The 144179-nt window shown below is 27.5% G+C and overlaps 5 protein-coding genes and 2 long non-coding RNA genes across 12 annotated transcripts; 4 read left to right on the top strand and 3 right to left on the bottom strand.

Moving 5' to 3' along the window:
• Positions 1–1335: 1335 nt before the first annotated feature.
• LOC112691525 (putative ATP-dependent RNA helicase DHX30) lies at positions 1336–8200 on the bottom strand. Its single transcript, XM_025565796.1, has 17 exons — positions 7969–8200; positions 7789–7862; positions 7467–7711; positions 7093–7236; positions 5881–5941; positions 5699–5822; positions 5423–5633; positions 5013–5357; positions 4785–4949; positions 4512–4717; positions 4090–4294; positions 3791–3996; positions 3484–3722; positions 3173–3371; positions 2918–3104; positions 2772–2839; positions 1336–1560 (listed from the first exon to the last, which is right to left on the bottom strand). Exons 1-17 carry the CDS (start codon positions 8025–8027, stop codon positions 1401–1403), a joined length of 2898 nt encoding a protein of 965 aa, XP_025421581.1. The 5' UTR covers positions 8028–8200; the 3' UTR covers positions 1336–1400.
• A 93-nt stretch (positions 8201–8293) lies between these two features.
• LOC112691526 (exocyst complex component 2) lies at positions 8294–14738 on the top strand. The gene is made up of 17 exons (XM_025565797.1): positions 8294–8539; positions 8595–8886; positions 8963–9155; positions 9257–9374; positions 9436–9650; positions 9721–9836; positions 10152–10285; positions 11573–11643; positions 11701–11847; positions 11912–12120; positions 12186–12300; positions 12366–12521; positions 12586–12690; positions 13632–13958; positions 14019–14203; positions 14278–14337; positions 14570–14738. The coding sequence occupies exons 1-17, from the start codon at positions 8431–8433 to the stop codon at positions 14670–14672; spliced, it is 2655 nt and encodes an 884-aa protein (XP_025421582.1). The 5' UTR covers positions 8294–8430; the 3' UTR covers positions 14673–14738.
• LOC112691527 (REM2- and Rab-like small GTPase 1) lies at positions 9721–17129 on the bottom strand. The gene is made up of 5 exons (XM_025565798.1): positions 16915–17129; positions 16521–16786; positions 16306–16442; positions 15795–16233; positions 9721–9810 (listed from the first exon to the last, which is right to left on the bottom strand). Exons 1-4 carry the CDS (start codon positions 17015–17017, stop codon positions 16008–16010), a joined length of 732 nt encoding a protein of 243 aa, XP_025421583.1. The 5' UTR covers positions 17018–17129; the 3' UTR covers positions 9721–9810; positions 15795–16007.
• A 22518-nt stretch (positions 17130–39647) lies between these two features.
• LOC112691594 lies at positions 39648–42353 on the top strand. Its single transcript, XR_003149326.1, has 3 exons — positions 39648–39775; positions 41508–41832; positions 42025–42353. It is a non-coding gene; the product is annotated as an uncharacterized LOC112691594 (long non-coding RNA).
• A 32582-nt stretch (positions 42354–74935) lies between these two features.
• On the top strand, positions 74936–119362 carry LOC112691591. 3 transcript variants are annotated; one of them, XM_025565891.1, is made up of 6 exons: positions 74936–75354; positions 105739–105849; positions 114949–115049; positions 115618–115756; positions 118206–118340; positions 118412–119362. In XM_025565891.1, the coding sequence occupies exons 1-6, from the start codon at positions 75294–75296 to the stop codon at positions 118633–118635; spliced, it is 771 nt and encodes a 256-aa protein (XP_025421676.1). In that variant the 5' UTR covers positions 74936–75293; the 3' UTR covers positions 118636–119362. The 3 variants fall into 3 exon arrangements, with proteins under 3 accessions (XP_025421676.1, XP_025421678.1, XP_025421677.1); XM_025565892.1 differs by lacking the exon at positions 74936–75354 and adding an exon at positions 105484–105657; XM_025565893.1 differs by lacking the exon at positions 105739–105849 and having other exon boundaries at positions 74939–75354; positions 118412–119360.
• On the bottom strand, positions 112452–126738 carry LOC112691592. Its single transcript, XR_003149325.1, has 3 exons — positions 126639–126738; positions 124901–125052; positions 112452–112630 (listed from the first exon to the last, which is right to left on the bottom strand). It is a non-coding gene; the product is annotated as an uncharacterized LOC112691592 (long non-coding RNA).
• Positions 126739–127623: 885 nt separating this feature from the next.
• LOC112691535 lies at positions 127624–134239 on the top strand. 4 transcript variants are annotated; one of them, XM_025565813.1, is made up of 9 exons: positions 127624–128093; positions 130228–130368; positions 130435–130615; positions 130704–130881; positions 130965–131142; positions 131211–131444; positions 131512–131859; positions 131918–132110; positions 133630–134239. In XM_025565813.1, exons 1-9 carry the CDS (start codon positions 127911–127913, stop codon positions 133803–133805), a joined length of 1812 nt encoding a protein of 603 aa, XP_025421598.1. In that variant the 5' UTR covers positions 127624–127910; the 3' UTR covers positions 133806–134239. The 4 variants fall into 4 exon arrangements, with proteins under 4 accessions (XP_025421598.1, XP_025421599.1, XP_025421597.1 ...); XM_025565814.1 differs by having other exon boundaries at positions 130698–130881; positions 130983–131142; XM_025565812.1 differs by having other exon boundaries at positions 130698–130881.
• Positions 134240–144179: the final 9940 nt, after the last annotated feature.

Raw genomic sequence — 144179 nt, 5'->3', positions numbered from 1 at the left:
ACCTTATTTGTATGTATTCAAAATTTCCATAATATTGCACAATTTTTGTTCATCTCAAATACACATTTTGCATAATTCAAATTCAATCTGAGTTCAGTTTCGTTGAGCTAAGAACGTCTGTGGATGTTTGTCGTATATATCTAGCTGGTAAAATTAATTATAATACTTCGACTAAAACATTTTCATTAAACTAATAAACGAAAGTATAAAATATTAATTGAAATATCAAACATGATAAAGGCTGGTAATAATAAGTAGGTACTATAGTATATAATGGCCTAATCCTTACGTCTCAATTAAGCACACATTAATCAAGTTTATAGTTTATTTTAAATTAAAATACGTACAAGGACCCTGGGCTAAAAAATTTAAATAAGTTTCATAGGTACCTTTGACCAGGCTCGACTCCAAAGAGGGGGGCCCCTAAAGGCATGCCCCCCCAAGCTTTTCAAAAATTTAAATTGTTTAATACATTTTAGTCCGTGTGAACTATTAAATCCCGATTATTTAATTAGATACAAACCTAATAATTTTATTTTGCCTAAAAAACCATATTATGACATTAATATGAGGTGCAATCATAATATAGGAACATAATCGGACTCTGTGTCTCAGTACTAATTTGGGGAAACAACTATTATCAGTTAATACTTAAAATGCCTCCCCCCTCTGGTAAGTCTCTGAAGACACGCCTGCCTTTGACTACATCAAATATTTATGTAGATTTAGACTGTAGGCCAAATAGTAAATAGACATTTATATAGCCACAAACTTTTCACTTCAAAAAATTCTTAAAAAACTGAATGCTATCGCTTATAATAAAAAAATAATTTTGAAGCTGAAAAATAACATTAAATTTTATTAAATTATTATGGTTTTTTGTTTTAGTTAATGTGACCTAAATTTGTGTGCAGTTATGAAAAGTTGATATTGAAAACCCGTTTTAATTCCTTGATAAAATTTAAATAATAATAAATTAAAAACATACTTATATAAATTTTGATGAAAAAAAACTGTTTAATTTTCAATACCAAATAGATATTTTTAAGTAATCTAAATCATAAATCTATAATAATCAACAGTAATTAATGCTGCAAAGAGTACTTAACATAAAACAATAAAAACTGTATAAAACTCACATTCAGTCTTTTATACATATTTTATTTTCACATTTTCGCATATCACATTTTGTAAACAAACTATTTCATAAAAAACATGTTTGTCAAATTGTATTATATTTAGTACACTGGAAATATATACATACATTAAATTATAACATATAAACAATTTATATTATAAATGTAGTATAGTTATAAACTTTATGTGTAAATAACATTTTTTATAATCTAGTAGTCTAGAAGTTTATAACTTGTTTTAAACTATAAAGTCAGAACAGAAATTTATTTTTCTATAAGTTTACACAAAACAAAACATAAAGAGTCACGAAAGTTCATAATTTCATCATATTGATCATTGAGTTCATTATGCCCATATGTTTCCAAAAGAAAATTAATAAAACTCCTCACAACATTTCTCAGCGCCAATATGTTCTGCCAATCACTAAAAAAAGGAAGACAATTTTATTTAAATACTGAGGTCATTTATAGACATGTAGATCTAATTAAAAAAAATTTAGTATTTGTAAAAAACTATTTAATAATTGTTGTTTTATTATCTTATAATATTAAAAAAGAAATTGATGTCAAAGAATTTTAGAAATCATTTTTTTATATAAAAGTTCAATAAATGAAAATAAAAAATCATGTTTTTTAAACTTAGCAATTTTTATACAAACACATAATATAAAAACGCAAAACGGTGTATACAAAACTTAGGTAGTTGGATATTTTTATTTATTTAAAAATTAACCAAAATAGCTTTTACATTTAAAAATTGACTGTTAACTTAGAATTCATAAGATAAGTTTAATGAAAGTTATTTTATGGTTAAGTATAATTATATTGTAACAAAAATATTCAATTAACAACATGAAAATTATAATATAATTGATTATAGTAATACTTATAATTAATGGTGAAAACCAGGGCTCATAATTTGTAGCATTTAAATATTTTTTTTGAAAGGTCCTAGAAATACTTATGTGAGCTATAAATTTATTTCAGATAATTAAGATGCTAAATACAAAATTTTATGTTGCATATTTTTTTATATTTCAAAGTATAAAAGCTATTTTGCTTTTTTTCTATTTTTGTATATTTAGAAATTTTTTATTTGTTATTTTGCTTTTTTAAGTCCTTTTCAGTTTTGTAGCATTTAAAACAATTTTTCTTAATAATAACAAGTAATTATAGTAGTATTTATATTTATAATTAACTCATATTAATTAATTAATTTTTCTTCTTTTGATTTAAATTATATATTTTTTTATATTATATAGCGATGCGATCGGTATTTTAATAATAAGAATTTGACATTTTTTTTTTACATATTTATTTTTTTCACATATTTTTCTATTTACAGTGCATATTTAAACACTTATATGAATATTTTTATGAATATATTATAGCGCTTATAACTAATATTTTTAGAGCTATAAGTTATAAGCCCTGGTGATGACTAATAATGAATTATTTTGAATCTCAAAGAATGGTAGTATATATTTTTTATTTAACATAAAAAAATATTTTAAATACATATTTTCAGTAAAACAGAATATATTTAATTGTATAAAGTCAAAGGTCAGAAAGAAAAAATAACATTCAAAAAAATAATAGATAGAATTTATAAATTCTGAAATAATTAGTACTTACCCTTTTGAACAAGAAATGTTTATACGTTTTCCATTTTTTATGTATATCAAACAATTATTTTGTCCATCCTGTGGAGTATATGTATTTAAAATATAATTTCAGTAATTAATAATAAAGTAAGTAAAATATTTAAACAATTGACTTACATGTTTAAAATGTGCTTGGCCATTAAAAAACAGAATAGCCATTATTGGATGAATATATGTAGATTTATTAAGCATAACCGCATTATGATCAAGATTTTTACCTTCTCTAAAATAAGTTAACAGTTCATTTTCCTCATTTTTATTATAATTTACACTTTCTGAATGTAATACAACTTTTATTCCAGTACTAAAAAATAAAACAACAAAAGTTATTTAAATAAAAATAGTTCTTAATATTTATAGAAACATTCATACTCATTAACAAATGATGAATCTGTACGTCCATTTCGTCGCATAAATGATTGTTTGAATACTAAATTACCAAATCCTGAAATTAATACAGCTGGCAAAAGTTGATCTAAAGATTTTTCTGAATTTAAATTTAAACTGTCTATATCTTTATCTTCAATAAGCATACTGTTGTACAAATGTTGTGCAAATAAATTTTTTAATCCTGTAAGAATTTTAAATCAGTCCAATTATTAATAAACTTATACCAGTTAAACAATTTATGTTATACATAATCATTAAAAATTATAATATCAAAAAATGGGTATAATACTTACTATACATCAATATTAGGCTATTATTAGATAATGAAAGATTATTGGAGTAATAATTGGAATCATTTGAATAACGATCTCGAGTAGTGTTCCATTCAGAAAATATTTTTGCCACAGCCAAGTGATCACTACATGATGAGTAATTTTTTTTTATCATTCTTGATTCAGCAGGTGTAGTTTCTCTGAATATATTTACATTGCTTGATAAGTAAGTTATAATGGTTAGTGTAGAATCTAAACACCTAAACATTTATATTAATGTAACATACAACAAAACTATATTATAGACAAATAAAAAATGAATGTATACTTGAAAAATACTGAATTAACTAAAGCTTTTGAAAGACAAGGATCAAATGGAAATGCTGCGATTCTTTTGCCCAATGCTGTCAATTTCTCTTCTTTGTCTAATGCACCAAGAAGTTGTAATTCTGAAACAGCGCTATCTACAGTTTCAAAATCAGGTGGATTTAAAAGCTTGGATAGTACAGTCCTTGCTTTGTCTTGGCTGTGTATCTAAATAATATTAATGAACACAATTTATAACATCTTTTAAACAACAAAAATACCAAATTAAATCATATTATTATGTATTAAGTATATAATTACTTTTAGATTTAGGACTGTATGTTCAAGAGGAGTTAATTGAATTTCTGGTATAGGATATGTAGAACATTTGTTAAAACGATCTATTGTGTATAAATGATAACATTCTCCTGGCTGGGTTCTTCCCGCACGACCTCTTCTTTGTATCGCATTAGCTTGGGAGACCCAACTACGATCTAATAATTTAATACCCTTTTCCGCGTTCCAACTAAAAAATTATTAATAATTATATTAACAAATATTAATCAGTATAAAACATTCAACACTTCAAATAATTGAATAATAAATGTAAGAAATATTAAATAAAATTGAACATTTCAAAAACAAATAAAAAATACAGACTAACATTAAACATTAAATTATAATATTACTTTAATTATATGTTAAAATTAAATATTGTGAGTAAAATAAAATAATTAACTTACCTGGACACATTTTGCATACCAGTGTCAATAACATATACTACGTCATTAATAGTAATACTAGTTTCAGCAATATTTGTAGCTAACACAATTTTTCGTCTTCCGTTGCTTGCAGGTTTCATGATTTCAATTTGCTTTTCAGGTGTTAGTTTAGAATGAGCAAACATTATATCAAAATTATTATATCCATGCTGTATGAGTTTATTTACCTATTAAAACAAATATATTTCAAGAAAAAAGATTATGTTAATAACATATAAACTAAATTATTCTCACGTCAATTATATCTTGCCAACCAGATACAAAACACAATATAGCTCCAGGTGGCTTATTCTTATGTATCCATTTTATTGCATTTGCTACTAGCTGTGGATTCCAAAAAGGTACATTATTCATTTCAACTGTTGTATTATGAATACCCCATTCTCTTGCCAGTTGATTCTAAAATTTAACATAAAATATTAATATTCAAATTCAAATTTAATAACAATTAATAAAATTTACTGATAAAAAATGAGTTTTCACTGGATAAGTGAAACCTGGTATTGAAATAGATGCAGCTAATTGACCATAATAATTCTGAAAGTGTTCAGCGTTCAATGTGGCACTCATTATAACTAATTTCAAGTTCTCATTTAATTCCAATGCATTCTTTGTAAGCATAAGTAATATTTCAGTGTTTATATCTTGTTCGTGAGCTTCATCAATAATAACATGGGAAAATTCTTTAAGTGCAGGATCACTTTGTAATTTTTGAAGCAATATGCCACTAGATGCAAAGACTATAGAGCCCGGTTTTTTTGGTAAAATTTGTTTTAAACGAACTTGATAACCAATCACATCACCTAACTTTAAAATTAAAATAAACCATTTTTAAAAAAAAAATATAAAATAAATTTCATTCTCTTATATACTTCTTCTGAACGTTCATTAGCAACTCGATGAGCAAGAGTTAATGCACTGATTCGTCTTGGCTGTGTAACATAAACATTACATTCACCTCCTTTTCCAATTTGGCTCCATTTTTTCATTATAAAATTAGGTACTCTTGTACTTTTCCCACACCCAGGTTCTCCTTTTATAATAGTTACTTGATTATTCTCAATCATTTCAAGTATATTTTCCCTAATTATTATATATTTTAAATAAAAATGTGAAATATTATATATAAATATTTGTATAAAACATACTCATAGTCATCAATGGGTAATTTGACTAATCCAGATATTTTTTGCATGGATCTATCACATAGAAGTTTATTTCGTTTTGAACAGTCAATAGATGAAGACGAAGATAACATAAAATCAATTGTATCTAAACATTTAAAAATTATTAGTAATTACATAAATCAATAAAATTAAGTATAATTTACCATCCTGAGAATCTATTTCAGTTAACACTTGTTTTCCTTTGTTTATTAATGGTTGAATTTCCTACGGTAAATAATGATAAATAATATGTTTATACTTAATTATTTTCAATAAACTAAACTTTAATAAAACTATTTGTTATTTTTTAGTATAATAGTTAGGCGTGTAGTCAGGAAATATATTTTAAAAAGGCCAATATTTTTTGTCCCATACATTAAATAATAAAAAATTAAATTAAAATTGAAATATAAATAAATAAATAAAAAATTAGCTTGGAGTATATTAAATTTGTTATAAAGTACAACTGGTTTTGAATGATTTGATTCATTATTAGGTACATACAAAGTTAATAAAATTGTGACTGAATATGAAAAAATAAAATCTGAGTATGATAAAATAAAATTACAATCAAATGTGAATAAATAAAGGATGGAATAAATTAAGAAAAATTAGTCGTTTTACATAATGATAATTTATTTTAATAGTCGATTATTATAATTATTATAGACTTTAATTCTTGACTTGGAGGTATTTATTGAACAATTTTCTAATAATGATATAGATATTTTATAATAATCTTAATTTATTTATAAATAATAATATAGTGATATCATTTAAATACTATTTTACTTTAGTTTACTAATACTATTATATTATACTTTACCGTAGTACTCAATGAATATGAGCTATGTTTATATTTTTCTATTAACATATGAATGAAAAGTTATTAATATATAAATAAATAAAGAATAGTTTATATATAGAAATAAATAAATATATTTAAAAGTACTTTACAAACATAATAATAATCCAGACTAAGCTTCTAATTATTTTTTTTATTATTGGCTGTTGATGTGTATAGAGGATGTAGAATATCAAAAATGGAAAATTAGTGGAAATTTAGGACAAAGGTGGCCAATCCCAAATAGTTGGGAAAAAGGCAAAGGAAATGTAGAAAATATATAAGATTAATATAAAATATCTTTATGATTATTAAAAAATTGTTTAACTAATACCGCCAAGTTAACAGTCAAAGAATATAATCATTTTTTTTGTATTTTCATAACATTAAATAAGTGATTGGGTCAGTCAAGGGCCTTTATAATTTTTAGGTTGCCAGGTCTATCCTAGCTTTTCCTTAACTACATGCCTAATACTAATTAAAATGAAAAATTAAATTAATGTAAATATTTATAAATCTAAAATTTACTAACCAGATTGTACGTTTGAACTAGGTTTGCAATTAATTTTACATTTTTTTCACTCAGATTTATTGAAGCAATAGGAGTTGATGCTACAGCTATGCGTTGTTTTGCTGTTATTATTGGTTTACCTTGATGATCAAGTTTTTCAATATCCTAAAAAATTATTTAATATTATTTTTAAATTAGTTAAAATACAATTAATAATTAATTAAAATATTATATTTAATGTTCTAAGACTAGTGGCAAAAAATAAAAAAAAGTTAACCATTTTTTTTTTGAAATAATAAAATAAAAAAATAAGTAAATAAAAGGTAAAATATAAAATAGGTAAATAAACAAGTTTATTTAATTTTTCACTCAATTGTTTAAAATGATTATCTTACTTGCAACCATTTTATAGCATTTAAAGCTACAGTTTCTGCAGCTTTGACTTTTGTAGTATCCATACTTGAGAATACCATTGAATTGGGCCATTGAACACTTAATTTGCAACCCCATAAATTTTTGTTTTTCTTGTGAAATCCAAAATGAAGACCTGTCTTTATGTCTTGAGCTTTTTCAACTTGACTGTAATAGTTGGAAATAATATTACGTGGTGATGAAAACTTTCGTTTTAACTTCTTTATATCTTGAAAAGAAAATTAATTGTATTTTATAGATTTATAATTTTAACATGCTATCAATTCATCAATTTTAAAATCTTACCTTCATCAGAAACTTGATATTCTGATTGAACAGTAGAGAATTGTGGACATTTAATTGTAATATGCCTTCTGAAACTAATCGGACAGAATTTATATTAATATACACTGTGATAGGACGAATATTTTTAAAATTATTCATAATAATTAACAAAAACAAGTATAACTACATGTAGATACTCACTGAAAAATTGGAAAATGTGTTAATAATGGTAATCTAATAAAAGACATCATGTTTAACATCTTAAAATTATTGTAAGCTAAAAGTTTAAGATTCTCATTATAGTTTACTAAAAAATTGATTTCCGTTTGTAATTAATATCACAATTAAAATAGTTAAAAATTGAAATTTCAAGAATTAGTCACAAAACTGACACTACAATAATTTATAAACTTTATTTAATAAAACCGGAACTTTTTAATTATTTAATATACACTTAGCACATGGGCAAACCGCTGATAAGCGAAATTAAAATATTTTGTGATAGTATAGATAATTTGATAATAAAAATCTGATTTGATAAAGTTAATTTTTCAGCATTTGAAAATATTTAATAAATTTCCATTTTCAAATTTTCAATTTAACTCCTTTAAATAGTTACCGAATAGAGTTTTAAACAGTGTTAAATCGGCCAGTTCTTTACAGATGGCTAAAAGCCCTGTTGTGACTGGGATTTCTCCAAAAGAAGGGCCACCTGGAACGAGAGTAACAATCAGAGGAGAGTACTTAGGAGTCAGTCCTAATGATTTAACAAGTAATATAATCAAATAATCTTTGGAAATGTTTTGACAATACTACTGGATTTACAGGCTTAAAAATATGTGATTGTGAGTGTATGCTTTCGGCTGAATGGAAATCCCCAAATAAAATTATAGCAAGATCTGGACCAGGAAAAGGACGTGGTGATATCATTTTGATCACAAAATCTGGAGGTATTGGTACCAGCACAGTACAATTTCGAGGCTATCACGAAACAATAGGTCCTTTAAAAGAGAGCGCAGTTTGGGTAGAAGAAGCACCACTGAACTGGGGTAGGCAAAATAGTTCAGTCACTATATTCCAATTAGATGATCCTCTTGGTCTATCCGTTGAAGGAGATGAGTATGTACTTTTAAAATAACTATTTAAACCATCAGACCAAAGTATTGATTACAATTATTTTCATTGCTGCATTAAGAAAATTCCCTGAAAATGAACTAACTGAATTATTTCCGGATGGTTCTGGTGATCTGTTGTCAGAAAATTTTGAACCAGCATGGTTTTTACTTGAACACCATCACGGGACATCTTTCGATGACTTAAGAGTAGGTTTATCATATTTAAAAAGAAAAGTAGATTCACAAAATGAAGGACAGCTATCTTTTTTAAAAGTAAGTAAAAACAAAAAAAAAGTCTATTAAATAACATGTTCAATTTGATAATATAATTATAATTATAATTATTAAATTATTAATATAATTTTTTATATTAGGATAATGTTGGATCAGTTATGGAACAATTAGACACTCTTTTTTCTTTAAAACAAAGTTATGAAGCTGATTTTGAAAAAAATAATGAAACTCTTTTTAGAGTTGAAGAAGCAATAAATCGTAAATATAAAATATGGCTTTTATTATTTGTTATTTACCAATATAACAAATGTCATTACAGAATCTTTAAAAGAAGCTACTAATTTATTCCATGGAGTTTTAAGCAGAAGAGAAAAAGCTGAAGCTACTAGAAATGCATTAGCTGTAATGACTAGATATAAATTTTTGTTTCAATTACCAATAAATATTGATCGTAACATTAAAAATGAAGATGTAGATGTTATTATTAATGATTATGCAAGGGCTTTGAATTTGTTTGGAAAAACTGAAGTTTCTGTAAGTAATTATAATATATAATATTTTATTAAAAAATGTTTACAATGTAATACATTATTAATCGATAAAGGTTTTCAAAAAAATATTAGAAGAAGTTGAAGTTAAAATAATAAATATAAGAATGAATCTGAAATCTAAGCTCCATCAAATGCCTACAACCCTGAAACAACAAAAGAAAATTATTAGGTAATATTAATTATAACATATATAGTCATACAAATATATGTAATGTACCCTAACATTAAATTTTAGAATATATTTAATGTTCTTAATTGTCTTAAATCAAACTCAGATTTTTTTCAGAATAATTATTTTTATATAAAGTATAATACTTGGATTCATATTTAAAAAAAAAGTTTAAAGTTTTTACTCGATTAGATAATTTTAAATTACATTTAGGGTTTCTCTTCAATGTATGAATATTATAATTATATAGTCTATAAATATGGTAATATTTATTTAATCAGGAAAAAAATTAAAATATATATTTCATATTTGTAGAAATTTAGTTGCTCTGAATGATAATGGCGATCCTGGTTGGGAAGCAATAATTCACATGAAGCAATATATTATTGATAGAATAAAAGCTAGTTATCAACAATTTATAACTGAAGAACAAGAAAATGAAACTCCTAGTAAGTTAATTATTTCTTAAAACCATTAATTTTAAATTTTAAATTTATTTATAATAGTTCAAGAGCAAAAAGTTTATAATAATGTATATAATTATTATTACACACTATTGATCAATAATTATGAATTAAAATTATGAGGCTAAGAAATTTTGAAATTTAGAAAGCTAATTAGTGTTACAATGGAGAAATTATAGATAGTTCTAAGTACAGATCCTTTTCTTTATTGCGTGCAAAATACAAGTATAACTCTAAGAAATTGTATAATGATTTTTCAGCAAACTGATTTGTCTTTTATCTTTAACCCCAAACATTTCTGAAAATAAGTGAAAAAACAGATTATATCATTTTATTCTTGAGTCCATATAGTTAAATTACGTTATTCAGTGCCGGGTTAAGGGGAAGGGTCAAAGGGGGCAGTTGCCCCGGGTGGTAACATTTTAGAGGTGGAAATTTTTATTAAAAAATGAGTAAAAAATGAAACTTTATTTACATTACACTACAACAAATAAAAAAAAAATTAAAATTAAAAATTAAATTACATATAATTATATTTTAATTGAACTGTACGATTAGTATTTCTTTTAAGTTTTGGAATTTGAATGATCGACGGTTGTCTAAGTTTTTATATATTGAAAATGACCTCTCAACATCAACTGAAGTTAGTTATAATACAAGAAATAGGTCAAAAATGTCTTAAAATATAAAAAAAATGCATTTAAAATATCAAAAAATGGTCTAAAAAGTATAAAATCCGCTAAAATGCAAAAAATGTTTGTGGGTAGAACACGGAGTACTTGAAACAAATTTGTAGTTTGGAAAGCATCGCGTTTGATATCTCAAGAAAAAGATGCAAATACATTGAAATCCGAGCCCTAGACATAACTGTTGTGAAAAGAGAAATAAGTGGATTGGTTATACATTTAAAGTCTTCTAAATTAATGTCTTAGCAATGTTGCTACAACTCTTTGTCTTTAACATAGTCTTTAGAGTTTGCAAGATAACTGCTGTTGCAGAGAGTACATTTTTCTGGCAAATTGATTTTTCTGATTAGTGTTAAAATTTGTGGTATTCTGCTTTCTTGTCTTTTAAAAAGTGTATGAGTTCTCTAAATCCATTAGGCGTATCTATATTTTCATAAATGTAATAGTTGATTTGCAGATAGAGCCTTCTTATCTGATTAAATTGGCTATAAATAAATAAATTCTTTATACATTAAAGTATCAAAAATCAATATTTGTTTTAAATACATTAATGTATTTATTTTAATTCTACTATTATAAATTTTAGATAAGAATAATAGACATCCTCATAACAAGCATAAAAGAAATATTAGTTTATCACAGCAAATTGAGTCCCAAGTATGTTAAGCCATGTTTAGTTAATTGTGTGATTTTATAATAAAAAATATTTTTTAGAACACTGAACCAAAAAAAGTATTATGTATCGATGAAATAGCTACTGTAATATCGGATTATTTTCCTGACTTATGGAAACTTGGACAAAATTACTTTGTTGGTGACTTAGCTATAAAGCCAGATTGTAGTCATGAATTTGATTTCAAAGTATGTCCCATTATATTATTTTAACTATTACAGTAAAAAATATATTTTATTTTTACCCCTTTAGGAAATGATTTTAGACATAATTGTTACTGTATCTGACATATATAGAACAATTATGTTACCTACAACTACAACTAACACATATTCTCCAGTGCCAATCATATGGTTACCACATTGCCTAAAACAAATCCGATCAGTATTTTCAGTTTTAATGGCCTTAGATCTTCCCAATGAGGCTTTAAATAAGATTTCTAGTGTTATATTTGATTTAAGGTTTGATATTTATTATTTAAAATTTGTTGAACTTCATTACATTTGTACTGAATTATTTTAATCAGATTACACTGCTTAAATATTTTATTCAAACAAGCATCTGAGCAAATTATACAGCTAAAAACTACCGAAACATGGAAGTTAGATTTTCATTCAAAACAAGGAACTATATCGCAATTGGTGATTTTAATTTTCTATGATTTACATTGTTTAAAACTATCATATTATTAAATGCATTTCCATAGCCAAATGATTTCTACAAAATCATAATGGAAGCAATGAATTTAGCCAAAGAATATGTTATACGTAATGAGCGTAGAGAAACTGCACTTGTTGATAATGATACTGCTAAAAACGAATTGCAACTATTAGTTCATAAATGTTTTTGGAATTTTTCACAGGTATAAAATTATGCAACTGTAAACGTATTTTATTTTTAGGACTGACATCATTTTTATTTTAAAGGTATTAGAACAAGTGGGCTTAAATGCTGATACTAATTGTTCATCTACAACAATTATGTCTCTTGGTGGATCTTCAGTTACAGGATTTAAATTACAAAATGAATTGGTAAGTTTTTTAATAATATTTTTTTTAATTCAAACATTCAAAAATTTTTAAATTTGAAAGTTTTATATTATCATAATTGTTTTTATTCTATGGTCAGATTATTGCATAATATTCCGCCCAGTGCCGTATTTCCCAGGAAACACTATAAGCTAGTGCTTAGGGCAGCAAATAATTTTTAATATTACATTTTTATCATATGTAACTAAAACTAAAATAAACCCAACTAATTATAAAATGTTTTATTTTAATAAAGCCAATGGGTATCAAACTATTTAATTTTAAATATAATTTAAAAATGAACTAGGTATTTAAGCTTTTTTTACTACCATGTTTTTTATCATTATATTTTATATCATATTTTTATAATTAAGTTTTTCATATGAATGTATGTATGAATTTTTATTACAGCTGTATATTTTTATTTTATATCATTAAAATTATAAGTCATAAAGGAAACAAATATAATTGTGTGCTGTAATAAAATTTATTTGACTAGAAAAATATTTATAATAAAAAGAGGCAATTTGTTTAATGCTTAAAGTGGCACAATGGTTAAATCCGGCACTGATTCCGCTCAATTATCCTTTAGCATTGCTGTTTAGCTGATTTTGGCTTAACTATTTCCTAGGTAGGTAACTCCATAGTAATTTAACAACAATTCCATGTTCCCATACAATGTGTCCTAAACATACAGTAACCCTCAGTACCTGGTGTATGTAGTTAAGAGTAAAATAAAATAATAAATGAAATAATACTTATGTTAAAACAATGTATTTATTTGAAGCCTTTTAAATTATCCATTTTTTTTAAATTTAAATTTTTTATGACAATACTTGTATACTTTTATCTTTTTTATTCATTAACTGTATCACTTATTATTTTTACACACAATTTTTAAACTATGTTAATGATAAGAATTAAGAATGAATGAAATAATTTAGGTTTGGGAACAAAAACTTTTAGTAACAATAAGTAACAGTCATTATACAAGAAATGTTATGCTTCCGAAATTTAAAAAAGAATTTGAAGACAATGGTTTCCCAACTATTGATGTTGTAGTGGCTCGAGCTTCTGAATTGCTTGAAAACACTGAAAGTAAATTGCTTGAAACTTATATTGAAACTAAAAGTGATCCCTTAGTTGGAACAATTGAACCATCCATGTACGTGGGTAGTTTTGAATGGGATTCTCCTTCACTTTTACCTCCAAAAGATGTGAGACCGTATGCCAAAGAAATTATCACCAATTTGATTGCCTTACACTCTGAGGTTTGATTAAAACTTGTTAATTTATGAATTATTCTTAATCACCGCTAATAATTATTTAAGGTCCAAACTATCATGCCAGATTTGATGTATGCTGTATTGTCAGCTATTGTGATCACTATATCAGAAGAAATGTCACGTCTCATGAATTGTGTTACACATTTTAGTGATAATGGTGCCATGCAAGCTAGATTGGATTTGATGGCATTGACATTTACTTTATCAAATTATTTTACACCAAATTCAAAGTAATATACTCGAGTCTTAAGGTCAATAAATACTGCCTACTATTATACTAGAACTATTATTTTTATTTTTATAGGGATTTTTTTTGTGATGCTACTGATGCTGTGCCCCCGTTTAAAACAGAAAATGATGAAAGGTAATTTTTTTAATTTTTTAATTTATGCAGTAGCTAAGATTTTATTCATGATTGAATTTTAATTATTGACACACACGTGTAATTTATTAATGGATTTATTGTTAATATTTAAACTACATTTACATGAGCATTTTTTTCTTAACCATTTGGTTTTAGGTAACAGCACTTATGTTATGTATAAATTATTTGTGTAATATTAAATATGATATATATTTTTTTTATGTTCATATAGTTATGTCATGAAATGTTTAGAGCAGTTCAAGACTCGGATGCATTTACAGTTAATGTGTTTCTTATCACCCATCTCAAATGATGTTGAAACAAGTATTATATAATCTAAAGGTGTACCAAAAATTACATATTTTGATATTTTCTATCTAATTTATATTTTGTATGTTACATTAATAACCGTTATAATTTATTTTATGTATTAATATATTATGAACAAACTGATGAACTATTAAATGTATATTTATTCACAAATATATGTTAAAGTTTTTGTATTATTTACTATTATGTTTTCAATAAAACTTAAGTAATTAGAATCTGTTTTATTGAAATGTATTCTGATTATTTTACTTTAATATTTTTTTCAATATCAACTTGAGTGAACTAACTTGTTCATGTTACGAAAGAAAACATTTAGTGATTTATAGTTTTAATTTTAAAACAACCAGGTTTAAATTTAAAAAAAAAATTCGATCACTTTTACATGATTTTAATATACCTAATAAACATTGATTTTTTGGTATGATGAAGTTGCCCATGAGTTATTTCCATATGACTATGTTTTTTGAGATACTTTAATGTAAGTCTCATTAAAACTGAAAAAAAAAGATCTATTCTATAAAATACTGAACAATATAACTTGACATCCTGTAATAATTTTTAATATTTTTGCTCATTTGATATGTTAATGATTATAATACTAACTACCTAATTACAACATTTTTCTTTGAAAATATAATTAAAAATATAGTCATTGAATCTTGATATTATAGTTATTAATATATCTTAAAATATTAGATAATTTTTAACAATTTAATTATATCAAAGTGTTCAGTTTAATAACAAAAGTAAAGTACTTAAATAAATAAAAATTATTTATTGGGCAAACAAATACCATTACGGTTAACAGTAAAATTAAATTGCTAAAATGGTTTTGTCATATTTGGAGGATGGTTTTAAAAACAATATATTGAGTAACAGAAGGGAGAACCCAGATGATATATATGATAGAGACCCATGAATAGTAAAATAGTAACAGCAATCGTATTTTAAGATCCCTAAGCCCTAAAACACTAAGTAGTCGAGAAAAAAAAATTTTCTAAGTACAAATAGTTAAATATAGTTTATATTATATATAATATAATAATTTAACAAATAAAAAAGAATAATGCTGAATCCTACAGTATTAAGATTTTTTTCATATTGTATTAACAAATGATATAGCTTACTTTTTCACCATAGTTAAACTTGACTTTAACAAATGGACCAAAGAAGTGGTAGGAGAAGGCATATAATACTCATTTGATAGTAGTGTATTCATCCCCACTTTCTCCAAGAAATGTCTAATAAATTTAGAATTTATAGTACATGACACCTATTTTATGGGTGCATGTAAAATCAATTCTTAACGTTCTATCATCATAACATTAATAACTTGTAGCTTATATAATCTGAGAAGATCCCATTTCCTGGTTTAATATGTAGTTTTGATCTCTAATCCATAATTGTTCACAAATAACATTTAAAAAATAAGCTGTAAGTTCATTTTCTTTTAAATCGTAACTGGTATCAGTTTTATTTATTTTTAATATGGTGATTTTTTGTGTTTTTTCAAATTCTTTTATGTCATCAATTGTAATTTTAGCTGTAAAATCACCCGAACAATATCTGAAATAATAAATATTATATTTATTATTTATATTTACATTTTTTTGCACTGTTAAATAATAATGTTCATACTTGGTACCAATAACAATTGGAGCTGGTTTACTTTTGTCATTCATGTATGTGGGCAGATTTGTTGAAATAGTAGATAATCCACTAGGGTCGGTGAATGAAAATACAAACACAATAGCATCTGCTTCTTCTTTGCACACCTGAAATAATTAAACAGATAGCACATTATATAAAAATTAAAATAAATTCTATGATCAAAAATTCAAATAATTATTTACTGGCAATATGTGTCCAAACTTTTTAATGTCTCTATCACCAGCATCCCAACATTGGAGCCTGAATAGTATAATTCTGTCCCATACTTTGACAGGCCAATAAATATTACTCTTGCGTATACCTCGGGTTTCTACATATTCGTCATCAAAGTTAACTATCCCTGCAAGTCTAGCAATTGTGGATGACTTTCCTGCTCCACTTTTGCCGACAAAAAACAATTTGTATGATACTTCTTCAATGTTTGGCAGTATTGGTCGTTCCAACAGACCTAACAAATTGCAAAACGCGTTCATATTATAAAAATTACAATAAAATATATCATCTGATTTAAGTTTTTCACATTATAATACACAGAACGTAAGTAATGCGATTATATAAGAAATGTCAGTCGCCTACCGAAAAATTTTCTACCGTTTGTTTGTGGGTTGTAAAAATGTTGCATAATAGTTTCACCCTCTGCAGTACTTTGCCAGTCGAGTTTCACAACGCTTCCAAACATTATGTCTAAAAACGTAATAAAATTAATAAAATTATAGATTGGTTTCAAACAGTCAAGCGAGTGCAGAGTTAAAACTCAAATTCATTAAACACCGTATTTATTATCAGTTCGGTCGGCGCACAACAGGTACTCTTATCTCATAATAACTATCCGAGATAACTATCTGAGACGTCCGTGTCGCCACTCACCCCATCAATATTCAACATTTTTTTAAACAAACAACATTCGGCGCGTTATTTGTATGAATTTGTTTGAAATGTTTCATAATTTGTTAGTTATTATTATTCATATAACAACCAAAGTGCTGTAGGGAGTCTGTAGACTAATGTTAATACACGTGTCTCCGACTTCTCATCGGATAAAAACTGGTCAAACTAAACATTTTCGTGTGGAAATTTTTGATGTTATGTTTAGGTATATGTCATGTCAATAAATATGATACATGTGATCATTGCTAGAATTTTGTACGTCACCTTTTTCCCGAAAATACGAAAAACCGATTCTGCAAATCGATATTTTTTTTTCTTCAAAAATTATATGTTTAATAAATATTTAAAGATAACAAAATTGTCAATATTTATTACCTAATGTTGTTTTTCATTTGCATCAGTCTGGAGTATTAACGGCCAATAGGAAATAGAAGATATCTGGATAACTGAATCTACGACTAAATTTGATTAAGTATTCCTAAAATTAATCTAAGGGATTAATTATGGTTAACTTAATACGAGTATGGAGTACCTATATGGAAAGTTGAACATTTAATTAACCCATGCCTTATTCTAATGAGCAGTAGGATTCAAATAAATTAAAAATATCAAAAGTACCGTTGGCTTCATGAATATTGGCACTGGGCACCTAATAAAAAATATAATTTTTCGACTAACGAATTATGATTAGGTACAACGTGCAATAATATATTAATCTAATATTTTATGTCGACTAAAAAAAGAAAGTTTTAAACGTAAATTATGGTTTCTGTTTTTTTTTTTGTATTTGTATTTTATTGTGAAATTATAACTAATAACTTATAAGAATAAGAAGAATGAAATATAGTATTGAAATTTTTTAATTATGTACTCACTACTAATGTCTCGTATTATTTGCAATTAAAAGTAAATTATATTTTATTTTTTTTTCCACACAATGATCGAAACTCTAAGATATCAATACAAAATTTATTTTTAAAGGGATAAGTATTATTGTGTTAAGAGGACGTCACGCCCGCATGTGTTGTCTCCGTCTGACATACGTATAACATAGCAAATTTGCGTTCAGTGATACAAATGTAGTGAAGTTAGCTTTAATATTAGATTCAACTGACCTATAATCAAACTTCAAAGGAAGAATATTATCTGTGTCTTGTTGGTCGGTTATTTCCGATTTTTTAATTTTTAGTGAGTTATGACTTTTTTTTAAACGTTATATTTTACGTACTCATAACACTCTTAAAAATTAAAATAATGGAAACAACTGACCAACCACAGACAATATTCTTCCCTTGAGGTTTGATTATAGGTCAATTTACTCTAATATTAAAGCTAACATCACTACATTTGAATCACTGAACGTAAATTTGCTATGTTGTAGATATGTCAGACGGAGACAACATATGCGGATGTAACGTTCTCTTAATTAATTTCATGAAAAAAAAACTTTTCAATGTATTTTAGGCAGTAGATGAAAATCCTTAGAATAAGCCTTGGTTAGAATAAATGTAACATTTTGCGCGCAAACGAAACGAAAGGGAATCCAAGATAATTTGCTTGCTAGTGTAATAACCCAAAAATACAAAAAATAAAATAGGTTGGGAGAAGGGATGAGTGGAAAGTATGGAGGATGTAATACATATATGAATGGCGGTGAGGTATTAATGGGTTGTTACCTTCCTCCTTGTTTAAGGGAGGGCTCTCAGATTTGAGAGGGTTCGAGAGGGTTCGAGAGCCGATCAGCGGAAGTATGCAGTCTGCCAAGCCAAATAAAGCAGCACTTACTTGTTTAGCTGTAGACCTTCTGATGTCGACGCGAGGTTGAAAAAGAAAGGACAAATGCAGAATTTAATAGCACTAGAACCGGATACTCTTCAACACTCGTACGAAGAACGCAAGTCGAACGGATTAAAATAATTTAATATTTTTTTATTTAAATTAAACTTGAATAAGTCACAACAAATCGTATGTATAAGCTCGTCGCTGATCTTATAATCGGTGCGCATGCACTGACGACCTAAGATCAAGAACTCTCTGAAGGGTGGTGTGTGTCCCTGTTATATAGGCACATGCGGTGGCATGGACCTTGGGCCTGTCCTTTGAATGTAGGGATGTCAATAGTATTTATTGTTCGATCTGTGTCGTTCGTGCGGGTATCGAAGATACCGTTATTTATTTATTTGAAAAGGTTTAAAAATAACGTACATATAAATTGTATACATAATAAAATATTTGTGCCGTCTTTTACAGTCGAATGATGCACGTCATTACACTAGCTATTTAATACCGAAAAATTAAACGTTTTAGAATGGGTTGTTTGTTATGTTTTATACAATTTTATAAGATTACAAGTTTACTAGAAAAATTCAGTATACATCTTTTATCGCAATCGCAATTTACATTATAAAAAATAGTGTATTTAATCCACGCTGCAAATAACAAATTTATTAGTCCTCTATAGAAATATTTTAAATTGTTTTTTTTTTTTTTTTATGAAACTTTGTAAGTTTACAATTTATTTCAACATTTACAGGTATATACAATTGGTATAAACTAAAATATTATGTTATACATTTCAATTAATACAAATTAGATCTAATTAAACGGAAAGACCAGTCTCACGGATGAAGTATAGTATTCGGATTATAATAATTTCAAAATTGGGGTTAAGAATAGAAGATAGAGTAAGTTTAATGTTTTAGAGATTTTAAAAAATTGAAAAGAGTTAAACGATTGGAGGATAATGAGAGGAAACTAAAAATAATATGGAAGAGGTCACAAATTATCTCTTCAGTGTGTTTAGTATAGTAAGAGGAATCGTTAAGAGAGTTTATAGGAATGGTATTATATATTATAAATATGTATTTGGAAGTGGCTCAGACATAATATAAATTATTTTTAATAATTCTTAATGGATATAATTAAAAATGAAAACCGATTCAACTTAAGAAAAAAAAAAATTAAAGCACCGATGATTCAAATTTATTATTTTAAACAAGAAGTTCATTGTAATTAAAATCGTTATTATTAATTTTGCAATTTGCATCGTGTGTTTTGTATATTTTATTTTATAAACTGAATTCGTATATGTTTTACTATGAACATACTTAAAGTACTTTTATAATTATGTATGGAAATAAATAAATATATAAATAAAATTATTTATTTTAAGCTATTGTTGTGTGCCTAGGAGATGTTAGAAAATCTAAATGAGTGGAGGTTTTGTACAGAGGTGGCCGATCCCATATAGCTGGGGAAACACAAAGGAGAAGATGAAACATATTAAGCAGTGATCGCAGGGACGCCCGCAGAAATGTAGCTCAGAAGGGGCTAAAAAATTGTAAGTATCTAAATACTTATAGGAAGATTTACTGCTACATATTGCATCTACTCATATTTTGTAATACTATCATTAATAATTTTTTAAAAATCAAAATTCATTTAAGTTTATATAAAATTACACTATTAGTTTTAATATTTATAAGAAAAAATATAATAAAGTTTAAACAAAAAACAACTTTATTTGATTGAATTCACATCATATTTTATTCAAAAAGTAATGACAACCTCCTTTTGTTTGAAGCAAATAAATTAATTGAATCATCAATTTGTTGATTAAAAAAATGTTAGATACTTGTTAGATACAAGGATTGTCGAATAGTCACTGAATACCCAAGATCAAATTTATGTAAAAAAAACTTCTAATTTTGTAAGTGACACGAAAATCTCAGGGGGGCAATGGCACCCACTGCCCCCCCCCCATCCGGGCGTCCCTGAGTGATCGGCAACCTTTATGGACCTTAGGACCACATTCACAAATTAAAAAGAGTTCATGGGCCAGACAATGCAAAAAATTCATATGATATTCAATGAAATTTGCTAGCTTTTGAGTTTAATGCGGGCCGTATAAAAGAGACGTGTGGCCGGATGCGGGTCGCAGGCTGACAGTTGCTGACCACCGGCCTAGAGTACTATTATATTTGTAGAGTACGACCGGTTTTGAATTAAAAATTCGTCTTGTCCTCCTTCGACATATATATGTTAAGAAGTATAAATAATTTGGTTATTATTATTCATTATGATTTAAAATGTATTGACATAAACTATTATTTTGAAAATCGGTTTGTACATTTTAAATATTATTGAAATATATTTTCTTTAAAAATAATATCTTATATCAATAAATTTTAGATAATAATAAATAATAATCAAATAACAATAATATAAGTATTTATATTTCTTAACTGCCCATGACTAAAAAGAATTAAACAAAAAATTTTAATTTTAAATAAGTAGGAATGTTTGGGTGCTTTTGCAATCTCCGCCACCATCACCAAATCATCGTTGACCCAGGAGTCTTCAAATTTAAGTTTGCTTAAGTGTGATCAAACATTTGAGCAGGGCTCCTGTAAGTTTCTGTTCGTAGTTCGTACTTCTTTCACTTTTTGTACTCTTCTTCTGAAATCTGAGACAAGAGTTAGAAAAAGCGCTTATTGGGTTGTGATACTATCGCAGTGCGATAATCGCACGGTTCACATGCACCGAAATATTAATGATAACAGCTCCCGCAAGCACAGTATCATCACGGTTAAATTCTGTTTTTAGCATAGAGTAATATTATAATACTCTATGGTTTTTAGACGCTCTTGGCGTGTTGCTCTGTTGCAGTATCGTTTGGCGGAAGAGATATGTCTCCGTGGGTGACCGGCAAATAGCGTATGCAACTGTTATCATCGTAGGTACGCAAAAAAAAAATAAATAAAATAAATAAAACGCCCAAAAAATAACGACCGTTATTCAGTGTATTCATAAGTTTGGTGATGTTTCAGTATAAGTTAAAGTCATCGTCTCAGTGTCACAAAGTTTCATAAGTCCACGTATTCTAGTCTTAAGATGGTGACACCGAGGAATTTATCTTCATTGTGTTGTGCGGTAGCCATAGCCTTCGTGGAAATGTCATCGGTACCGACTCGTTCTCTATCGTTGGGTCCGTATTCGTGTGTACACATAAAATTTGTAAACTCATCGGCCGTTTACAGCCTTTTTTATAAAATCATATTTTATAAAAATATCCACAATTGGTGCAATTCAATTAAACTGTGAAAGTAACAACAGTAATTTATTGGAAAACTTAAATCTTTTTCGTTTCAAAAACTAATGTTTATTTACTCAAAAAAAAAAAAAAAGAAGATAATTACCTAATTTTTCCCATCTTTAATTTCATAATGAACTATGAAATTGAAATCATTTTTCAAGATAACTATCGGGATCCAAATCTAGTTCGTTTACATACATTGACTGTACATTTTTTATTTATTTTTATTTAATTTCTATCAGCATAAAATCAATAAAAATTCAATTTTTCCTCTGTTTTAATGTATGCCACTTTGTTTTTATTGAACTCCGATAGAAATCTATCATAAATTATGAAATTAATATCACTAATTATCTTTACTCTTGTATATAACTGCCATTCTTATGAATCAATATCATCTAATGATCTACTTCGTTGAATTTTTTTTTTTGAACTCTGATACTCGATATCCTTGTTAAATCTTAGATTCGTTTTCATAATCATCAAAATTATCTCGAACATACTATACGAAATCTATTAAGGAAATGTACTAGGTAGGGGCGTATTTATGGGGGGGCCGAGAGGGCCCAGGCCCACTCTGAAATGAAAAACACCATTGTTAAATACTGTTATTTTTAACATGGATATGTCTTAATGTTGGGGGTTTCTGAAAATTTGTCGTGACACTGAGAATGTTACTTATGCGATAATTTAAAATTTTATAATTATAAAATTTGTTTATTCTTTTAAAAAAATGTGGTGAATTTTGAGTGACTCTAATAAAAAATTTGTTTACACAGTCAAGAAGTCTTATAGTGTAAAAGTAATTTTTTTCGTAATATTGTGCTTCCTTCTTCTCTTCCACCCAAAAATCAAATACATAATCGGCCCTCTCCGAAATGAAAACCTATATACACCACTGGATACGGTACTAAGTTAATACCACTCTTGAAATGGAATTATAAGCGAAAGAGGTAAACGATGTTGATTTTTGATGGTTTTAAATATGTTTTTGGCTATACGCCACAAACAAATGTAATTCGGTGGAGATGTTTCATGAAAAATTGTTGCGCCAATAATATAAAATATAAAAAAAATCCCAAAAAACAAAAAATATTTAACCGTTTAAAAACTACAGAAGACGTAATTACAAAAAAAATTCCAATGTAATGAATTGGTACATTTTTGTCAAAACTTTCTTTTAATTATAACATTTTTTAAAACCTGAACCATATTTACGAATGCACTTTTTTAAAACTTGTATTATAATTTATATTTTTTTGTGACATTTTTAAATATTTAAAAATGACGAAATTTTTTTCAAAACTATCAAGACAATATTTTTGTTAACAGATTAAAACGAATTATATTTTACAATATGATCAAAAATTGTAATATTAAAACAATTATTGATCGATGATGATTATTATCTATATAAAGTAACATGATTCCATTTAGGAACCGTTTGAATTTTTGGTTCATCACGATTTCTAATTGATTATTTGCTTATACGATATTATCAACCAATTAATGAGACGATGCAATTATCAGGTATTATTATGAGAAACAACCTGTGCGATCATCAATTTCGATTTCTAATAACAACTAATTTTCGTCGACAATCACTACTTTAAAATCGACTCCTCTCATTGCCCTCAAATAAATTTAGTGTGCTAAGAGTACGTTATACCCAAAGCGAAACGGTTATAATAACCGATAGGAAACGCTATTAGGTATTTTTACACAGCGCAAGCACGCGACGAACGCACACAGAGTCATAGTTGTTATCGTGCAATTGACAAAACGTTCTAAAAATAGTCAACACGCGGGCGAGTATTTTATTGTTTTGTCAACCGTTTTATAAACGCGCCGTGGGATCGGTGATGCTCGGCGCGGCTCGTGTAAGGGCGTGTAAGCGCGGCGCGGCTCGTCTCTTCCCGATAAATGTCGGTCTCTGTGACACGCGTCAAAGGCGGCTCGTAACTCGACCACATGTCATTCCCACGGCGTGTGTATTCAACACGCCTCAGTCCAATTTTATAGTTTTTTGTGTTATTTTTTGTACTATATTTTAATTCAAAATGGAATAGTCAAATGAACTAATTATTGAATGAAGTTTCCGTTTTTAAATAATTATTAAATACACTTATTCACTAAAAATTCCCAATAGACCTCTACACTTCATGAACTACAGAATTACAATGATTATAAATCGATACTCTGGATTCAAGACGAAAATTCTGTTTAGCAACAGCACGCGCAGAGCGCCGCGCCGCTCGACAATTTTTGCGCCGCGCCGTGGGATTGTATAGATGCTCTAACGGTCGGCCCGCGAGGATGGCGCGGTATTTAGTCGAATAACGCGTCACGCGCCGTGGGATCCCGCCTTTATAATGCGGATAATGTAAAAATAATATAATGGTAATTATAATAATATCATCACAATTCAGTCAAAATTTATATAATTTTCGCGTCCGCTTACGAACTAATTATTGATTAAGATTACTATTAAGATTACACAAATAATTATACTAAAATAATGTCTGATAGGCTATATTACAATAATGTTTACATTAAAATAAAAATGAATTAATATATTATATGTATATTAATATTTTACTCAATATTATTAAACTTTTTGGCGTAGCGGGAGAAAATCGTAGCCACCGTCATATTGACATGCGGGTGGCAGCACGCAACGGCAATATAAATCAAAAATTACAACATAAAACATGTCTAAGCAAAATTACGATTACTCGTTTCATAGTGATTTAGGAGAAAAAATACCTATTAAAAAATCTAAACTACGTTCACATAAAATATTTAAATCGTAGTACAAAAATCATAATAAATAATCGTTATAACCTAACCTAATCTAATAATCCAAAAGTACATAGTTATGCAAAGTATGTAAACTAAAATGATGTGATACAATTTGTAAACATTCTAAGTCTTGTGTTACTCCATTAGTGTACCTATTTATAGCATCCTGTAACACTGTAATTTATTTTTTTTTTTCGAATTTTTTAGCTTATTAACTTGAGATATGCCATTTAGTTTTATATAGATATGGGTTTGAAATTCGGTAAGAACTTTACTAAAAATATGAACATTCGGTTGACTTTTAAAAAATTAATTTCTTAGATGACTATGAAAGGATTCACAGGCAAAAAACAAAAAAAAAACTAACGGAGTTTACATATACCAATTACAGGTAAGAAATAAAAACTGGTAGAGTTTACATTAGACCTTTATTACCTTTTTATCTTAACCGATATTTTGGAGAAATCTACAATCGCCCGTTATAATACTACTGTGTGACGAGGGGCACCCATCGGTGTTGCCGCAACCAGACAATGATGAACTGTGGACGAAACCGGTTTTTTCTGTCGACCACGTGTACAATGCACCGAGCCACTGCCTAGAGGCAGAATATACATTTCTCTTCTCTCTATCTATAAAACTCGAATTATTTGTTGACGATCGACTGCTGGTTCGAGACTTACAATTCTAAACATTGATATTTTTTGGGGAAAAAATCCGTTCTAACAATGTTTATAAATGCTATAAAATATTATTTCTGTATACTAGAAAATATTATAAGGCTCGGGTTTTATAGCACTACAAGGTATTTTTATATGCGTTGCAATATGACCAAAAAAAATTTTAAAATGTGTACTATAATATGACTTAAAAACATTAAAGTAGCAAAAAATTGCAAAAAAAATTATATTAATAAACGATTATAATTTATAAACGTAACTAAACGATATGTAGAACTGACTGACATTTACATACGTAACCGTATGACAGGTGGACAGTATATTTTACTCTAAACATATTACCAAATTGTACAACTATCTAAACAATAATAAAATAAATACAAGTAAAACCAACGAGAAGTCATAAATGAATAATATTCTATTTAGTTGAGCTACCTAAAAATAGATTACAATATGGCTAATATTATATTATTCAAAATATTAATATGAAACGAAAAAGTGGGTTTTTTTACTATAGATTCACACTAATTAAAATTGTTTTCTATTTTTATTTTAATATATGTTAAAGAAATTTATGAAGAATACAAAATAATGCATTATAGTATGTATTTTAGCAAAAATCTAAAAATGTAAAATACTTCAAATATGTAATATATAGCAATATAAAATTTCATATATGAAGTCCCATGTGTATAAAACAAATGTATATCTCACTCTGCTATTTTTGTCTGTATCCTATAGTAATTAGCAAATGCTATAAAATCCGAGCCATGATTATAAGAATGTACAGTTGTGTGTGAAAAAATTATGAACGTAGCTAAATTTATTGAAATTAGATTTTGTTAATTGAGTTATTCATTTAAACATCGACTTTCTTCAGCTTTTTATGCTCTTATACTATTATATTCTTATAGACATTTATAATAATAATCGAAAAATACGAATTGGAATAGCAAAGTACAATAATAATTATTCAATTTTTTAATTTATACATGAACATAAAATGTAAACGAAAAAGTTTTTATAAATTAATTATACAATGGAATCATTGCTTCATATTATATTCATATGTGTAATGTTTTGTGCTCCACAAAGACAAGTACTGGTGCTGAAGGTTATGATAATATTATTGAGAATTATTTTATCAAATATAACGAGGGAAATTATTTGTTATCAACTGATTAAAATAAATTTCAAATAACTTGATATTTTATTTGAATTATAGTCTGGACTCGATTAAAAGGTAAAATACGTTTTTTTTAAATGTTGTGAAATGTAAATAAAATGAAAAAATAGTAAAATCATTCAAGCATCACTTTTTCAAATGTGCTAGTCCCAAACAGTGGTGCCTAGGTACGTCACATCTCAAAGAAGTTACATCACCGTAAACATTTTCGACACGTGCGTAATAATAAAGACTTATTTAAAAATATAAGCTAGCTTAGCAGTTCTCAAATTGTGCTCCGAGAGAGAAGTATAGGGGCTCCGTAGATAGCTTCGTGGGCACATCTGAACTAATGAAATCCAAATATTGCTATATTTCTTAGTTATCAAGGAAAAGCACTGGTACGATTATTTGAATTTCGGAATGAATTGTACGTTTTATCATTAAACACCCATTTGATTTAAAATTAGACTTGCTGATAAAATTTGATTATTTGAATTTCATTGCTTGGCTGATAATTTTACAAAACTATAAAGAGTAATCAACACAAGATAAATTTACATCAGTTTTCACAGCAAATGACAAAATTCAAGCTTTTTTTAAAAAAAAAAATTAAATTACACGCTTTCTAACATAAAATTGATGGTTTGCTTTGGCAAAGGAATATTAAGAATTGATTAATGATAATATTGATAAATTTGATGAAATATTATTACATAATTTTTTTATGTGCCTATTATTATTTTTTCAAATAGACATTTCGGATTTTTAGGGCTCTATGAATTTTTTTAGGAACAAAAGATTCAATAAACAAAAAAGGTTGAGAACCACTAACCTGGACTACATTAACGGAATACATAAACGATTATTTTGATTACTCATGAATTATGTTCAAAACGAAAACATGAATAAAAATCTCAACGATGTGATAGATTTGACTGTTCTGATTCATTTTCGAAAACATTCAGAAACAATCGAATAGAGCCTCACGGGAACAGAAAACGGTTGCTTTTTAGACGAGTTTCTAGTCTAATCGGTAAATATTTACGCCTCGTTATAATTTTTCCGCCTGCAACCGGTCAACGAAGTTAGAACTCGGTCTACGTCGGTCGTCGCCCCGTACGGATATCATCAAATATTGACCATGAACTTAGATTACCGTGATGGCTATAGTTGACCATATTTATTCAAATTGATAACTGCTACGTCACGCATAAATGTATACGTGCCGCTGGAGAAGAATGCCGGCAGGACGATATCTTTGGACTCAACAAGTACCGAGTAAGCGGTCCCCCTATACCAAAACGCGGGATGAAGGAGACCCCGTGATGTTTCCTCCACAACGGTAGCTGGGACGGGGGGTCCGTAAGGGGGAGCCAAAAAACGGCTGAATTCCTGGTACCTTATTCGCGAATATTTTTTGTTTCCTAGGTGTTGTTACTTACGTGTCCTTCGAACTGTTTCCGACAGTGTCCCGACTAAAATATTCGCAATTTAAGTACTTGGAATTCAGGAGTCATTCTCTATTCTTACAATTTTTTACCACCACCACTTGACCGGCTACCGCACACATGTTGGTCGTGTTAAAGATACCTTCTGGGATCCTGGTACTCAGTTTTTGTCATCGAAGGAGAGCACCGTGGAGAGCATACTACGGGGAACAAATCATTTATTCCACCTCTTTTTTCTCCTTAACCCATTCTCCCATTTTCCTTCCCCGTCGATTATTCGTAATTTATTCATCCACACAAGCATCTAAATCTATAGCACATGGTATAATATATATATAGTTTACTAACAAATTATCGACGGACGAAACTGGTTTTTTTTGTAAATATTTTTTTATTTTTTTATACAACCTTAATAACCCCTCCATAATCATGCCGAGAAAACCCGAGAACACACGACAAACGTGAATGAGAACGGTTTCTTGCCGTCTTGTTCTCATTCTTGTTTGTTCTCTGTTCATTTTCAGTATTTTATACCCGAGACAAAAGAAAAGAGAACTTTACATTCTCGTTTTGTCTCAATGCCGATTAGTGTTTGGTGGACACATCACTTACTTTTCTTACTTTCTTAATTTTCTATTTCGTTTCTAAAGCCATCTTTTACCATCTTCAGGTATTTTTTTTTCTTATTTTCATGTTTCGTTAAACCACGTAAAAAGTTATAATATGTAATGGCACACAGATCCAAACCCATTGAATTTTGAACATCCTTCATACCGGATAGTCTTTAACGATTTAAAATGTTTCAATATTTATTTTACCGTTCAGTGATCACAAATCAAATGTATTATTTATACACGATTCGAGTTCGAAATGTCTATTACAATAATACAACAAATATTATAATAATATTAATATTAAATAAAATAACTAGTAAATCATGTTCAATACTGTTCAATACTAGAACACCAGGTGGCGGACGAAAACTCGTCGGAACACGCACAGCGATGCGATAACGATGTCGATAGCTTATAAAGTGTAAAGTGATTTATAATTACAATACTCGTAAGAATCGACCGGAAGTGATTACTGTGGATCAATTTATAATGGGCTTGGGGAACGGACAGCAATTGGTGCACAAACTGATATACCGAGTTTAGCAGTGGTTCCCAACCTGAGGAAATTACTCCCTAGTGGTAAAATAGGTGTTTTTGAGGAATAAAGACTGGATTAATTTTTTTTTTCATGTATTTATTTCATTATGTATCACCTCTTATTATAATAATTATTATTGTTTTATTATCTTCAAATTATATTTATAGAGTATTCTCGATTATTTTCTGAGAAACGAAAATTTTTTACATAAGTACAAATAAAAAATTAAATATTTCTTTGCATAATAAATATATCTATTCCATAGAACGGTCTAATTGGTTTGAGATAACGGATAACCCGACAATGAGGGTTTTACGTTAAGCCTGTCACACGTGCTTTTTTAGCAGGTAAGGTATTTAATATCTTTCCCGATTTGCGGACAATAGTCTCGAATTATTAATCTCTTATCAGTTAATACTCAATTACAGCCATAGCATTGTATTTAATTTGTATTTGCAAATATTAGCAACACTCCCAGTAAGTGTTGCATCGGCCTAGAGAAGTTTTTCGACTTTACGCAGAGCTTAAATTTGGCTTCGATCAATAATGGACGAGGATCGTTTAACTAGTTTATGCTTGCTAAAGGTACATCAAAATATCAATATGTATGATAAAGTGGATGAAATAATAGAATTATTTGCAAAACAAAAAAAAAGTAGGCTGTAGTTTGTAATATAAAATATTTATTTGAATAAAACCAATTATAATGTGTAAATACAATAGATTATTTTTCGGAAAACTTGCTTTCCAGGTTAGTGTATTCTTTAAGCCCCCCTACAATTTAGCGATAGCTATAAAAAAAGGTCCCCTCCTGGTAAGTCTTTAAAGCCGTGCCTGATATTACTCCGAGAGAGCATTGGCAATAGCGCGAACACTTGTTAGCGGGTTAAACATTTTCGGGTCAACCGATTGAGTTATATTTCTCAGAGCAGGTAAATCAAACCGCTTCCGTTTAGAACCATTCAACTTTAAAAATCGAAAAACAACAAAAGTTCCCGGATCAAAACCAATGATTAATGTGTATTAGGAGAAGAGGTGGGGATTTCGGGCATTCTGACCAGCCACTACACCGCCGTACACCTACTCATATTGCTATTCCAAAATGATAGGTTACACGAAACATCCGTCCGCATGCTTGGATTCGCAACGCGATTAAGTGGCGCCATCTACCGCCGTCGCGTATACGCGAAACGGTGTTCCGTTCCATAGGCTAAAATCCTATTGACTTTAATTAAAAGGACCATTTTCCGTTTAAACGTTACCGTACGACAGTGGTGATGACCTATGGGCATCGGTTCGCCACCGTGTTTCGAAATATAACCGTGGTCCTCGTAAACGACCATGAGCGGTTTCGATCACAGATAGCGGCACATAATCGCACCTCCCCCACCGATGAGAAACAAACTAGTTAGAACCGTTTTTTCGTGGACTGTCCCGTCAAATAATATAAACATACAAATAAAATATAGATTGATAACTTTCATCTCGTAAAATTATACCATTTTTTCCTCATGTACACATACACCATATGGAGATTTATAATACAATAAAAGTGCGATATTTTTTCTGACACTGACCGTTTATTTCGTTGTTTGTGGTAAGTTTCATCGAGACTTAAGCTTTGGAGTTTGTTGATGTAAAGTTTGCCTCTTCAAAAAATCGATTTAAATTAATCTTTCTATTTTTCATAACTTTGTTGGATTTTTTTTAATGAGTTGATAATAATACATTTATTTATTTATATATTTCATTATAGAATACATACAATTTATTGATGAAATTATAAACGGCTAATATTTTCACGATCAAACATAACCTAATTTTTTTTTTTCATAATGTGCCTGTCAATTAATTTATTCTGACAAACCATCCTTAAAGCTTCTATTAAAACAGTCGGCCGAAAATATGTAAATTTGTAATTTCTTGTCCAGATCGAAAATAAGACACATTTTTTATACTTTTAAGTTATACACTTACATACTTATATGATCTTTTAAGTATACGAATTTCAGATTTTCAACCTCCCCCCCAAAGCTATAGAATCTTACGTTTTTCTGTACTGTGTATAAAATGATAATTATAATTAACTCACAAATACATAAGATTCCCGTTAAAACGGTATCTTGATTTCTGGATATGTTTCCGCCTAGATAAATACATTTTTTTTAAAAATTAAATACAAACGCTTCTTGGACGAAATTGTATATTATTATTTTTTAGTTTTATTTCCTATAATCGGTCCATCTTTTATATTGGATAAATTATGATTTATTTTTCGTTCCATTAACTTCATTATCCGGTCAGCTATAAAAAAAAGTTTTTTTAAAAAAAAAAAATAGTATAATAATATTAAATTAAATTAAATTAAATATTTACATATTACAATTAGTTAAACTTAAAATCCAAAACCATTTATACAGTTGTATACATATTTATGTCTAGCTGATACGGTTGCAGGATAAATACAATATTGAAAAACTAGCCGTCCTATCGACACATTGAGTACTGTTAAAAATATTGGAAACCTATGATTACAAAATGATGTATATTTTGTCGTAAAAGTGTATTGAATAAAACTAGATGGACGAAAAATATTTTTTATGTAATTTAACGACTTAATCTAACAACTTATCGATCTAACTGCTATGAAGTATAATAAGTCAATATTTATTGTATTAAACATATAAGTGTCGTTTAGAATTTTTATAACTTGTATTATTTTTAAATTTTTTTGAACACGATTTTATGGGTAGTAGGTACATATATAATACTTATTAATTTTGTTTAGCCTACACATTTTAAAATACAATGCGATTCGTAATGTAAATTGAAACTGTATATATGGTAAATTTCATTAAAACTTAGTAATTTATATTATTTATTTATGAATAGTGCATAATTAAATTGCTACCCGCATTTTAGGATCATTTAAAATTAAATATATCTCATAGTAAACTATGAATGTAGTGTTTGGTTTTTAAAGATTTTGGCTATTTAAAATGCAAACTTGTGCACTATGCCAATGTTTAGTTTTCGTCCAATGAAAAATGTTTTCTCGGTAAAAATTATTTTAGTTAAATTCCAACATTCTTAAAATATGATACTGAAGTATTTTATTTGAAAATTTAGTATCGTATAACTGTGGATTTATTCCTTTTTAATTTTAAGATCGTTAAATACGCTTTAATATTATTTGTTGTTGTTATTCGTTCACATTTATGATCTCAAGTGTATATTAATATTTGTTACGTAGAACATAATCATTAAATTATTCATTTATTTATTGATATTGATATGGAATATCGATATGGATATACGAGATGGAATGTTTTTGATCGAATTGTATCTAGTTGATTAATTAAAGTTTTGGCAATATGGATAAATGTAAAACCAATACATTCCTCATTTCTCATAAATTCCAAAAAACAACAATATAATAATTATTTGTTATTTGTTATTAAATATGATAAAATTATTATTTATATAAATGTTTTACAATCAAAATTTTCCTATGATCTATTTAATAAATCTATTTGACATGACAATTGATATAGACTAGTTTATCCATTCATAGCATCCAATTTCTGTGAACATTGTTCATTGATATTCATTCTAGTTGGTCTGACCAAGGTTAAATTAAGTTACAACACTTGTAACCTGTTCTAGGTTTTGCGTGTACACTACCTAAACTAAATTTATAGAGATTAAATTTGCTGTTTACATTGAGATTAAATTTATACTACAAAATGTACAGTGTTTGGGTACCTTTAGGTTAGCCAAGGTTGCTATAAACAAAACCTTCGGATTAACAAAACTAGATGATAATAATAATGGTACTTTATAAAAATATTATATCATGTATATTAAAAATATAAGATGGGTTTTTATTTGAGTGGTCTAGAACCCGTTGTGTAGGATGTTTAGGGTAAATTTTACTTCGTCTTAATCAATTTGCCCTATTACAGGTTCATATAAGTTATCACAATTTAATTAAGTATAACTATAACTTAATCATAGATTAAATAAAATCAGATGAAGTACTCTCGAAAATTATAAAAATGTAAAATAATTTCGTATTTCTCAAATCAGTGTGACAAAGAAAGGAAAATTCAATTCATAATGATTCAGTGAATTCATTATATGTTATACTATATGTTATCAAACATTTCCCATGTTACATGTAACATTTAGTTTTTATATTATTTTTTTATGCTAACAATTGAGTGCGTATAATATTATTTTAAATTGTATCCAAAATATTTACCCTATATCCTTTTGGCTCTACTGCAACGCTTAGTAACCAATCTGATACTGTTATTTGAAAATCTATTGTTTTATCCCGGAGTGCACCATCTTATTTCATTTAATCTGTGGTATAATAAACAAATTATAAATTAAATTCATCGTCAACAATAATAATAATTAATTTATGCTTAGTATAATCAAAACATACTACGTACAATTAAAAACAGTAAAATACAGGTCTTAAATTTAAATTTACTGATCCCAAAATAATGTAATTTTATTCTATCAAGTTTGTAAAAAATTGGTTATATTTAATATTTATATTTGACTTTGTCGAAATTAACATTGTTCCCATTTGTCATCGGCTACAGATTTTCAATGGTTATTCTATCGATTTACTCATTTATTAGAACCACGTAATAAAATATTTTTCGTTTGTTGTTAATTATATAAGTCCTATTAACAAGAGATATAAACGCAGGACAATTTTTTAAATTACTTCTATTTATTGGCAATGGAACTTTAAGTTATAAGGTTAGGCATGCCACATTTGTGAAAAATTAGTTTGGTATCACCGAATTCATTGAGACAACTCATACAAAATATAATACTTATATATAAACGATTTTATATCAAATTAGTGAATGTTATGCAATCGTGCCATTTAAACAATGATAAATAATTGAGCTGACATAAAAATAAATTTAAAGCAATTGAAATGGATTACTCTTCTATCCATATAATAGTTGACAGTGAAGAATTATTACATTTTTAAAAAATTCTTAAGTTAAGTATTTATTAGTGTTAAAAATATACCATACATATTTAAATTTTGTTTGAGAACTATATAAACGCATAACTATACTCGCATTATTAACTATTATGACATTTTATGAAATTTTAAAATAAAATTTTGTCTTATTATAACTAAAATATTGTGTTATATATTTATTTTTAGTATTAAATAGACATAATTTCCGTAACTTTAAGAAAATTAAATTCCTAAAGAAAAATAAAAAATAATTATTTTTTAAAATAGTATAACTTATCTTATTAATCAATGCAACTAATAAATTGAGAAAATTAATATGAAGGGACATATGTAATATTTATTATAATATATATATATAATAGCATTCTATTTTTTATTTATTGCATTGTTATTCAAGAATACACCTTATTTTTTATGAACACTTAAAATGTTTGCAAAAGCTCTAAAAATTATTATATTTTACTTAGAAATCGACGATTTATTAATAGTTTTAAATTTTAAACGTTGCGTCAACATTTTCTTCTCAATGTACCAAATTTTTGTAAATTAACATAATAAAAATCAAGCTAAAATTTGTAGATAACATGTATTTTTTAAGATTTCTAAAATACATAAAAGCCTAATGCTATATTGGGAACAATAAATTTCAATAAAGGGTAGAATAATAAAAAAATGCGAAAATATTTCGGATAATTTAATATTTTTCATCGGATATTGTAAACGTGGTCATAAACCATGTTTGATTTATATTATTGGATATTGATACGTACGAATATTATGTTCCCTCTGGGACGTTGGTGTAGTTAAACACTATTTTCGGTATAGTTAGATACAAGAAAATGTAAAAAAGAAATGTAGAATTTTAATCATCGACGAGTCTTTATTAGGGTATTATATGTATATAGTAGAACCTAAAATTGATAAATATGCTTTGAAATAACAAGCATTTCATGATGGATATTCGTATATTCATTCATTATAATTTATCCTCCCGTATCCGTCGGGTACAGTTCTCAGAAAGAAGGCCACTTGAAAGGAAAAACGAGACAAAGGATGAGAAAAGGATCATTTCGGGTATGTGATAAAATTATAAAATATGTACCTACCCAACGAGGAATGTTATATGCATATTGCTATTTCGACCCGACCGCCGCCGTCGCGCTAGGACGCCGTCATGGTCATATATAATATATATATAATACTAAACCCATGTGTACATAGGTGTATCATGAAAACATGACCGTTGTTACGTTAAAATCACATCGATCAGTTTCGGACCATTTTGTTACATTCTGTATATACGATGATGCGCACAGTGTATGTTCAAAAGACCCCAAAGAAAAACACCCCGTATGAGTAATCAGCAACAGATGGTATAGTATTTAGTGTGATGGGTGGGCGAGGAGTATAGGTCGCACAGGTCAAAGGACTTAAGAGGTATCTATGTATATGGCAGAAACCGAGGGCCTGATTTACGTCGATTTTTATCTCTCGGTGCGAGTACAGTCATATTAAGAATTTACAAAACGAGATTATAGTTCAGTGAGGTGGGTGTTGGAGGGGTGAAAAAATACAAATTGTGTGAACAGAAATATAATAACGTATGGTTGAGAACTGAATTCCACGACGGTGAACAGTGACTAGTGAACAAATCATTGTAGCCGACTTGTTCGTGGATTTGTACTATCGACGTGTGACGGGTGGGACGGAAACGCATTATTTTATCGACTGCGGGAGGTCGTTTTGGAACATTTGTGCGGCCTTAACGATCACGTGGGGAGCAAAGACTTCATGGACCAATAAAAGATCCACGCACGTGTTAGTTTTAGTTATACTGATGTTTTTTTGAATTAATATAAGGTTTCAAACATCGATTATAATATTAACTTGTGGGTAAAACATCAAACGGTTGCACAGCCAAGTCGTTTGGTATAATAATGGTTGACGTCTTACGGAATTTAAGTTCTACAGTAATTAACCGTTATCGTCGGAGTGGCTCTGATAGAAAAAAAAAGACCTCCATTACCCTGCCACTCCCATCTAGAAATTTATGATTTTGGTCATTTTTATAATTAGTGCAAAGTTTGTATGAATTAGTAGAGCCATTTTCAGAATTCGTATGGAACTCGTTCACTTAGAAAAATTGATTTTTTGCGGGAGGGTAAAATTATTCAGTATGCTTAAAATCTGCTTCTTATATGTATAATTTTATTATCAATATATCTATCGAGACATACTGCAGCATACTAGTGCTCTGCCATGGTCCGTAGTTTTAGAATGGCTGGAAGAAAATCTGTGGTCGATCCTTTCAAAATTATTGACGCGATATTGCATTTCAAAGATTTAAATGACAGTAAAAGAAAGTAAATGTAACTACATATTATACATACAATATATTTTTTCACTTAGTTTTTAATAATAAAAATATAGTGAAAAATCACCTTTTTTACATCTGACATAATTAATTTTTTTTTTTTTAAACTATTTATATTCGATATACGAGTACTTACTAACATATTACTTAAAAATAAAAATTGTATACACTAATTCTTATATTTCGCACGAAACTTTTATAGTTTATTTGTCGTATTTGGTACGGCTATGAATGTACCCTTTTAAATTTTAATGTTATGGTAAAATATTATTGAAAGAACCATTTCTAAACATTTTTTGTAACGTTGGTTTTTTGTGAAATTAAGAAAATCCGTTCGAAGTTAATGTTTTTGCAAAAAATAGTTCAGTTTTTAGTGCTTTGCTTGTGTTCTCTACAATTTTAAAGTTACACAAATATTGTACAGTAGAACCTCAATTATCCGAACCTCCGTTATACGAATCCTCTGTTATCCGGACGTTATTTCGTTTCAATTCATGTATCCGAACTTCAATGCGTAAAATATCACAATGCACACGTCCACCCGCAGTTCATTATTAATAGGTACGTTTATCTTAACAGCGTTCACGTGTGGCTAGCTTATCAATATAAACATATTATATACTGGACATATTCTATTCCTAATAAATAATAACATAATATTTAATTTATAATAATAAGTAAAATAAGTCAATAATGTGTAATAATAATTCTATGTTCATTGTAATAATATTTTATTTTTAATTACTGCTATCTGAACTCGGCGTGGTCCCAATTAATTCGGATAGGTAATCGAGGTTCTACTGTATATAAAGATTATTATAGTATATAATATTCTCTACAAAACATATTCATCATTCAATTTTGTAACATTAACCCTTTTATGAAAAATCAAAAAAAGCCTTCATTATTTACTATTATTGTTTTTTTTAATATCTTTTTTATTATCTTTTTTTTAATAACAATATTTTTTTAACTAAATTTAGAATCAGACACCAATTTATATAAAAAAAAAAACTTTAGCTAAGTACCACTCTAATATATACATGGCACGTATGTAGATTTAAAATCATGAGTAAGAAATGTATTGCGTGAAAAAAATTATAAATAAAACAAATTATACCTACATGAATACGGTAGCGGCACATAATTTAATTGTCGACCACGAAAAAGACGTTCATAACAGCAAAGCTTCTTTTTTGATCACACAGGAACACGGAAACTATATCGGCGAGCAACGCGCACGATGAAAGCTGACCAAAAGGCATCGTAAATACGTCCGCGAGAGATTCAACGACAATTCTCCCGATCGACACATCACGTCGGAGCAGACTCTATTGCGGACACACACAGGATACGTCGGACGCTCGTAGACCGGCGATAATTTCACCCGCGATAAACGCGATCAATTCGAAAATATTCCCGATCGGCAGCGTTACCGGGCGAACCGGTTGCGATGGATACGATTCGATGGATGACCCGTGAAATAATGATAAAATAATAATGAACAATTATCATTTTTATTCAAATAAAAATAATAATAATAATAATAAAATTTTTCTTATGTTAGAAAAAGATGATTTTTCATTATCCTTTTTTTGCCTTTCAACAACATACAGATTTGGCCCGTCTGCCATGAATTCCGGTAATTTTTTTGACCTCAGTCCGCCCTTGTAATTGTTCCTATATAAATACTTTATGATAAACTATTAGATCCAGGTTCTTAATTTGTTTTCGTAAAATGTCGCTAAGATGATTTTGGTTTCACCAAAAAATCTTGAAGAAATAATAAAAAATTCCTCATAGGTACATAATCTAAATACTTATTGCTTGAAACTGAATAAAACATTCTTCAAAAGTTATTTTTTAAATAAAAAGAAAAGATTTTTAATGTTACAAAAATTAAATTTCGTAAGCATAACAAGTTTTACTTTAACTATCTAAAATATTACATGTTTTACTATAGTAAATATTTTTTTATTATAAAAAAAGACGAAGTGAGCCAATACATTGTATATATGATATACATGGGCGCAACTAGAGCCCAAATATTGGGTGTACTGAAATTGCAGAAAATAAATGTGAATGGTATTCGACTGTAAATATTATAGATTATATAGGTCTGAAAGAAAAACAGGTTATCATTATTATCGTTATTAACATTATTATCGTAATCGTGGAGCTTCCGCGCGGTTCGTCCTCGCTCGTCATCTTGACAGCGACCGAAAAAACCGAAATAAATCGGTATACCGAAAACCAAATTCGGTAACATTATTACCTTATTCGATAAAAAGCAACAATTCTGTCGGGCGTGAAAAAATGTAATCGAAAACGATAAAAATGTATCGGTCACGATTATAAAAAACTTTATAATTTATAATCTTCCTGTAAAATCGTGGTATCGGTGAACCCAATGCGATACACTTTTTATCGTTTGCCGAATGAATGGTGTATCGCTTTTCAAGAGTCGCCTACCTCCCCGCAGGTAGGAAAATTCAATTGTACTATTCCCGACTGCTTCGCTGCCTCCGGCACAATAGAACGATGAAACGTCCGATAAAAACCGGATTTCGGCGCGCGTGCCACGAGAGCCCGAACGACGCGTTTGCGGTGGGGGTTGTGCGCGACCGCCGAAAACCGGGTAGTCGGGGGTGCGAACCACTGCACATCGCGTACGCAAGGCACGGCTGCGGTCGTTCTCGCCGACAACCTTTTCGTCCGTTCTCTCCGCATCCCACGTGCCGTTCGCGCCCGGACAAATAGCGTCGCGACGCTTTCGCGGTGTCACCGCCCGTGTCCATTCTCCGGAAGTCACGGTAAGTAAACGCTTTTTTCACGTGTGACCGGCACTCGGCCGTGCTTACATTGCTCGTGGGCTAAATCCACCGACACGGCGTCCATAAGCAATTTCGTTCGCCATGCCGAGTTACTACCCCCTCCCCCCAACTAATCCGTCCATACCTTTTTCGCACTCGTCTTCCAACGATTCCATCGCCGCCGAAGAAAATTGATTCACGTTTAATCCTTAAAAAGTCGTTTTGTTTCACCATGACGACGGGTCATGCTTGATTTTGACACGCCGAGTGCAGTACATCTTGGTAGTGGGGTAGTGGTCCCTCGGTCCAACGAATTGAAACTGCTTCTCTATTCAATCACTCATTTTATTTGTCCGATTACTGGTTCCTAGAGTTTACATGGGACAGCGCTTCTATTTATCTGTACAAATTAGAGTTTGAGAACCATTTAGCGTTAAACAGGAGTCACTACGAGGAGACGGTTCTCATTGATCACTAAAAAATTGTTTGACTTAATATTCGGATAAAAGTCAAAATATTTGAACTTGAATTAAATTAAGTTGATTAAAATTAATATATGTATATGTAGTCAAAGTGATAATTCTTTAGATTATTTATTCGAATAATTATTGTATACCTCTTTAAAAAATTCCATTTTTGAAATTGTTTTATTTTTATACTCGTCTATTGCGTTTGTTATATTAATTGATCATTGTTTAATATTTCATCTTACAGGTTTTTGCATGCCTAAGTTTCAAACGTTAATTTGTTTGTATACGTTGTTTTGAACATTCGAAACGAAAATATTAAAATTGAAATGTGACAGATTAGATCGATTTATATTTATATTAGGTTGGAATAGTTACGCATGAAATCATTTTTATCTTCAATATCAAATGGTTTATCTCGAACACCGACTTTCATCGATGATCGATAACACTGCAGAGAGACAGGAGTTTTCAGACTCCGTCAAGATGATATAGGTAGAAATAGATTTAGCGGAAACGATGACCGCTCGCGTTAACACTCGTCCTTTGACGCAGCGGGGTGCGACCGAAGGTCAACCGTACTAATAGTCGTTCCAAAAACATAATGTACCGCTCGACCTTGGTCCATTACAAACAATTGATAACACGCGCTGCGTGCAGCGTTTACACGTTACGATGTTAGATATATTTTTTTATTTTTTTTCTTCCGAAGTAGAGACATTTTTTCAACTGATTCAATTTCAATGTTCCATTTCGTGTAGGGGGTAGCTAGACTAATTCAGTGGTCTCCAACGAACACGAAGCCACGGACCCTTTGATAGAACTCAAGCAAATGTTCATTATTCTTTAAAAAACTTGTGCAAACAAAATAATTTTAAGTTTTATTTAGATTTTACTCGTTTTTTTTTCGTATATATATATGAACACGGATTTTTTGGGAAAAAAAATACATTTTAAAAAGATCGATTGGATTTCGGTCATCATGTTCATTATATTATATTATTATTTTTTTTTTACGTACAACATTATTACAACTATTTTTTTACAACCAAATGACCAATCACTAAAAATCGGTTGTCGGTCTGGTTTTACAACTCGACGAGACGCGATCTGGTATCCGAATTCATGTTCGGTTATGGTTTTGATACTCCGGTGTCACCTGTTCGCGTTTGATAACCGGCCGGTCCAGTTCGGACCGAGTCTAGGGCGCTTGCCGCGATCGTGTAGCACGGTGTGCGCGAACGTACATCGGCTGTTATCCGCAGGTGGTTTTGGTGCGCACATGCCGTTGCCGGTGACCCGGCCGCCCGCCGACGACTACGGGCCGTTGCGCGAATTCGTGCACCGGCTGGTGGACGATCTGTTGTGGGACCTGGAGCCGTTGCTGCGTTGGTACGTCGGGAGCAACGCGGATGTCCTGGTCGGGATCGCGTGGCAAGTAGGGATACGCGTGCCCAGCGTCATCCACTGGACTCGCACGGTCGCGTGTTTCTGTAGGTACAACAGCTTCACGCGCCAGCTGGTGTACAGTTTGCCGAGCGAGCTGCTTTACCCGCTGCACAACGATTGGTCGAGCCGCGCGTGAACGAGGTAAGTAACGGTTATTATTCGTGCCCGGACGCGCGCGTGTCATCCCATCGCACAGGTGAAATCATAACGGTTCGCGCGCACATCGCACCGCCCGCGGGGAGGTTTCGGGCGATGTACCCTCCCCCCTTCCTCCCCGTCCCACCGTCATATTCAAACGTTCTTCACGAAATATTTATCTGTCTCACGTTTCAGGTGTACGCCGTCGATCCCGTTGCCGGTGCCGTGATGCGCAGCAAACATCGGCTTGACTTTGACCGACAGACCGACCGATTCTTTATTGCAACCGTTCATAACTTTTCGATAAAACGTGGTGCTAGTAATTCGTTCATGGTTTTAAAACATTTTTTTACGCGGTTGTACGTTCATTATTTAAATGTACAATTGTTTGAACGTTAAAATCGTGGTTTGTTGCGTACGCAATTTGTGTTGTTTTATTTAACGTAAATTATTACCGAGATATTTACATAAGTTATATTGAGTACTAACGTTGTACTGTAAACATATTTCCATACAACTACTACTACACGTTACGCGCAATTATTGTAATAAAGAATAAATAACACATTTTCTACATCATTGCGATTTTTTTATTTGATTTTTTTTTTTTTAGACAAATTTACAATCTGTGATCATCTATATAAAAGAAGTAAAATCGATAACTGTGCACTTACATCTACGTAGCATAAAATAAGAAGCAAGAAGCACGTGATGAGGGTAGTTTTAAATATAAACACAGCGCTTTTGTTAAACAACTATAGCCTCGTTTCTAATGATATTTTCCATAAAGTTTTATCCATATCCATATCAGCCCGATACATCAAGAGTGATTATGTGTTTAAAGTGCGCATGCGCAATGCGATTCCTAGTATAATTATCGAAACAGTTTAGCGCGCCGGGGTAGGCCGAATGTACGCCGACCAATCGAAATTCAATAAACATGTTACTCATCTGATAAACATAAGAGGAGTAATTTTGCGCACATGCACCTAATTAAGAAACCCGTCGCTTGTAAAGGTATCAACTTTAGTCAAAGACTAAATGGGAACATCTCCATCCGTGGTATATGATATAAGATTTTACACATATCTGTTATTACGACTATTACAGTAGCGCTTATATTATTACTTACACTATATCACTTTCGTAAATGGATAATAATAAAAATATCATCCGGTTGGGTAGTATGGTTTTTTGGCCTTTCATAAGATCCTTAAACATCAACATTTTAAAAAATACTGTAATTTTGCTGGTCTTGGCTATGGTTAAGATCAGACGCACATCACCGGAAAGTCGCCATTTTGAATTTGTATTTCTATATTTTCCCACTTTTAACAAGACTATTACTACAAAATAGATTAAATATTTTTACCAAAGATCAGTAAACGTCGACAATGACTGTTATCTACTACAAAGCGTTATCCATTATAATAGTTGATATTAACACAGATTATATTAAGACTTTATTTAATCTTTGCCCATTGTGTTCGAACAGCTGATATAAAACATGTTTGTTATATGTGAGTATTTGATAATATTGTGCTCAAAATTTCTAATCTATGATGGATATTATTAGTAATAATATAGGATGTTTCGAAAAGAATGCAGGATTTAAATCTGCTATAAATTAAATTTATTTCTTTTAAAAAAACATAATAAATATATCATACTCTTCAAGAGAAGTTAAGGTTCAACAGTGAAAAACAATATCGGGTATTTTTAAAATAAAAATATTGAGAATTTAAATTTGAAATATTTTGAGTATAATTTTAGATAAAGCGACAAAAATTACGAAAATCCGCAACATTTCTGTAAATAATAATGCATTGCAAGTTTTATAATTTTGACATTTAAAAATTGAAAAGATTATTCATAAGATTTTGTTTATAGCCGATATAAATAAATTTACGGAAAATCGAAAAAAACGCAATTGAAAAATATTTTTTTTGTGTATAGATGACTTCGATACAAATCAACATTATGGGAGGTATTTGGTAGGAAATGGCGGTGCAACTCGTTTGCGCACAATTTAAATTTTTTACCTGGATATCGATGACTCGTTTGCACACAACATAATCACTAAGTAACATGTATTTTATATTTTTAAATTTGGACTTACCTAAAGTAATTGAATTATCGGTACAAATTATCAGCACAAATTACCAGCATATCAATATCAATATATAATGATTTAAAATAATCGTCGTGTATTAGGAAAGCGTAATACTTTTAAACAGTCGTTCGCCAGAAAGCTGTACTATAACTACTAACTGTATTGACTATGGATATCGAAATTTGTGATGTTTTTGAAACGCGTCGAGGAAAAAAATGTTTAAACATAGAAAGTTATAAATTTAGAGAATTCCGAACTTTAAAATCTGGCGATAAACATTTTAGGTGTACAAATAAAAAATGTTCCGTAAGTGCTGTAGTTAGGTTAGTCAATGAATCATATAAAATTTTAAAAATGACCAACACGCATACCCATGACGAGTACGACGACCGAACAATTCATCGAGAAGTAGTAAGAAGCAAATTGAAACGTAGAGCTGAAGAGGATTTACATATTAAACCAAATAAACTAATACGCCGGGAATTGAAAAACAATGATAACTCTGAACATCTTCAATATAGCGATATGAAATTAATTCGAAGATCCATGTATGAAAAACGAAAAAAATCCTTTCCAAACATACCGAGATCTTTAGAAGATGCTAAAAAAACAATTAATTGATGATCAGCATAATCTTACTTACAAAGGTAATAAATTTTCTTTCGTTAGTGATGATGAAAATATATTTATATTTACATGTAAACAAAATTTGGAATTGCTACAAAGTGCAGAACACGTTTTTGGGGATGGGACATTTTCATTCGCTCCGAAATATTTTGTTCAACTTTATACTATTCACGTATTTAAAAACAATTTTTATGTTCCTGTGGCGTTTTGTTTTTTAAGTAACAAACATACTGATACTTACATCAATATGTGGAAAACATTACAAAATATATGTATTCAAATTACTGGTAATATAATAAATTTAAGCAATTTTCATGTCGACTTTGAAAAATCTGCGCATAATGCAGTATTGCAAATTTTCCCTTACTGCAAAATCACGTGTTGTAACTTTCATTTAGGGCAAAATTGGTTTAGACATATTCAACAACATAAATTATTATCGAGCGAGTACTTAAACAACGACTCAGAAGTTGGCAAATGGATGAAATGTTTTTTTGGATTAAGTTATTTACCTCCTGACGAAGTTTCTGATGGATTTTGTGATCTTATGTCAATAGCCCCAAGTACTACGTCTAGTAATATTTCTATATTTTCCGATTATATTTTAGAAAATTACATTGCATCGGACAGCAATTTTCCTCCAACATTATGGGCTTGTAAACCTACTAATAATCCTAAGACTACTAATGGTGCAGAGAGTTATCACAAACAATATAACAGTCAGTTTTACTCTGCTCATCCGCACATACATCAAGTAATCGACGTCATTATTGAAATTCAAAGTGACACTGATTTAAAAATTAATTCAATAAACAATAAAATCATAAATTTCAAAAGAAAAGAGATAATTAATAAGGAGATACAATTGGAAAACATTTGGAATGAATATAAAAATAATATTATTAATCGTTTAACTTATATAAAGAAAATCGGACTTAAATGCCACCATTCTAAATTAGTATAATTTTATAACTAATAGACTACTATTATTACTTATTAAACCTACAATGCATGTTTTTTAAAATATTTTAATTTTTGTAATATTAAATTAATAATTGACAATATTGTTTACGCGTATAATCATTGATGTTATTATTATTTTTATCTGTATTATATTGTTGTATATATATCTTATTCTCGCCAATATCTGGTCGCTCGATGTTAAATTATATAATAAATACTGAGAAATGCAAAATAGTTAAATCTTAATTTATATATTATTTTTTTTTTATATACAATATGCATATATATTATTATTTTATACAGTCTATTAATTAATTAAAATTAAGCAAAAGAAAGGAAATATGCTCAAATGAGTTGTACCTTTATTATTTAAACCTAAAATATGTGTGCGCAAACGAGTTGTGATTTTGTGCGCAATCGTGTCGTAAAAAAGGTAAATGTGCGCAAACGAGTCGCACCCGGAAATGGTGTCTAGTTTGTACATTAGGGAGTAATTTTAAGAAATTCTCAATAGTTAAGTTATTTAGATCAAGGGTTAATTTTTCCAGAAACCACATTTTAGAATAGTGAACATGTTTTTAAAGTTTCTTGTATAGCAAATACGATCGATAGGAAACTGGATATAGACATAGACTTCATACATGTCAACTTTATAAATTCTCATTAATTTCGGAGAAAATCGTAAAAGAACGGTTGTATTTACGGTCAAAACCCATAACATAGTGAGGTTTGTTAGAAACGGATTTCTAGTGTAATGATTAATCGCTTTTAAATTTAAAATAACAAATTTCTTTTAAAACACCACGGAAAGTAACTTATCCAAAACGCAATTACCACGGATCTAAAATCTCGGTTAAGTTCGAACAAAACGAATGAAGTAATGCCGAATCGAATGTTTTTTTTTCCCACAAGTCAATTTTAATCGTAGAGTAACAAATGGTTTTATCACTTAAGGAGCTTGGTTTGCATAAATTGTGTTTGATAGCACAATTATTGAATTACTTGGTACGATTTATAATTGATTGGTTAATAATTAGTCGTATTAGCGTTTATATTGCCATATACATGCTACTCCACGTACCTACACATAATAAAATATAATGTATTTCACAAATATTATTATTGCTCTGAATCAGGGTTCCACTTCAATAAGTTTAAATATTATCTACATTACTTTCTATATTGATCTGACTGTTGGGTTGATGCATAATGCAGTACTCTTCAAAGTATTATTGGATTCGGTGGTCGAAAAGTAGCAAATATTTGAACAAATATCAGCATAATAGAAATGAATAAAATATTTGTAATACGCTATGCTACATATTTTTAATTCGTCGAATACATCTGTTGTGTTTTAAAATAAACAATTTTAACCTAATATCAGAGCAGGATCGATATCGATACAATGTTAGTAAATATATAATATTTTATAGATATAGATTATACTGATTTAAATGAAAATTCTAAAAACCGTAATTTGACCCTAAGAAAAATGTAAATAGTAGTAAATTTCATAATAATCGAATGGTTTAAACTGAAGTATGACAATAGGAACCAATGGGTAGACTATTTATGAAATATGTAATTGCTGTCGATTAATTGCGTTTAAATATTTCTATTTTGACGAATAATTTCAAATATGGTAATTTGAAACATAAATTACAATTAATAACTGTTACATGAGTATATGGATGATTAATGGATTGGTATATTTAAAAAATTATAAAATTATTTTAACAATTTATCGAAGTGAGACGGATTAAACTATTATGATTCAAAAATTAAGTATAAATGTAAAATGTATAAAATTTAATAATATTTTTTTATTTTTTTTTATGTCTACGAAATTTAAATCCAAATATTTCATAAACGATTTATAAAATTCGTGTGATGTTTAATGTTCAATAATTTTTCAATGTGGAGAAAAAATAAATATAGAATTGGTAGTTACAAAAAAAAAAATTACTTAATGTTTAAACATTAATTACCATTGGTAATATGCACGAGCACACCGCAGACATTAACACGTAAACATTTTCCATTCAAATTGTTTGTTTTAAACAGAATTTTTAACAGGATGGTAATTAAATTAATCGATCGGCACTGACATTCATAATAGTAGTTGTCTTATAAGGCCATGACATTAAAATGCGATTTGTATAAAGGTTATTTGTAAAATAAAGTTTTAGAAGTTCTTTCATCCATTCAAAGGTAATACGAATAATTTTTTAATACTGTTTTAAAGACAATTTTTCATAATATGTCAATGTTTGAAATTTAATTTTCATTATTTATGCTATTAAACTATTGTTTTGATCATTTTTATTTATTACCTTATTGGTTATACTTGGTTTTGAACATTTTTGTTGCAAAAATGCATTTTACTATTAATTACATACTATAAAAGTTTACATAGTTATTTAACCAACTATGTTATGAATTCATACACGACAACAGATTTATTTTTCGTTAAATTTCGCATGAACTGAAAACAAACAATATAAATTAATGTATTTAATTTATTTTTGAAAAGTATAACTATATTTTGAAATAAATTATAGAAGAATTTATTTCGAAATTTGCAACAAAAAAAAATGAATAAAATATCATACACATTAATTCTACCTTCTCCAATTGTGTGTCTTATAAATTATAGAACATAACGTGTTATATTAAAGTTGTTGATTTAAATTGTGAGAGAAATGAAAAATGTATTAGTTCTACCATAATGTGTCTTATTTTTTAATTTTTTTTTTGTATTCGTTAAAATTATTTTACTTCTATGAAATTTAAAACAGAAAATTACCCCGATTATAAAGGTGTTATTTTAATGATGGAAAATTTTCTCTGTTTGGTGTATTCGGGAGGTTATTTTTTAAATTTATAAGCAATTTTTTAAAAATTATGCCGTAGCTCAAAAAACAATAATTGAAAAGACTTGAAGTTTTTAATGAATATCAACATGAAAAATAATCCTACACGATTCAAGCAAATCACACATTGATAATCATAACTCGGATAATCATTTGTAGTAAAGTTAAAATACGGAATTTTTTTTAATTTTTTTTTTTTTTTTGTATAATAACGTATAATACCAGTATTATACAGTATAGAACCTTGCAGTACCTTAAATTATAGGAAATTTAACAAAGGTTATAACCCCATCGTTAATTATGAAATATCAATTATTTTAAAATAAATCAATTGAATAAAATGGCTAGAGAGTTGGAAAAAATTTAAAAATCACATAATACAAGAATTATTTTAAACCTAATTCACCAAATTAATATTTAGTCATGTTACCAATTTGTAATTATGATGTAAGTACCATACATATCAGTGGCATATATAGGGGGGGCCTAGTGGGCTACACCCCTCCCAAAATGTTTTAAAAAACTTAAAAATTATTTTAAACATATGTTATATTTTAATGGTGCTTTATGCTTATTTATAATTTGCGTCCAACGTCAAATCGTTTTGGGACATTCTGTAAATTAAATGTAGATAAGTACCTACTGTGTCTTGTTAGTAATTCTTAGATAGCAGTGGTATTTTAACTCTGTCCATAGTAGCCCCTCCCGAAAACATTTTCTGTATACGCCACTGATACATATGTATGTTACACATAGAAATACATCTGTTTTAAATAGAAATAACTAGAAAACTATACTTAATTCTTATATAGTTTTATACTATTTTATTTTACCTATATTTACAATATTAGAATATTATAATAATACAATAAATTGATTTTAGTCATTTTTAACTCATGAATGCTAAATAAATATGATAACAATTATGTATTATATTTTTTATTTTCATTATAATACTGTATTTTATTGGAGATTCATTATATAGTTACTACTAAAATATTAACTAAAATTAACGCCTTAATTTTTTTTTCTGTATAAAATAATTTTATACCTTGTGTATAATACAATTTTATACCACTGTATAATACAAACTCATATATTTAATCATTTGCATTACTTGGAATTAACTCAAGGAATGAATAAAAATTGAAAATTTCTCATTTATCTAAATTATATATTAATTTATGAGTATTAATCAATTATTAATTTTTAATTTTAATTTAATTTTTTTTTATTACTTTTGATAACTTCCTTTTTTTTTTTTAATACTTTTAAACGATATTTCTAATAACATTATAACTGTCTTGAATATTTCATCATGTTAAAGAAATTCTTTAAGAAATCATAATAAAAAAATTTTCACAGAAGGCTAAAAGTTACTCGACACACATTTGATGACTGTTATATTGACTATTAATCACTCAAATATAAAATAATAAAATTCTAAATAAAATGATTAAGAAAATGCGTATACTGCGACATTTTTAAAATGTTTTGTAATAATTTCTGTCTAAGCTTATCGCTAGTGCCGATTTCTTAAAAATTTTCACGTTTTTATAAACCGACAGAAAGTACAATGACCGTATGACGTGTGGCTTCAAATATCAGCTGAATAACGCACGTTGATCTTTCAGTAGAAATAATATTGGAGTTTAATATAACCGTACCTACGATCTGGATGAAATAAAATACATCTAACTGTTCAATAATTATGACCTATATACTTTTGCGGGTAAAACTCGAACTTGTAAGCACGTGGTGTTATGTTTGTTTAGTATTATTTTCGTTGACATGTCAACGTACACGTTCTTACACTGTTACTACGAATCATATAAAATCGAATGTTGGTTGTTTGGTAGAAGAACACAAGTGCCAACGACGTATTCAAGTGTGTAGAATGTTGACGTGGACTGTCTTGACTGAGCTGGATCTAGATTCAGATTCGGTTAGAGATTCCGCTTATTTTACTTAAAGTCAGCAACCCATTTGCACTCTGTTCGGTTGTTAGTATTTTTCTAAGACGATCGGGGAGCATTTTTGATTATTGAAATAGAATGACACATCATAATGCGCGGGTGTAGTGACGATCACTTGAAAATAAAATGACACATTTTAAAACGTGCGTTTTAACGTCAACTAAACATATTTATTGTACAAAAGAATTATTTGATTTTGATTATTTGGACAATTTAATAAGAACCAAATCGTTTTTGTAATAATTGTATCGTTTATTTGTGTGATAATATGATAATGTCGTTGATAATATATACAAACGTCCACGCACTTAAATCTGTTGAAAAAAACAGAAAATGATAAATTTTGTTATATTCAGTATTTGGTGATGATAAAATTGTGATAATTCGGGAGTTTTGGTGCAGGAATTTGATCATCATATATTAAAGATTTGCAAGGAAACGATTGACAGAGAAATATTTGTTTTTCAGATGATAAATAAATGCAAATAAAAACACGTACAGTAAGGTTACTTATATATCTTTGCATTTTGAAACGAAAAACGTTAGCATAATAATATATTGCGAAATCATTTTTTTAAATTTAACGTACACAAGTTGTCATTCATCTTGTATAATATATTAATATAAAAAAATATTTTAATGTATAAAAATGTAAAACGCTACAAAATTCTAAATGTTAAACGCTTGACGATCAATAATTGGAGTTCCGTTGGAGTCTCCAGTTTTTATTGTTAGTGATATAATGTTTTTTTTTATACCTCCTTGTAAATTAATTCAATAAAAAAACGTCTACTCTTTGCATATTATACAATAAGTCTTTGGATCTTTTTTCTCTACATTGTACCTTTAAAATGTAAAATATAATTTGTGCACTTTTAGTCAAAACATCTTACGACTCAAAGAAAAGATACAACTGTCTGTATTGTGTTTTACCATTTAGTTTTTATAAAGTAGGTTTTCAATTTCATAGATTTAAACGTTTAAATATATTTAATCAAAATCATTGTTTCGATAGTTTAATTTAAATAAAATTTTTGGGGAAATGAAAATAAATTTTTTATAAATATAAAAACCTAAACTACAATATTTAACATTTTTTTTTTATTTAGTAATAAATAAAGTTTAGAGAAATGCATGCTGGTCAACGAAACATAAAATTTTCCTATGCTTATAGTTAAAATGTTTTATTAATTCTTTTCACAACTAAATTTATTTATCGCTTTCTTATTTTTTTTTTTTACAAAAAAAAAAAAATAAAAATATAGTTGTTTTGTATGAAAAATGGTAAATCTTTATCACAAAAAGTTATATTTTCGTGACTAATATATAATCGATAATCTATACGTTTTCAGTTAGGTAATGTAAAATTAATGTATATTCGATTTGTATCATTATTATCACACGTAAAAGTGTCGGAACAGAAAATTAAGACATTTCTAAGAAGTAACTACATATAGCTCTTTCTATAACATACGATTTTAGAATAAACATTATGCATAAAGCTTTTATATATATATATATATATATGCATGTATAATAAAAAGTTTGATAGACGGAAAAAATTATTGTTGAATATTTCTTTTAAAGTTCGAGTTAGTATGAAACGGACAATGACAATTTTCGCCGTGAAGGACAATTAGATTCCGTGAAATTTACATTTAGTGACGGCAAAAAGTGTGGTTGACAAAGGAAAGTAAACCATAAATTGATGGTGGAAAATTGGCACACATTTGAATAATTATCATGAATGACGTCGACGAAGACAGCAGTAGTAACACGTTTTTCCCTTATACTACGAAGACGTGAAAGTTTTGTTAAAAGTCATTTTTATTTTCCTAACATTATTCTCGGGCTTGCGAAGTAATTAAATACGCCCAACCGACCGAAAACGTTGCATAGTTATGTAAAGGTTCAGATGCTTTAACTGGAAAACCGCGTGTGAATACTAAAACGGGGAAAAAGTTTCGGGGGCCCACAATGTAGGACAGTCGCGTGGTCTGACCGATTCTCACTGCTGTATATATATATATATATATATATAACATCACCATAATATACGCACTGCATTGTTATTTAATGCTAAACGGTTACTCGGAGTTCTCGCGCATTGGAAAACCGACGAGCTGCTAAATCCTGTTGGGGCGAGCCGTCGATGCGAACAAAATGAAAATCTCTGTACAAGGTTATGTCCGTACTGCTGCCTGCAGTTTAGGTGTGCACAGCGTAATCAAACGAATATATGCCGTACGTACGGGGTGTGTACGCGAACTCCGTAGTTTTTCGGTCGACAATTTATTTGATAAATCGAAAGTTTCAAAACACGTACGCAGACTTTTACTACCGTTTTGGTTTGGAAACGGAAAACAAACGTTGAATGTGTGCCTTGGAAGTTGGCATTAGATTAAATGATTTGCTGGCGTTAGGAACGCGGATGGTGGTAGTAAAATATTTGAATACAATTCCTTACAACCACTCACGGTCGGAAATTTCATGCCAAAGGAATGATAATGACTGGTATTGTTTGGAAATAACGCATGCTACAATTTTGTGATTAAAAATGTAAAATTTTATTGATATTTTTTTTCGATGAACAACTTTTTAGGTTGTCGAGGACATATCATACTTCTTTATAAAGATTCATTTTTTATTTACATAGGTATTAAAGTTATTTTAAGTGTATACATTAACAATACTTTTGAAGTTTACAATAATTTCTACTACTTAATAATAATGACTATTAACTCGAATAAAACTTAAAGATCATATATAATATTTTTAACATATTTTTTTATCCTATTGTACTAGATTTTTTTAGACTTGATCTCGATGATAGTAATTTATACGTATGATTTTTTTTTCATAAGCTGACCGTGAATGTCAACCATATTTCTTTATTTATTTTATAAAACAAAACAAAATGAATATTTATTTTGTCTATCATTGTTTGTATTTTAAAGTTAACTCAAAAAGCAGGGGTTTGAAAACTTATTGTGAAAGGTATACGTAAATATTAAAAAAATTTTAGTGAAATAGTGCATGAATGTTTTATATAAAGAATATGTATATATTAATTTGTATACAAGTATAATAGACATTTTTGTTTTGGTTTTCGACTCAATCATAAACAATATGAATAAATTTATGGTTAATGTTAAATGTTAATTATAAACTATTATTGTTATTTTGAATTAAAATTAAATTTAAATGTAAATGTTAGAGAGTTAAAGACAAAAATTATTAAGCAGCAGCATGGATAAGTATAACTAGGGTAAGACAGGGTGACGTAAGCTTTAAAATTATCAATCCCAAAATGCAAACCTTAATTTAAATGTTGTAAAATAGAAAATTTTATTCGGCAATAAGCCAGTTTGGATTATTATTATATTAAAGTGATTTTAAAACTCTTGTTTGTGTTTCATAATCTTAATTTTACCACTAAGTAGACATTTTATAATAAAATAAAATAAATTTCGGGTGTCCGAACTCAATTAAACGTACTCATTTTAAGTAATCAATCAAAAAATATTATGTTAGCGTGACAAATTATGATACATGATTAAATATTTACAAAATATTAATTCTAACACATAATAAATGAAGATTAAAGTAATATATTTAAACGTATTTATTTGCTTTAGTTAAATATTAACTTATATGCATTATATTATTCTATAGAAACTACTATATAGTGGGCTTTATTCCTCAGAGATTAGTTTAAGTTGATATCAGGAAATTAAGTACATACAAAATGGAAACTTAGGGAATTTCGTTTTCTACTGTTTTAATGAATAATCGAAAAACAATAAGCTTGACATCGAATTAATATATTAAATTTCCATTTAAATAATTTGTAAATGTATTTTCTATTTTAAAAAGCAATAATATGATGTTTATATTAATTATGTACTATAAAATAAGAATTTTTATTTTTATATTGATCATCATATATTTTTCAGTATGGAATTTAATTTTTAGTACCAAATATTATAAAATAAAATATTCTGAATACTTGGAAAGTCGTTTAATTTCTATAAATTTAATTGAAACTAATTTTAAGCATATTCTTCAATAGTTTTGAAACACTACTTTTGTGACTTTTGTGAAGTTACGGAATAATGTTCCATTTCATGATTTATATAAATGTTGATTAAGTGTTTGTAGAATTATAAAGTTTCGAAGTAATGCTAACTAGTAATTTTGTTCATTTAATCGAGTTGTTGAAAAATAAGTTACAATTGAAATTCATCAAATGTTAAGATACTAATTAAATTTAACCTTCAAATAGACATTAAAATTCTCTTGTGATTAAATTTTTTTTAATACCTATGTCTATTTGGTTAAATGTACAGAATTATCTAAGCCTATTGAAATGTAAAATAACATATTTATAAACTAAATGTTTAACCCATCATAAGTACTTGATATTTTTAGTAATAGCATGTACTCGTATAACAAATTACGTACTTAATTTTAATTATTTTCACCGTGGTTACTAACATTTTTTTAATCCTAAAAAACTTATGAAAATATATCAACAAAATTACTTATATTTTGAAGTAATTTCTTAAGTAAGTTATTTGAAGTAACCTCTATAGCATCCAAGTGAGTTACAAAATATTTTTAGTATTGGATTAATTTACACAAATGTAAATAACTTGATCTAACTTTTAATGAAATGTATATTTGATCAATAGAACTTTTGACGAGCTATTTGATTACACTAATACATATTAATGAACAGGATAAATGTGGATATTTATATATATTTAATTAGAGTAATGGTAATTAAGTTCAACTTACTCAGAAAATGATCACGATATGTTAATTTTATCATAAACTCAAAAATATGATCCTCATATTGTTTCGGTTTTTCTCGTGAAGCAGCCCATCCCCTTAATATTTAAGCTATTTATTTATAATAATGGTCAGTTAATTTATGAGATACTTTAAACCTTTCTGCTAACCATTAAAAAAAAAAAAAAAATGTCAGAGATTATAAAATAATGATCGAGCTGGGTTATTTAATCCCATTATTATTATTTTAAATGGAAAATAAGTTTATAATTTCTTTTATTATAAATCTAACTTATTTCCACGTGTCTAACGTTACAATCTGTGATTATATGTATATAAAATTTTAAAGTAAGACAAGTATAATATGAAAAAAATGGTTGTCTGAATTCACTCAACGTCATAAAAAAATTTACATCATTATTTGAGAAAATAAAACACTTGCGTTACTTTTGTTTGCATTTATCGTGAGTATACATTTTCAAAAACATACGTACATCTAAATAATAAACATTAAATGTAATTTTAATAAAATAAAAAGTACGTGATTACCTAATGTATGTTAGTTAATGCCAACACTTGGAAGTACTCAAAAAATGTTAATATTAATTAATAACGGTAAAAATTAAACTATGCGTGTTAACATATAAAAAATTGTTAAAAATTATACTTAATATTTTCAAGATAAATATGAAATACACTCAATTTGGTACGTAATAGCGTAGATGCACGTTGCGGTGACTATAACCTCAATTCGAACAGTGTCAGGCGCATCATCGTCGAATTGGACAAACTATTAAATAAGCACAATGTATTATTGATATTGTTCAAGTCACACGTACACAAATTACAGACTGTCAATCATAATCTATTGTCATCAATCCCGAAAAAGTACCAGCTGAAGAGCACGTACGTAGATTCAACGCGCCTGGACGTTGAACTCCAGGACGTTGGTGGAATTACGGTTGACGACCGTATAGCTGCGCGAGAAATCGTGATGATTCGAAGAAGAAATAATAATCTTGAGCTCATTACTTACACAAATCATTCATACGATGTTCTCCATTATCCGCTAATTTTCTGAAAGTAGCAAGACGGTTATTGCGTAAACATTAAACGACCAGATCCCGTAACAAGTACTTCATTTATTATGAACGCAATTACTCGTATTATTATGTCTTACCGTAGTACTATATTTATGAATGTACTGTTACAGGACCCGAAAATAACGAGATAGTTAGCTCGATGGATTTTTATGCGTATCATTTCACGATTCGACGCGGTCAGGACAAGAAAGTCATTCTGCGATATCGTGAGCTTTTCCAACAATTCATGGTCGAAATGTACGTGAAAATAGAGAATGCATGACTGCGATACTTACGAAAAAAATCATCAGAAACTGCTGTCGGAAGAACACTTGCGAGACGCTATTAAAAACAACACCGACACGGCCGAAGTTTGAAACTCTATCATTGTACCGTCACTGCACGTAGGCAGTCCGCGTCACACGTAAGAATACGTACAGAACGCTATGACTTTCGTGCGTGAATACGGACGACCGTGTTTGATGTAATCTAAAACGGGAGAAGATTACATATTTGCTATTGTCAGGCCGAAATGCTGTACATTGTCATGACATTACAGCTACGTGTGTTCAAATAAAAATTGAAGTCTTTAATGATCTTCATAACAAAATTACACTCGTTACTGGATGTACTCGGTTGAATGGCAAAAGCGAAGATTATCTCATGCACACATTTTAATTTGGTTAATCGACAAAACACACACACACACACATATATGTATACTATCTGACCCGGCAAACATTGTTTTGCCACGTATTTCAAGAAAGAGTTATTGTAATAGTTATTGCGCTATTGGAATTCGAAAATATTAAAACAAAACGATGAATCGAATTCCATCAAATTTTATTGATGACTATTTTTTTACGGGTGTTGAAGTAATTACAATATTCTTTAATCAAAATGTTATTATTTATTGTGAAATTAAAACGTAAAATAATTACTATAGTCAAAATATTAGGTATACAGAACGATTATGACAAATTATTACACACGTCCATGCTATTAATTTGCATAACTATTACGCCGTGTAAAAAGAATGCGTTTTTTCATGATGTATCGTAAAATAATTCACATATAGGTCTGAATTCAACCGGAAGAAATAAACAGCCTTGTGTTGATCCTAATTGCCATATTTTAAAAGAGCTACATATTTTTACTGGAATACCAAATTTTAAATAATATTTTTTTTTTTTTTGTTATCTTTGGTAAGTCCAATGATCTTGTTATTAGTCTTCATTTTAGAAAAAAAATAGATTGGAAAAATATGTATTCATTTTCATAATGAGGAAATAGAACCCAAAGAGTTTTGATACGGCACCGAATTTCATCGTACTCAACTAACTAATGATTAATTAAATTCTGTAAATGTAAAATAATTTAAAGAAACACTATCTATACAACACATGGTGTAAAGATGACTTAAGTATCTATGTTACGGGCAAAGTATAGAATTTGGGCATTTTATACATTGTCCTGACAGTATATAAAATGCCCTTCGTATACTCGGCAATATAGATAACAGATGATATGATTTAATGAAATATGATAAATCAATGAATAATGATATGTATTTATATTATTGATTAATTCATCTCAGTAGATATAATTGATTGCACCGCCAATCCTTTCTTGGCTGTGCTTCCTTTTCTTTTACATGATTCGTAACTATTTAATTATAGCATAATCATATCTCTGGTGATATTTTTATATTTTGTATTTACCTTGTGTTCCATCATGTTTCGTCCACCATGTCCAATCGATAAATGAACCTTATGTCTAGCATCAAATAACTCTTCATTATGTACATAATATTTAATTTCGTTTTAAGATACTGGCACAATAAACTTATTAACATCAGAAACTTTTAACACGTCATATTTTTTTAAAAGTTTATAATCACTCGGTTCCTTTTTATTTGAATTGTTTTTTAATTGATTTTTATGTAAAATTAATTGATCAAATTTTAAGTTTGTAAAAAATAAAATATTTGAACCTTTTTTTTTTTAAAAAAATTTTTGTTTAAATCTTCATTAAAATTTTCCATATTCGAATAAGTATTTAGGTACGCACTGAATGAATTAACCTGCACTATACAAACGATTCACGGTTACTAAATAGTTAATTTTTAAGAATAGGTAAAAGGCCGACTGCACGATAATCACTACAACTTCATATAATATAACTTATAAATCAGTAAATATAGTAATAATATATTATGTCACGGACACGCGTATAATATGTGGACAAGCGGACATCCCCATTGTAAAAATACGATAAGAACAAAAAAACTAGTTACAGATAATAATTTTTAGATAATAATTTTACTTTATTTTAACTATGTTTTACGATTTATTATATTTCATTAAATCATATCATCCGTTATCTATAATACCCAAATTGTATTCTTTGCCCGTAATATCTATAGTCCTCTACAAGTTTATTTTAATGTATATCTTCCATCAAATATAAAATTGGATTTACTATTCCTGTATGACATATACAATGAAAGATGTGTATATATTTATTGAGAAAACATACTTATTTCATTTATATATTTTAACTAAGTAATTCATAGATTTTTCAATTATTTGAACTATAAAAACGCCTTTCAATAAATAAAAATAAAACCAGAAATCCGTCAATAGTCGTTATTTTATATTTTCAACAAAAAGCTTTTGAAACTACAATCATCAGATATAAAATACGGAACACAGATAGCAAAACAAAATTGATATACAAATTAATCTAAAACTTTTAACTCTCAAAGAATAATTATTTTTTTTATTAATATTTCTTGGTTATACTTCCATAAAATAAATATAAATAATTTTCTTACAAACCAAACAACTATTTTTTTTTTTTTTTTGTAATGTATACGACTCTTAAAAATAATGACATCTTTTCATTTTAGTTTGAATTACACTTAATTAAAATGTAAATGAAATCGTCATTTTAAGAGTAAGAATATAAATAAAAATAATGTTCGAGTGTTTATAGCAAAATGTGTGGACATAAATTATATACGAATAGATTTCTTCGAACATTAATTAAATTTCAAATAATATAAATAATTTATTAGTGTAACATTTATAACGTTATAAGTAAACAATTGTTCGAATGATAAATTTACAGTAAGTTGCACGTACAAGATTTTCTCAAAAATAAATCAAGTACAAAGCGTAAAAACGTTTAAAAATAATAAATAATTTTGTCCCTCAACGTGTATTAAAATAAATACAAGTATTAAGGGGCCCAAGTTGAATCTATGAATTATGTAATTATAATATATGAATTAAATAAGTATGTTTGCAATATAACTATAAATATATCTTATTTATTAGTATGTCATACAGCAACGGAAAATCCAATTTTATATTTGATGGAAGTTATACATTAAAGAGAACTATTAGCGGATTATATATACTCAAGTCATTTTTATACCATGATAGTGTTGTTTGGATAGAGTTTCTTTAAATTATAGTGTGTTCACTACGAACCGGCACGCTTGTCTTTTCTTTGCGTTCAGCTCGTGCTTCTTGTGATTGAGATTCACGTAATCGCGCCATTCGTACATTCGTATCATCGGATTGGATTTGTTCGTCTGTTCTCTGCTCTCTTATGTATATATATATTATGCATTTGTTCGAGGAATTAAATTGGCCACTTTGCATCTTGCTGGCATTGTTTAAATGGAATTTATTTTTATTTTTATTTAACTACTATATGTATATACTGTATAAATATACAGGGCCTTATTGATTAGACAAAGTTTTTAAGAAAGAAAATGGAAAACAAGCATATGAATTTTTCATTATTTAAGTGTAAATGTTTCTTATTTTATCCGATGTTTATGGTTCGCAGCTAACAAAATTAAAATTAATCTTCCCTGTTTTCATTTAGCTTAAGTAAATAAGTGATAAAACAAGGGCCCGAAAGTGTAACCACATGGTACCTAAGCATAATAGTAAACTCAGTTTGTCAAATAATAATTAATTTGAAATTGTTTAATTTGTAGTATATTTTTAAAGTTTAATAGTAAAAAAATCGTTTTCATTATTCAGAGGAATACTTATAGATTAAAATAATTCTTAATTTTTATAATTGTATTACTAATAAGGATCTAAGATGTAATGTTTATTATATATTTAAGAAATCTTATTAAAAACTAATAATATATATATATTATATATAATAAATATAAGCGTATTATCTATAATATATTTGACGATAAAACAAATAAATTGAAAAAATAAACTGAAATTTATTATTTAGAAATCATGACAAGGCATATATTACGATTAAAACATACTGTGTGTTGAACAACTGTGGGTACACAATGCAATGTCACTCATTGTCTATAATATGTTATATGTCACTCATTAAGAATAAAAATATATAACCACAATTTATTATCATTAATTTTATAACCGCTGTCTATTAGGACAAAACGATATTACACTGAAATCATGACAATTATAATGAATCTACTTTAAATTTTATATGATCATATCTGGATATTAAATTAGTTCATTATATAACAAAACCAGTGGCACCCACAGCTTTTTGAATTAATAAGACTTAAATATTTTTTATACACCACCCAACCACCATCAATCATTTTTAATCAGGTACGTGTTAAATATAATAAGTTATTAGCTCTTGAGTACTCGTACTCGTATGTCATACAATCAATTTAAATCATCAGTGTTCAAGACCATAATACTCAATGTTCCCCCAAACCTAAAAAAATAGTGTGACTTAACATAGTGTGTGGAAACCACTGACTAAAATAATGCCTTGAGATTGCATGTGTAACTTGAAATTTTAACTGTAATTCCAAAGACTGAAATCGTTCGGATATGATTTTATTTTTTCCGAAATAGATGATCAGAATTTGAAGTCTTGAGTTTGTCGTGAATAATAGATATTGTTCTGTCCCGTGGATTTTATGTTTAAGAACGTTTGGATTTTTCCATGAAAACTGGCTAATTAGTAATTAACGAGAAAACGTAAATTTTTAATGATACTCGTCAAATTTCCGGTGTGCATACAACTGTATGTGTTTAATAATTAGTGTGTCGCGTTATTGTTTCATGGAAAATCACTTAATAAAATAATCTAATAAACACTTAAAATGCGAGGACACGCGAAAAGTATCGTTTTCCAACAAGTAGTTTCCATGTTTTTGCACTGTAATGCAATAACGGTGCTCTGCGATTCTCGTAATCAGCGTTTCAGATTAATTTCACGAACGCGGTTTGTTCATGCAGCAATAATCAAAACAGAGTGACTGTAACGGACACAATTGGCCCACTCGTGGAAGCCTTTACATAACCGACATCGGTTGTCATTTGGCAACGTATTAAACGATGGGTCGACCGACGGATTATGTACATACCTACGTATATATGTACGTATTTATTCGCGAACCTACTAGTGTGCGTGTAATTAACGTACCCACTGAATAATCGGTCACCTATTGAAATTCGTCCAAAATATCATCTATATACTATAATACGCGCATGTTGTACAATTATTATCGAAACGAGCGAGTAAGCCGAATGAACGGCCGATTTACCCGTGTGATGTGCGTATCGATAACATAGTGATTGCGCTAAATATGCATCAATCAAATGGTTTGAAAACAATCGAAAAACACTAAATTCGTTTATAGTTTTCGACGTTATGAGCAAGGCAAAAGCGTCTACATTGTTATTTTATTTTCATTAATACGTATTCTATCCGGTGGCGAGTATGGCAAACTGTGCCTACGCCAGGGGCGCAAATATGTACATCAAACGTATTAACTTAATTTTTATTCATCCATACTACTAAAACTGATGGATTTATCAAAATTCGTCAGTAGCGTTATCGAAACTTCCTACGCCACTAATCATACCAAAATCGTTCCGATTTTCCCCAATGTCTAATAATGTGTTATAATTAATTTAATAAACTAATAATTATACAATGTATACCGATGTACAAAATGCACCATTCTAAAAGTAATATATAGTTCGTTTCAATTAGTTTAATTTGGTAGATATAGGTAGGTACTTAAAAAATATGACTATTAATAACGAACTTATGATCACGGTATACTTTTATTATTGCTTTTAATACATAAAAAGAATTTGATTAATCATATCTAAAAAAACTTGTACTAAAATAAATAAATAGAATGTAAACTTCAGTTTTTTATGTTCTGAGTAAATTTAGTAGTTTTACCATATTATATGTTTTTTGTTGTATCGTTTGTGTATACAGCTTTAACCAAAGGATTGCTTTGATCATCAACAAACAGCAAACAAAATATAGAAAATGGGTTGTACTTGTTATATTGACAAAGATCGTTTTATGTATTTCCTAGTATTTCCTAACAGTTTTCTTAATAATTTATTAAAAATCTAAGAACTAACAATTATAAAAAAAAAATTTAAAAAAAAATCTGTAACCTTTAAATTGTTTATTGCAAAATCAATTTTTTTACCTTAACTTAAAAATAATAACTGTGGAAGCTTTTGAATTTCATTAAATTCTTATATCACCTTTCACTTATACATGGTATAATTAACAAAAAAATTTTTTTTTAAACTAGGTATTAATACATAGTTGAAAATATGTAGAAAATCGAAACGCATGGAGATTAAGGCAAGTTAGGTCGACCTCAAATAGTTAGGAAGAAGAAAGTATTTGTATATAGTTGAACCTTCATATTTTTTTTTTTTTTGGTTTTTTATGTAAAAGTGGATAAAATAATGTTGGTCTTGTAGAAAGTAATGAAAATGTAATACAAAATTCCTCATACATATTAATCACTATTTAATGAAAAACTATTGAACTTAAATTAAAAAAAAAAAATTACTGCGTTTAAATATTACATTTTGATGGAACGATAGGAATCATAAATCATAATAGAAAATGAATACATTTTTGTTGTTAAACATTTTGAAAACTTTCAATTTTTATACTAAGGCTAGAAAATTGGATTTAAGATTTTTATACAATTTTTTTGTAGCTAGAAGGTTAGTTTGTTAAGTAAACCACAAGTTAGTTATTTGGTTGTTATCTTAAAAATATTAATCATAGATATTTGAAATATTTTACTGAGTATTTTATTAGAATTTTAATTACATTTTAAAGTTTTTCAATATTTTCAAGACATTAATATGACCATTGAAATTTGAAATTTTCACAAATTTTAAATGCGTTTTTTCTTTTTACATTAGTTGGAATATTAATAGTTAATAGTTCAACAAATCTTATTAAAAGAATTAGTTCTACTAATATATTAACCATCTCAAATATTTAATTTAGAGTAGTTTTTCAAGAGCATAGTACATTCGTATCAAATTCAAAAGACAGTAATATCATTCATCTTGATCTGTATCTCACCCGACTCGAAAGATTCGACCTTTTTGTCTTTTATATTGTTCACTAAAAAAATATTTACATCGATCTCTTACATTGTTAAAAATAATTAAGAATGGTAAAGAATTGATGTTGTATACACATTTTAAGTTAAAAATATTAATTTATAAAAGATAATGAAATTAATTTTATTAAAATCTTCAATTTCAAGCTAAAAAAAAAAAAAAAATACAGAACAATGACGTTGAGAAATAAACTCTATTAAATCATTTTAATTAAAATAACGTTGGTCATAACTTTGTTGGTCAAGATTTTTATTACATTTTAAATAGAGCTACAATATTATAGATAAAAATTGTTGTATAAAACTTTTTCAAGCATGAATATTTTTTATTTATTTAATTTTTTTTTTTTGATTATTTTTAACATTTAATCTCTGTAATTTTTATGAGAGTTATATGTGATGACGTCAATTTTTTTTTATTACTTATTAGAGTTTGCAATTTAACTTTTTCAACGATAAAAATGTCAACAATCTGGTTTTAATTCAATACAACCGAAACTACAACAAAATAATCTGGCCTTGACCCTAAAATAACGAGCAAAGTATAACTACTTCTCTTAAAGTGCCTACGTATGGATTCTATGGATGTGACGCGTGACGACTGAAGCATTTTCGCGAAGACCACCACATGAGAGAGGCAATCCCGAATAGTGCAAAATGTTATAAAAATAAAATAAAAAAATATGCGATATATTACCTAATCGTATTTAAGACCTACAATACCACGAATTCGTTTTCATCCTTTATTCACAGCATGGGAGTATTGATGTTTTCCCTGAATGACTGTATGAAAAACAACTGTACATCATAGAGGTGGAATTATTCTCTACAGTTCCGCAATTATAGTATGATTCAGAGTTCCATGATCACTGATATTAAACCAATAACGAAATGAAAAATTAAAAGTTATAAAAAAAAATAAAAAAAAATATGCTAGTAATAAAACGTACATTAGTTCAGTTTTAGAAAAGTTACAATTATATAATAATATTTTAAATGTTCAAACCTATTTTCAAAAAAATATCTTATATCAATACATTTTAGATAATAATAAATAATAATAACCAAAGTATTTATATTTCCTAATATATTTATGTCTAATAAGAATTCATTTTAAATAATCTCTCTAATTAAAATAAATTATCTCTATGTAAAACAATCAATTTTTCTCAATATACTACTCTCTTTATTTTTTATATACAAATTGCAATTTTATTGACTTGTATATACTTGACGATATATTTTTGATTTGAAATTAGTCGTATTTTACAAATATAATAATACTCCAGGCTAAACATTTATTTATTTATTTCTATATATAAACTATTTTTTTATTTATTTTTACATACATGATTCGTTAGAAATAAAATTAAAAGTAAAATAAGTTAGTAATTTTAATACTTTTAAACGGTTTAGTCATTTTTACGATTGTCTTAGACGAGCGTTTAGAGTAAGTTTTTAATACGACCACATAACATAACGTTTCTTTTTTTTTTCAACTAAAAACGGTCGAATTCATTGGGCGTCCGCTGAGTCTTTTGGTGGTCTTTGATTGGACATTAAACGTTAACAATAATATGGTATAATATCGCTTAGCAGTTAGGATGAAATTCATCCTATTCAATTATAAATAAAAGTAAAACAAGGATAATGCAGCAAGATTATGCGAAGGGAATAAAATAAATGGTTTTCAATAATTTTGTTATGTATTATTGCTAATACGAGATAAAAGTATGTATAACAGCTCTATTATTTATAAAATATTATGATACTTCACTGCACATTATTAGTTATTATTTAAATATTTTAAAATATGTACAAAATATTTGCATCTATTTCTCTATTAACATACATACTTAAACGGTATAAACAAATTCCGGGTATGTCTATGGGATATGCAGCGTGATTTAATATACGATACCATATGAATGTGTTCGACACAATTACGGGCATCAGAAAAAGGATAACGCAAATGTGAGTGGGTGTGAGAGAGAGAATAAAAATATAGGGAAAGACAACAACGTTATGTCACGTATTAGAATGCTTGAAACATTTCGGAATAATATTATACAAGGCGGCTGTATGTGTTATGTGTTCGTAAGTCCGGAAAATTTACCGAAGGTTCGAATCGATCGAGTCAGGAGTTGGATGAAATAAAATTTATAACTCTTCCATGGATCGACACGATCGACACCATCACTGGAGTTTACTTTTGCACACATAATCGAAACTGTATTGAAATTAATGCACAAAAAATATGTTTTAATTATACTAAATGTAGTTTTATTGTAATAGTTAATTTACTGAAAAAAAAAAATCATTAATTCATTATTTAAACCAAGAAATCTATTTATTTATATCCACTGTCGGTGTGTTCAATAACGTATATTTCAACAGTCAATTTTCAATACATAATAATAGATTTGTAAATAAGGATAAATTATTTTAGTTTCTTCCTATATTTCATAGTTTCATAAAAGTAATAACTACCATCTATACTTATGAACTTATAATTTTTTTTTTTAAATAAGACATATTCATTTCTAAGGCATTTATGTGTGAATTATGAGAAAAGGTCAGCTGTAAATCAAGAACAAAATGTTTAAATTTATCCAAACTTTCCTAAATTTCACGAATATTAATGGTAAATTATGGCTATATTTTTGACTATACTACACTTAAGCTGACGGCACTACACTTAAATTGTTTTGTATGTGTAATAATAATAAGGTCAGAGACGTAATTATATTCACATGAATATTATTTGTATAATTGTATATTCGGTTGTGTATTTGTTGAAATGTTTAATTTTATGAAATCAAGAAATTTTTCAAAAAATAATGCATATTCTTTTTTGAATTGTCAGTTTTTACAGTTCAAATACTTAAATAATGATTTTATTTTTAAATTTAAATGCATTTAATCATAACATTAATAAAAGTATACACAATTACATATTAGGGCGTAATAATTTTATCATGCACAGTAAAATTACTATTGATTTTGGTAAATATATAGAAATTAAATTATAGATTTTACATTTATGATAAAACAATATAGTTAAAATAAAATAAAAGTATAATCTGATGTCAATATTGAATTGTATTTTATAATTTTAATCATATTACTCGGAAACTTAGATAAGTTACATGAGTTTTGTTTTACAGAGATATTTCACAAGTTTTCGTTCTACTCTAAAATTATATCAAAATGTCAGATTAAGTTTGAGGTATATTACACATACTTAATTTAGTTTACATTATGCACAACCAATTTCATATGAGTTGGAAATCATGGTTATTGTTTTGTAAGTATGTTTACCAAATAAATCATGAGAATTTAAAAAAATGTAACCTTCATACCTTCAAAAAACATATATTTTATAATTAGATATATTTTTAAAATTAAAGCAAAAAAAAAAAAATCAATTTTATACTATTGAAAGTAAATGTATATTTACATATTTAAACAATATGGTCAAATTCAGAATATTTTAAGTTAGAATCAAACGAAAATTATGCCTGAGTTGTAGTTTTATTTTTTCATCATTTATTTTATTCTAAAGGAATAACACGAAAAAAATTTTTATTTGTTGTGTGTTTTTCATGTTTCATAATATTAATTTATTTAGTTTCATGTGACATGGAAATAATATTATAAAACATGAAAACACGTAACAAATAAGAATTTTTTTTCGTAATGAAACTAAATACATTTAAAAATATAATTTTAATCTTAGATACATATTTTTCGATTAAAAATTGACGTAAAATTACGGAGCTATGATTTTAATACACTCGTAATTATAATTTCTTAAAAAACTTATTGATAGTTTATTTCTATATCAAATCCTTTTTTAAGGAAAAGAAACTAATGGTAATGAAAGTTCAAGTAAATCAAATTTAAATCCGATAAAAACTATAAATCAAGTCTATTCATGGATTCGGTTATAGGATATCAAACAAAGATTTGTTATCTTTTTTATTTTACGCGTAAAAAAGCTATAAAGCATTCAATACATCTCGAAACAATGGGTCATCTGATGAATTGATTTACACAACATGTTATATTGACATTCAATCAGGGAAATATATATAATTATATTTAATGAAATACTACTTGTTAAATTATGCATGCTTTTATTTTGATGCAGGTCTCGGAACTTAATGCACTGAAAAATAATGAATTATTAGCAAACATATGCACTTAAAAAAGCCCAATTATACAGTATAATATGCAATAACTTTTTATAAAATATGTATTAATTATACATGCATAATTATATAAGAAAACATTTATTTTTTAACTACAATTTTTTATGTGTTTTTTCCTTTTATAGATTTTGAAACTGTTTCCTTAGTCCTAAATTAAAAAAAAAAAAAGAACTTATGAAATACAGCGATTAGTAAATAATGTTATTATATTAATCTAAATTACACTGAATTTGAGATGTTTTTTTAATGTTTTCGAGTGTTTAAAGTCTGTTGTGGTTAAAAAGGTTTTTGTAATCAAAAATTGATCTTTCGGCATCTACCTATGTAATCATGGGTAATTTGTAGAAAATGAAGTATCTTCATGTCTTCGGAAGAACCATTTTTAAAGGTATAATAAAAATTTCCATTTTTCCGTAAACTTTTTTTTTTAGTTTACCTTGAACAGATTTTAATTGTTCACGATACTCAATGATCCGATTAAAGTCTGTGACAACTCTTGGTAAGAGTATACGATAACGAATAAATATATTGTTGTTGAAAATATTTTAATTAAATAAGACAGTTTATAGGAAATTAACAATTAATATTTGGTATAGAATAATTCACAATATAAACATGACTACAGTGTGCAGCGGCTCTTTATTTTTAAATTTTTAAATTATTTAATTTACAATTTTCAATTTTGTTATAAAAAGATTTGTTTTTGATTTGTAATAAACTATAGACATAATATTTATTAATAAACTTAACATCATTAAATATGATAAATCGTTCGAATTTAGTAAAATGTGCAAAATTACACAATATACATTTTTGTATATCACTTTTATGGAACATGCAACGAATTTTTATCGAATCAGATTTTTAATATACAGCTTCCTAAGAAAAATTCAAATGCATAAAATTCCAAGCCTTGATAAAATGTAATAATATTAGAGTATTATTATGGAACACCGTTTTATTTGATGCAGTTTGAATTTTATGATCATGAGAAAAAACTCCGAAAAGACGATAGACAGCAAAATTGTTTTTTACCATGAAACTGCCTGCGTTCACTTACTTATTTTTTAATTTTATAGTCTATCAATAATTGACTTATTTACTTAGTAATACTTCATCAATACTTGTATAGAATCCGCGATTTTTTGATTACAAACTATAATTATACAAAGTTACACCAGTGAAAGAAAAATATATCAAAGTGTACTATTCTCCTTCTACAGCCATTAATTAAGATTGAATAAATTATGAATTATTCAACTAATTTTGTTAAAAGCGTATTGAATAATTTCCAACTCTGTAGCACTACATATAAATATTATTATCTATAATGTGCATACTCACATAATGTAATAGCAGCGTAGAGAACTTAAACATAAAAAACATATGTTTATACATTTATATTATAATCTTATGAAATAATTTATAAGCATAGATAAATTAATTAAAAATTATTGCAAATAATAATTAAAAATTAAATTAAATGAAATATCTACTACTGTTTTTTTTTGCTTTTCATCAGACATTATTTTCTTTTTCTAATAGTATAAATTATTTTTTATCTACAAAATTGAAATGCCAAAAGTTATTATAATGTTGTCTGGATCAATTGTTATACATACATAATTCTAGAATTAACGAAATAATTTAAATTTGGATTTTGTAAGCAAAAAATAGAGGGATTTTCAATTGTAACATTTTGTATTTACAAACATATGTTAAGAATCTTGTATTTTTATTAATTTATTTATTAATTATAGATTCTACATACATGATAAACTAACAAACCACAACGAACATATATTAAACCCAATAATATAAATTAATAATTATATTAAAGGTAAATAACTGTAGGTATAGTAAATAAATGTTTGTGAATATAATTTATAGTATATAAACTAAGAGTTGACAAATGCCATTATTTAAACATCTTATGGTCATATAGAAGAATTTTGAAGTCATTGGTTTTTTGCAAATACCACTCGAATAAGCTTTTTTAAAACGCGTTGGCTGTGAAATTAGATGTCAACGTTTTTCTCGTGCTAGCGCCGAATATCGTAAACGACCGTAAAAGTAAATTGCTTTCCATTGCATTTAGTGGAAAGGTTTCCGCCGACGAAGCAACGGCAAAACAAAACTAATGCACACCCGCTCACCGTTCAATGAATCAGCAGACAATTTAATTAGACACCGTGAAAGTAATCAAGGCCTTAAAGTAGTTTTTATGAAAACAATTTTCGATTAGTGTTATTTTCAGGATCGAAGACAGAGCAGTTTTCACGTTTTTGCAAGACCTACGTCCAATAAACTCAAACAGTGTAATATTCGTTCTCGTATATCTAAGAAACTGACACAGCATATATATTTGACTTATCATCAGGGTCGGACCTAGAATGGGAGGGGCAAGTCGGGGATTTAACCCCGGGCATAAAATTTTCCAAATTATCGGGGACTTAATACATTTTTTTAACTATCGATCTTATAGACAAAAAATGTAATTGATATGAAAAGTTTTACCACTAAAATATAATTATAAAAGTATAAAAAAATTTAAATACTTTCAAGTTGGTAAATTATTTACCATTGTTAATTTCAAAATAGTTTTGACAGTACACAATCTGTATATAGGTCATGTAATGGTATTCAATGATTTATTGGTTGAAATTGTGAAATAAAAATTTATACGCTAGCCAATGTTATGTCATTATTATATATTTGAAAATAAAGTATAATCAAAGAAAGCAATTTTTAAAAAAATTATTTATAAAAAAAGAATCCAAAAATAATATAACCTTTCATAAGTCCGAAGTAATATCTGTGTTAAATGTTCAATCTACAGTAGAGTTTATGAAAGTTTCAAAGCATCATTTGTATTTGAAAAAGTATTTACGAACAATGAGCATACGACGTATTAAAAAATGTCTTATCGTTGTCTAACAAATACATTTCTCGCTTCAACCAAAATCTGAAATTAATATTACATAGTAGTACCGTGATATTATTTTATCCGAGGACTAATTAGTAATTATTAGTATTATACAAATACTATATCCCACAGTAACTACGTTGTCCATTCAGTAACAAGTATATGAATATCTAATTTAGCATCATAATTTCATTGCGGCTCATGAATTATAAAATCAATTTTGAATAACAAAATAAATATTATACACCTGAATGTTTATAAAATTATAAAACAATTGTTTAGACACTACATTTGAAGCGCAGAATCATTTTTCGAGTGTTCTATTTTATTTTACTTTATAAGTTGAAATAATAATATTATAGAAGTATTACAGCATCGAATCACAACGGGTCTCTAAAATAATCTGTCCCTTGTCGGATTAAGCTGATTATTTGGCTTATAATCTCAATAGAATAAATAAATAAACATTTCAATACAATTTACCATCAATCTTTTATGAAGCAATTTAATAAGTGAATTATTATTATTCTATCATGCTGTTAATACACTTAATGCATGATATAAATTCCTAACACGAACAGCAGTTATCATGATTTTATGTATTTTCAAGTTGATAACAATATTTAGTATGAAATTCTTTAAGGTTTTCAACAAACACATTACTAGTTTTAAAGATAATTTATTTTCAACATACATTCCAATTAGTTTTAAAATTTAACTTAATTATTATATAACCCAATGTTTTAAGTAAAAAACTGACAAATATTAATAATTTTATGTCAAATTGAGAAATATGTTTAGAGTAAAGTGTTTCAATAATATTTTCATTTTTCATTTTAAATTCATGACTATGAAAAAATCAAAATTCTTTATAAATACTGTTCAAGCATATTATGAACATTTTACGCTACATTACAAGTCACACAGCAATTTTATAAGTACTGTTAGGAATATTAATAATACAGAAATTGTTATCTCCCATATTTATTATTAAAAATTGGTATCGTAATAGTATACAAGTATTTATTTATGTATAAGTAGAAATTTCTAAATTAATTAATTTTTTGCACTTCTAAATATGTACTTTGTATTACTCGTCGAATAAAGGTATATATAGAATGTCTATATATTTTTAAAATCTTTAAACTTCGTAAAATGTTATAGAACTCACTAAATTTAGTCACAGGCCATACTTTGTACATACAAATCAATTTAAGTTATATAGTCTATACATTATTATTGATTACAGCATCAAACCAGTAATTTTACAACATGCCTTAAATTTGTTGATTTCACGAGCACCTACAGATATTTTTTAATTATATTTTCACTAAAATGTAATAATAAATTAGCATAAATAAATGTTATAATGTATTTTATACACTATATACTCATGCAAATTTAACAATATAATAAATTATTATAAAAATAAAAAATATAAACTGATATTTTTACGTGTTTAATGAATCGTTAATCATTTCAAACTGATACAGTTCTTTAATTCCTTTTGACATTTTGCAAAGTGTTTGAGAATTTAGTATTGATGTTCCATTACTTTTCTTATAGAATATTAAATATATACATTACATAAACCGTAGTATGGTTTTTTTTTTATACATTTTTTCCATAATGTATTTCTATACATTTTTCATGCAACTAAAATATTTGTATTCCCACGTTAATTTATATAAACAGTGTCAACTTTATACAACAGCATATAATTTTAATTTCTTGAAAACTTTAGTTTTTTTTTTTCATTTTTATAATTAAATTTAACATTAGAGTAATATTTTTAATTACGAGTATAATGATTAAAAGTTTATACTAGTGATTAAGTTGATCATTTAATAGTTGAGTTGCTGTAAAATATTACTCTGGTTTACAATAAAAGAACAATTTTGTTATAAATATTTTAATATGCCACGATCAAAGTATAAACGCATATTTGTTTTGACTAATGATTTGTGATATTTTTTCTGAAATTGGACGCAGTAAATTCTAATTACTCAAAACAAAAACTATTCCAATAAAAATTGCGTTGTATACTGTGACACGAATTAAAAATGCCTGTATTTCGAAACTCAAACAGTATTACATCATTGGAACGTTTAAGGCGTTGTTTCACATGTTTTGGGTTGCACACACACGTGCATCCATGAACGAACCCTGTTCGCTATAAAAAAATTTTATTTCAAGGGGTGACCATAAAGAGGGTATTATCTCGAAAAAAAAATGTTTTTATATATTAATTATTTCCTCCCTTTTCATACCACATACACTTCTAAAAATTTACCATATCCCCTCCCCTCAAACGGGATAGAAAGTCTGAAATAAACACAGACTATAAAAAAGGTAAAACGTCCTGTATCCGACATAGTGACATTACGAATGAAGCACAGTGCATTCAACGTATTTCAACATTTTGTGTACCTACTAGTTCATGGATTTTTGACCTTTTGAAGTATATACCCTATTTTATACTATTTTATGATGTCATGTCCCTCCTCATCATAATAAGATTAAATTATGTTTAATATATATATATATTTATTAAATTTAAAATTTATTATTATTAAGTAGATACAAATTAATAATAGGGTTGGCGTCAATAACGAGAAGGGGGGATAGGTGGACCGCCCCCCCCCTTGATCCGTGTAAAAACTAATAATATGAATGAGCAAATAGTTTACTAAAAATCGTTTTATCGATCATTTTATGTCAAAACTGTTTTGCTCCTAGAGAGGGCTCGTTCTTTACTGGTTTACTCGTATATACCATGATATGGTATCAAGTGGTATGAGAAAACTAGTAAAAATTCAACAAACCGTTTGCTTTCGTTACCTCTAGGAAAACACGGATATGATTTTATCGTTTATCATTATTATTTATCATTATCTGTTAACATATATCAGTTATTGAGTTCACGACATTCACGTTTTTATAATATTGTTTTTGAAGTTCTGTCATTGGTAGCTCGTGCTCTCGTTTTTTTGTAAAAATGTCAAAAAAATAAAATAACGTCTTATTTTGAAACAAATGCGCCGAAAAAATATAAAACGAGTAACACTGATGATGATGCAAAAAAAAAAAAAAATCACTATGATTGAAATGCAACACAAATGTTGGATAGACAAATGCCAACGTTGTGAATCGTAAGTTTACTAGACAGTACGGGCATAACAAGTTTTATTAATGAAACTGCAGATGATTTTACTAAATCATTAATAGTTGAAAGAAGTATTATCCCTACATAAAATGTTATTTATCCTTTTTCAACCCACATAAAAAAAAGGGACAGTTGAAAAACGGTACATGCGTGTCAATCGTTTCGATAAATTCACGTGTTTACAATATTCAAAGGTTAAACATGTTTGTAAAACGTGTGTATTGTTTTTGACTTGGTGGTATGCATAAGACGCAACCATTAAAACCATTAGTTACCGAGCTCCTAAAAAAAATATGCTAAATTGCTAGTTGAAGATGGTGTAGCTTTAGGTGTGCACAATAATACCACTTATCGAAAAAATGCTGCACAACAAGCAATTGATTTTCTAATCACATACATAACGTTTTCTCGAATCGATATAATTAATAATAATGTTCACGGTTTCCTAATGGGATTTGGACTTGTGGAATTCAACTATTTGGACCCATGGAACTTTGCCGATGGTGACGTTTTGATCACGGTTAAGCTTGTGTAAAGCCCATGGCCATCAGAAATAACGGAATGTTTACGTCCGCGATATTCCTAAGCCGCCCGTCGCCTTTGATCGAGCTGCGACCACGTGACGGTGACCTCCGGACGCGACGCATAAAGGTCGTCTTCGTACTCGATTGGCGGCCGTTCGGGCCCGGAGCGAAACGTGCGCCCGTTACGTGTCACCCGAACATTTCGAAAAAGGTCACGCCGGCGGATGCAACCGCGCGGCTCCGACGGACGGCGACGGGCCGATCCGGACCAAGGGGGGGGGGGGGGGGACGTGGCATTTAGGTTTCGAAACGTTACGGGGGAGACGCACCGACGGCGCCGACGGCCGAAATGTCAGATCGCGGGGCGCGCGCTCGCGTTTCTCGGCGCGACGCCACTGCCGCCGTAACGCGCACGATCGGCACCGGATTATAGTTGACGACCTATTGCCATTCCTGCAGGTCGGCGAACACAACGTACGGCGCACCGCGAACCAGACGGTGCACGCACGTGATCCGGGCGCGCTTTCGAGTTTTCGTTTTATTCGATTCGATAATTTTTCATTTTTATTTATTTATTTTTTTTTTTTTTCTACTCCCCCATTCCCAAAAACGCGATAAACGAGAACGGAAAATAATAAAATAAAATAATAACGTTGAAATGTTCGAAGCGCAATAATCCCGTTCTGTTTGTTCGTTCCTGTGCACAATACCTGTACTCGTATCGTACTCGACGCGTTATTATTGCAGGCCGACGACGGAAAAAACCGCACCATGATTGGAACCGTTCTGATCAATTTCTTTCTGCTCGGATTGTCCAGTTCTGCGTTGGCCGGTAAGTCTAATATTTTTTTTCTTTTTTTTTTTTTTCTACCAACCTGTGCACCTACCGCTGCGGGAACAGCTGCATGGTCTTGTGCAGGTTAGTTGGTTACTTATAGGTTTATTGTACGAAATTCCGGTAAACGAACAACTTAAAACTATGGAACTGACTGGACAGATAAACATTTTTACAGCAATTGATACGAGACGATTTGTTTCGCATCAAGGATTGGGTTGGAAAACTATACGAGTACTTACTCAAACAATAATAAACCATGTTACCATATCAAACTGTTATAAGGAAAAAAAACATTTAATGTACTTACTTGATAAATTTATGTTTATCGAAATCGTCCATGTAAAAGTACCGAGAATGGTTATTTCCGCATATAGGTATGTTTAATGAACTACGTATTTTCAATATATTAGTCATTAATAATATGTTTATTTGACTTTATGGTTCGTAGTAAATCGATCCCGTGATGCAACGTTTATAATATGAAGGTATTCAAATTAATTTTAGCGCTGGGTAGAGTAATTTTCCAATTAGGGGTTTACGTTTAATTTCAACGGTTTAAGTCTTAGGTTAGACAAAAGGTATACGGGCAAAAATTTTAATTAAAAAAGTAATTCTAAATTTAATACAACTTATGTACAGTTGCCTTTTTTAAAACGAAGTGAGAAATGGTATTAAATTAAAATAATTTTTTTTTTAAATAAGTAGTCTTTGTTAAAAAAATCTCTTGCTCTTCAAGTACACATTATAATTAAATACACGTATTTATTATACACGTTACATTTTACCTCTAATTGGTTCTGATTTCTTGAGTTGAATTACATTTAGTGTACCAACATCAGTCCTCGTGTTTGTCAATTATTTATTGTATAAGCCACCATTGTCAAAATTGCAACCAACAAAATCCTTTAAACTGTAAATGTTGTAATTGGGTTTTTTTTAATAATGTCATTGTATTGATGCATATCTTGGCGATTAAGAGTTGTCGGTGAAGTATAATATATTATACTGTATTTAATGTAAATATTGTATGTGTAGGTTAAACCATTTTACGGTTAATAAATTAATAAATAAAAGTATTCTGCACAAGTGTGTTATATTAACCAAACTTATAAACTTATTTACATAATAATTTATTTAAAAAAAATTGACCTGACACAAGCATAAATGAGCATTTTATGAAAAAAATATTATTTAAATGACTTCTGACTTTTGTTGGTGAATTATTGTATTAATCTAATATCGATTACAATAGTTATTTTCTCAATGTAGGGGTTTATTTATAAATTGAGTTTAATAAATTTCGGAGGAAAAGACAATAACAGAGTAATTTTAATAATTCAATGTTATTGGATAATAGGATGAACAATTTTTTTTGTAATTCAATAGTTTCATAATTTTTATATTAGATTATTCAACTCGTTTTAATTCTACGTTTTTCGCTATCAATATTAAAAACTTCGTTATTTAATCAAATGCTAATACACATAAATACTTTTTTCTTCGGTAAAGACCATCCACTAATACCAACTAATCCCTACATACCTTGCCTCCAATTTTCTCTATCCATGTCTGAATCCTCCAGTCTACCCCTCCTCCTAACGCTTTCACATCATTCCTTACTACGTCCTCCCATATCAGATGTGGTCTTCCCAGCGGTCTTTAAAACTTTAAAACTCAAAAACTAATGGATCTAAAATTTTAAAATATGCATATACATTTATAATGTTTTGTTTAAACAATCTAAAACAAAACCATTAATTAATATAATATTCAGTAGATTAAAGGCTCTGCACAGCTATTTCTATTGTAGCAAATATATTTATAATTTATCTTATTCTATCTTTATAGACATTAATTACATTAATTTTATACTTATATTTCTCAATTTTACTACTGTCAACTTTTTAAAAATAGTTTAAAGTTAGTGATAATAGAATCAAAATGTTTATGACTTTTTCATTTTTTTTTTTTATCGTATTTTCTTAAAATCTACCTATAAATTCGTTTTGTTATATTTTTAGACAATAAGATGAAATTGAATTTTGTAAATTATTACATTTTGAAGAATAAATTAATTTTAGGGAAAAAAATGTATGGTTTTCATAATTCGACGACGAAAAAAAAATATTCAATACCATTTAAGACTAACAAATAAATAGACATATAAAAATGTAATCTTTCAGCCTATGACCATAAATCTTTATCATAATACTTATTGGCTTATAAATTATCATCTATAATTTATTGGAAATCGTACTTGATCGATTTTATGATCGAGAATCCTGATTGTGTGATAATATCAACAATACTCAATATATTACATGCTTTTAAAATCTTCAGTAAGTGTACTGCAAGTTTACTATATTCATATATTTAGTATTCGTGTTTTAAAAAGTTAACAAAAAGTCTAAAGTTCTAAACCATTTCAAAAGTCACTCGCTTACGAACATTTTTTGTTGAGTTCGAAGATGTGTTTTCAACCGAACTTAGTGCTTATGTGTGAACTATGAAAAGTAAAAAAATCAGAAAAAAAAATTAAATTTACAACAACCAAACATATAGCAAGTGCAAAACGTAAATAGGCATTCTAATGAAAAGATACGTCATATAAGCTACCGTTATTAATTATTTAAGGCAGGGACGAAAAAATATTATTAGGAAAGGATGTTTTTTACATTATTTTGAAAAAAATCTACCATCTACTTAATAGAAAATATGTGTTGAAAATATTACTGGAAATTTTAAATTTAAATTTCATAAACGATTTTCAAGTTCAATATTTTATTATAAGTTTTAATGTCGATACGTGTTATTCACAAACCTAGAGTTTATAACTAAGGACTACTAAAATTATCAAAATCTCAAAAACCTGTGAGACCATCATTTTAATTACATTTGAGTGAAAATTAGGACCACCGTATTATTTTAACTTTTCGAACTCATATTTCTCAAGTAAATAACTTTTTAATAGAATAATTTCCACTTTTAATAGCCTACTATAGTTATAACGAATCTTTTATTTATAATCCCTTAGTCAAAAAAAAAAAAAAATTAATTGGATTTGAGACTATTAAATTAAAAACTTTATATTTCTATTTATATTCATGTTTATAAATATAATCATTATGAAATTTTAAAAATTTTAAATAATTAAATAAGGAATGTCTAACGATTCTTATATCCCCTTATATGCATATACCAACTGTGTACAAACATAAGATGATAATTTCTTTTATGGTTGTAACAATTTATTTTAATTTCATAATTTTAATTTTATTTAATTTATCATATTTGTAATTTAAATAATTTTAACTGAACTTCAAATATACTTTAGGTAAATTATGCTAAACCATACACATATTTAAAGTTAATTATGACATTAAATTTAATTAAATTGTAAGCGGCACTTTATATAAAACATTTTAACTAATTCTTTAAAAAATAATTCTCAAAACATTATGAAAATATATATATATATATATATATATATAGTGGGATAATATTGTATTATTCATGATTTATATTATTTTGGTGCTATTATTTATATAATACCAATAATATTAAAAAATAATAAACTAAAAAAAAAATATTTTAAATGTTAAGTTCTTCGGGGAACAGATGATTGTAATAATATCTTGTTACATCTAAAAAATACATCTTGGATGGCACTATATCTTTTTTTATTGAAAATATTATGCATACACATAATACATTAACGGTCTATTTGCTAACGGGTATTACATAAATAACATTTAAAGTGTTTGATAACATTACTGATCCAAATTATCAGTGCACTTGTAAATTATTTAAAACAAGTTCAATATCAAAATATTATTCATCATCCTATACTCATATGTGGCGTTTAGATCCGGTAGATTATCTATATTGTTATTATTATTCTTATTAAGAATAAAAATTTGCATTTTTCGAGAAACAGCAAGTTAATATATTTCTTAATGTGAAAAAATCGATTATCGGAACACAACAAAGGATGAAAAGTATAAAAATAACAAGATTTATTTGAACAGTTTTAACAAAAACTGTCGTATTTATGTACACTGGAAAAAAACCTTTTCAATGAGCACGAATCGACAAGTCAACGTGTATAATGTACGCGTTAGTTGACACAAAAACTGTAAACAGGGCATTTCTTCGAATCAATGCTATGTACCTTTGAAAGCGCTTCTTCTTAAAATAAAATTGTGTCTAATAATTTAAATTTGTATAATTATACAGAGTAATAATAATATTTAATACAATTTATTAAAACAAAAATCTAACTACATATTTTTAATCACGTAATTTAACTGGTTAAATAAATTTAATAAAAAAATAATTACATTTTCATATAAAGTATAATATTTATAAAAATATTTACCACATATAAAGTAAAATGTATTTACGTTTAATTTTTTGAATACAATTTTTTAATTATTTAAATATTATAAGTACAAGAGCAGATGTCTTTATTTTAATTAACATCAAATTTTATTTGAAAATTAATATAAAAAAATTATTACATAATAATTCGAATTAAAATAGTATATTAATCAATAAACGAATATTAGGTATATCATTTGCATTACACACACACACACACACATATATATAATTTGAAAGAACATTGTGATTATTGTTAATAATAAATTGATTGAAATATTATTTTTGAACACTTATTGATACATTTAATATGAACACAGTAAACGTGAATAATAGTATGTTAAAATTAAAAAATGTTTAACATTTTAATTTTTAACATTAGTTTAAAAAGTTTAAGTAATCAGATTAACAAATATAATGTATTTATTTATTTTAAGTTAATATGAATTACACGACTAAAAGTAAATTGTTATAATGGATTAATCATAAATATTAAAATAATCTTATTAAATCATATTTATATTAATGAAACAATTTATAAATTTTTTTTGTATCTATCCAAAACTTATGTGTATTGTATTATTATCATTAATATCACGTAATCAATCTAATAATGATATTAATTTTCTACAAAAACCGTTATAATAAAAGCTTTAATCATGTTCATTTATATATCCTTTTGGATAATTTCTTCACAACATTAAAGACTTCACATTTTCAATTTCACTTCAAAATATATTATGCAAAATAATACCAATGTAAAAGTAATTTCTTATTATCATTATTTAAATATCAAGGAAATTCTGAGTGCTCATAATAAAGTGTTTTTAAACTTTTATTAAAATAGGTATTTAAGATAAGTATAAAATTAAAATAAAACTGAACCTTTGACGTTTAAGTTTCAAAATTACATTAATTCAATAATTTGAATCACACAAATAATTAAACTTTTAAGACACAATTTTCACTAAAGTACATTTTATATTTGAGAACTACTTTTTTATAACTACTGATTTTTTCAGTGTTATTATTAGACATTATAGATGAAAAAAAACCAATACAAAAATATCGATGATATATTTTTAAACAAATCGGATCTGATGTGAAATTCGAAAATCAGCTGAAATTCAATAAGAACAATATTACACTAGGGAACAATAACATTGCCATGTATTGTAAAAGTTTTCTTTTTATACCAATCGATTTAAGGATTTTTTTTTTTTTTTTTTTGACAAGAACGATAACCTCTGATAAACAACACTCTATGGATGGAGTATACTTTTCAAATAACTTAGAGGATTTAAATATTTAAAAACATAAAAGTCTAACTCCCATAAAAGCTATAATTTTTTATTAGTAAAATAATGTTTTTTTTCACCAACAAATAAATATAATGAAGAATAACTATTGTTTGTATTTCTGTTATTCTGACAAAATGTTTTTGAATACATTAGTTTGTTATGGCTGAGGTCGTAAACTAAATTATTAAAACATTAGTGAATACTGGAATTTGGTTGAGGGACTTGAAGTAAAATATTATCCCGAATAAATGATCACAATTTTAAAAACACAATTCTAAACTGTACTCGATTATTTATGGAAATAAAAATTGATGTTATAATTTACGAATCAGGTATTGTTGATCGGTATTAAAGAAAATTTAATAATTTAGTAAGTTTAAATCCTCAACATATTTTGAGTAATCCGTATCCGTATTGTATTGAGACTATAAAAAATGCATTCACAAAAATACAAACAACAAAGAAAAATAGACAGAAAGACTTTTATTTAACACTAATACTAAAACATATATACATATCAAAATTTCTATTGATAAACATTAATAATAAATGTTCACGCCCACCCACTATTACACATCCACTCATTCATCTATTGTTCGTATATTTCTGATTACTGAAGTAGTAATATTCAAAGATATTTAATAATTCACCAATTTAGCCGAGAGTCACATCAATGGCCATTTACAATAACTGAGAAACTTTTGTAACAAAAACATTATCTTTCATACCATGAAAATCATATTCTTCATCTTAAAACGATAGAACAAATATATATATTTTCTTTCTCGATATTTTGTAATCGAGACAATATTCATCACTAAGTTTTTAAAACTGTATAAACATTGTTTTTTTTTTTTTTAATTTTGTTTTTTATAATAGCATAAAAATAATTAAAATACTAATTTATAACATATCTGACACAGATATTTAATATACATTTGTTAGATTCGCAAAGAACATCAGATTTCCAATTATACACTACCATATTTTATAGCTAAAAAGTTTCTACCCAGTTATTATTTACCCTGGCTTATTACCAATAAAAATAAGAGAAGTATAGATGACTATAATTAAGAGGTTCTTTAAACTACCTAGATTGTAAAATTATAAATAATTAATAAACACTGCTTACAAAATATATTATGCAATTTACAATATTTTAAATTTAATTAGTATCATGTGTCTTACATAAATAACATTTAACACAAATATAACGTTCATGAAAATACATAAGCTTTTTAAAAAATGTTATGTTCCTTTGAATACAAAAAACTAGGTACACAATAATTTACAAGAAATTTATGTCATACAAAAAAAAAAATCTGCTACAAAAACTTATTCGCTGATGTTTATGTCACTATTCAATTTTTTATAATATTTAAAAAACCTTTTTTATTTTATTTTTATTCATATTTATTTCAGACAGTCAAATATTGTTCGTAATATATCTATTGAGATTAATGATTTAGTTGTTCTCAAAACAAATATAATAATTTTTTCAATCACCATACACTTAAATTAATTTCCATTCAAAGTGACTTAAATCTACATAAGTATATTTTTATTTATTGATATAAAATGTAATATAAACAGTGTCATAAATTTTGATAATAAGTAATTTTCAATAATGACTATACATTATAAACCAATTTAAAAAAAAAATCATGATATTTCCCCAGGAGTTATATTAGACAATTGAAGGTGGTAGTCGTATAAGTGTAGTAATATCAATATATATTTAAAATTTTTTTAATTTTCATGATTTACCTAGTAATCAAACACATACAATTGCGATAAAATAAAAATATTGTCATCTTATTGATTGAAATAAAAAGTAGTCTACAGCCTGTGACAAAGAAAATTGATAATTTAAAAGCAAATTATAAAATAACTTATTAAAGAAAAATTATAATTTAACATAGATGTAATACGAAACGAATTAAATTAAAAAGTTATTGAAAAATAATGATTTTCGTAAATTTAACGAAAATATTATTCTCATTATAACTATAGTTTTATTCATTTTTTTTTTTTTTTTGCTACTTTAAGTGAACAAACAGCTGTAACTGTATGACACTTTGTATTGGACTGTTTCTTTGTTGCTACTCGACATGCACAACAATTATTTAGGCGTTTAGTTTTGTATCATGACATCTTTGAAATTCTTGACTTAAAGCAATACTATTGTGTTATATTCTTTCCTTCGACCAAATGTATTGCGGTTTTTATGTCAAGTAGGATGTATTTTAAAGGGACCTATTCTTTTCTGATATACCAGAATATGTGCTCCACATCCCGTTTATTCTATCTACAATTTTTAATAAAAACTTAGTAAAATAATAAATTATGTGTAAATAATTTTCAAATACCATTCCGATCACAACGATTACGGTGTGCTTACCAGAGGTAGTGAGTACCAACAATAATAACCTCCGAATACGGGAAATTTTGATATGGTAAGACATCGACTGAATTTTCCTGTTAATTACAGAAATACCCTTCTTATACAGTTACCCGTAATGAATGACGTACAACATTATGGTTAAAATTATCTTTATAGTATATTATAATCTATACCACGGAATTTATCGATATTGAGAGTAACGTAAAAATTAAATATGTAAAGCTGTGGAATTACTTTACTATTTAGTATATATTGAAAAAAAATCAATAAATTTGAAACTATTTTCATTAAGTTTTCTAATAAGTATATAAAAATGTAAAATCAAAATCTTGTCCAACTGGAAATGTATACAAAACATTGTTGTAAGTCTAAAAAATAATATAATAGTGTGATACAATTAAATAGAATATAAATAGAAAGATGGATTAAACGTATATTTTTAAATGTAAACTATATATTATCAGTCATCAACCATTTTTATTGAGTAAATAAACTTGAAATCTAAGTGATCACAATTGTATATCTTTATATCACACTACGCTACCACTGCATAACCTAAAGATACTTCGATGAATAGTAAGTAAAATTTTTAGAAACAGTACTTAGAAATAACAAAATTCAATCTTTGTTTTCTATTTTTTAAATTGTAATTTCGAGTAAAAAACGTTGCATAATTCAAATCTTTACAACAAATAATTATAATTTAAATTTTATTATATTCTATAGTATGCTACTACGAATAGACAGAAACACTAATTTTACTTATTTTTAATGTCGAAGCTCTTAATTCTAAAGTTGTCTATACTGGAGTATACTCACGTAGATAATGTGAGTACTTTTTTTTAAAAAGACAGAACGATTCAGTAGTGCAGAAAAAAGTCTTAAAAGATAAAACTTCTTGCAAAAAAATAAAAATAAAAAAATGCTCACACTTATTGATTAAAGAGTTAGTGACTAGTTTCTACACAATTCTACGAAATTACCAATAAATTCTTTAATAAGGTTATCGGGTGACTAATAATAAATAAATATAATATTATTCCGTGACTATAGAGGATTTAGAATCGTATAACACACCGATTAGATTCATAGTGACGTATTAAACCGTCAGCCTCAAACGTTGCTCGTCGTCGAAAAATCTAGTTTGAACACCAATTTAAATGGGTCAACTATGCACATCTCGCATGCGTATTATTCTAACAATACTTAAAAATATTCGTCGGACCAAAAATACATTGTGAACCATGCACTTGTTTGAAAATAAATGTTTGTTTATCCATTTCGGCGCTTTGCAGTGTACGCAATATATCGAAAGCAGTACACTTATATTGAATTCGTTTCCCGTGCACGGCAGTAGGTACTATGTATGCACGTGTAGTGCACGTATGTATTTTATAACCTTACGTTCGAAAAATAACGTCATCACAATAAAAATCGTAAAAACAATAATATGAGAGATGCGGTGTATTATGGCGACGGCGTTTATTTATTGGCATATTTTATTTTTCCAAGCCCGAGCCACTGTTCATATACACGGCGACATTTTAAGGATACGGAGCGACGGGAAGGGATGATTGCGAGAGGTCGTGATCATGGCGAAAGTATGGTAATTTTTCTAAAATCGAATAAGAATCTACGTTACGGACACAAACCGTAAGATATTTGTTGTTTTTCGTTTCGACCGTTCTTCTATTTATAAATAAATACTACAGCACTATACCGCGGCAGAAAGCGATTTAAATATTAGTATTCGAGTAAAAACTAACTACGGACACACGAACAATGTACGTAACGGTTTACTTTCAAATCAACACAGTAACTCCGACGGATCGTTTCCAATTTATTCTGGTGCGTAACGTCGGGCGGTCTCGCATACGCGGCAATGGTTTCGCTAACTCGTATCGTTGCGCTCGACCCCGTCACCGGCCGGCGGTGCGTTCCGCGGCGGTGAACTCGGCCGAGACGTAGCGGTCGCACGTGAACGACGATCGCCACCGTCCGCGGCGGGTCCGTTCGCGCGCCTTCTCACGTAACCCTCGACGAACCGGCCGGTAATCCGGCCACAGTCGCCGCACCACGTGCCGTCGCCGACCTGTGCCGCGGCCACCGCTGTCGGACACCGCGACACTTGGACCGCGTCACCGGTTCGCCGTCGCTTCTTGCGTTCCGTTTCCTCGGCGAGCGCGTCCACGAACCGCGCGAACGGCACGTCAAGTACCACCGCGCCGTCGTCTTCGCGCCGCGCGCACATTCGCCCGGGACGCGCCGGCAAGACCATTTGTCCGGACGGCGCGATCGCCCGTCGAAAACCGGTGTCGGGCGCACAGCTGTTAGTACGTATATCGTCTTGCTCGGCTCCCGCGGACTGCTGCTGTTGCGAACCGCACGAAATGGCTCGTTCCGATGATTTTCTTAAATTCTATTTGAAATTCGAATTTCCAAACTCGTATCCCCGTCACGAACGGCGACGGGTAACGCCCACCGCAGCGTTACGCTAGTGTTTTTTTATTGTTCGACCTACGGTTGGCCGTCGGACCACGTTGTTATGATACGCGCGAGTGATTTTTTTTTTTTTTTTTTTTCGCGTAGAATGCCGACCGACGGTCGACTCGAATGGGCAGAGCTCAAACGGCCTCGGTTCGGTCCGATCACGGTCAAGTCGACATCGATAGTACGTAACCCAACGGCATCGTACACACTATCGATCACGGTCAAGTCTCGACCGGTCGATGCACGATCCAGACCGTCGCGAGCTTTTCGATCGAGACCGCCGCGCTAATCTCGGTCATATCCATTGTTTTGATTGGTTTTTGAACACTTGTGCGTACACTTTGTGGCAACGTGCAGATAGAACTTGACTGATTGTGACCGGTGGTGAGAACTGTACATCATAATCCTTGACCGTGACTTGACCGTGCCGAACCGATACCGCTAGTGTGAATCGAGCTTTAGACGATAAGTTTTCCACGAAATAATAACACAAAGTCGTAGTTGACGGGGTTTTTTTCCCTCGGAATCTTTGTTTTTTTTTTTCGTACGCATTGTGCGCACGAAAGTCATTACGATTTAATTACGCGCTGTGTAGTTATTATGCACTTCCGAAAATCAATCACCCGCGGTATAGGTGTGCACGCACTATAAGCATTGAATTATCATCGAACCGTTTGCACTAAAACCAAAAACCACATTATTCATACGTATATATCTAAAAATGGTTTGCCGTAAACTTTCATAATTATTAAATATTATTACCAATTGCGGTATTTTTCTTTTTATATCTACACCGCGATATTTTATTCGAGAACTCGCATAAATTCATAATTTTTTTGCCGTCGCCTAGACGCAGTAGGGACATCAATTATGCGGAAATGTATCATATTAAGCCAATTACCTGCATAACTACCTATATATTTTAACAACAGTGTGTTCGTTATGAAAAGACGTACAAACAGTATTTTCGATACCGAAAAGTTGAAACGTCAAAAATAGAACTAATGTTTCATTTTTTCTTTTATCGTTGGGTACAATTAATTTTACACATTTAATTAATTCTGAGCGCGCTAATTCGGAGTTTCAAAATACACAGTTCATTTAGTTTAATTAGTTGAAATATTTTGCTTTACGAGTTCTAAATGAAAAACTTTTATCTCTTTGCAAACAATGTGCCAAGTTTACATTATAATTATCACATCATTGACATTAATAACAAAACATATATTTAATTTTAGTTATTTATTTTCTGAGCTAATGAAACACATTTTATTTTGAATAGCATCATGAATTTTATGCGATGAATATAAGCGATACAACCCTCGATAAAAAATTGGTGTTAGAAATTAGATTTTAAGTCTTAGAATATTATACGGGTATATATAACGCGGTGTATGGCGCGGTGAACGGTAATGTATGAGTATGTTTTTATTCAGTGTTTGTATAAGATACTCGTAGGCTGCGGAAAATTACTACCCTGCAATCAGTCTTTGACTTGAAAAATTGCTACGAACGTGATTTCGCCGGATTTCACAACAAGCCGAAAGATTTAAATAAATAAGACGGTTGCCTCTCCAGAGATCCTTTTCGTCCTCGAGATCCCGCGATAAATCAGTATACTGTGTACATATTTACGTACGTCTTAACCTCAAACCGAGGATGTTAAACGTGTATAGCACCTTTACGCTACTTTAAATATATTTGCGTTATCACGTCCACGTCTGAGTGTACCCTTACATACCCCTGTAGGGCGGGGAGGAAAGAAATTTCGGTGTCGGGACGGTGAAGACGAGTCATCGATACAATACAATTATATTATTCACGTGTGTACTTAAGAACAACAGTGATCACGAATAAATTCGTGAAAACTATCATAACTATCATAACTAGTGATGGACAATTAGCATGTCGAGGAGTGATTATAGTTACATATAAAATGTATACGGTTATACGGACGCGTTCGTCAACGATAATGCTTATAAACGTGCGGAGTTTGCTGACTAACAAAGGATCAAATGATGGGTTTTTTTTCTTTTTACCGCGGTACGGCTTTATCGATTGTAAACCATGTAAATATTTGTACCCGACCGAACGGTCAGGTTCAGGATCAGAACTATACAAAATAACGTGTCCGCGGTGACACGTAAAGTCTCACAAAACCGTGTACGTCGCGCCACAGCCAACGGATCCTCCTGACGTGCACGTCTCGCACATACCTACCTAACCTAACGCTGTACACGAACTGCGCACGAACAGCGAACGCAGGATGCAGCGGCAGCAAATCACTTCTGGAATCGTGTACAGGATATGATAGTGCTTCGTCTGCTCGCCATAATGGTACGGCATACACATGTCGATAACCCAATCGAAATGCTTTGAATTCCGATCCCGGTCGTTGCAGCAGCGCCACGAAACAATAACACGGCCGAGAGTAATAGCACAACTGGGTCTTAATAATGTTATCCGAATTCTTTAAATTCGCCTCAGATGATGTTTATTCGGTTTCTCTTTCTTCTGGATTTTTTTTTTGAAGTGAAACTTTTTTAGACGCGGCAGCCGTAAGTCGGATTAATGGGCTCAGTCATTGCGACCAAAAAGCGTTACGGGCGTGGCTTATCGGAGCAGTCGCTGCCGCCGCCAATACCGCAACTACCACTACTAATACTTTGCAACAGCCAGCCGTAGACCGTAATACCGTAGTCTCGCGTAATCGTTGTATGTTGTATATTAAAAAAATGTACAAAAAATTATGTTTTAATGTGATTGGCCGTAGCTGCGCGATCCACGCATAGCTTTATCCCGATACACCTTGTGTTGCGCTATTCAGTTGATATGTATTGTGTGTTACGTTATTGTTTTGAAGTTTTTTGATTACTTTTAACCATTAACTATGGGAAAAAACAGATGTGCAACCAATTAAAGTGTAAGACGAAAAAGTGTAAAAACCAATAAAAATAGTAAAAAATCGAATGGAAATTTGTCGAAAATATAATTGACGGGGAAAAGTATTGCAAGCGTAGTCTATTGTCACCAAAAAAGTGTAAATCGATCAAATATTAACAATAGTTTCATTTATTTAGATTCATTATCAACTTTTGTTTTAGTAAACATAATTCCACGTACCGTACCTCAGCCGACACAAACCAATCATTTCATTAATTAATTGTTAATTTACAGAAATTTGTGAAAAACAAAGAATTCCGTTTAATGTATTTATTGTGTTTTGTACAATTTAACTTCCCAAATTTCTGTGATGTCTCAACACGAAACAAAAGTTTTTTTTACATTTTTAATATTTGCGATGGCGGTACGTCTAAAAAAATGTTAACGCTAGGTGATAGCATAGACTTTTTTGAAACGGGTGTAGGAGAAAACGTCACGCTGCACTGAAGCATTACGAAAAAAATTCTCTGTTTTTTATCTTCTATTCGTATTCTCGAACAGCTTGTAGAGGGACATTGTGAAATGGACATTATGCACGCATGTATACATACTTACATCCAGTATGCAGATATTTTGCAGAAATTCATTCATGCATGAGTGATATTATGTATATGCTGTATATACGTGTGGTCAATTAAAAATGTACGAGTATTTAAATTTATTTATATAAAATATTGGAGTGTACAAAAAATATCTTTTAATATGAGTCTCAAAACTCTTTACTATCCCCACGCCGGCGTTTATTTAAAAACAAAGCATCGTGTTACAGGTTTCAATTAATGTAATTAGACGAATCATAATACAAGTATCGAACTTATCGAACTCTTACGAACAGACAATACAATGAAATGAGTAATTTTATTTTATTTTGCAATGTAAACATACCATTCGCGTATACATAAAATCATCCTTGCCAAAGTGTCACTGCAGTAAATAAGCACTTGTCACGTGAATAATATATTACACACGTTGTATATTTGTATATTAATATGTTCATAAATAATAATTGGCTTAATATTTTTCCACAGAATAATAGAAGTTTAACTTCTACAGAGTGTAGTGGCTGATACACACTACCATTTTTTCATGTAAACACTAATTGTTTATGAAGAACATATTCAAATTATTTCATTTATGTTTTTGAAATATTGTTAGAATTCGCTCTTTTTGTTATTGTACTATAATTATTATTATCATTATTATTTCAGAATGGATTCGGAAAAAATGTTATATTCTTACAAAAACTTGCGGTACACTGAACAAGTAAATAAAAGTTGACTGCTAAAATTTGTATTGCGATACAGCAAATTACATAGTTTTGTAAAAATAACACCAAAACTTCTTATACTCCCTGTAGTTTTTTTCCGTAAAAATTAAATTATTTCTATAAAAAAAATAATAACTATAATTTTATTTTAAAAAGATGTTAAGTTAATCTTTTTTTAGTTTTATTGTGTTAAATATTTTAGTATCTAGGATAACATTTTTATAATATTTTAATTATCTTAAAAAAAAATTATGATAGAGTTAATTCAATGTATTTATTTTTTATTTTATGTCAAAATTAAAGTTATTTCCTAAAACAATTAAACTAACAAATTATTGTTCCTTGACAGTAAATAATATTATAATTATAATAATAAATATTACAAATAATTATTATAACAATTAAATATTAAATATTCTATGTAATTTTTGACGGAAATATTACAAAAACGAATTGCTTAAGCTTATAAATTTTTTTATTTATTTGAAGTAGCGTATACTAAAATAAATCATTATTTTTTAAATTTATTGCATAAAAATACTGTATATTAATCAATTTTTACGACAAAACAACATAGGGTTTTCTTATTTATAATTTAATATAGAAAGTTTAGAAAATAAACAAAGTTTAGGGTACTATCCACGGTTATCTATAGATAACCGTGACAAACTGTAAACATGATTTTTCCGGTCCAAAATCTTTGAAATCACATTTCGTCACGTTTTATTCAGTTTTATCAAATATTGGTATTATATGATGTAGGTACATTATAAGATTTTCAGAAAATTAATTATAGTTGTTTTTTTTTTTATAAATAACCGAGCTCGCCTATATCAACATCGTTTATTTATAACGCATTTAACATACCTAATTAATTTCTTCGATGTGTTACATTTAAATAAAATTTTAATACAAACGTGGACATATTTCAATCTATAAACGTATTCGTTGCACTTAGGCTCTTATGCACAATATCGAACAGGTTGCGTTTTCATCTGTGAAAAACCAAATTGACATTAACAGCACAGTGCTCAAAGAGTGAATTTCCTTTGACATTGTTCTTTCATCATATATGAGTTATATGATCCGGATAATAATATGTCGCTTAACTTTTTGGTATGCAAATTACAGAAAATAAGATACACCGAATGAATCTCGCAATCAAAATCACATATAATTCGAATAGGCTACATCAAAGCGATCAAAATGTACTTGGCAATAGGTATTTTCATCATGAGTATGCCAATACGTGTATAGGAAACATATACCATAAAGTATGTAATTTAGTTCAGAAGAATAATTTCGATATATATATATGTGTTACGGGTAAAGTATACAATTTGGGCAATATAGATAACGAATGATATGATTTAATGAAATATAATAAATCGTAAAACATAGTTAAAATAAAGTAATATTATTATCTAAAAATTATTATCTGTAACTAGTTTTTTTGTTCTTATCGTATTTTTACAATGGGGATGTCCGCTTGTCCACATATTATACGCGTGTCCGTGACATAATATATTATTACTATATTTACTGATTTATAAGTTATATTATATGAAGTTGTAGTGATTATCGTGCAGTCGGCCTTTTACCTATTCTTAAAAATTAACTATTTAGTAACCGTGAATCGTTTGTATAGTGCAGGTTAATTCATTCAGTGCGTACCTAACTACTTATTCGAATATGGAAAATTTTAATGAAGATTTAAACAAAAATTTTTTTAAAAAAAAAAAGGTTCAAATATTTTATTTTTTACAAACTTAAAATTTGATCAATTAATTTTACATAAAAATCAATTAAAAAACAATTCAAAGAAAAAGGAACCGAATGATTATAAACTTTTAAAAAAATATGACGTGTTAAAAGTTTCTGATGTTAATAAGTTAATTGTACCAGTATCTTAAAACAACGAAATTAAATATTATGTACATAATGAAGAGTTATTTGATGCTAGACATAAGGTTCATTTATCGATTGGACATGGTGGACGAAACAGGATGGAACACGAGATAAATACAAAATATAAAAATATCACCAGAGATATGATTATTCTATAATTAAATAGTTACGAATCATGTAAAAGAAAAGGAAGCACAGCCAAGAAAGGATTGGTGGTGCAATCAGTTATATCTACTGAGATGAATTAATCAATAATATAAATACATTATTCATTGATTTATCATATTTCATTAAATCATATCATCTGTTATCTATAATGCCCAATATACGAAGGGCATTTTATTTACTGTCCGGACAATGTATAAAATGTCCAAATTGTATACTTTGTCCGTAACATATATATATATATATGTGTGTGTGTGTGTGTGTGTGTGTGTGTGTATATAAATATATATTCGATATCGGACGATTTTCGTAGTGAACTTAATCGAACGCATAAGTCAACGTTCGTTTCCGTTTACATTTTCGACGGACGGTTAAAAGCGAATGAATAAAAATAAATAAAATAAAATAATAAAATAAAAATTATTATCACATCCATTCACGGATGGAAGAAAATTATAGAAATGAATTCATCGTCAGTCTTTCATAATAATTAAATGCGGTCGTGATTACATGTCAGCCGCACAAATGTTTAGATACATGCCGTCTCGATTCTTCGTTTCCGAAACAATCTACCCATCTTTCCATCACTTGTCTTGTGTAAACATAAAGCGAGTTCACTACACGATACATTCTAAAAATGAAAAAACTTTACCTTTCAGCCGTTTCATTTAATGGATTTTTAATTAAATTATGAATTTACGATGCACCGTTTAGTATCCCTAGTAGTGTAATCAATATCAAATTAATTCTGATGCGAGTTTACGGCGGAGTAGTTAAATGCAATCAAGTATGGTATTAACTAATTTTTTGAAGAAAACTATAAAAATAATAATAAATTAAATCAGTTTTTGTATTTAAACAATACCTATCCAGAAGATAACTGTAATATACGATCGATGCAGGTTAGCGTATATAGAGAACTCAACAGTTTTCTTTGGCATTCGGACGATTTATCGTAAGAGCCATTAACATTTCACCATTACTATCATGATTTATTTCATTGGATGGCAATCATTCATGGCAAAATAACTTAAATAACTAAACCTTTTGATATCTTTTTAATCTGGAAATAAGATAAATAGAGAAAATACTACTAAAAAAAAACGAATAGGTTTTATGGAAATATTTACAACCTATAAATATTGTTATTATTTCTGTCTTATTATACAGTTACGATTCTTTTTCTTTTTTTTTTTTTAATTACTAACACTTGTACTAACATTATAGATTAATTAAAAAATTATTTACACATTTTGATTAAATTGTTCATTGTATGATAAACACAGTTTTAAATAATTTTGAAAATTGTGTATAGGTAACTTCTTTCCAAATATTTGGTAACCAACAGTTATTATGAACATATTTTATATTAATATTGTTATACAATATAACCAATAAAAAATATTTTAGTGAAAATTCTATTAAATATTTTTGAACTGTATGCAATACAATTAGTTTTTAATATTTGGATTTGAGTGTTTATTTCATTATACTTGAGCCCTCGTAGGCCTTGATCCTAATAAATCAATAAATAAATTATGCACGTGTTCATTTTTTATAGTATTTATATAAATATATATTAAGATAAATTAATGTATTACGAAATTATACCCTTGATATAATATTATCAATTATTAGTTATAATTATTAAGCTTCTATAAAGTTCATACTGAAAACTTTTTCTCATAAGTCGTCATCAGCAATCATTGACAGCAACAACAAATAAAAAAAATAAATGAAACCACGTTTAAATAATATCATTTAGTTTTATTAAAACCTACTTGAACAAGAATAATTTTAAATGCAATAGAGGTTAAAATTTCATATTGTATTTCGTTTTTTTTCCTATAATATAAAACTTAAACAAGTACTTAAGTACTTGTAGACTACAAGTTGTAGCTATTAATATTTTTAACTTTGAGCCATCAACTCTACACTTTAATTTCATCAAAAACTTAATTTAATTTATAACCACCCCACCATGAAATATTTTAAAGTTTAATCTTTTTTAAAAAAAAAAATATTACGCTATCAACAATATTAAATTAGAACTAAACGATGAATATTATTGTCGATAAAATCGCTGAATTCGTATAATAATTTTTTTATTTATTTACACAAATTTATCGACTATTTAGTATAAATGGTCGATAGTTAAACTTTAGTTCATACTTTTTAGAACTCCGAGGTACCCTATAGTGATTGAACTTTAGTCCGAGTAATAGAATTTCAATGGTCGTTTGAAAAACTCCTGACTCCATGGGACTGCGCTTTTATATTTTAAAAAACATTAAATATACACATACATTGACTTACTCTAAACTACGTATTCAATGAATAATTTAAATCTGTCTATATAACATTATAATCAACTTTTATGTTCGTGTTGATCATTTTTAATCAATTAAATTACTGAATTGTTTGAAAAATATGTTTGCAAAGAACAATAATTATAAAAAGGAGTTAAATCGTCTAAAATGTTGACCGATATATAAATAATTCAATACATTAAATAATAAATAGTAATTATATTAATCATAAAAATAATTTTTGATAATTCAAAGAGTCGAAATATTATCAGACAACTAAAAAGTATAGACTAAAATGTAATGAAATTAGTCAACCCGTTAGTCAAAGGTCTACAATTTTAAAATGTAACGATTACAATAAATCACAAATTTGTGCATTTTTCTGGTTTATCTCACTGTACATTTTTAAATAACGTCAAATACACATCAGCTACACCATTTTAATAATAACGCAATATTAGCACTAAGAACGTATTTAAGATTATTCTTTTCAGGGGCAACAACATTTTGCCGCTCCTCTTCCCAAAAATGCGAAACTGAAAACAAATATCTTCAACTATTAACTATAAAGCTACTCTCTACAGTCGCAATTAATTTTCTTCATTCTGGTACCTATTATACAATATTTTTAATTATATAATATCCAAATTAATAACTGATTTATAATTACCTATATAAAGTTTTAGAAAATTGCCATTTATAAAACCCTTCGGTCTTAATGTCCCATCCCAAACTATACAAATCAAGATTAAACCAATACCAATATCACATTGAAATACCATGTATAATAAAATACTCTTAAATAGATATAAATTTCATATTACTTTTAAATTTTAATAAAAATAGTATTACATTTCAATGTCTAAAGGTTAAAAAATGAAATATTATTTTACTTTGATGTAGTTTCCCTTTGTAAAACTCATGATTAATATTGATTCCTATTATCCATAATTTATATATTATTATTCTCATATTATCAATATAATATTGTATTGCTTATTTGAATATAATTAATTATATTTAAAACGAATATGTTTATTTTTATACGCTACTAATTAATATGAATAATTTTACAGTATTACATTTATTTTTCATAAAATTTTATTTATTTGTTATTCATAAATAATTCTCCATTGAAAACGCGAAAAATTCATTTGTTTTTTTTAGAACCACCGTAAAAATGTTGCCGACATAAAATATTTCAAGGGGCTATTGACTTCCAAAACCGCTCCTTAAATATGACACTGATTAGCACAGACAACTTTAACACTTGCATGTATGCATATTTCATATTTTTTTTTTTTTCAACAAAAAATATGCAACTTTAAAATAAAAATTTTTCTGCATAAAATTATGATAAATTGTATATAATGATACGACTACTAAAATATGCCAAAGTTACTAAACCCGCCGTTGTCAAACATTAATTTTCTATGAAATCATCATCGCAGCAAGATAAATGTTCACACTTAATGGACGTAGCAATACGTGTATAATTTTTTCATTATACGTAAAGTAATGCCAACTGACGTAAAAAAGTAAAACGGGTAATTTATAAAACTTAACCTAGCTACGTAAAATGCCACACAGGAAACCAGTAGGTAAAATGTAAGTATTAATATGAATGGTTTTCCGTTATTATTAATATAATGGCAGATAGATAAGTTCATAAACTTATAATGTGTATCCGTCACTTTTCGCCAGTTATTAAAGTGTTATAACCTAATCAATTTTTACTTGTCCGACAAATGCGAACACGTTAAAGTCGTGATGGCTGATATATCCAATGACGAGGGTTGAAATTTCATTTCGTGGTATGGCGATTCGTTGTACAATTTTATAATATCCGTGGCCTTAATCAGGATACAAGATACATTTTTAATAAATCAATTCCAGTACTAGAACGATTGTTTTTTTTTAATTTCTAAAAGGACCTAGCCCAAGTAAATCTATGGTACCCCCGGTGGAATAAACCACTGTTAAGCTGATTTAAACAAAACACTCATTTCAGTTGTTTAAGCAACAAGCATTTACATTTAAACGTATAATAGGTTGTATACATAAGACAAGTTAATTATAGCTGTTAAGAAAACTAAATAATGTTGGTTGATTAAACTGTATTTTAAAAGATATATAAATATATTATAATACACATATATATACTATCTTTTTCGGTGGTGATAATTAATTGTATTTGGGGACTTACAGTCCAAAAAAAAAAAAAAAATAATAAAAATATTCTGAACAATTCAAATACACATATAAATAAAAAGTTTAAAAATATAAATAAATAAACAAACAAACTAATGTGTAGCCTGGAGTATTATTACATATATAATTATTTTATAATTCAAATACATTACTGTTGTATTTGGAACCAAAATCCTATTGGAAATTAATTTATAACGAGAGTATAATTATTAAATGAAATTTAAACGATGACCGATATTAAACAGATTTAATAAATCATGGTGTAAAAATGAAAACAGCAAATTATATTATAATATTCGTATCTATTTATTATGATAATTTTATTAAATATTTTTTCCCCATATAAAATACATTTTATTTTTTATTTTCATGTATAATACATAATTTTCACATCGACATTTTAAAAGTACAATAATTTTATACCAATAACAAATAAACAAATATTTTTTTTTCGTCAAAATGTTGATCAAATGTCTTTTTTCAAATCCAACCTAAATTCATACATGAATAAATCTCAATAGACTATATAGTTGAGTGTATATTCGTACTGTATATATACGTAATATATAATTAATATGGAAATGCATTCATGCGGTTAGATACTATATACGTAGTATGTTTTCACGTGGCCTGTTGGTGTATCTTTTGATTTGACCGTGTCAGTTTCGATTTTTCCATGCGTATTTATTCGTCGATTTCAAACTCCGGTATTAAACCAGCCAAGTAATTGATTTGGAAAATCCGCCGTTCAAATATAAATACTAAATTAATAAAATGGAATTAATTATCGATAATGATAACGACTTTAAAATATCTACCACCATTGAAGTATTGTACGCTTGAATTATGCTTTCAACAAGAAACTCAATACTCGTATTAAAACAGGCTTTTAAACAAACTATACGTATACAGTGTCCTAACTGAAAGCATATTGTAAAATAATAATTTTATCACGTGCCATTTATGCTGAGAGTACTCAAAATATTTCGTTTTAAGTAGAAATTATTTCGAAATACATTCCACTAAAAAGTTAGCAGCAGTATAATTCAATATTGAAGTAATTGTAAATATGTAAAAAAAAACTATAAATTCAAAATAAAAAATAATAAAAATAATAATTCAATGTTTAATATTTCGTATATTTATTATTACTAGTGCAGTTGGATTTAATGTTTATTGTATAGACCTTCAGACTTTGCATAAACGTAGCCGACAGTGATAAAGTCATTCGCAAATTAAAAAACAGTCAAAATACTTACGTAATTGTATACACGAAGGTTTTTAATTAAACCCGAAAAGTTGTTGTTAAATTTGATCACCCCCCGAAGGCGGAAAAACACTACAAACACGGATATATTAAGAAATATCTTAAATTTCACTGTGGCAGTTCCCGGTGCTAATAATTCGGAAATTAAATCCCGCGTAAACTGCTTACTCGTCGACATCAGTTGAAGGGTGGGCACGGCCGTAAATATATACAGCCGGAATAAGATCGTAAGATAGAAGTCCTGAGGTATGGTGGTTTTGCCGAGACATGCACATTATGTAGAAATTATAACAGTCTGTGCTTTGGATTATAATAATCATTATTATATTACATGATCCATGATAAAAAGGTCTCCAGAGGTAGTTATATATAAATGTTTTAACAGTAACCGAAATGGGTTCGCACTCGTGTCAGAGGCGTTCGCAAACAGGTAGGCAAAGTATCGTTTTAGAGCAAAATTCAGAGAAAAATATTTATCATGACAGTACAATACTAAAATACTTGTAAGAGGTGTGAATAACTAATCATTATAATAAACAGTGAACAATAATTTTCGCATCAACGTACATGATGTTGTGTGTAAGTTGTTATGTAAAAACTCAACTTAAGTTCAACTGAGATATCAATGTATCTAAATAAAGTTAGCGATAAGTTTTGTCTTTTGTTTAGTTTTCAAGTAAGAAACGATTTATTGTTTTCGTCGTTATGAACGCTCAAGAAAACACGTTAGTTTTCTTTGCAGTAGAAAAAGCGTTGAAATGGATTTGAAAAACAATGAGTCTTATTTTAATCATCGGCCGTGTGAAATTTTACTCAGTTTCTATCAAAACATTTTACGGTCATTTCTGATCCATGAAACTCATCTTTACAGCCGTAGTTCGCTCAGCTCATTTTATGATGTACTTACTCGATTTTTAATTAAATCACAGTAGATGTAATATGATACTGTTTAGGTGGATTATTCAAACTGCACACTTTAAAACTTATCACTTTCTAGGTTTCGACGGTTGAATATATATTTTTTTTCTGAAACCTTATCATCGTTGGGTATTTGTAAAATGAACTTTAATGAAAAATGCGAACCTATTGATTTTCAAATAAGAAAAACTTTTTGCTGGTATATAATAAGTATTGTAATAGTTTTCAAGAAAGTTTTTTTTTTTTTTTTTAATACGCTTGAATTTTCAAAGTATTTTCATTTACAAAATATGTGCCGTTTGATTATGTACACACAAATACATTTATGTATACACATCCAGTGTTGCATTTAGACAGTTACAACAATAATGTACTAACATAGGGAGATAGATCCCCATGAGCTCTTTAGATTTTGAATTAAGCAAAGAATGTATTGGTTATAGAATGATATGAGTTCCTTTATCAAAAATATATGTACAGTTTTATAATTTATAATGCTTATATATATTTATTTTATTATGTTATACCCATTATTCACCATAGAAGCTGTTTCATTTTGTTGTTGTTTTACATATTTTGGTAGTTCATGGATTATGTTATTATGATAAAAATATCGTAAACCAATTTTGATTTTAAACGTTTAATTAATTTATAATATAATATATACAAATACAAATATATTTCAGTGAATACATTTTCGACCACCTTAAAATTTGGCACCCCAAAATTTTGGTGTCCGGGGTGATTGTGACCATTGCCCCCTTAAATACGGCACTATACACATCACGATTTATCATTGCAGTGATATTGATATTGTAAGATACCACTTTACTGCCATCGTTTCGCATAAGATTGAAAATCTGATTTTTTCATCCTATTAACGTACAAATATCATTGTTATAATTTCATTTTCTTAGCTCCGGAGCAATTAACATTGCCGAAGTGTATTAATTTTAAAAACAATTTATATTGTTTTACCAGTTTCCAGGTGCTTAAGTATAAATTGATGGGAAGGGATTACGCAAAAAGTAATTTTTCATTGAAATAAGAACATCCGGCGTTTGGACTTTCTCTTCAATTAAATCCGAAATCCATTTAAGTCTCTTGTCTATCAAATACCGGACGATAGATATTAAAACATTAGTTGTTATTATACGAGACTGTTGAGTTATTAATATAATCCTTAATTCAAAGTATTAGAGCCAGTATACCTTTGATAAATTCCGAAAGTCAATATTTTACTCGGAAATTGAGTTTTTACGGAAAGTCGGCCGAAATAATAAAATAACAAGTTTTCTGTGATCATTGTTCTAGAGGTATGAATACCGAAATTCTACAAAAAAATCTTAAAATCAATTATATTAAATCGTATTAAATATTATATTATTAAATTTACAAAATTTCTGTGAAAACGGGGTACAATGGCCATTAGTTATAATAATTTTAAATTCATTTTTATTTTCTTAATAGTAAACAACAAAAATTGTCTTTTTCTTATTATATTTAGTTTCTTTGTAGCATTCAGTTTTTTTATGGTTTTCTATTATTTTTTTTTTTTTATTCTTAATACACTATATATTTAACGAATTTTCCACTACGCTACAACAGAGTAAAATTGAATTTTATTTTATGGTTTTGATAACTGCTCTAGAAATAATTTGTGTTACTAAATTCTAAAACAGCTATTTGTAATATTGTACAAGTATACTTGCCGCATGTATATAATTACTGAAAAAGATTATTACATTTGGAAAATTCTAAAATTACACAGTCGATTGCAATGTTATGAGTTTAAGAATACGTAAACTGAAAGTGATATTAATTTATATAAATAATACCTATTACTTTGATTATATTACATAATCGATATTTGCGAATATACCGGTAAAAAAAACTCAATTAGGTACGTACAAAATGCCAAGATGTTGTTCCGTTTATTTAATACAAAAGCATTTTATTGTATAAAATAAAAATAAATACACCCAAGTTAAAAAAAAACAAATTGTTATCGGTGTTGGTGCACATGTAAAACGACTCGCGTTTGACATGCATCTGCTCTATGAATTATAACATATGATAAAAATCATTTGTATAACCGAAACGTCCGATTTTTGTAAATTTTTTCTCACCAAGTAGAACTTATAATACTCGCTATCCCGTTACAGATACGTTTTTATACTGTCTATTTACTACGTTTTCGTCTATCACTCGGGATCCCTTTGGCCTTATATGCTAAACGTTGTTGACGTAGTAGGATCCTATTTACTGTACATCAAACTGGTAGAATTATGTAAACAGTATCAGCGATACGCGATCAGAGAGATGTTAGTTTTGATAGTCTATGTGTACTCACTCTTAGAGCATGTATTTCTAAGACTGTTGGTTTCAAGAAGCACTTTTCTTATAACATATTACCTCGTACATCGTTCTCAACAATTTCCACATGATTGTAATGGATGGTAATAGGTACTGAAGATACTAAAAACGCCATAGTTCTTGCCACCTGCACTCGCAGCCGTCCAAACACATTTTATATTTATTATATTTTATCGTATAAATTGTTTATAAAAATAAAAAATGAATTGATTATTTCCAGGTTTTCCCATAAAAATATTTTAAAAAAAAATACTCAACCTATGCATTAAATATATGCGAGTTAAGAAATATCTTACCTCTGCAAGATATTCTACGTTGTTATAATATTTTTAAAATCGTACGCACAAACGATTTTTATTGCACTTAAAAATAAAAAATGTTATACTTAAATATATTTGGTACTCTACAGTGTTTTATTATCGTTGAGGTTTTTTTTTTTTTTTTTTTTCAGCAATAAAATGTTCCTATCATTTTATCATTTGATTTATCTGCATGAGTTTGTTAAAACACGGTTTGTCATCTTCATTCAAGAATTTAAAGATTTTCCATGCACAGTGACAGATTCAAAAGTTCAATACTACTCAACAAATTTAAAACTTTAGCATTTATTTAATCTCTTTAGTCTTAAAATATTTGTACCCTTTAAAAAAGTATGAAACTTGAAAATGTTTTTTTACTTCAAATTATGTATTATTCGTATAACATTAACTAATATTGGTTTTTACTTTGTATTAAGTCAACTAAATTAAAAATGTAGACTATCATTAAGACTGGATATATACATAATTACATGATTAGTAAGTATACTAATATTTGTAGTAATTTATACAGTTTAAATATGAATTTTCTTTTTAACAAACTCTCAAAGTATGTGGATCTCAAATCTACTAACGGCATAATTTTGTGTACCGTATTTCTCTTAAATGTGTCATACATAAAATACAATAGTTGATTAAGCCATGAACTCTAAAAAATATGACAAATTTGTTTATATTAAACACTTCAAAAATCTAATTTAATTTAAAAGAAAAACAAACAAAAATTATAAAATACATTTTGCATTGAGGACTAAAAATGCATTTTGGATAATCTATAAAACAAAAATTTGAGTGTGAACTCGTTATTTTAAAAAAATTAAATTTTTAGGATTTTAAAAATATAATAATTGTATCTTTTTTTAATATTTTAGTCAATTTTATCATACTTATTCTTATTTTTTAAAAATGGAATTAAATACATACATTGAAATGGAAATAAAAGAAATTCAATAACAACTTTCAATCACATGAATATCAAATATTTCCGTTCAAGAGTTTTTCCCTTCAAAAATAATCAACTAGTAAATGAAAAAAATGTTCAAGTATAAACCTTGAACTTTGTATTTTTTCATGCAATTGTTACTACCTCGGCAACGTTTTATTCTATTACGACTATTACTTATTAAAATGTACAAGCAACGTAATTTGTATGGTGTAATATATAATAATATATATATATGCAAATAGGATGTATCATATAATTTGTCTGATAATAACACATTTTGTGTCACCGGGGATATTTTACCAGCTTTATATCTGTTTTCTTTAGATTTTCCGTTACACTGAAATCCGAATCGATATGCAATGCCTGTCAATCTCCACCATAAACAATAAATTGCCATTTCTTAAACAGCATGGTAATTTCTCATTTATATAATCTCTCACAATTCCTCAAGCAGCATGATAATCATTATGAATGTTATTATTTATTATATGATGTTTTTATGATATAAAACCAATATGTATTTTACAAAAAATCTTGTCAACTTTTAACAGATTAAAGAAAATCTCGATATTATTTATTATCGTTATCATCAAACTTATTTGAACTTATTTTCCTCGTAAATGCGTGTTGAATCCGCTACTATTTATATAAACATTATCTTACAATCCGGCTTAACCTTAAACGAATTTCAATGATGAGTTTCTTGGCCTTACTAAAATACCAGAATAATTTAGAACTATCTACCTGATTTATAAATCCAATCTTAAGACAATAATTAGTACACTGCAAAGTCACTTATTGTAGTAAATATTTTCATAATTATTTATTTTTTTATTTTATTCTTATTGATTCATTATTTCTATCTAGTATTTTACATATTTGTTCTTCCAATATTACTAAAAAAAGTAAAAAAAAAAAGAAATATTAAACAAGAAAATTATTAGAATACATAGAACAAAATCGATCAATTTATATTAATAAAAAGAAAATCTCAATTTATTCAATTGGTCTTAAAATCATTATTTCGTGTCCCAAAATGTAAATAAACTCACAAATATTTGATCTTAAAATGTATTATTTTGATTTATGCTTATAATTTTATAAAGCTTAGTTAAACAGAAATAGATAAACTAAATAGATATTACAATAATAAACTGTAAATTATTTCAATATTTAATTATTTACAATTTGAACTATAAACCACAGATATTTATTTAATTAATATATAAATTCTTATAATAATTGAAGAGCTATTATGTATTTATTTGACAATGACGCCAAAAAATGTATAATTTTATATAGTAAATAAAAAAATAAAAATAAATAAATAAAATAGTGTAAATACGAGTATATTGTTTAATATAATATATCTAATAATAATATTTATTTATTAGATTTTAAAACTTGGTACTTTAAAAAGGTTATACTTTCATTATTATAACTGTCAATTTAAATTTTTAGATTACTTTTTTTTTGTAGTTAGGTATAGACTAACTAATCATTAACAATTAAGGTAACATCAAAACTTTTCCGTTGATGTAAAATTGTCATAAAATTATAAAACATATTTAAATTACTCTTTGTTTCATAATTTTATTAAAATAATTATCGTCAGCAATTGGTTCGATATTTTCGATTGGACATTGATAAAATGATTAGGTGCTATGGAAAAATATTGTATCACATACTTTTGGAAACTTTAAATGTAAATCACAATTTTAACAGCTTAACAATTACATTAATTTATTTCTTAGCATTTATACACAGTTATTAATTATTTAATAAGAATTAATAGAGTACCTATAGTGTTATTTAAAATTTTGAACAAAAATTAACTTATCATAAATTTCAAGTTCTACTAGCACTGGCATTCTATATTATTATTATAATTATTATACAAGTGAATATTTACCTCTAAAATTACATTTTTCTTGTTCTTTATAGATTTACTGGATTTCGCTTCCGTGGCTTTTTATATTTTTTGTTTAATAATATATTTTTTATATTTACAACTTTTATTTAAATTATTATTTTGTATTCCTTCAATAACGTTGAATCCATTAGTATAAAAATACTGTATTAATTTTTTCGATATTTTAGTTCCGAAAATAAAATAAACGTTTTTGTTTAGAACTATATTAACGTACTTATAATCACTAGAACAAAACAATTCAACCTGAGATTGATAAATTTAGCAAATTTTTCGCACAAATGAAATTCAAATTATCACTGAAGACATTTCTCATTTTTTTTCCACGATTCGTGCAGCCACTGCTGACTGGAGAAAAGTCTACAACTCATGTAAATCAGCTCAAGGGAAAGTTCATGTATAATGCACAGGGAATTAGTATAATATATAAAAAAAAAAGGTTTACACCTCAAGCTCCAAAGTACTAAGTGTGTAAAAAATTTTGTAAGACAGTGTATTATTTCAACAATAGAAATCGTATGGGTAAAATGCAATTGGCGAAGAAATGAGACTGCGAGAAAAAAAACTACAATGAAAAAAATAAGAATATATTTACCTTATTCCGGAACTTCGGTTAAGTTAGTCCTAACTCGAACGCACATCCATATTAGCGAAGTACAAAATAATTGTATTCAATACGATCGTATTTTATGTTGTGCTTTAAGCTTAATGTTCCGGCGAACCAGCCGAACGGCGGATTAACGATTTATATACACATATATATATATATTAATATATTTATAGCTATCGTTCAAGAGATATTTAAATGAAAACTCAACGACCAGATTATCTCGATCGGGTATAATATATAAAACGAAAATTATTTTTGATATGTTGACGGTTTTAATACAAACATTTATGCCTGTGATCGATACCAATGTTTGATATCATTTTTTTTTTTTTTTGTGTTATGCATACATACGTTTTTGATTCCTACGCAAATAAACTGAAAATAACATCAGACTAAATGGAAAGAATTTACAGAAAATTGGATGGCCTGAAGGACTCTGTTTTTGGCAAATTGCATTTTCCAACTGACTTGGCTAGAACTGTTGGCGTTAACACTATCAAATATATTACGGTTGAACGAGTCAAATGTGACGGATGATCATGAGTCCGAAAACATGTAGTATAACCTTATCAATGTGCACAGAGCTGGAAAATGCGTCTTATTCATTTTGACGATTTTTTTTTTTTTTGTTTCTAGACCTTTCGTGTGTACCAGAGTCAAGTACTTTAAACACAAAAGAACCTTCTACAAATAAATCGCATTTTTACGACCCTTTCACCACCCAAAGTAATCATGAACGAGAAAAAAGTAATAAACATTTTTCTTGAAAATCCCAAAATCTTAAATATTTAGTATTAAGAAACTAATTCATTCAAAATAAATCTACATATTATTATATTGATATTTGTTTTATGCAACACTTGTGTTATCTTTATTTTGCAGTTCAAAACAATTCGACTTGTATTATATTTTCATCTAATTTATCAACTAGTTTAAACTAGAAAATATTCATTATTATAATTATTGTAATAATAAATATTTTCCAGTTGATAAAAGTCAAAAAGCAAAATGGAACGAAAAAATGCAATATATATTTTGTCTTAGGACAACATACAAGAAATTATCTATTAAAAACTATTTTAATATTAGGTTATTAATCTTACAAATTATACTTGTATATTAGAAATATTAAAAGTGTTTTTAAATTATTTTAAGTTCTACAATGAAGGAAAAAAGTATTTATTTTTTTTTTAAAAAAAAATTAAAAAGTTTTAAAAAATATAATTTTCAGAAAATATTGAATATAACTTCACAAGATAAAATTAAATTTAAATTTTACTATTTTAAACATAAGGGTAAATAATAATTTGATTTGTATATGTCTGTATAACCAGCAATGGTTGTATTATTATTCAATGATTTATTATTTACTCATTATTATATAGATCATCACTATAGTTCTATCCAACTCATCAATTTTAGTACTGATAAATATTCTATTAACTATTTTTAACTATGAAATATATGAGTCTCATCTGAATACTAAAAAAATAAAAAGAATAAAACTAATGAGCTGGTACCATTTTCTAAAAAAATCATTGAAAATTAAACATATAAACTAAATATATAACAGTGTACCACTAGAATTCAGTATTATTTTTTTTTATTTTCTATAATATCATAAATATGAACAAAAATATTACATTTTTTTTTTTTAATTAACACAAAATAATTATTCTAAAATTAATGAAATAATATCTAAGTATAAAAAGAAATAATAAAATTGAATATCTTTACTATCGTAAATATGACGTTACAAACAATGAACCCTTGCAGGAAACTTTATATTAAGTGCATATGGATAAATAATAAGAAATTTAAAAAAAAATTATTTTGTGATAAATGTTAAAATACAACGCAAATATAATGCAAAACCAATAACACATTTTTTATTAAAAAATTATGAAATACAATTTAACATAAAATAATCATAAATGTTTTGAAACAATACATTTTATCATATTTAAAATTTTAAAACTTATATAAAAAAATAATAACCGGCAAATCGGAAAATATTTTATCTTAAGTATACTACCTGTGTTCAATTTTCGATCTAACATTTGCTGTGTAATAATTGTGGGGAAGCGATCCGAAAAAGTGTTTACTAAGATAAAGAAAATTGAAAATCAATACATTCTCTTTCTTACTTGTTAACTATAACAGTTAACCATTTTATGAACAATTGTTACAGTGAACATTTTTTTTCTAAAATTGCTGTTAATTGAAAAATATCGAAGTTCTATAAAATAAACATATATACAAATGAAAGTAGTGGCCCAATCAGGATTTATTTTCGGGGTGTGGGGAGGGGTTATATATGAAAAAAATTTAATTTATGATATTGTTTGATGTAGAGAATGGGGTAAGGTTAAGTTAACTATATATTTCGAGGCCTCCAAATCTCTAGTTGCATCACTAAAGTATATACGATTATCAGTAAAAATATAAAATATTTTATGGTATTTAAAAAAATATTCCCTAAATTATCTATTTTTTCATAATACCGTTTCATAATATTTGTAACATTTATAATACATGCACACACTCAAATCAACTCAACAATATAAAAATTTAATTTAATAATTTTATAAGTACCTATTCTGATATGATAAATTGTTGACGTTTAAAGATTTGTATTCTACTCACGTATATTTTATCTAGCACAATATTCGCTAGGTTAAAATAAATAATACTTCCTACCTGATATTTTAAACTTAAAATATATCATATATAATAATACCCTTAAAAAGTATGTTCACACTAAAACCATAAAAATTATCATAGTTATTATACCATAATATATTTTACACTAAAAGCTAAACCAAAAACGACTTACAACCCTTTTTTCTTTGTTTAAATTTATGAAAACCTCAAGCATTGTTCTTGTTTTAGTAGCGTAATAATAATTCAGATTTTGTTCATAATTTCACTGAATTATTCCTTTATTTCACTGCTATGATTATTATTCCATCAGAAATAATACCATGAAATATATTTTATAAGCATATTTTGTTTTCTGTCTTAATACTCGAGGCAAATAACAAGAAAATAATTTGTGATTCCATAAAAACAAAACCAATTGTACATTTATTGTGAGTTATTGCCGTTTAAATTAACGATAATTAATCATTATTTTAAATAATAAATGCGCAGTTAAAATATAACCATTATTGTATTGGATTTAAAATTTAAATGGTATTTAAAAAAAAAAAAAAAAAATTTAAATCGCAGGATTTGGAATCTGAATCAAAAGTTCTATTGTTCACTAATTTCCATTTATATTATAAAACTTTTTACAATCCATCATTATTAGTATGTGTGTGTGAGTAATATAAATTAAGAAACACTCAAACTGTATTGCATATTATTTTTAAAACCCCCGATACCATTACGAATACTAATTACGTTTGTAAATATCAGGAAAATATTTGAAAAACAAAAGGAATTTAAACAAATTTATGTGGTACAGTCCACCTTCTGTACTTAACTATGGTATATATATAATAAATTATATACAAAAGGTATAATATTAATTAATTGTAATTATAATTAACAATTTCCTAACCAATTAAAAAAATCGATTCCGTGAAATTAATACGTAATCGTTATTGAACGTTTAAACACAGTAATATATAAAATATAAACTAATAAACATATATCCAATTTCAATTATTATTATCATTAATATTGAAAAATTCTATTTTATTAAATTTGTTGCCCAAATGTCTTCTGAGTAATTTTAAATACCTGCTAATTTTAAACATACGTTGAAATCCAATTTTACTGAAACATAATATTAATATTAAAACCTTATTTATCACAAATAATTTTTGTTTAAATAGTTGGATAGGCTACTGTGATCAATATTTTAAAATGTAAAATTATATCCCAAAGAATATTTAAAAACCTTTCTAAGTGCAAGTCAATTTACTGTTAAAAAAAAAAAAATTAACTGAAAATATTTTAATTAAAACTTCGAATATCAAAATAGTTTTAAAATATAGCTAAACATATCGATTAAAATAAAATAATATTATTTTATATTAAAAAAAAAAAAATTATATTCAAATAAATATTTGAATTGCCCTAATATGCTTAAATCACAAAAAAGTTAAACAATAAGGGTTAAAAATACCAAATACCTCGTTTGTTCCGATTTTTAATGATAGTTAGAATAAGTATATGATTAACAAATAAAATTAAAAACTTAAAATGTCTAAATAGAAAAATACTTCCTCCTATTTTATTCTTATATATCCTTGAAAGTTTTAAGAATCTAGGTTTATTATTTTCTGAATGAAAACAAAATAACCAAAAGTAGTTTTGCTGAAAACAGCTAGTTCTGTTTTATAAACTACAACAGTAGTTTTTTTATTATTTATTTTATTTTATTTTTTTTTTTTTAATAATGTTTCAATAGTTTTCGAATGTATTTTTTAAATGATTGTAAAATTCAATAAATTACTTCTTTTTTAAGTTGAAGATAAGATTTCCGATTAATTATTAGGTCATATAAAAACTCTTATAAGTTCTCCACTCTATCGATAACACGATCACGTATATACGAGTAACAGCCTCAAGAAACGTATATAAACACATTGTAAAGAACAGTTCACTATTTTATATTGCGCCCAGGTTCCAAAATGGTAATAAATTGTATAAAATATTTCGAACAAAAAAAAGTATACCTAAAAGAAATGCTGTTGTAAGTGCAATACTCATTAAATTTTGTATCAATTTTAGTTTACAATAAACCATACACTCATGTTTGGATAAAATCAATAATTTTCTTGTTTACTTAGAATATAAGTTATCTTGTGATCTACCGATCGAGAAAAAATAAACCCAATGAGAAATAGTATAAAGTTTACATAATGCAGGTACTTTAGCTTAACCTAGTTCACACAAATAGTTTAACCCACTTTTCATGTGAAAATATAAAAATATTTACAGAAACATTTTGTAATACAAGTGAAATTCATATTACTCTAGGGATGATTCGTGAAACAATAATCTCTTGGGTCCTATAATCATCTTATATTTATAAGATAAGTGCCAGAAAGTAAAATAGCTACCACTATTAACAATTCGAAAATATCTGTCTACTAAATTACGGAAATAATTTTTATTAAATAAGATCGCCGTGCAATGGTAATATACTCCTATGAAGTGTATTATTAATAATTATTATACTTACATTAATGTATGTAATTTTATGAAAATTTCATAATGATTTGTTTTTTGCTGTTCATAAGTATAAAAGTCCATTAGTTAAAGGAAATTGTCGATGTTTTTCAAAAAGTTGTGATTCTTAATATTTTGCATTTTTTTAGTAAATGATAAAAAAAATTCAAATTTGATTTCCAGTATGATATAATACAAACATTATTTACCAAGTTGGATGGACAATTTTGTTCAAATTGCACTGTACACTATTTGAATGTCACATTTATAAATTACGTAAGTAGGTTTTCTATACAGCTCTGCGATTTCAAACAAGAATCAACGATGAATGTACCTAAAAACCTGAAATGTAACAAGATTGTGATACAAGTGATTTAAGTAATATTATAAATACTTATTAACTTAAAAGTAAAAATTACACCCGTAAAACTTATAATTTATTTCGATTGTGAATTAATTCCAAAAATAAATATTTTAAGCTAATATATCAAGTATATAATGTTTAAGTATAACAGGTATATAATTTTAATTTTAATTATAAGCAAATAAATCACTGATTAAATTTAAACGTTCAACAATGCGATTCGACTAGCATGGTGATAAATTTTGCAATGAATACCTAAAATTTAATAAATTAATGACATTATATCAATGAAATTATATTCATCCGGTTCCTAATTCTTTAATTATAAATAAAACCATTTTTATAGCAATCGATCTACGTCAAAAAATAAAATAAAATAGATATATTTATATATTCCACACTTGGCATTATAAACTTGCTATAATCTCTTGGGGTAAAGGAAAATGCCAGCGGGGGATTTATTAATCAATTTTGACGCTAATACAGAGCACATCCCAACATGTACAACCTATATTACAACATTGTATAATTAGATACGATACGTGGAATATAGAACTTCAGGTTATAGCATATATATTATATATGAATTAACTATAAAAATATAATTCGAATATAAAGTTATATTGAATTATACTGAATTATTATTGAATTTATTTATTACTTTTATAAGCTATTTTTTTTTCTAATTGCTATACGTGTATTGATAAACTGTATAAAAGTATTCCGGGAGTAAAATAATGGTATAATTTATTATTCTTATATAGATAAACAAAATACAAATAAGTCGTGTGTTTAATTTGTAAAACTAAATTTGGATGTAAATGATATTACTTAATCCATTGTTTAACCCATTATTTGTTTCCGTGTTTTATATAACGTCAACTCTCTTTATCATCTCTCATCTTAAATGTGTTGTTATGGAATTATAATAAAAAATATAAATACTACAACCGAAGAGTTATAAAAACAATAATAAATAATGCTTGGTTCCGAAACAAAACTGGGCCACGATCATTATTCGATTCAATTCGACTCTTTATTTGATGCATTTTTAAAAAATAAACCCATCCCGTTTTATTTTAATATTTTTATTATATTGAGAAAAAGAAATAATAACTATTCCATTTAATTTCACCATAACGTATCTAATCCCCCATAGGCCATATGCGGTGCATCCGAGTTGGGTCCCGAGTACTAGGGACTAATCGCAGGTAGTGTACTAGTTGGGTCCCGAATTATTTTAGATACTACACCAGTTGGGTCCTGAATTATTTTAGGTATTACACTAGTTCCTAAATATTTTTTGGTAAGTACTACATTATACTAACATTTTCTTTCCCATTTTAACAGATTTAGGATTGTCTATGATCTATTTAGACCACAAGTATGGTTAAAAATGTTTTTTATAATTTTTTATGTTTTTTAGTTTCTTTTACATTAAAATATAAATTATTAAAAATATTAAAAATGTTAAAAATCAAGTATAAAAATACATATTATATAATATAATTATAGCCATATAGGTAAATTAAAAAATATTAAAAATTTTAAAATCATTATATAATATAAATAAAAATTAATGGAAAAAAAACTAAAAAACAAAAAAAAAACTATAAAAACATTTTTAACCATACCTGTGGTCTAAATAGATCATAGACAGTCATAAGTCTGTTAAAATGGGAAGGACTTAGTATAATGTAGTACTTACCAAAAAATATTCAGGAATTAGTATATACCTAAAATAATTCAGGACCCAACTAGTGTAGTACCTATAAAAATCCGGGACCCAACTAGTGTAGTACCTAAAATAATTCGGGACCCAACTAGTGTAGTAATTTTAAATTCGGGACCCAATTCGGAAGCAATCGCCATATGAACCCTGAATAAAATAAATATTAATGATTGGTACCGTATCAGGTGGTCATACTTTGTATTACTGGAACTGCTATTTGCCTTAAAATTTCTCGGGATTTCTACTCGCTAAATTAAAAAAAAAAAAGTTTTCGATTAAAATCAGTACTGTATGAAGTTAACATGTCAATAATATATATAATTTCCAATAGAATATACACGATTGGATTATAGGATTTTTACTCGGGTAATAATTTAGAAATTTAATGTTGTACTTACATTTACTCAGTGGTATCTACGTTGTAAATTTGAATATATTTTGAAACTATTGTGTTTTACAGTTCATTTGCTTATATATACATATTAAAATCATATTTTCAACTTATTCTGACAAACATTTTATTAAAATTTACAGCAAGCGGAGATTTATATAACTATTGATATTATAATGTTAATTTTTTTCTGTAAATTCTTTTTCCGTAATACACCAAGTCTCTATATGATAGAGAACTGTACCTAAGAGGTGTATTAAAAAGGTTTTTCGATTTTCTCAGCAATCTATCCAATTTTAAGGAAAAACTAAAAAAAAAAAAACTAGATTATGATATAATATGTTGTTGAATTTAAAATACAAGACTTATGTACAACATTGACTTACACCGAGTCGAAAAAAACAAAGCACATACAATTAATGTGTGAAAATAATTTCGATATCAATTTATATGGTTTAATTTTGACTTTCGACGATACTGTAAGTGAAGAAGACAAAATTGTATTAAACGTGAAAATCGTCTCACATCTACTTGGAAACTCATACGCATTGCCTCGCGTAATTTAGCTATAGGCAACCCCTGTGCCCGTTCCCCTAGACGAGATTGGAATCAACGTACGCTCGTGTGACGTGCATGAGTGTTTGTATGTGGTGTGAAATGGCAATATAAAAGAACTATAAATAATAGCAGATGATACATATAGAATATAAGCTCTTGACCGGTATACACTTAATTCCGGCGTAGACAACTGGCCGACAGTCAACGCGAGAAATTTGAGAAACCCAGCGAACTTCAAATATAATAGGTGAAACTGATGCTGAAATATAATCACCGGATAAATTATTATATTCACCTAGAAATTAATTCGAATTGAACGGTATTCTCTTGTACGTTTTATAATAGATTCCGGCCGCATAATACTCACTCTCGCGAGTGCCTACATTTTAATTCCGTGCTCATCGTGAATTTCCAGTTGGAAGTATTCAAATTATTGTTTTATAAGCTTCCTACTACGATGTCTTTGGCGTATTTTTAGCGGTTCCTGTTTACCCACCTCTAATTAACCCACCCGAATATAATATCTGTATATGTACCTGATAATTATGTTTATATATATTATGTCTTAAAATCTGCAAGGATTACAACCATATTTGACTAAATTCTTATTAAAATACTACCTAACTATTACTACTTGTTTAAAATAATCATTCGAGATCTTACCAGCCAATCGTGATTATTTTACTTCCATGTAAACATATATTTTTAAAATGAAATGCGAAATATCAAGAAGTCATGTTCCATTCATAAACATAATGCAAGACTTTGTAAAGTTGCAAATACTTCCAAAAATGTACTCACAAACGTAAACTACCTTAACTTTGAAAATTCCAAAAGTGATCACGGATAAGCGTCCAACTTAGCCAAACCACCATTGTTATGCTTGCCCTTCTGTACAGATATATGAAACGAAATTGTTTTTCAAGCTTCACATGTACTGACGGGTTTGTGAGTAATTATATAATGATCATCAACAGTTTCTTGTCATTAATAGAATTACAGAATGAAATGTTTACGCTTGTTTTGACGCTTTATTCTTTATGTCAATACTTAAAATATAAAAAATATTTTACGGTAAATATAAACTACGCGGCAGCTAAACATTTATGATGGGTTTTACGGTCCTCAAAAGTTCAAAAAATACAATGCTCAAAAACGTTCTCCGGTGCCTTACGGCATTTTAGCTTGTGCCATGTAGTGTACATGTATCATTTTCCGTTAGTCGTACGAGGTACGGCTGTATTATATACTATTAAAGTTAAGTAGTACAAAAACAATCTGAACTTAAAATACGAAATAAAATCCCCCGAAACCAATAAATAATTTGTGAAATAAGTTATGGTATACGGCTACAATAAAGTTTTAACTGCACGGAGTTACAAAACACAAAGTATCAGGAGTAATTTTGTTTACACCGCGTACGTAATAGACGGTGACACCAAATAATGGCGTTCCCTAAGTACGGTTTTAGTAAACTTTTGTCTCGCAATAAATTATTTTTGTCATTAATTGACTTTTTGTTATGCACATTATGGATAAAATATTATGACTATTTGTTGCGGAAATTATAACTTCATTGTACATGGTTTTTAATTAATGTAATAATCTGTTTTTCAGCACCTTATAACATACGAAACTTAAATGATGCAGTGTTCTCCAATCCTTTAGGAACGAAGCAATGTAAAGTTTCGGGAGTGCTTTACAACCACAGCCAAAAAGTATGTATACCGTAGATAATTTCATACTTTGTCACAAGTATATATATATATATATATATGAGTAAAATAGACAGTAAACTGTTTTCAAAAATATTGATTTGCGTTCAAAGTAAATAATTGTATAGTTAAATTACCAAACCCATTCAGTGTGGAACTATATACTATATTATTTCATTACTAAAACAAAGGTCTTATATAGTATTTAACAATACACTTTTATAGCTTCAGGTGCACCGCGATAGTAATAATATTATAGTAACATAATTTGGTAGCTAAAAAATACCAGCGATGCATGATGACTGTTAGATAATGTGCGTATCGATTAAATGATCCCTAGTAAAAATCAGAAGTATATTTATTTTTCATTAAAAAATAAATATTTTAAAATGATCATTAGTTAGCTAATATCAATAGTTGAACTTTATCAAAATGTACCAAACGTAATCCAAAAATTGATAAGCGTTATAGCAGAAAACATTTTATAAATAAACAAAATACGTATAGCACATATTAAGCTAAGTACACCCATTTATTACAAACAACAATATTGAATTCCGTATTTCAACAGATACTGTTTACTGACCACTGTAAGGCGTGTATTTGCATCGACGGTCAAATATTTTGTTACTGGCAGTGTGAAGAAACGGCTCATTACTCAACTGGTGAAGAAATTGAAGATTATACTCCATCTACGTCCACGGCAAACGGTAATAATTAATAAATGTGTAACAGATTAATGCTCAAACCGTCCATTAAGGTTATAAACTCATATTTTGTTAATCATTACAGAAGTAAAAATTAAATTAACAATCGTTAAAATAAAATAAAATACGTTTTTTATATAAATAAATTTATATAATTTGTTAAACTCAAATGAAATTCACTAACTTATGGTGTTCTAATAGTCATCTGAATCGATGTAATTTCAATGATAATAATAATTTCAAAAATAGTAGCATTTATTTACAGAAAAACATTCAACCGCGTACAATACACCAAGCAGGATTAAGATACTCACGAGTTATAATCTGATCTATGTATTTTAAAGTTCTATAACAACAACTGTAACAAAAACACAAAACAAATCTTAACTAACAGATCCCAAAACTCTAGATGCTTATTCACACATTTTATATCTGAACAGACCGCTTTATTTGATTTAAATTATTTTGTACTTACTTATTATTTTTCCCATTACACCAGTATTTTTAGAAGTTATATACAATCCCTCTTAAGAATTGAAAATAATTTTATTATATTTATATTATTATTATTTTTATTATTTTATTTTAATTATTATCATGGGTAGTTTTAGAATTTTTCAATAATTTTCTAGAATGCATCAGTAAAACTTTAAAAAATCCATAACAGATAGGATATCCGTGTTTAAGTAAAACTTATAACATTATTTTGCAACTTTTTAATAATTCTAGTAACTTATAATGTTCACAAATTCTTTATTTTAGTGTTATGTAGACCCAGTAGTTCAAAATTTAATCATTGAATTGACATATAATTTTTAAAATTGCTATTATTTAAATTTTACTATTTGAACATGTAGTAAAAAATCAAATTGTTTATTATTTTGAACTACTGTCAAAAACTGGAACTATTTTATCATTGTCTATACATTTTTATTTTATTATAAAAATTTAAGTTTTAATCTCGTCCAATCGTTCTGTTTTTACGAAATATGAAATATTCATACTACATTTTGGTTATTACTTGTCGTTTGTTACGTTTTGAGATTTAAATTAAAAAATTCCAGCCATGTTTTCACAAAATTTAAAATATCTATCATAAATTTAAACCAACTAAAATTATTTTTACATACGTTCATTAAAGTGTGAATGTATCGATGTAAAATGTATCGATTTTTTGTTTGTATAGATAACTACAACATAAACATTTTTAATCAAATAATTATTCAGTATAATATTTTGTAGTTATGTCTTTCGAGTGTCATCAATATGGTATGAAATTTTAATATATCCATATACAAGATTATACTGTACTCATAACATTTTGACAATCACTTCTAGTAAATTATATGTATGTGTGTATAGGTACTTGCTTAAAAGAGCGATTATTATTATTATAATATAATATTGTATGCATAGTAATCTATAAGCTTCAGTGGTCGACATCGTGATTCAAATACAGTGATTTATAATTACTATAATTTGATACATAATACACTTTCAAATTTTAAATGATAACACCACACAAGCCTATTCCGATATGTGAGCGGAGTGAGTGTCCGAATTTTGATCTCTATATTCTGTCGGTAATTTATTTTTATAAAACCCATTGTGTATAGGTAGATACGTATAACATTACTACTTGACACTTGCAATATTTACGAGTTAAAACAATTTTGCACACAATGAACCGTAAACCTGAAACAAGGCAATAAATAATCGGATAGTTATATAAGCCCGTAAAAAAAAAAAAAAGGGTTTTTACTATAAAAATATACATTGGGAATTAAATCTTAAAATCATAAATAGTATTATAGTTATAATTCATAATAATATACTAACATTATAATATTCGCGTGTGCGTTCATTATGATGTCAAAGAGGAACAATAATAATAACTCTTTCTGGGTTTTTTTTTATATATAGTATTACAGTGATTTTAACAGCAAGAAAAAGTGTTGACACCGTCGCCATTTTTATTATTGCATACGTTTACGATATTATAAACTGTTTCATCCTGATTCTCGGTATTCTAAAACTCTCCGTCTACTCCCCAGTGAATTTTTCTTTTAAAGGAAGCGCTCTTGCTCGCCTTTAGTAATTCATGTGTATTTAATGAAGTTCATAAAAGTTGTACATATTTATTTTGGTACTCCATAGTTATTATTTTAAACATAAATCCTACAGAACAAAATAAAATATATTTATAAAATATTCCATTTATGTTGAACTATAAGAAGACCAAACATATTGAATATTCATATAGTTTCTACAACCGTTTTTGAGTTAAATTTGTACAACCCCATGTCAATTATTAATACGGAGAATATTTGTTTATTATTTTTTCATCAAATATCATTTATATTTTTCACACGAAAGGTTGTATGTAACCAGTGTATAACATAATAAAATTTTATAATGTCAAATAATTATATATGTTGTCAATCTGTTTCAGTAATTTCAACTACCTTCGAAACTGAAGAAAGTTCAAAAGTGACAAACAGTATACCACATTCAAGCCCTTTAGATATTTTACAGTCAACCACGATTTCACCCAACGAAACAACTGAACCATTTTGTCTTGTTATGGGTAATTTTGTTGTTGTTTGACGATTAAAATTAAAATGATAATTTTAATAGAATATTAAATTTGTATAATAGGGGTTAGATACCAACCTGGTAGTGTTTTACCGAGAGACACGGGATCCTGTTTAGAATGCCAATGTGGCCGGAACTCGCAGATTACATGTAGCCCAAAGGACTGTATAACGTTAAATTCGTTAAGTGATGAAGATACCTCCGAACCAGAATTCTATGGTAACAATAACGGCGAACAGAACAATGGCAATTTCAATTTAGATATGTTTGCTGTTAATGTTGTTTAAAAAAAAAAAAATTCATTCAAAAATCTTTTACAATACAATTAACGACGTTTATTTAACAATAATAATTACTCGTAATGCCCATTAAACATTATAATCCACCCGTATGTTTTTGTTTTACTTTAACACAAATTTACCAGTGAATTTAGACACATTTTTTTCGACAGTGAATAATTAGTTTTTGTAACTACATCAATTAAGAACATTTATTATTTAATATTAAAATATAAGAAACGTTTAATCTAAAATACACTTATCGTCCGAATAAAAATAAATTCTTCGTTGGATGTCACGGTTTCATAATTACTATTTCTTATCAATTACAAAAATAAATTAGTGTTTGAAAATAAATTAATGTTTGTTTATTAAAATGTATGTTGTTTTGCTTCCTTGTTTAAGAAATATCCTGAGCAACATACATAGAACACTGAACAACTCGTTAACTATAATAATAAATATTATACCAATCAAGTATTTGATATTTGAACAATGCACACTTAATGCACCTATCATTAAAATTAAGTAACAAATGTAAACAATAAATTACCTTCACTTTATACAACAAAAATATTAATAAATAACTGAATCCTTAAACTTGTACTTGCACTAGATTTATATAAAAATTAAGTTAACTCTAAATAATTCCCTACTGTTATTCTTTATTTTCTGTCATGCATCGCTAGAAAGAAATTAACGACATTTTAATACCATAAAAATACTAAAATATTGAATCAAACTAACTTTAATTTAGAATAATATTATGATAAACTAACTATAATTATAAATTTATAAACAAATACACTATTTATGACTATTTAATACGCATGTATGTATATATTTTTTATTTTTACATAATATGTACATTTTCATATAAAATATGGTAATTAATTTACAACAAATATTAATTATGAATTATTTAATTATTTTTAATAATTTTGAAATTTATTTTGTTAGTAAGTATTTGATGTTTTACAATAACCTACTGTTTACTGTTCTTATTAGATTTCTTTCTTTACTAAATTTTATACTTACCACAATTGTATTTTGTTCATAATATCATAAGTATATTTGATTGAGCATTATGTACCAAGTGTGCCAAATAAAAAATAGAATTGTATAGTAATATGTTTGAACTTCTTAATTCATAGAAAAATATAGAAATATTTACTCGAGTAAAAATATTTTCGTATTAACTACTATAATAACAAACACTACATACCTACTTTTAAACAAATTAACTTTTTGTCATTAAATTTTTAGATAAATATAGCTACCATTCTAGATTTGTGTAACTTTTATTAATTATTGTTAAAAAAATTAAAAAATATAATTTAAGTAGTTAACCATATATAATTAGATTATATACTTAAAAATGTATATCAATTTTACAATACATATCTATATAAGTATCTAATTATAGAATATCTATTTCAAAAAAGTAATTAGATAGTTAACCTAATTTAATAATATAATAGTTATACTTAGCTTAAATATTTATAAGTAATAATAGTTTCATAGTATACAATGATTATTTTGTATTAAATGTTTTGAATAAATATTATACATCATGGTTAATATTTCATAAGCTAAAAACCGTTTTACATTAAAAAAATATGGTTCGTAAAAATTAAATGGACATCTAATTTATGGCTATTGTTATTTTTTTTCTGAAACATTTTATAATCGTCACCTGCCTTTTTTAATAAATTGAATAATAATTAAAATCAATAATTATAGGACTTGGATTTTGTAGCAAAATAAATCCTTAAAAAGCATTTACAAAATATAATAATATTCCATCTCTTACGATTTAAATTTTCAATTCAATCTCCGGCATTTTCACGATTAAATTGTATAGAACAATACACCTCACTGATTGCTATTTACCGATCAAGTAAAGTATTTGAACGAGCTATAAAAATACACAGATATAATTCAGAATATTTTCCTATTCTTTAAGTCATAAATATAAATTATAATTACAGTATTTTTGATAATGCTACAATTTTGGCACAATAACGATAATTATTTTATCAGTCATTAATTTATTACTGGTTTTATAATTTCAAGAAATAATAATATAATCAAATAATAATATATATAAAAATATCATAAATTTTTTTGAAAATTATGTAAAAATTGAGAAAAAAAATCAAATGGGGTAAGTAGAAAAAATACTCTTTTTATGGAAAAGAGCAAAAAAAAATACATAAGTTTAGTTTATTGAAAACAGAACGATTCAAAACGTATTCAAGTATAAGAATTATTTTTCTATCACAATCCCATCAAAAGAAGCATTTTCTACAGAATTCTAGTCCTAATACTTAAGAACTAGATTTGTCTATTACGTATTTTTACGTCTATTTACGCATATGAATAAATTGAAAACCCGGTATTTATAAATCAGTATAAAACCATGTTCAGTAATAGAGTATTTAAGAAAAATAAATTTTTAAAAATCAGCGACAAATTTAAATTGCTAGGAACTAACGGTACAGTAGAAGCATCAATACATACAGACAGAAATTGGGTGCACTTAGGAAGCTTAATGAAAAATTACGTTCTCTAAGTAAAAATGCATATCTCACAAAAAGTTTTTTTTGTCACGTAATGGATAAATTTAATAAAATATTAAAGTAATAAGTACACCAAATTAGCTAATTATAAAAAAAAGGTTTACAATATAAATTCAAAAATACGTCTACCTTATGCTATATTGTATTGTACAATTATTTCTCTTGTTGTATTTTGAAATTTATAATTTATTTAATTTTGAAATAAATAGAATGACCCTCAATCATAAAAGATATATTCGAGAACGATTAATCAGTAAGTGGTAATTATAACTCATTAATAATAACTAGATTCTGTATTTAAATGAATTTTATTCGTTACTAAATTTATAATTTACAAAACAAAACCTAAACATTTATGACAAAAAAAAAACTTCAATTATTTTCAAGTTTTTTTAGGAATATATAATTTTAATGAAAATAACTCAAAAATCTTTGTTTTATTTTATAAAAATTAAAAACTCAAGATGATGACATTGTGTAAAGACATGAAATAAAACAAATTACTCCAAGTCCATCTGTTATTTCTATGGTAATTGAACATATAAATATAGAATATTAAATAATCTTAATCATAAATTTGATATAGGAGGTTATGTTGATGCTGAATGTAAAAAAAATCTTAGTAAGAAGATAAAATTTATATTTTACAAAACATGTGGACATCTGATTTTAAATTTAATTATTTATATTTCAATAGCGGAAAATATAAACGTAAATTTCAAATGCAATGACTTGAAACATTCAAATGGTTTACTTATTCAAAATTGAAAGAGGGTTCGTTTTGTACGTTCTGTATGCTGTTTTTAAACACAAGTCTGGCTGGTAAGAGTTCACATAAGAAATTGGGCAAACTTGTTTCAAAACCCTTGAAAAAATTGAAAGATGCATTAGAAGAACCAAAAAATAACGATACTAATTTCTGTAGTTTGCTCCTATATCGCGCGAAAAATTGTGACAATGTATTAGTCAAATATTTTGAAACTAATGGTGGTAAATCTATATATACTAGCCCACTTATACAAAATGAAATCATAAATTTGTTTGAGAATTTGATTAAATAAAAAATACTTGAAAGAGTATAAAAATTAAAATGGTATACAATACTTGTAGACAAAACTGATATTTCTTAAACTGAACAATTTTCGTAATGAATTCATAATATTAACAAGGAATTTTTTTCAATTTGAGAAAATCTTTTTACATTTGTTTTCGTATATGAATTATCTAGTGAAGGATTGACCAATACGATCAAAGAAACTTAAAAAAAAAATGTTTTTGATTTTAACAAAATGCAAAATTACAAATTGAACAAATTACGAGACTGCAGCGATACGTGGTCGTTTTAGAAGTGTCTAGATAATTATTAAAGATATTTATTCAAAAGCTTTATATAAACACTGTGTATCACACTCTTTAAAACTTTGCTTATCAGTTGTAACAAAATCTCGAGATATTTGAAATACTTTTGATATAATAAGTGTTAGATTTTCCTTTTATAACTATTCGTCAAAACGAACAACTGTCCTTTTAAAGTAAAATAAAAGAAATTAAATCAAATTCACAATTCATAAAATTGAAATCCCTTTGTGAAACTCACTAGATGGTACACTATGAGGCAGTTAGGCTTTTTAAAAGAATGTTTTAACCCATCATTGCTGCGTTAGAAGAAGTGCAAGCAGGCCCGTACTGGCCCACCGAGAAACCGGGCAGATGGACGTCCATGAAAATTACGATACATGACGCACTCATAAAAATTACCGCTATATTAAGATTTTAGAAAGATATTCATTGATTCTCATTAACAAGTAATAACCCAATAGTCTTGAAAAACGTTTATATTTTTGTGAAGACAAGCGTGAAACCTAAATTATGATTCTTTAATCTGTAATCTATTGAGCCATAGGTGACCTGAAGGATTAAATAACAAAAATTAAGTCACCCTTAAATATTTTCATAACTGCCCCATAAGAATAGCCAGTACGGGCCTGAGTGCAAGATTAATGTTCTAGGACGAATTCTTCAAAAAGGGCTAATAATCATCTACATTGTACTTGTAATTTTAGATTTTTTATATCTATTTTTGTATTCAGTAAATTATTAAGTTATTTTTATAATTTATCTAAATATGTACAAAGCAAAAATATTGATTTATATAACACTTTTAAAAAAGTAATCTATGTAGTTTCTGTTCTTCCTAGAAAATGTTAATTTAAAATTGAATGATATTTATAAAGAAGCCAAAATAACTTGGAAAAATATTACAAAAAATGTATTTTTATACCATACCTGAATGATTCGATAATAGCTTTAAATTAAAAATTTAAACCTCACAATGAAACTATAATCTCATTACAATTAATCTTACCATGCATTATAATTGAAAAACCATTTTTTTGTTTAAAAAAAGCTGTTGACGTTTATGAAAATGATTTACCTGGTCTAAACCATATTATAAAAGCAGAGTATGTAATTTTGGCAGGTTAAATGGGAAAAATATCGAAGAAAACCCAAGGTCCGTAACTGCTACCTAAGCAGAGTTGCTGAGATCGTTTGATGTACGTGTCATAATGATTCCTATTTCCATCGCTACAGCTGAACGCAATTTTTGAACGTTGAGAAGACCTAAATTTAAAATAACCTAAATAACCTATTTGAAAAATGACTTCAGAATCGACTCAAGTTTCTGAAACCAACGTACCAGTTAAACAGCTAAATCCCACGGAATGTAAAAAAGTTATCAACAATTGCAAAATGAGTTTGAACTACGATACCAAAAATGTGAAAAACATGTGTCAATTGTAGTGGATCCAGTGGCGTACATTCAATCTTGCTCTGGGGGGGGGGGGGTTAACAAAAATAATCGTTATCTTTTTTTTTTCGTTGCACAGATAAATAAGATAAATAGATATTATTTTATACAACTTTTTCACCAATTTACAGTTTACTTTTAAATTACAGTAAATTAATAGCTATTGGAATATAAAAAGAGTGTAATTAAAAAAACTTTTCAAACACCTATCAATATAATTATTTAATTATCATAATATTTGTATAGTTGTATATTATAAGTTCAAAGCGTAATAATGAAACTACGAATATATTACACGTCATCAATAAAACAATTCTCTTTTTTTTTTGGCCCTGGGGGGGTTTGAACATAGGACACATGCACGCAACTGAATGAACCATTATGCGATGAACATTCAATCACAATTCATAAATTTGGTAACTGTAAACAGTTGTAATTATTATTTTTCGTTTATATTTTTGTTGTATTAAAATAAAGACTATATGATAGCATTTTTATAATAAAACTGTAATTCATTTTCAACAAAAAATAAAACCTAATTGATAAGTAAAAAATTTTCCAATTTATCTATAAATTCATAAAACTAACAGAAATATCTTCAATTACAACTCCATTTCAAAACAAATACTACAATGGTTTTATATATTTATGTTTTATTGACTGAACATTCATGATGAAAACTAAATATTTGAATGCTATGGGTACTCGGGGACCCGGTTGTTAACAGTAGGGTTAAATAGGTATACATTGTATACGCTAGTAAATTATATAAGTAATGTTATAATATTATGTTCATTTTTCACACAATTTTATTTATTTATCATTCATAGTGAATATTCTATTGGAAATGCGAAAAAATAAATTTGTTTTTATTTAGAATTACCTTAAAAATGTTGTCACCTCCTTAAATATTTCAGAAAGGTTATTGCTTCCCCTGGATGTAGCTGTAGTCGTGGTTTTAGATACATTTTGTCACTTGTGGTTCACTTCAATCCAACAGCATTACACAATTACGGCCATTCACGGGTACCTATGCTGTAGCCATATAAAAAGTAAATAAATATATGGAAACAATATTCAAGTATGTTATAAAAATACAATACAATACAATACAATATAATAAAAATAAAATACAATTTTAATGTTTATTTATTAACTTATAAATATAATAAGTAAAATTTTTAAGAAAATGTAATTTGATAAAAATCAAAATACATAATAAAACTTAATAGGATGATATTTAGTAAAATTAGATAACGATTATTTATCTTTAATAGTAGTGTTCACTCGGCGTGTTACCAAAAATATAATTTAAATATAAATGTTATTTATTTACAACAATTTATTTGATCAATACAAAACATCGACAGATATAATTAAACATGTAAAAATGTAAATAAAAAGGCATGGTTCAAATACATTATTTCTCATTTAAAATTGTATGTAAATCCTGATGATTCTTGTAATTTTACCTTGAAAATTGTCGTACAAAGTATTTAAGGGTTCTCTTTTTTTTTTGTATTTATGGTGAGCCTGCCGCGGTCGGATAGGATATGTTTCTCTTTTCCTTATTTTTCATACTATTTCTCCCTTTGATTTCTTTATGCGTTACTTATGACTAACTAGTTTTCAGGTTAAGTAATTAATTAATATCATTTAGTTTTAAATTGATTTAGAATCTGAATGGAATGATGAATATATTGATTGTACAATGGTGTACATTTGTTTGTGTCTGTGTACAAACTTTTGACCAGAAGAATCATTAATAAGGAAATAAGTTCAAGTTGGTATTCTGATTGGTACTCAATCTTTCTACAGGAAAAGTAATTAAAAATGTATTTAAGTTACAACAGTCTTCTGAATATTGCGAAAAACTGACAAATTATAAAAAAAATGCAAAATTTGCAGCATACTGGTTTTCGACTAAATCTAATTTTATTTTTCATGATAAATTAAAAATAATAACCGTAGAAACATAAAATTTTTATTAAAAGCTGACATTACCGTTCATTATAGATAGTATTAGATCTTGTAAAGATCTGTTTAGCTATTTAAAACCTAGCACACCAGAAAAAACATCCAAAATGACGCTCCTAAGAGAATAGCAATTATTATTACCTACCGATTTTACTCTTGTTATAATTTTAAATTTAATATACTCATAATTTCACTGCCATAATTTTACTTATTTTTATTAATTAATACATTTTTATGGTAAATGCATTTTATTTAAAAATTTGCAGAATTCTTAGGTCATTATTCCACTCTAGAGTCTAAAGAATAGATAACGACTCTTCAATATTAATTAAAATTACTATAATTGTAGATAAATATTGTTTCATAACCATGTAATATTAAAATTGAATAGTTACATTTTGCATATTGAAGTAAATTTCTAAAACAGCAACCATGATGGAGAAAAACGAATAATAAAATAGCATGTCTAATAATTGGACTGATTTATAAATCACGAGGTTTTAGACAAAATGAATATTATAATATATCTTCTTAATATCCTCAATCATAAAAGTTGAGTTAAGTATACTAGTATAACACATCTTAAATACTTGTATTACAAATATTAACATAGATTATATCATTATGAATTCATTAATACTTACACTTCAAACATATTTAACGCCAAAATGCCATTAACAATATAAACGATGACTTTCTAGTTCTATAACACATTTTATCCGAACAATTGAAATTATTTTGGTAACCTTTAAAATAAATCGAAGGCTGAAATTAAGAAACTACTATAGTAATTACTATCCAAATAGCTATTTATACGTATGTATACATATAACTACAATGTCCATTACATAAACCAGTAATTTGCATCAAGTTATTCGAAATGCCAAGGCAATAAATAAAGTGTCACAAATTTGAAAAAAATCCGTTTTGGTCGGTAAATATGTTTTATTACATTTTCCAGTATCCAAAACCAATAAATTATAAAGACCATAATGTAAACAAAAAAATAAAAATATAAATGGAATCGTAAAAATAAAGTTTCAATTATAGTCTATGTTAACAGGTCGTATGTACTAGTAGTAGGTACTACTTCGTACTAGGAATAATTTAGTCGGCGTAGGTAAGTTTGTCAAAATATGTAGCTTATAATTATAAACCAAAGATAAGTTAACGAACAGGCTGTTATATATTGATGTAAGATTCCGTTTCAGTTAACATTTGAAAACCCATAAGAAATTTCGTAATCAAAGAACGAAATTAAATGGCAAAACACGTACCATTCACGAAGAAAAAAATAATTACATAATACGGTAACAATAATAATATTCAGTAATATTATTTAACAATATTGAGTTTTTACGTTATTTACGGTAACGCGGTTCGAACCTCTTTGGCGGCGATCGACGATAATACGCTCTCCAATGGTGTGTTGTTTCCGTCGCGCGCGCGCGGTTCTTTGTTGTCGGCATGCGCGCTTTGGGATAACGCCATTGCAGTGTGACCAACGTGCGGCGCTTCCTGCGTCTTCACCGCGGCGGCGGGGGTCGCGGTGTCCACGCGTCCGGGAGAAGGGATACGCGGCGCTCGGGCACGACCGATGATGATAGCCCCCCCACCACCGACGATACAGGACCGCCATTTGCGTTTACAGAGATTAATAATCGTCCGTGTGTGATAGCGTCATTTCGTGTGTACACCATTCCGTACGTATTGTCCCCGACGTCGGCCGCCCGCCCGCGCACCGAGTGCCCGTTTTTATAATCGTGCCGCGACAGTGAATCACCCCTCTGTGATACAGTGACAAAACCACGCCAAGCCGACATCGTTACTATTATGTAGTGGACGCGATCGGTTGATACCACTAGTTAGTTTACGCGCGCGCTCGATAGAACAGCGAAACAGACCCGTACTCAACCATGGACAGCAACGGCGAGACGAAGCAGCAACAGCAGCCTCCGCCACCGCCGCCGCCGACGAGCGCAACGGATCTATATCAAATATGCCGTCTTTGTCTGAGTACATTGAACACGGACGAGGGTGAATCGGTATTCAACAACCAGGTGCCTTCGTTGCCGGAGAAAATTTACCGCGTTTTCGGGGTAAGTGGTTTGCGGTGGCGCGCGTGAATAATAAATACGGGCATTGTTTATGGCGGTTTTGTTAACAGGAGGAAAATATTGTTAACAGATAATACAGGAAAATACGAAAACGTGATAATGCGTCCGGCGGCGGCGACCGATAATGGCGTTGCGCGGTTTTATCATCGCCGCGACTATTTTCATTATCTCCCTATCTCTCTTTCTCTCTCTCTTGCACTCTGTGCGTGCGCTCGTCCAACGTGTTAACGCTCGCTTGTTGTTTCTTATAATAATAATTATTTCCATGGTTATTGCTATTATTACTATTATTATATGTAACCGTTCTGCGACAGGTATATGCGCACGCGGTTCGTACAATGTATGTAGCGTAATATTGCAAACAGCAATACGTTACTATCATTTACGTGCACGCTCGGAAAATCTGTATAGTCCGTGGTGAACGCGATCGCCACCCTCGTATCTCGGTCGGCCCCACCGAGTTTCGTAACGGCGGGCGCGCGCCTAATGAATATTATTGATAATGGCGACCGCCGCCTGATAGGCCATTGTTTGGCAACCCGTAATCACACGCACACAAATGCGCGCGTGCGTTTACACATTTATACAATGATGCGCGTGCGTGCGGTTTCATCAACGATTACAACTTACCGCCGTAACAACACTATTATCGTCGTCGTTTGTTAACAACCACAATAACACTACGATGAAAATATTATTATTATAATCATTCTCTTTCTAGCTCTACAATGATAACATTTTTGATTTCAAAAAAAACATCGGATTTTTATGGGATTTCGCTATCCCATCATCGGATCGACCACGGCGACATTTCATCGGTTTTTTTTTTTTTTTTATCATCACGCACATCGACATCATTGCATGTGTGTGTGTGTGTATTTTTTTCGTCTGTTCCTCGCGTATCCGTACTATACTCTCCCCACTCTGCGCAAACAGGTTTTATTTTTAGACGCCCCGGTATCTCATGTGTGCCCCTTTGGTTTTTTCTCTTTATCACGCAGCCCGTTTTATCGTCACTGTTCTTCAGTGTATTCTTCAACACAAACGTCCTTATTATTGTCATTATTTAGTTTACTGTACACACACACACACACACGCATTTAAATTAATTATATGAATATATTTTTATACATAAATTTAAAAAAAAAAAAAATCCCCGGTGATTGAAGTTCAAATCGCACATAATTCGGTGAAAACGGTCTACTGCTTCTGACGATAAAATATTATAGTTAACTGGCTATTTTAGTCGAATTTTAATACACATAACTAACCATTATTTTTCGTTCGTATTTAAGGTATAATGTACTATCTACCTATTGATAATAGTTATATTGTGATTTATATTTGGAATGATTATAGATTTTTACACTTATACGTTACACATTCTTGTCATTTAAAAACAAATTCATTTTTAACATTAATGTGTTAATCATCCTTGATACTTTTTTTCATAGCCCTTAAGCATCCAAACATTATAAATTATATTTTTGAAATACTAAATGTTTAAACAATGTATGTGTGTATTAAATTGTTGATTTTCAACTAATTTTAATGATATGAAATTAATAAGTAAAAATGTTATGTATGTTACATAAATAATCAGAAAATACATAATTTATTTAATAATTGATTTAAATTTGTTCAAGAACAAAAAATAATAATTTATTTATATTTACAAATCTTAATTTTTATTTGTACTCATATTCATTACTTTTTGTAAATTATTATTACTCTGGTATAACTAAATAGAGTCAGTAGATACTTATCAAATACTTTTTTTACATTTCTGAAAATATATTTTATGTTTACTTATACCTTAATATTTTTTATTTTTATTATAAGTTATATTTTTCATACAATTAATTTCATTTAAATAAGATATAAGATTGCTCATAAAAGTATTGAACTTACAATTTACTTGATATTTAAAACAATTTTATTTTAATGGAATTTATGCTTTCAATCTTAATTTCTTTATAATCAACATATCCAAGTATTTAATTACATATTTTCAAAGCATTAATTTATTACAAGTCACTATTGAAAAATAAACAACTTGCTACATAAGCTTGTATATATTAATTCTAAATGCATTTTCAATTATTTACATTTTTAGATACAAATCACTGATGCTAAAGATTTGCCAAATAAACTTTGCTCAAAATGTGTGCAAAATACTGAACAGTGTTATAGCCATAGAGAGACATATAAACGCCAAGAACGAGTTTTGTTTGATATGATTAAAAAACCAGCAGTTGTAAGAATATATTAAAATACTTAACTGCAAAAAGAGTTTAAAAATAATTTTTTATGATAAAAATAGGAGGAAGCTAAGAACTCACCAAATTCTGAGTACGTGTATAGTCCTGCAGATTCAAATCACTCATCATCGTCAGGTGTATCATCTGATCCTCGTTACATAAAGGCAAATAGTTCTACCAATAACATGAACAATAATTCAACTTCTCCACCGTATGAGACTAATGCATCTCTTGCTTCTCATGGTAGGTATAAAACATACACTCGAAATAGAGTGTATGGATTTTAATTACTTTTTATTCCTATAAAACATTTATTCATATATAGTTGAAGTTATTCAAGGGTGTGATGAAATGGCAGCTGAAGTGACAATTGCTCACGATTCAGAAGAAACTGTTTCTGGAGATGATACTATTTGTACTGACAATAATGCTGAGTATGGAACATACAATGATGATGAAAATATAATTGTGGTCAAAACTGAACCTGATGATGAATATGATGAAGAATAGTAAGTTATACTGTTCAATTATTTTTTTAATAAAATAAATGTATGATACTATTCACAATTAAACTAATATATTAAATTAATAGTTTCAATGGTTTGTATAGCGCTAAAAATGATGAAGGAAACGAAAATTATGACCAACAAGATGGACCTAAAGTAATTGCTAGTGTTCAGTTCCCAATTGTGAATGGTACAATTGTTAATGGTACCCATAAAATTGGCCAAAAGCAATTTTCTTTAGTAAACTGTATTCCAACATCTTGGGTGAGATATACTTAATAAAATGATTTAAAGTTGGTTCATAGTCATTAAATATTATGTATTTTTATTAGGCTTCTAGTACTAGTAAAGATCGTCGTAAACAAAGTTGTCCAACTAGGGCATTAGAGCTAAGTGGTTTCCGAACACAAGTTGCTGGTGATGATACTAATTCATCAGATGAAGGAAATGTTTCTAATTGGACAACCAAAAAAATTCGATCCAATTCCCCTGCTGTTATTGTAAAACCTGCATACGCATGGCCAAATTTACAAGGCACTGGCCAAACCCTAATATTTCAAACAAAAGTCAGTATTCAAAATCTTAACAATTAATTACAAATTAAAGTTTAATATATTATTTATAATGTTAAAGAATCCTGATGGTACAACATCTGAAATACGTCCACAAGTTATGCAAGTCGGTGAATGGGCCAATAATCAAGGTCAATCAAATGCCCCGACTGATCCATCTGATCGTATGGGTATGCTATTATTTGCTGCTACTCATATTCAAGAACTGTCTACTGAAAGTGATGATGGTCAATCTCCCGGCACTCCTAAGGGTGCAACTGTAGTACGTGGGAAATTAGTATCTTCTGACCAAAAGCGTAAATTATATCAGACACAAGCTACAATTAGACGGTATTCAGATGGTCATCAAGTACAACAACAGCAAGTTAAAGACATTAATGCTTCACCAAACATACCTAGAAAACGCACTGTAACTAAAAATTACATTTTTATCATTTATTATTATTAAATTTAATGTTTTTATTCAGGCAAGAGAATCATCAGTTCAAAGAATGTGTAGTAACTGTGGTACTACCTGTTCAACAATATGGCGACGCTTAAATGAAGACCCAGTATGTAACGCCTGTGGATTATACTATAAGCTACATGGAAAAATTAGACCACCAACAATGAGACGTGATACAATACATACAAGACAACGTAGAAAACGATCAGACAACGGTTAGCATTCTCGACTATTTTAATAAGCTAGAAAAATATCAATCTTCTTTATTGAAAAACCTAATATATTTCTGTTTTTAATCAAATTTCGGACGTCTCCTTTCTGTCTTTAAACTAACACCCTTCTAGTTACTTTTATTATTCACGTTGTGTAGTTTACTTTAGCTATGTGCCAAATGATTGTATTTCTTTCTTTTTTTTTTTTCTTTTTTCTTTTTTTTGGTACACTAATATATTTATGCAACCGCAGCACATTAAAAACTAAAATTAAGCGGTGGTCAGGACAGTTATACAAGATTTTACGCTTGCTTCAGGTAAGAATGCCAATGCGGTAAAAGTTCATGACATTAAGTCATAATTTCTTGTTTATTATTTTATTAATTTTTATATATACTTATAAATCTTATAACTATATATATTATAGAACAGCTTGTAATATGCTTAGATTAATTATATTTTTAAATTAGACTATTATTTATTTTTAATCAATTTACTCGCTCATATTTTACTAACTTTTCACTAAAATTATAATAAATGCATAATTTTTGTTAGCATGACCATAATCATTTTGTAATTGATACATGTTTCAATCCAACTGTGTAAAAATCAAATATGTTTGAAAATAGTTTAGTTTTAAGTACTTTTAAAAATATTAGTTGTCTAAAATAATAGTATTATGGAATATTAAAGTTGAAATTTAGTTTCTTAACAAAGCATTAAACTAATTATTAATTTATTAAGAAAAACATTTAAGTTCAATATATTCAGGATCTACTTTATGTATTATTTAAGGTTAAAAATAGTTATAAATAGCAATTAATTGACACAGGTTAAATTTTAATTTATGAAATATTTCTTTATAAAATTAATTTTATAATTAATATTTTTTATAAATAATTAATTTTCAATGTTTTTGTTTTTTTTTTTTTTTTTTTTTTTTTTTTTTAATATAATATATGTTATTTAAACTTCTGGATATATTATTAAAGTACAAAACGAAAATTGTTTTATGAAACTCATTTCTTATTGATATATTAGTCTTTCAGGACCATATTGAAACTATTGTATTAATATTTTGTGATAATTCTTGCCATTATTATGTTGCTGTTATAGTTATTTTATTTGAAGTATCATATTTAAATAAACAGTTAATAATATTTTCTGGTGGATAGTTTAGATTGCTTTTTCTTTTTAATATTAGCATATGGTGGTTGTTATTATCTGCTTAGTAAACATAATAAATATAATTGTTAAGAATTTAGTACTTACATTTCTTTGTACTCTTATTTGTTAGTTCTTTGGCGATGGGTTCTAAATTGTTTACTATGTATTTACATAAAAAAATTATTATAAATTACTATCAACGTTATTATTGTAATAAACATTTATTTTATCATTTAAAATGTAATCCAAAATATTATTATTTGTGAGATTCACGTGCCCACTTACAGCTCATTGTGGAGTCGTCCGATTATTCATCAGAACAGTTAAAAATACTTAAAAGTTTATTCTTGTGTAGGTATGGACATAAGCATGAATAAGAAAAAAATCAAAATAAAAAAAGCAGAAGATTGTAAAATAGAAGAACAAGAGTATGAAGTAGAACAACCTCCATCGCCTAATTCAGCGGCTGTACAAACTATAATTGAAGAACCTGTTCAAGATGAAACACCATTAAATCTTGTCAACAAATAAAGAGCATGTGTAATATGCAAGGTTCGTCATATTCCTCCTCTTAATTTTTTTTTTCTCCTAATATTGTATATGTGTAGTTAAAAAAATTACTGAATTAAGTATTGAACCTATATCTTGTTCTTTAAATAGTAATCATAGAATGTTTTGCATGCATGCATTATATCAACATATCTGAATTTCATATGAAATCAAATTGATTTTTTGACCTATGTTATTAAAAATAAAATCAAAACTGTATTCATAATTTTTTCTGTGGACAATTGTACAAATATTTTTATAAGTTAATATTCAATATCCCTCCCATTCCATTTTATAGTAAGATGCAAGACCAACAAATAACACTGTTGTGTTATATAACCTATGTATGTCATTACTGTTGCATATTTGTTTGGTCAGTTGATTAAATCTATAAATATATATATGTATCATTTTAATTTTAATTTATCATTGAAAAATGTTAAGAATTTTTATCAAAACAAACCTCAAAATAATGTATTTGATTTATATTTTGTTTGTTTCTGCCACACCAACATAATAGTAGGAGGTGTTCTTTATTTATTCATAAATATCCACATTTGTAGTTTCTCTTTATATCTTAAATGTCTACCTCTATCATGCACCAAACCCTCCTTACTTATTTTTTTTTTTTTCAACGTAAAACTAATTTTAATATTAATGAAAAAAAATTTAAAATTAGCATTTTAAGGTTTATATATTTACATTGGGTAGTCCATTAATGTGGTAAATACATTGAAAATGGAATCACTTAAGTAAGTGTGTGTATGTATAAATTATTGATATTTTTACAAATTTTCTATTAACTTTTGTGTCTGTAAAACTTAATGTTTACATTATAAATAAAATAATCTTATTTAGGACATTTTCATTCAAAGGGTAATCATGTTAAACTGAAGCAACAAATTGTTCAGAATATAATGTAAATTGAAAATAATTAGATTTCGAGCTTAAGTTTCTATGAGTATATGATTACTATATGATTTATTTGTTAAACAATTAAGTAACATACTTTTTTCTATTTTTAAAATTAAAAGGCGCTCGCTTAAAGTATATAGCTTTAATTAATAATGGCTACTAAATGTTCAGTCACTGAAATCTTGTAAATGCTTAAAAATATTTTTGACTTCACTAATATAATTTGAAAATTTTGTATTAAAATATAACTTTAGGACTTATATTCTTTAAAGTTTAGTATGAATGGATAAGGTTACATGATTAAAATTATAATGGTTCATGAGCTGAACAGTAAACATTTGTTTTCTTTGATACATATTGGTGACTGAGAGTTTTAGCTATACATATATATGTGGGCATACATATGTATATGTATTTATAATGAACATGTGTACATAATTTTGTGATTTATGAAATATAACCTAAATATTTCAAATAGTACTGTATAAATGCATCAATGATATTTGTCTATTGGTGAATATGACTATGAATTCTATTTGTCTAAAAAATAATTTTCTTAAATTAAGATAATATAAATTAACTCATAATTTATATGCTAAATAAAATTTCATTTTTATATTGCACTATATTAATGCAGAGAACAGTTTCTTATAAACTTGTTAAAGTATTTAATGTTTATTTATTTTACGTGTGCTTAATTAATAACATTTAATAGCAATAATTTTCTTTCAGTTAGTTGTTGTATAAAGATTATTTTTCAATTAGTATCATGTTAAGATATGTTTATTACTTTGTTTTGTAAACTTCTATCTGTACTTATATTAATTATTTTTTTTTTTCAAATCTGTTTTAGAATGCATTTATATTAAGTCTATAGAACTTAATATTTTTGTGTTATTTTCTAGTATAAAATAAATATCGTACACTATTATGTATTAATAAGTAATCTTTATAGATGATTATTATTTTCCAATTATTATTATTAATTTAGAGCGGTATGTTTTTATTATAGCTTTGAATGAGATTTTAAGTTTAGAATTATAAAAATTTAAACCATATATATTAATTGTAATTAAGAAGTAACAATAAAATTTTAAATATTATTTTATTAATTAAGTATACTTTTTTTATTTAATTAAATTAATACCCATTGTTTCCTTATACATTGTATTTCCAGCATCAATAATATATATACATTTTTCTTACTATTAATGAACTAATATTATTTTATTACTTTTCCCACTATTTTAGTTCCAAATAATATTTATAGCATATATTCAGGTAAACTAGTTAGTTAACTTCTCTAGATTTACTAAAACATTTAAAAAAAAAAAAATTATTCTTTACACATACTAAACCAAACTCATGAAGTTTATGGTTATTAAAAAAAAAAATAATTGCTCAAGGGTTGATTCAATTACTGCTAAACCTTATGTATTAATATAATTTTATAGTAATAAGGGATTCATCACAATCAGGCAAATCTTTGAAGAATACAGAAAAAATAGAATTTTTCAAATTAATCGAAGTAATAAACCTAATATAGCTAAAAATCATAGATTAACAATCAACTAAATAATTAAATTTATAGAGACAATATTTTCACAGTACTGCAGTGTTACTGAACATAATATTTTATATTAATCTTAATAGTTATTATTTTCTTGTATTATTTTTTTATTTACTTATGTACATACTTAAAACTAGTAAATTTAAATAACCATCAGCAATTGAGTCCCAAAAAATTTCAGATGTGAAGTTAAACTAAGCAATTTAATTTCATAATTTATTTCAATAGTTTATTATATTTAAAAAAAAATAATTTAAAACTAATTTGAATATCACAACAAGAAGGTCAGGTAACTTATTAATATACTAACATATTTAAAGAGTTTAATTAAATTATGATATTGATCAAAAATAATTTCTAACCATCCATATAACTTGATATAACTCAAAATATGAATTTATTAACCGTTTTGGAGTTTACTTTAAGAGTAACAAGGTGTATTAGATAGGCTAATGTAGTTGCCTATTTTCAAATTCAGGTAGGTGTTATATTAATACAATTTTAAAAATATTGTATATCGACAGCTACATGCCAAAACTTCGTAACTCCATTTATACAAATTGTTAATCTCGTAACTTGAGAGTATTTTTTTTTTCAACTTTTAAATACGAGGTTTTGAAAATACAGTTTAACCATTACACAATGTATTGTACAACAATCGTTTTTACAACTTACACAACTTACACTACCAATGCTATTTTTAGCAGAAAGTGAAATTTACAAAATGTCAAGTTACGAGGTTTTGGCACGTAGCTATCGATATCATACAATTAGGTATATCTAATTAGTCCAATTAGTATATTACAACTTTTAAATTAAAGTAAAGACTTGTGGTTAGATTATAAGGATTAAATATAGTTTATTTTAATACCTTATTTTTATTCTTTGCGCCTATAATTCAGGAATTAATAGATTTGAATAAAATCCCTAACAATTGTTGTTATTTATAAAATATGTGTTAATGCGTGTTACCCAAACAAGATTTCATTAATTTCAATTATATCATTCTATTTCATTATTAATCAAATTAAATTAGTAGTATGGTTCATGCAATATTTAATTATACAGTTTATTCATATTTCAATTTTTTTCATTTACAGTAAGAAAATTTTTCACAAAACTACTTTTTATTAGCTCTTAAAAAAATATTATTATTAAGTATTAACAAGTACCCACTTATTTCATTATGTTGATTGATGAATGAAGCTCCCCTTCTTTTTTACTCTTGGACACATTTATTTAAAATCAGTCCTCGATTAAGTGAACACATTTAACGTATTTTTTTCCATTTACTTTCTAATGCCCTACTAATAATAAGCGAATAATTTAGTATTAGTGAATGGACAGATATATATATTTAAATCGAAATATTCTCTTAAAATCAATCGAGTATTTGAATATATACAAAAAAAATACAATATCATTACGTACACTTAAATGTGCATTAAATTAAATTTAATATGTATATCGATTCTCTAGGTTATTTTTTCAAAAATTACGAAAAACAATTAGTTTTCAAGTAGAGGGCTTTGATTCATTTCGTTCTAAATATAATATGCCTATCCTATTAACATAATTTTAATCAGATTGTAAATTTTATCGGATCTTATATAGTTATATAACTATATTTTATACATGCAAATATCTAAATTATATATGCACTCATTTATTATTAAGCAACGTTATACTTAAATACTTTTGCTCATGTTAAAACTAGTTTTCACATAACATTTAATAATAACAGTAGTTTTCTTAACAACAACAAATTTTCAATGTCAACCTTGTTTAGCAATTGCATACTTAAAAATTTGTTTCTTTTTAGAAGTTGTATAAATTTTAAAACTTTTAATTGTAAGTTAAATATCAAAGATAAAATTTAATTTCATTAAATGAATAAATAACAGTGTTTGGTCGTTCATTTAATTTGTTTTACTTTGTATTTATGAATCACCAACCAGCATTGTATATAATTGGGACCATTACAAAATATGTTAGATATATTTTACTTTTTGTTTAAAACTTATACTTAAATATATTATAATCAACATTTATTATTTAAACATATATTTTTAAAATAGTAAATAAATATAAACATTCCTATTCTATTTGAAAAAAAGCGAGTGACGTTCGCGTCTTGTTCACAAAATATGAACATATATATGATAATTAAGAACTTTAAATTAATTAAACATAACTAAATTCTTGATGAAAAACGTATTAGACAAAAGAGATACTTGGTTGGAAATGATATTCATATCTGTTATCTTTTATTTTATAATTTAAATGTTTAAATTTAATTAAAAACTTCAAGGTATTACGTTAATAATAAAGTGCTTCATAATATAATTGTAATTTGTAATTAAACGACGTTTAGATAATTTTTCTAAATAAAATTAATGAACCATTGTAAACTTCTCCGAGTTAAAAACATGCAAAAGAAGTAACAGTTATTTACTAGTTAATTTGATTAGCGATTTTATTATTAATTATACTTCTGTATCCTAACTATTTCACCCACACATTAGGTACTTGTTACTCTTGATATTATTATTAAAATTAATTATCTATAATATTATGTAACTGGTATACTTTATCTTTTCATTCGTTTATATTAGGTATTATAAAAAATTGAAATAATATTATACACATTTATTGCAGGATATTTTGTTATTAAAATTTTAGTCAATCATTTTTGAAAAACTATCACTTATCAAATATTTCATTTAATACGTGATTTATTTACCAATAACTGATCTCAACTTAAAGTTGTGTTTTTTCCTAATTTTTTTTCTGGTTCAACCAAAAGAATAAATATAATTAGAATAGAATAAATAAATTCAATAAATATAAATAGAATAAATACAATTCAAAAATATATTAACAAAAAGATTATTTTAATGGTTGTTCGTCAGTACCCATCTATATACAAACAAAGGGTTTGCATAATCGTATATCTATAAATAACTGTTTTATTTTTTGAGTACAGTTATAACCAGGGCTCATAACTTATAGCATTTACATATTTTTTTTGAGAGGTCCTAGAAATATCTATGTAAGCTATACATTTGTTTTAGATAACTAAGAAGTTAAATACAAAATTTTATGTTGCATATTTTTGCATATTTCAAAGTATAAGTGCTATTTTGCAAACTTATTCTTGCATATTTAGAAAATTGTTATTTGCTATTTTGCTTTTTTAAATCTTTCAGTTCTGTAGCGTTTAAAACATTTTTTTTTTAATAATAACAAGTAATTATGGTAATATTAATTTTTATATTTTTAATTATTTCATGTTAATTAACTAATTCTTCTTCTTTCGGTTTAAATTATATATTTATTTGTATCATATAGCGACGCAATCAGAATTTTAATAATAAAAGTTTAATTTTTTTTTAATTATAAGTGAAAATTGTTTTTTTTATACATATGGTTTTTTAAATAATAAATGAAAATTATTTATTTTTCATGTTATATTTATTTTTGCATATTTTTGTATTTTTAGTGCATATTTAAGCGCTTATATGAATATTTTTAAGAGCATATTATAGAGCTTATAATTACTTTTTTTAGAGCTATAAGTTATGAGCCCTGATTATAACATTATTACTTATGATTAAAAGTAGTATGGCGTATTTGGAGGGATCTCGATCCCCACTCAGAAAAAATAATTCAAAAGTCATAAATTACTTATTACGAAGGTATAGGAAAAGAGAATAATAATGTATTAATATAAATGATATAACCACTTGATTGTATATTTATTATTATATGTATTATACTGTATTATTATTGTATTATATGTATTTTTTATAGTATTATAAAATCACTTATTTTTTAAAAACATTTTAAACCCGTCCATAAAAAAGGTGTAAATACGTTACTGATAAAAAGTATGTAAAACTAGTGTAAAACTCTATAGAAATATACGTACAGATACCTAATGAATTAACGGTCAACAAATTAAAATCGTACATCCGTGTATACTTTGTACCCCAACATTTAAAAATAATATTTCAAATCTGGACGATATTACGTGTTTTAATTATCCAGGTTACACTTAGTGGTCAAACGCTATTGCTGATTCCAACAAACAAATAACAATTATTAAATACCTATGACCCGCATTACATTATACAAAATAACTACCAAATATTTTATAACATATTATTATTTCGTGTTACAGTAATTTCAAATAGGAAATGACATGAATATTAGAAAGACAGATGTAATTAGCAGTAGTAAATTGTGGGTTGTAACGCCTAAGGCACAATTCGACGGTTTGGCAGATCGTTCTATAAACAATAGGTACAAGCGTCAAATATTATGATAATTATTAACTACTATCTTTTTTATGTGATTTATACTAATAGAAAAAGTCATTTTTAATTACATTGCTATTGTGATCGGTTATGAGTTAAATAGGTTTCATATATTCTTATTAAATTGTATTCTATTATTTGTGTTAATCAATATACATTAAAACATAAGCTTGCACAGGGGGAACAGCTATTCCTCCTGCGAGTTGAATTTTTCTCCCATAGTTTTAAAATAATACCATATTATAATTTTATATTATAAATAATGTGTAAATATTGCGTGTACCGTGTCCCGTTTACGATGTTTTTGTGTTGTCCAGCTTCACACATCCCGCGCCCCGCAAGATACCGTAGTGACAACAAGTCTTCATAAATTCACGGTGGTTTATTAACAGTAAGTATTTTTATTTACTCCCTCTGAAAGAAGAATGGTAGGTACTAAATTAAGGCTAAATGATCAATCTCTGACTAACAACTATAAAACAATGTATTTTATTATCTTTTATACAAGTATTATATTATAAAAATACAAATACACTGTGAAATTTCAATTATTATTTGTATTTGATCTAATGATATAGGTACCTATATAAAATAAAAATAACATCATCGTTAAAATTAATTGATCTCACTAAAAACCAAAATTATATTTATTTATGTAATTAATATATATGAATTGTGATATGACCAGCATATATATATATATATCAGTGGCGGATCTTGGGGGGGGGGGAGATCGCCTTCCTTGAGCTTTTTTTTTTTCTACAGATTTATTTAATATTTTTTACATTGGTATATATAATAATTTTATAAATACCTATAAATTATGTATTATATTATATATTTGTATAAGTAGGATGTTTCATGATAATAAATAATAGTTGTGATCACGGTTCTATATACGACCGAGATTGTCACCGAGCAACCGAGCTATAACCATTGATTTTATAATATACAGATAAGGCGAGGTGTAGGAATATTTGAAACCCGTATTTTTAAGAAGTCATTAATAGGTTTGCAAATGAAAAAAATTAATAAATGTTATATTATTATTGTAATTAATATTTTTGAATAGTGAATTTTTATAGGTACTTAAATAAAGATACCTAATTAGTTATTTGTATTAAGCGTTGTACTTATTTTTCAATAAATTGGTTTAATAACGGTTAAGTATTCATTTTACTCTATATATCACTCATAAATATTCCTATTAGCCCCCCCCCCTTTTAACTAGGCTTCATATCCACCCCTGATATATATTCTGCCCCCTGCCTGCTAGGTCTGTGCACGTCTATGACTATAAGTCAATAGTAATTTATACTAAAATTATTATTTATAGTTGGGTATAATTTTATGGCTATAATTTTATACTTACACTAGTACCTACTCTAAATTTCCTTGATTAATATTTACAGTTTTGACGCGGACTCCCAGGGCTCGATAATCTCATGAAATATATATTTATCAAATTAACAACACAATGAAGTCAATTCAGGTATAAATTACAATCCTCAAATGTATATCCTTATCATTAGACCACGATTTGAACAATTATGATCCGAATAACAGGTACTCGATATTAATCAGATGATCTTGAAGATGATCAAAATTGGTACATTAAAATGTCAACTGTCTTACGTGCATTATGATTGACCGTTTGCGTCATGATGTGCCTCACCATCATGACATATAATATTGTATTTGATATTTAAGCTGATACAGCTAATATTTTAACAGTGTTGGGCTTGCATAATGTATTCGTACTTGACAATATTATTTCAATAATACCTATATATTTTTAATAATACTTATAGAAACATAAACGTAATATTAAAGTCTACAAAGTCTACACATACACAACACCATGTATTTCACCGTCGCAGGTCGTAGTACCTAATAAGTTAGCTAATGAGAAACGCTCTATTTCTCTTGAGTCTAGATTATGGATACCAGTAGCGGTTCATACCAAAAATGGCTCCGTGTGGAAAGTGAAAAATGAGCTCTTTCACTTATTAATTATTAATAATATAAATATAAAAATATAGATTCAAATTTATAGTAAGTATTTTTATTCCAAAATAATAAAATTTTATACAAATCAATAATAACCATGCATATTTATTGAAATTGAAATTTCATACAAAATAAGATAAAATTATGAGTATCTAAATATAAATAACATAATTAAAATTTTGTTTGCATGTTTTTTTCTACACAATTCTTAAATTAGTTTTGTTAAATTTAACTGATGTGCTCGATCGTTTTCAATAGTTAGAATTCCAAGTCCATTTAATCTTTCTTCACACACTGTATTTCGTAAATAATTTTTTATTAGTTTTAATTTGTAAAATTAACGTTTCGTTGTAGAAACTATTACAGAGAGTGCCAAGAATAACATACACGCTGTACAAATTTCAGAAAATATTGTTAATGTGATGTTCTTTGTAACAAATGATGCAATAATTGCTTTTACCGATGTTAGTTTTGAATTTTTTTCTTTGAAACAAGATCTGAAAAATAAAATTTGACCAGCTAGAGCAGCGATACTCAACCTGCGGCCCTCCAAAGATTTATATGTGACTCAAAAATAACTCATTGAATTGATAATAAAATATAAATTTCAAAACTTATAAATATAAAATAGGTATAACAAAACAATCAAAGTGTGTCGCAAATTCAAAAATGAAATATGCAAAGAATGTGTACAGAAATCAGCTTTAATTTTTCGATTCATATCTTAACGACTTAAGAGTACCATGCAGCAACTACAAACCAAATATATCCAAAATAGTGAAAACATTTTCTACTATATAATACAGGAATAATGTTATGTCTTTAATTCTTTATTTATAAAAAATAATACTTTTCTTTATGCTTTATTTCTCTGACTTGTTAACCGGATTTTATTTTTTCCTTGAATTACCGGTTAGCAAGTGCCAAAAAAAAATTCCCAAAACGTAATGTAATTAAAAATGATCTAAGACACATCATGTCCTGAACGCGGCTCAGTGGAGTGGTCTTGAGATGATTTCGATGGAAAATTAATATGCTAAAAAATAGAATTTATCGTTGTTGATGAAGTCATTTGCTGAAGAACGTAGCAAAAAAAAAAATCATTTTCGTTTTCATTTGTCGTAAAACAAAAAAATTATTATTGTTGTTGTTGTTGTTATAATAATTCTATTAATTATTAATTTTCTATAAATATTTATTAATTTTTTTCTACAATTAAATACAATTATTAATAATTTTTATACAAATAAACAGCCCAATGTTTGGAGAGTTGGATTACAGTTATAGTAGGGCCTCCGAAAAAATCGTATCCACGGGCCTCTTTGATAGTAGTTCTGCCACTGAGTGGTGTTATATTGACGTGAGGTCGGATGTGGCAAGTATTATTACTGGAGACCATAAATTCAATTTGTAAAATCAGAATCCTGGAAATTAAAAACTCAAAATCTGTATTGGAATACATTTACCCTCATTTTCTTGTCTCACATTTCAGATATATTGATTAGTGACCACAGTCATGCAAATATTTGTATTTCTATGCCT

Source organism: Sipha flava, unplaced genomic scaffold (assembly GCF_003268045.1).
Source record: "Sipha flava isolate LNK unplaced genomic scaffold, YSA_version1 64_pilon_pilon, whole genome shotgun sequence".
NCBI lineage: Eukaryota > Metazoa > Arthropoda > Insecta > Hemiptera > Aphididae > Sipha > Sipha flava.
This window is presented reverse-complemented; position numbering and strand designations above follow the sequence as displayed.

Bases quoted from the DNA above. Each gene is read 5' to 3' on its own strand.
- LOC112691527 (XM_025565798.1), bottom strand. From the start codon at position 17,017: ATGTTTGGAAGCGTTGTGAAACTCGACTGGCAAAGTACTGCAGAGGGT. The intron at 16,443-16,520 runs GTAAATAATTAT...TAATTATTTCAG, and splicing joins AGTTTGGACACATATTGCCA to GTGTGCAAAGAAGAAGCAGA. The intron at 16,234-16,305 runs GTATGAACATTA...TTATTATTTCAG, and splicing joins CCAATTGTTATTGGTACCAA to ATATTGTTCGGGTGATTTTA.
- LOC112691526 (XM_025565797.1), top strand. From the start codon at position 8,431: ATGGCTAAAAGCCCTGTTGTGACTGGGATTTCTCCAAAAGAAGGGCCA. The intron at 9,156-9,256 runs GTAAGTAAAAAC...TTTTTATATTAG, and splicing joins GACAGCTATCTTTTTTAAAA to GATAATGTTGGATCAGTTAT. The intron at 9,375-9,435 runs GTAAATATAAAA...ATGTCATTACAG, and splicing joins AGTTGAAGAAGCAATAAATC to AATCTTTAAAAGAAGCTACT.
- LOC112691525 (XM_025565796.1), bottom strand. From the start codon at position 8,027: ATGTTAAACATGATGTCTTTTATTAGATTACCATTATTAACACATTTT. The intron at 7,863-7,968 runs GTGAGTATCTAC...CTGTCCGATTAG, and splicing joins ACACATTTTCCAATTTTTCA to TTTCAGAAGGCATATTACAA. The intron at 5,823-5,880 runs GTAAATTATACT...TTAAATGTTTAG, and splicing joins TGAAATAGATTCTCAGGATG to ATACAATTGATTTTATGTTA.
- LOC112691591 (XM_025565891.1), top strand. From the start codon at position 75,294: ATGATTGGAACCGTTCTGATCAATTTCTTTCTGCTCGGATTGTCCAGT. The intron at 115,050-115,617 runs GTATGTATACCG...GTATTTCAACAG, and splicing joins TTTACAACCACAGCCAAAAA to ATACTGTTTACTGACCACTG. The intron at 115,757-118,205 runs GTAATAATTAAT...AATCTGTTTCAG, and splicing joins ATCTACGTCCACGGCAAACG to TAATTTCAACTACCTTCGAA.
- LOC112691535 (XM_025565812.1), top strand. From the start codon at position 127,911: ATGGACAGCAACGGCGAGACGAAGCAGCAACAGCAGCCTCCGCCACCG. The intron at 130,882-130,964 runs GTAAGTTATACT...TTAAATTAATAG, and splicing joins GATGAATATGATGAAGAATA to TTTCAATGGTTTGTATAGCG. The intron at 132,111-133,629 runs GTTAGCATTCTC...ATTCTTGTGTAG, and splicing joins TAGAAAACGATCAGACAACG to GTATGGACATAAGCATGAAT.